This window comes from Anguilla rostrata, chromosome 6 (genome assembly GCF_018555375.3).
Source record: "Anguilla rostrata isolate EN2019 chromosome 6, ASM1855537v3, whole genome shotgun sequence".
NCBI classification, from domain to species: domain Eukaryota; kingdom Metazoa; phylum Chordata; class Actinopteri; order Anguilliformes; family Anguillidae; genus Anguilla; species Anguilla rostrata.
The window spans coordinates 48,998,338-49,122,782 of record NC_057938.1 but is presented as its reverse complement, the minus strand read 5'-3'; the positions used below and the strand labels follow the sequence as shown (position 1 = coordinate 49,122,782).

The 124,445-nt window shown below is 47.2% G+C and overlaps 2 protein-coding genes across 5 annotated transcripts; both read right to left on the bottom strand.

Annotated features, from left to right (window-relative positions):
* Positions 1-37,327: 37,327 nt before the first annotated feature.
* On the bottom strand, positions 37,328-49,179 carry lbr (lamin B receptor). Of its 4 annotated transcripts, none has more exons than XM_064340257.1 (14): positions 48,830-49,179; positions 45,308-45,482; positions 44,958-45,125; positions 44,420-44,497; positions 43,098-43,287; positions 42,541-42,734; positions 42,230-42,284; positions 41,821-42,015; positions 41,596-41,699; positions 40,753-40,878; positions 40,500-40,668; positions 40,087-40,167; positions 39,881-40,003; positions 37,328-39,523 (listed from the first exon to the last, which is right to left on the bottom strand). In XM_064340257.1, exons 2-14 carry the CDS (start codon positions 45,470-45,472, stop codon positions 39,363-39,365), a joined length of 1,809 nt encoding a protein of 602 aa, XP_064196327.1. In that variant the 5' UTR covers positions 45,473-45,482; positions 48,830-49,179; the 3' UTR covers positions 37,328-39,362. The 4 variants fall into 4 exon arrangements, with proteins under 4 accessions (XP_064196327.1, XP_064196330.1, XP_064196329.1 ...); XM_064340260.1 differs by lacking the exon at positions 48,830-49,179 and adding an exon at positions 48,187-48,309; XM_064340259.1 differs by lacking the exon at positions 48,830-49,179 and adding an exon at positions 47,578-48,113.
* Positions 49,180-52,731: 3,552 nt separating this feature from the next.
* Positions 52,732-123,235, bottom strand: enah (ENAH actin regulator). The gene is given in 17 exon segments (XM_064340256.1): positions 52,732-55,982; positions 56,267-56,324; positions 57,531-57,615; positions 59,810-59,857; positions 60,614-60,680; positions 60,817-60,865; positions 61,422-61,476; positions 61,891-62,009; positions 62,522-62,853; positions 64,815-64,972; positions 64,974-65,233; positions 65,235-65,506; positions 69,317-69,663; positions 81,035-81,104; positions 97,978-98,155; positions 106,171-106,336; positions 123,106-123,235. Coding segments are annotated over 17 exon segments (2,391 nt in total). The 5' UTR covers positions 123,195-123,235; the 3' UTR covers positions 52,732-55,944.
* Positions 123,236-124,445: the final 1,210 nt, after the last annotated feature.

Below are 124,445 nucleotides of genomic sequence, written 5' to 3'. Positions count from 1 at the left end.
CGGCGATCTTATTGATCCTGCAGCCTTGCGCCCCAGCGCATTGATAGCACCGGACATTGCACGTCAGGCTGATTAATGGCACTGATACGCCGCAATATATAATAATAAAAAAATGGACGTCTGAACAGAAGCCCATTGTTCCATTGTTGTGGCGAACCAGTTCGGAGGCGAACTCTGAGCGGTCCGTTGAAACTCAGATTGGGGAAAGTGAAGACGGTGTCGTATGTCTCCGAGACAACGCGCATCCCAATGGCACAGCCTAATATCTGGATTCACAAAAAAGCATAGCCACCGAGGAAATATAGGCCCAGGCTCATTTCCCAGCAAAAAGCCTTGTGCGAAAAAGATACCACAATATTAAAACTGTGTTTTAATAAACACAGTGGGACTCGATCCCCAAATTCCATGTGTAAAAAAAAGGTGAAGTGGCCAAAGGTGAAATCAACTTGTGTCCATCATCTCCCCTGTGCTAATATATCTCTCAAGTCCAATTCAGCTCGGCTATTTTGAGTGTTTGCACTGGAATATTAAAATGACAGCTAATTTGAACCGAGAAGCACCTGGCCGAGGACGCAGTCGCTGAAGCGTCTGTGGCTGCAGGTCATTTCCATAAAGAAAAAAAAAAAGCTGTCCATCCAGATCAACCATTTTAATCCTCTTCCTGGACAGAAGAGTGATGTCATAAAAACCCTCCTGTCAATCAACAAAACTTCATTACCAACACATCTTCAGCCAAAATGTAAAACTCTCAAAATATTGCACTTTGCATCATTTCACCCGATATTGAAAACTGAGAGGTACATTCACATTAAACACACAATCAGATAACTGGAATATAATCTTTAAAATCTGGAGACAGCCACATTAAAAAGTGTGTATATATAATTTTTGAGGGTATTTTCAATATGAAAATATTGTATTTGCCTCCACAGATATGATATTTAGATTAAACTTCCACAAAGAATATGAGGTGCTAACACTATACTCACAATAGTAATTCCCATAAGTACCACTAACAACACATAAAAAAGGGGAAACATACAAGCATTCTTCAGCATACGGTACTTCACAGATACGCTTATTGCTCGTTTGACAACTGCGTTTCCCATAGAAATTAAGTAAAATTGAGGGGGCGGGGGTGGGGGGGGGGGGGGTATTTGGCTAGCTCTAAAAACAAGCAAGATCAATATTGTATGAGCTGCAATTTAATACCACAATCCTTAGCAACCATTAAAATGAAAGGCAGTCGCTGCATCAAGCATCAGAAACCCCAGAGCAATTATATAACTTCATATTGACCTCAAGTAATATCTATTGCATCATTTGTTTTTGAACTGCCTCATGACTGATAGCGATTAGATTGCGGGGGGTAGGGGGGCTGGGGGGGGGGGGCAGTCAGTGTTTTTGTAATGTGATGTATTGTGTGGGAGGAGGAAGGGGTCAGTTTGTGCGGGGTTTCTGGGGAGGGGGGTGGGGTGGTTAGAGGGACATAACTATGTTTGCGTTGATGCAGCAGCAGTGTATGGCTCAAAGTGCTGTCTCCTGGGGAGCGGCACTGGTGGGGAGACGGAGCAATTAATTGAAAGACGGAGAAACTGATCCTCGCCACGACACGGCCTGTGTCGGAAAACCTACTGGAAAAAATAGCATCGCATGGACGATGCAGGGCTAAATGCGTAGTACTCACTGCATGGGTCCTAAGCCTGACGGGGCACCTTCACAATAAGAAAAAGGAAATGTACACAAAAAACAGCCCTTTGTTTAAGGTCTGTGGTTTTATTTGTGTTCTCTGTGGTGTTGACCTGTAGTTCAGATTAGGTCCCTCACAAACGATAGCAATATGAACCACTACGACCGACCAAGCAAGGTAATGTATTTCCTATCAGTGGAGGCTGCTGTATAGTTTTCCCTCGAATTAGTTTCTTCACCGTTCTAATAAAATGACACATTTGTCAGAGTTATGTAAAACAGAGGGGGGGGGGGGGAGGAGGAGGGGGCAGTTTTAAAATTGCCTCATGTCTTTTCCAGTGTCTCTCTGTTCTTTGTTTTGACTGTATATCCAATCTGCTTATAGATTTTCAAAGCCAGAAGAATGCCTTTGTCATGCAGTTATCATAACCGAGGCCTACTTTTTTTTTCTTGTTTCGCAGTCAGAAAGAGAGAGCGACAGAGAGAGAGAGAGGTGTGTGTGTGTTTTCCTTGTGGTGAAATTCACAATGGGAATTGAAAAGCTTTGTTTTATTCACGGCTTACCGCAGTCAGCTCTAACACACACACACACACACACACACAGAGACACACACACACAAAGAAAAAAAAACTTGTCAGTGATCTTGCTTCCCTGTTGTGTGGGATTTCACTTTATCTAGATGGGTTATTTATTTAACATGTTTCATGTGCCACAAACTATTGAAAAAATGAATATGTTATCAGCAGCTGCATCAGTTTTTATTGTGTTTAAAAATAAAAAGACGAGTTGATGCTGGTGGATTTTAATGCAGCGTACTAGCAATACTGCTGCTGTACTTGCACTGTCGTTGAGAAGACTGCTGAAATGATTCAAATGACGGTTGTGCAAGTAATGAATCTTTAAGCTTGTTAAATACACAGCATTCCTCAGTCACCATGACAATGTCTAGCAGCTGATTTGGCTGATTTGTTGAACCACGTCCAATGGGTATATTCCATATGATCCTATGATGTCAGCCTAATATGTAGAAAGAAAAAAATAATAAAAGGAAACTCACCAATAAAAGGAAACTCACATCATAATATCCAGTATCAGTACAACACACAAGAGCTGAGCACGCATTATGTTTCGACAGAGGCTCTGGCTGCGTATCGTGCTGTGTGCTGTCTAACAAATATATATATATATATATATATATATATATAAAACGGGTAGCTCAAATCAAGCAATCTGATTGGTTCATAGTCGTGGTATATTAACCATACACCACGGCTATGACGTCTAATTCCTTTGCGCAATTCAGTATCACTCCACGTCTGAGGAACACAAACGTCAGCCTAACAAACTACGACGCAATAACGCCCCTTAGCTGTGATATAATAACCATATACCACGGCCTGTCATGAGCTATTGCTTAAATATAATATAGACGTAATTATAAATGAGCTTGGGAACAGTGCGCAGTGCCAACGACGCCGTGATTGACATGCAAACACTCCGCCCGTTTCCCGGGAGACCGTGCGTTAGTAGCCGACTCGAGAGGTTAAGCGCCAGACACTTTTGGGGGGGTGGGGGGTGGGGGGGTTTGTGTGTACAGTGGCAGTTGGCGACGCGGCGTTCCCAGATGACTTAATTACCAGCGGAGAACTGCGAGGGGTTTTCCGTTTCATGTCGAGTAAATGACCTTATTATTCCCTCGGAGAAGCAGTCCTCGGAGCCGCAAATATTAATGCGCACGCCGGGAAGCAGAGCTCGGACACAGACGGCGTATTTTGATTAGTTAATGGCTGCAGATGATAAAAAGGCCTTCCGTTAAGTATCGGATAATCTTCAGGCATAGTCTTCTGTTCTGTTTAAACAACACATCAGATGTGTGTAGAATTCTGCTTGGTAAAAAAAAAGCTGTTTTTTTGACAGGGCTTATTGGGAAGGAATATCAGCAAGCATAGTGCCAAGAGCACATAGATAACTGAGAACACAGTCTCAGTAAAATTTCTCCCTTATCAGGCTAGAGTAGATGGGAAGTAGCTTTGGAAATTAATCACATCTCATGAGCTCTGGCTTTTAAATATAGATTTTTAAAAACAATTCAACAAAGCAACAATACAATGGGGACACACATTTGCATATTTCCATGTTTACAGACAGGAGATGGGTGTTGATTCTCATTAATTCCTTTGTGTAACTGACAAAGAACTATGGCTCACTTTCAGTTTTACATGCTAAGTCAGAAATAAGGGCATGTTCCAGTGATGGGAGAGTAAGATGTCAAGAACTCATTAATGGGTGGAGCTACAATCACCTGTCAACCTGCTTCGACCAATCATGGCCCTCTCTAAAGCAAAGTGCAATAATTGGTAAAAATCAGTGAGTGATTGAACCTCATGGTAGTCCCACCCACTTCTGACTAGCAACAAAGCATTTCCCACACTCTTTACCTGTATAATTGCAACTCGTGACCAGAAAAGTAAGAAGCAGCCATGAAAACATAAAATTTCTCCAATTATGTACATTTTTTAGGCTACTTTTTCAAGAGGGATTGTAAAACTTTGTGAATGCCTCAGAAGCAAACTTATGAAAATCGATGGAATACAACGCCAGATGCATGCAATTTCAAGGGCAGGCACTGGCAATCAAAGCAAATGTTCCACAACATAAAGGATTTTAAATATGTATTTAGTTTCATTAAGTAAAGCATCTGCTACCTGCTTTAAATAACCCAGGCTTCGTGTGAAGGTTGCCCAAAGCTCTTCTGAGGGCCGCTTCTACATCCACAACAAGCAGCCAAATTTCAGCTTTTTTTTTTCATTGAAACTTTGAAGTTTTGACGAAGCTCAGCTGTAATGAATGTGAACAGAATGGATCTGCACACGTTCCATCTGTTCTCCGAGCAGTAGCTGAGCAGTCTGTCGTGTTTAAGTTAACATACCTCAAAGACATGTTTGTTCACAATAAGGGAAATGCATTATATATGCCCGTAACATCTTGTGCTTTTTTTGCCCCACACTTTGTATATTCATATCCCAAAAAAAAGCCTGAACTACCAGTAAATCCACATTGGCATACTTGCTGACGAAAAAAATTGGCAGGACCATTACTTAGTGAAAGTATATTTAATGTTTTAGTTAGATAATTCACTGCTGTTTCATGAAATAATAAAATACAAAAATAATGCAGTTTTATTCTGTTACACTGTGTTTCATCATTTGAACATAGAAGCATTTCCCTCAACTCTGGTTTTAACTGCCATCCCTGCTTATTGCCAAATTTATCCTATAATGGTTCACCCGCAGAAAACAAGACACAGTAGCGTCGAAAAACGCATCAGTTTTATTTTGTGCCATTAAAGGGCTCATTTTGCATCCGGGTGCTCCAGACATTGTTTTTTTCCTTCAGAAAAACACAGGATCTCTGTATTTTACTGCAGCCTTATTGTCAAGCTTGAGTCTCATCGTTGTGAGCATAATTAACGTGTTTCATTTGCCCTGGACTAATGAACCTGGTCCTGCGATAATGACTGTTAGAATGATACTGGCGAGTGTTGGCTTTGAGCAGGTCGATCTGAACGTAGCTTATTGCAACCTGACTGGCACACTCCCAAGCATTAAGAGCATGTCAAGACATTCATAAATCAATCAGTGCACTACTTGGACAAAAAATTTGGATAACATTTTTTTAATAATGTGCTGGACCATCCATGATCCTACAAAGCCATCAAAAGTAGCACAAAAAAAATGCCTTTTTTTGCACTTGTCTTCTCTGATTCTAATACCTTTTCTCATTCTCACTTTGCTCTGTTTCCTGTGCAAAGAAACAGTCCTGTTGTGGGAATTTTTACCAAACTACCACCCCTACATTGCGAAAATAAATTTAGCAATTATGAACAACTGAAATGACCATATTACAAACGACTAATTATTAGCAATAGCAAACAGGATTTGGAGCCACAAAATCATACCTGCCTATTTTTGTACAGATGATTTTGGGGAGGGAGAGGAAGGCTGATTTTTTTGTGGCCATGTTTTCCTAATTCACTGATCCAATGCTAATCTGCTGAGGCTGTTATATAAATAGCCGACTCTTGTTTGTATTCTGCACCGAAGACCTATCTCTATAATCCTGTTTTAGAAATAGAAACAAGATCATTTTTATTACCTCAGCATATTAATTATTCCGAGTATAGCTTTAAAGTAATTACCCATTTGCCATGAGGAAATGATCTTTGGTACTCCTGTGATTGGCTTTATATGAATGTGTTGCATCTTAATCAGCAAACAGCAGGCAGGACAGGGAAGGTAGCACGAAATCTGAAGGGCCTGAATACAATATTTTTAAAGCAGAACATATTTTATTTATTTGGCTTCTCATTCTGCTCACCATATAAATCACTCAAGGTCTTTTTTAGTTTTTTTACTTACTGCATGCTAATGGATTGCACACATGCATTTATGCACAGGCACATGCACAAGCAAAAATATGTACACATGCACACGTATGCACGCACACACACACACACACACACACAAGCAGGCACATGCACCCACACACCTGCGCACACACATACACACACACGCATATACCCACACACCTGCGCACACACATACACACACACGCATATACCCACACACTCACACACACCCTATTTAAGACCTCCCATAAATAGAACTCAAGAAGGCATTTTAGGCAGAATTTGAACGAGAAGTTGAAGTTTTTTTTTTCTTCTTCATTATTCTCCAAAATCTCTCAGACTCATTCAGCAGGACACGAGGATACAATTTAATTTGTGCAGTCAGCCTAGCCCAATCCACAGGAGGATATATTTGTCATAATGACTGGGCTTATCCAAGCATACGGCTTATAGCCCCCTCACTGGGACATGACATCATGGTCAGATAATTCCGGAAGCATGCTTGGGTATACTGTAAGTGGACACAATGAGCAGCTATTTCTATTGTTACATCATTTTATTCCACAGTGCGGTGATCCAGTCAACTCCTACTGGAAATTATGCGCTACAAACTAACAATATTGGTTCTGATTTAAAACGTTGTTGCTTCCCTGTTTTAAATTCCGGAATGTTCACCAGGTCTAAGATTCTGGAATGGATACAGAGATTTGACATGGAGTAGTAGTATTTACGGCCAAACATTCCATGAAATAGTTCATATGTATACAGCACTAAACAAAGCAGGGTTTCGTATTTTAACATCAAACTTCACAGGACGCATTGTGAAACGTACTTTTTTCACACCAAAAAAAAAAATCCATCTCATAAGCATATCAAAGGATGGATATTTATAGCGATCGCGATCGTGCAGGATGGCTTGTTAGCGGGATTATCAATGCGGAATTGATAATGATGCTGCTAATCGCGGGAGTTGTGTTCTGACGGCAAGGCGAACAAGCAGGCTCCACTGGTGCCACAATTAGCAGATGAGCTTCGTGTGGGTGGATCGCTTCGGTTGTGCGGAACACTTGTATGTGAATAAGGGTGATGACCAGTTCATCGTCTTGCCACACATGGCAGTGTTGAACTGCTCACAACTGACTCATTAAAAGTTCCCCAATTAATCACTTGAAAGATGTTCCAGTTGAACTAAGAGTTACTGAAAAATTACATAATATGAAAGTATTTTATAAAAAGCCAGTAGGAAATACAGCACGTGTAATCAGAGGTCCCTTGGATACAGAGTTAGTTAGGTAAATATAGATATATACAGTATTTTACCGTACTAGGCTTAATTCAGTGCCCATACTGTAGTTTATATGAGTTTTATGGAAATTAAAAGCATTCTGTTAAATCTACTCTGTCAAAGTAAACTGCACTCTGCCACAGTAAAATGCACACTTTCAGAGTTAAATCTACTCTTAGAGATAATCTAGCATTGAATTCTGAGATAAATATACCTTTTCCTTAGGTTTGCTGTGAGAATACGGTAGCATTTGTACAGTGTGACCTCAAACTGAGAGCGATGGCTCCTTTTAAAGGTTTTTTTGATCATATACTAATATCAGAGTGGAGATACAATGGTTCATTTGAAAGGCCAGGTGAAAATGTTCATGCTGTGGTGAAGGGTAACATGATGCACCAGAAGTGCCCACATCCTTAGTAATGCATACTTCCTGTAAGCAGCAAAGCAAGCCACAGCCCCATAAATAATTGTTCGTTACATTACAGCATGTCCTAGAATATGTCTGACAGTGTCTCTGTAAAAAGTGCTTTACGAGTACATTTGGATTGTGAACTGACATAAACCCCAAACTTCCCAGCATCGAAAGGGATGCCATTATTACATTCTGCATAACAAATTCCATTCAGTGCCACAACCATAAACCTCCATTATGTTTCTCTGAATAAAATATAAGTAACATTCTGCAAGCCTTTGCTCTGTTTCACCCACCAAATATGCTCAGTTACTTGGCAGGTTACTTGGCTCATACCGATACTGATATACTGACATCGTACATGTCTGTAAACTGGAAAAACAAACTGCTCTACTATAAAGTTTGTGGGTGGGTGACCTAATAATACTTTCAGCCTTGAGAAATGACACAGCCTTGCACGTGTAGGAATGTGAAAGGTCAGAAACCTGATTTTGCCACCGACTATTTGCACATTCAGAGGTCATCACGGGTGACACATCTAACCATTTCGTCATTACAGCCAGAGCTTTCTTATTAATTAATGACTGTTGAAGGGGATTTTGGGCTCGTTTAAGGAATTTTAAGTGCCAGAAAAAAACTATACAATTAATTGAAAGACTTTTCAGCTTGAATGGCTGAACAGGCTGGAGAGAAAAATCTTCACCCAGAACTTTAAAAAAGATATTTAAAAAATATTGTATATATTGTAGTAACTTAGACCAAATCTATCCGATAACAAAAGGTCTTTTGGACATGCTGCCAATTCCACTATTTTCATCCAGGACCTACATGCTAAATCGAATTGGATTAAGCCACTGACTGTATTAAAATATTCAAAGTTCAGAGGGAAGATAACATTTAAATACAGAAAGTTTCGTCACCAAATTCTCATCATTATCTCTGGGATGAAGCGTTGCCAAAGACTGGGGAGTGTTTTATGTCAGTCCAGTAACTCCTGCTGCTTTTATTTTGTTATTTTTCAGCCCCAGGGCGTTTGCTGTAACTTTTGGATTCACGCACAGAATCTCATTAACCTCCTTCTGAGGCCCTCTGTCTCCACGAGTAACACAAGGGGGTTATTAGACACACTGGGCCTCATTCACAAAACCTTTCTTGAATTGTTCTTACTTTTGTTTGTAAAAGTTCCCATGCAAAACCAATGTGGGATTTTGTGTATATCCCAGGTGTATGAGATGATGAATGCTGACTGTAAATTTTATCCGCAATCCTGTTCATGTGATTAGCATAAGGAAACAGCCACGAACAAATATAAGAAAATATATATATGAATGCCGAAATGTTTGTGGAAATGTTCGTACACACACTTTACAATCAAATATGATCGTAGGCATTTTTTGTGAATGAGGCCCAATATTTTAGAATGTAGTCTGGGCATTCTGATTGTAAGGGAAAAGAAAGGGAACATGCTCAGCTCACTCAAATTTGTAATGCTAATTCCCTGTTTGTAGTTGAGAGATTCTGAAGCAGTCACACATTCACATATTTCAACAGTCACAAATGGGAGATTGATTAAATTGTACCCATCGTCTAAATTGCTGCTAGCTGTCTTTTCACCTCATAATGTTCCGTTTTCACCTCACAATGTGCCAATTTCTTTTGCTGTCAGTTATAAAAATAATAAAAATTATAGGAAAAAAACTGATTCGTTGAGAATTAACTGACAAATTATCTCATGAGCACAAAGCAGTATGCAGATTCTGTTCTGTAATTGCCTGAAGGTTGTGAGTTCAGATCAATACCCTTGCCGTGTCTTTGGTGTTCTCTCTATCAAAGGATTTTTTTCAAGGTGCATTTTAGCTCCAGTGGTTTTGGAGCTAAAATGTGGAACCCCAACCCCAACCCCAACCCTAACCCCAACCCCAACCCCAACCCCAACCCTAACCCTAACCCTAACCCTAACCCGCGAATAATCGCTCGGCTGACTCTGACTCTAACTCCGTCCTCGGCCCACGCTGCACAGAGCGCGTGCGGACCAGGGGGTTTATGGGTGATGCACCTGCAGCTGCAGCTCTCCCGCCTGCCTTGCCGTTCTGCTACGATAGGCTGAATGCAGGATGCGCTGCCTGAGGCTCTGCAGCTCTGCAAGATGCACTTCCTGTTTTTAGGGTTTCAGGGCAAACGGTTAGCAGCTGGCCGGACTTGTTTGGGTTTGGGTTTGGGGGGGAGGGGGGAGGGGGGGTGGTTGGTAGAATGATTGAACTTTTGATATGACTGCCAGATGGCATTAGTCGATTGTAAGTTTGAAATAACTTTATATTTCTTATAGGCTTTTGTGGTGTGTGTGTGTATGTGTGTGAGTATAGATATATATATTAGCTGCCCTTTAAATGTATTTTATGAAAATGCAAGTTCTGCACATTTAGTTCAGGTGACAGTAGGCACGTTAGGTGTTAGACAATAAAGTGCAGCTGAATCTGTTTTAATTATCACTGAGGGCCAAGGAAAGGTCTAGAATGGTGTATATTTCAAGGTGTTGACTCTCTCCTGTAGCATCCTGTGGTCCTGAAGATGTTAAGCAGACATAGAGAACTCAGTTCCTGTGGACACACAAACCACTCACCCCGGCTCCCGGTCCACCACTTTCTCTGGCTCACAATTAATTACTGCACCTCTATCAATGCGATCGCTTTCATAAATGAAAAGCACAGGTGTCAAACTCCAGTCCCGGAGGGCCGCAGCGTCTGCTGGTGTTTGAAGGTGTTCTCGGCACAAGTGTATCATTTAAGTCTGTGATTGGCTCGTAAGTAAGTCTGTGATTGGCTAAGGAATCCACACTCCTTGTTCTCGAGGCCTTAATTGGCAGTTGATTGAACGGAACCACAAATACCCTGCAGACCCCTTGGGATTCAGTTTGACATTAAAGCATTTAAGCATGGGGGAGGGGAGGGGAGGGTTTAGAGGTATCAAGTTTTCATCCATCTTGTTTTTTGTCACTTACAGAAAAAAAAAACTCTCTTAAAGTAAATGTAAAAAAAAAAAAAAAGATTATTATTATTTAATCTAATTTAATATTATTTAAAATCTATAATGCAGTATGACTTTAAGGTTTTTGTTATAATTTTCTGTTTGCACAAGAGCCTTGGGTAAGAGCCTTGTTATTTTAATTAACCTCTGGGCATCACTATTCTATACTACAACAGTTCAAACAGCTATACGTTTTCAGCAAAGTTGTAAGGTGAATGGCCTGCGTACATTTACTGCCTCAAAGTTATACTTTACATCCTCCTGGTTCAAATTAACTCAATTATCCGCACATACTTTGAGCATACAGCAGGGCAAACAAAGGTGGGAGGAAAAGGTTTCTTTCTGCAGCGACTCTTATTAAAGACAGTGTACCAATCTGCCAATCTCCTCTTTTTTTTGCACCGTATGTTTGCGGATTGAAGCTATGGAAACGCAGGGTTCGGAGCCTTCCTATGGGACATCACATGGATGATTCACAGCAAACAGTATCATTGTTAATATGCAAAGGCACAGTACATGGGATGCAACGTTGTTGCGTTTGAATTTGTATGGAATAAAATTATGCCCTGAGAAAGATATTCTGAAGTAAACATTTTATTTTTACTTGAAGGCATTTGATAGTTGAAGTAACCATGTGAATAATAAGCATAAAATTAAGCGAGTAATTGCCCTTCTGCATGACATAAACAAATTAATGTGACAGCAGCTACAGTTTTTATAATATTTTTTTTTATTACACGCACAGCAGTCGTGAGTAAAAATAGTTGGAATCTCAGAGACGAAAAGCTGAACTTTGCCTTATAAGTATTATTGCATTATCAGGGATCATTGTATTAGAACTGAGGCTAATTAAGCTGTATAACCCGCATTCTAGTTTAAGGATCACAGAAAATGTCTTCTTGCCACTGAAGTGCAATTTTCTGCAGAAGAAATTTCAAATGTCTTTACACCCAAGTGTAATGATATATAACAGGGGTCCTCAATTTGATCCAAAACAAAAGCCTGCACCTACACTGGCCCATTCTGGGAAAGATTGAGGACCCCTGGTCTATAATATGGAGTCCAGCTTGATTGTTTTTTTTCCACCATGAGAGAAACCAAACAGAGCCTTGATATGAGAACTAATATGGAGGCCCTACCTGCTCCAGCAATGCCATAGACCTCACTCTCTCACATGCTTACAGAGGCTGCGGGGTCAAGGGTCAAATGTCAAAGGTTGCACTCAAACTGTCATGGTTGCACAGTCAGGCCCTACAGTAGAATTTACAGCTTTCGATTGCTGAAGTTTCTGCCAAATTTGTTCTGGCACAAGCAGGTGTAAAAACGTAGATTAGGGCTGCCCAACCCTGCTCCCTGGAAATCTACAGTCCGGTAGGTTTTCACTCCAGCCCTAACAAAGCACTTCTCATTCAACAGCTACAGATCTCCTTCAGCTGCTAATTAGTAGAATCAGGTGTGCCAAGTTATGGTTCAAAAGAAAACCTACAGGATGGTACATCTCCAGGAACAGACTGGGCAGCCCTGGTATAGATGTTTCACACTGGATTTAAACAGGGTCATGAACAGAGCATTTTGGAGAATTTGAGGCCAGATTAGAACTATCCTTCATAATGAAGGAACTAGGAGGCGGAGGACAACAATTTAATTTTCCTTTATGTTTATTGCACTTCTTTATGGGTAACCCATAAAATATTAATATTTTATTATTGTGAAGAGCATAAATACGATTCAAAATGGCATGTCAGTGGTACCATAAAGAAATAATATTCTTCATTTAATGGAGAATTATATTTGATGAATGAATCCAATGAGTAAACTAAATCAGAAAAAGATCGGAATATTTGATGGGAAGACATTACTGAGACCATTCAAAATTATTTTCTTCTGTTATAAAACAAGGAACAGCACTGTAGCGTCTGTTCCTGGTTACTTTTAATGCAATGTCAATGTAAATACTGTGGAAATCCCATAACAGGGAAGTACAGCATCACAATGTCATAATGTCAAAACAGCATTCAGTTCCATTTCAGTAGAGTAGTATTTTTTTTTTAATTATTAATAAATAAAAATCTTTCAAAATAGCCATAAAGAAATCAGAAAGAATTTGTATAAACATAACTAATATGGATGTATTGAGTGGAACAATATGGTGTAGAAGCGTTCTGTATTTTGTAGATAACACTCCTCCAGTCCAAAGCCCTTTAGGAGACATTTAATCCGAAGAAGGGTGCTCTGCCAAAACAGAAGATTGCAAAGCTTCAGTGATCCCAACCACCTGGAATTATGAGGGTTGTTTGAAATAAATGCCTGCTGATGCCAGTGATGTGTGCGTTCTTATCGTGAGCGGTCTGAAACAACTAAAACACCTATCTTTCATTCCTTAATTATTGTTTCCAGAACACAGGATGGCGTGTCATGAAACAACTGGCGAACTGTCCAATCGTGTATTGCTGCCTCTCGCCCAGTGCATACTGGGATAGGCTCCAGAACCCCCCAGCGCAACGCTGGCCAGGAATTAGCGGGTGTAGATAATGGATGGATGGATGTCATAGAACATCCAGCTTCTCAATACTACAAGTTCGCTTCCGTGCCTAAACACTGCTTTAAATGGCATGGCATTTGTCGATATCATTTGAATTTAAATCTTTACTCTTATCAGAGGTGCAAAAACTCATTTTGTGGTTTCCTGGTTGTCTAATTAAAGCAAAAAAAAGCATATGATTAATGCTCAGTTTTATCTGGTGAATATATTTTAAGCAGTGTTCTGCTGGTAAGTAAGATTCAGAGTACAGAAAAGTACACCGAGTCCTTAGTTCTTACACAGAGAAACTGTCAATAATTCGGATAAGTATAATTTAGACTTTTTAATAACCTCAGATGTATCTTTTCTTTTTGTATTAGTTCCTTTCTAATGGTTTTAAATGTATTAGAAAATACAATGAGCACACTATTAATACGTTTTTAAAATAAACCCCTCGCTTCCTTGTGTTGCTATGGCCAAAAACTCTGCTGGCACAGCCAGCAGCAAATACTCTATTGAGAGGTGCATCACTACAACTGAAAGCGTATTAGCAACACAAGTCCACCGGCAGTCCCTATTCAACAGCTTTCCTTACAAACCTTACTACCATACAGTGACTTCCTGAAAGAGGATATCAGTTCCTGAAAAGACATGGCTTCCTTCTTTCCCTCTAATTGACTGTGGTCATTTCTTCAGCAAGAAGCCATGATAAGAATCATCTGACTATTACTTCAAATTCTGTCTGAACAGAGATCTTGCTCAGTTCATAATTCGGTGTAGCCGTGAAACACATATTTTAAGACGTGCTGTATTGCGATACGTTATATCTAGTCTGCCATTAATCAAATTTCCTTCTCAGTGAACCCCTGGAGTGTCAGCATATTTTCAGCTATTACATGAACTTCCATGTTTGACCTTTACTGACCCTTATATTACAGAGAGAAAAGGTGAGCAATTGGTTTATATTGTATAGCTGGCGTCTTCATATATGTACTACCAAGTTTAATTAAACTTGGCGACATAGCTCAGGAGGTAAGACCGATTGTCTGGCAGTCGGAGGGTTGCCGGTTCAAACCCCGCCCTGGGCATGTCGAAGTGTCCTTGAGCAAGACACCTAACCCCTAACCCCTAACTGCTCTGGCGAATGAGAGGCATCAATTGTAAAGCGCTTTGGATAAAAGCGCTATATAAATGCAGTCCATTTACCATTTACCATCTTGGCTCTGTTACCTTCGTTGTAGAATGGTTTCCATTTCAAGAATTTTTCATTTGTATATTTGTGTAGTTATTCGTCAGCTTTACATTCATTTCCCAGAACTGTCTGTTTCATATTGTACAGAAACTGAATAGCAGCTATGGATTTACTGTGAATGTCTTTGTTTTCAATGTTCAAATTGTAGAACCACAACCATAACTTCCCTTGAAATGTACTGTTGCATCCTAGCATCTATTCATCCTTCATCATCTATTTTTCCTGATTAACTACAGTAAAACTAGTTTCCATGTTGCAGATATTATCAAGGGGACCCATGCATCAGAATTAGCACAATATCAGCAGTATGACTTTTCCTTCACAGAATTATTTTAAATGCAACCCCCCCCCCCCCCCCCCCACCCCCCCACCACCCCCCACTAATTATCTTCATTGTCAGTGACAGTTAAGATAACAGGAAGTTGCTAATGAAGTAATTTAATGAAGTTTTTTTCCTTGACTTTGCTGTGCTAATGGGCTGATTACCCTTGGTGAGATTTTCAACATTTTCAGCACCAACACAAGGCACACCATTTCAGTTCAGTGCAAAATATATCTGAGCATATCCCAGAAGGACACTACATGATTGCTTTCAGGAAATTAAATAGGTTGTATCAAAGAAGAACAAATGTTCTCTTTGATCATCACGGTCATCAGTGGAGTGCATGTAGAAAGGGGCTCGAAAGAGATATTGAGTCCAAGGAGTTATGACATAATCAGAGTTCACTGTGGTTGGGGGGCAAAGACTAATTAACTGCGGCATAATTTATATCCAGTGTCATTACTATGTTTATAAATATATCTAGATGTGTGTGTGTGTGTGTGTGTGTGTGTGTGTGTGTGTGTGTGTGTGTGATTTGTGATCCCTTCCAGACTGTACTGAAGTGCAAACATTTTTAGTATTCACCAGTATGGGTTAAAGGTGCTCACTCAGAATTGATTTTACCCTGAATGTTTTGCTATGTTATTTTTACCATCTCGCGTTTTCACTTATTTGCTGTGCAGTGGAAGCAGTACCTGGACCATTGCTATATTAAGAACTGGATGGCCACTATGACTGTGATTGTAGAGCACAATCTATTCCCTGGTTTGACCTATTAAGTCTTGACTATAAATAGTCCCTGGTTTGAACTATACTTCTTATCTAAGTCCTGCCATTGTGTTGATCCAATCTAGGTTCTCTCTGGAGCAGTATAACACAGGCTACACAAAGGTATACTATCATAAATCATGCCTTGAAAACCAGGTTTAATGTGTCTGCTATTCCTACTTAGCACACATCAGATAAGATCTGTGCCTTTGCCAAGTGTGCCAGAATACTATAAGACTTCTTTATCTGCTCAAATGTTCTGAATAATAGATTGCGTATCATTTTAAATGCAGCGCCCTTGACTCAGTCTTAAAGATAAATTGTGGTGTTTAACTTTTCGTTGGTCCTGTGAATCCTAAGCAGTACGATGGTACATAGCTCAAGCAGAGAACTATGAATTCCGGAAATGTGTGCAGTAAGATTGCAACTGCTCTGGCAACAGAATTAGACCCAAACCTAATTATTTATTAACAACTTAAATATGTTGACCATGTAGATGCTTTAATGTACTGCAACTAAATGGTAACTTGTTATTGACATCGTAGGAAAGGTTTCAAATACAACACCAACACGACATCGCAAAAATGTAATTTCTATGAATATTTGTTGTAAGGTTAGAGGGTTCCATCTATGGCTCTCTTCCTTTCCAGCATACCTTAATCAAGCACTTATGAAATTAATGTATTTAGACCAAATAATTTTGCTTCAGTTTGTTATATGTACATTCTTTCAGTTGAGAAAACATAAACATGTAGCTTTATCCAATTAAGCTTTTTTTTCAGCGCACATTTAAAATCAATTTGCATGCATTACTTACTGTTTTTTTCCCCCTTGGATCTCACAGATTACAATCCGGAATTAAATATGGGAGCTCACTTTGGGAATGTTAAAGACACGGGAGTGCTCAATCCCCTCTGGAGTGGGTGGGAAAACGTTCCCGCTGTCCATCCCGTTCGGCTGAAAAAGGAGCAGAACCAAAGACATTCAGTATCCATCCATCCATTATCTATATCCGCTTATCCTGGGTCGCAGGGGATGCTGGAGCCTATCCCAGCATGCCTTGGGTGAGAAGCAGGAATACACCCTGGACAGGCCATTCACTCACTGTTCACTCACACACTCATACCTGTGGGCAATTTTGAGTCTCCAGTTAGCCTACCTGCATGTCTTTGAATTGTGGGAGAAAACCAGAGTACCTGGAGGAAACCCACCCAGACATGGGGAGAACATTGTGAACTCCAGGAAGACCCAGGCTGGATTTAAACCCAGGACCTTCTTGCTGTGCCACCCCTCCAAAGACATATGCGAACAAGAAAAAATATAAGATGAATATTCAATTATTTCAAATCTAGACATGTCCATATGTGCCAGAGATCTCAATTTAAAATTAATGACATTTCCTGTGCTGTGCTTATGAGTAGGAAGATGGAAACTCAATTAAGAGATAAGAGGGCTATAACAGGTGTTGACAAATGGACTTTGTGAGAGATAAGAACAGTTTTGCAATGTAGGAATTAGCGTAGGGATTACAACCCTTATTATACATAGCGCCCCCCCCCCCCCCCCCCCATTTTAGGCAACCAGAAGCAATTGGACAGTTGACTGCCCAGCTGTTTCTTGGACAGCTGTGTGTGGTTGCATCATTAGTTCATGCATAAGAAAGCTAAGATCCATCAGTGCCGGCGGCAAACATTTATGCAATTCCATGTGTGCCCAATGTACAATCCACATCCACATGTACTGCCATTAAGGAGTATAGTACCCACAGGGATTCCTAAATGTGATTAGCTATCAAACCATCAGATCTAGTTGCTTTGTAAATGTCACAGACTCAACGTTAGTTTCCTAACTGCTTCGATGTTCTATTGTGATTACTTTTTTTTTTTACTCACCAAAAAACCAATCCAATGTGATGCCTTGAAACTCACTAATTCAGTAAAATGGTTAATTGAACATTATTACGTTGTTTTAGCAGGGATTTCAGTTTTCACTACCTGGAGTTAAAAAACATTGTATTGTAGGGATGGTTTTGCACAAGCTACAGGATATTTGTTATAATTTCCTGCTGCAGAATGGACCTTTCTTTTCAGAATAAAATGAAATGCTATGTTTAAAGTCATAAGTACTTGTGAAGATCTTGTAAATATTGGAATTCAGACTTATTAGCAACAATGGGTCTTGATTTGAGGTTTGGTCAATTATTGTAGACATGGCATGGGGTATGTAGCATGTATCACAGGGTATGTCAGCTGTTATAAAGCACTATGAATGTTTATGAATGTTTCATGCAGGCACTTAGTTGCACTCATCATTATGTGTGCACTTAGAATTGCGTATGATACGTACACGTTATATTAGTGTACAAGTACTTGTATGCATGTGTGTGTGTGTGTATATGTATATATACATGTGTATATGGATACAGTATTTGAATAATAAAGAGGTAGATAAGCAGGGAAATGACTGATATATATTTGTCTATGTTAATAATTTCTGTTGTAAGAATGGCATTAGAATCTGTAACATAAGAATCTATCTGTGGTCTGGTAAAAGAGAACAGGCGCAACTCTGTTGCAATTAATCGTAATCCTTATATAATATTCAAAAGGAAGCATTTTTACACCCTTAGTCTTTCCTGTGCATGTGGGGAAATGGATGAAGGAGGGAGCAAAAGAGAGGGAGGAAGAGGGAGAGAGGGGGTAAAGGAGAGTGAGAGAGAAGGAGGAAGGCTGGTATGAGATGAGACAGATGGAGGAGAGAATAATGCACAATTAATTCATCACCAGCCATATTCCTATCACATCACATCCCTCTGGAGAACACTGTATTTCTCTAAGTTGCATCTCCACTGGGGCCATTATAAGCAGCTGTCACACTACCTGTGTGTCTCCCCGTAGGGTCACACTACAAGCATCTGTATCAAAGCTAAAGCACCACCTAGTGGTAGTGTCCGGAACTAATGGAAAACCAATGTACCCCTTATACCGCAGTTTACCCACTACCACTTTGCTATAATAACGGATTCTGAATATCTTTGGTCACGTCTCCAAAAGAGAGTGGTTCGTCTGACTCTTCACAAACTTGATTTGTGTTCCAAAAACATTTCGCACATACTGCGCATGTGTGTGTCGCTTCTAATTTGGGTGAGTTTACATCCACCAAAGTTTTTGGTGTGTCTCTTTCTTGCCACAGTAAACAAAAGCGAAGCGGTTTCTCTTGCAGTAAATAATGCAGGCAAGCAGCCGTGCGTGAGCTATGTGAGGGAGGGCCGAACCGAGCTACAATCAATCTCTTCGTCTGATGTGCAGGATACCGATCCGTAAAAAGACGCGACTGCTGGAAATCGGCCTTCGCATCACCCCTTGTAAATCAGCGGAGAGCCAAACTCTGAGGAGAGTCTAGGTGGAGTGGATAACTAGGCCACGCAACAGCAAACAGTAGTTTTTCTGAGTTTTTTTTTTTTTTTTTTCCCCCAGCACATGAAAGATACCCATTGATCTGAATACTGAGAAAGGCAGAGCGCTGGATTGAAGAGGGAACAGAGACAGAGGCATGTCTTTCATCCCTCAGAAGATGTGAAATACTCCTCCCACCTCCCAAGATAATGGCAATATTAAAAGTTTTAGGGTCCAATGCTAGGCATGGCAGAGAATACTTTCTCCAATGACAAATTATGGATGTATTAATGCTGACTAAAAGCCTACGTGAATTACAATGAAAATGAAAGCAAGTTATCACTTGCTAACGGCTGCAGCAACAATAAGCAATGGGCTATTTGGTGATGTAATTTATTCCAAGGGTAAAGATAATTAGTTATTGATAAAGGCGTTGTGTATCATAAATTGTATGGCGTGTCATTTCGGGGCCACGACAACTTTGTTTCACAAAACACTTAAGGTGAATATGAGCGGCATACCATAATAGCCATACAATAGAAGTGACTCAGACATCTAATGGAGTTTAATGATGACAACATAATGATAATGTTGTATAATTATTGGATAGGCAAAAGCTGTAGGTGCTCTTTGCTGAGCAGGCTACGTCCATATTCAGGGTTTACTGAACATCCAAAATACAGTGCAGGAAACCAATGGCAATCAGCAAGTGCAGCACAGTCCATCCTATTGGTCATGTGTTATTCACGTATAGTAACAGTAAAGCTGAAGAAAGAGCAGTCAGGTGTCAGTCAGCTTCAACTATTTGCATTTGGATCATGGGGAATCTGAATCCTTTCAGGTTAAAATGAGGTGACGAGTATAGTATAATCGGTAAGGATCTGGCCTTGTAACCTAAAGGTCACAGGTAAGACACTGCCGTTGTACCCTTGAGCAAGGTACGTAACCTGCATTGCTTTGGTATATATCCAGCTGTGGATATATAAATGGGTGCATTGTAAATGTTATGTGAAATGTTGGGTAAGTCGCTCTGAGTAAGAGTGTCTGCTAAATGCCTGTAATGTCATATAAAAAGTCTTCTTCAGTTGTGGAAAAGGGCTTGATTGAATCTGTTGATAAATATCGTTATCATCTTCCGCCACTAGGGGTGCTGCACTGCTCAGCCTCAGTGGGGAAGGACAGGCAGACAGACATTTTATGTGAAGGAAAAGGCAGTCAGGCCGTGGGGGATTTATTTGGGATTTGTAGGCCAGCTGCCAAGGCTAACTGTACAGCAGACACCTGGTAAGGGGAAATGGGACTGCAGACGGTGTCAGTGAATTGGAGTGACGCCTTGCCAAAATCACTGTATATTCCGAGACCTACTTTCCAGACAGCTGGTTTGATATCCTCTTTTATGTGACACTGGCCAAGCTATAAGGGGAAGATGAAATAAAATCACTGAGCCGAAACTGCCAGGGCCTCTTAGAGAGATAAGAGCTTATGTAATTCCAATGTAAGGCTTAAGTCATTCAACCATCTCTCATAAATTTCTCCCAATGTAATAAAATGGCCGGGCGGCCCAGCATACTCTTGTCTCTCCAGGAAAATTATTATTAATTTGTTTTGGGGTTTTTTTCCCCCTTCTTTTTCCTTATCTCCATCATTCAGCCCAGTCCACAAAAAAAATAAAAAAATCTGGCATATTCTTTCATGATTTCCGAGCTCACAGAAGTAGAAACGGCCGCCACTAGACAGAACGTTAAAAGTGAAAAGAATAATTCCATTATTTCCTTCATATAAACGCTGTTTTGATGCACATGCGCGGTTATGTCCCTTCAGTTCAATCGATGCCTTTCCCCAAACATTGCAGCGTTGCATGCAGGGAATCTCCCCGCTAATTATAAACTCCTCATTGAAGGCTCCTTTCCTGTGACAATATGTGGGACTTATTCCGCTTTTGTCTGATTGTTTGTACAATGTGATTTCTCTACATCCACCATATGGCTATACTTACAGTAGCTATAATGCAGTGCACATCATTAGCGCCCATGAGAGGCATTGAAAATGTAAGATACAGTATATTTAAATACATTGTTCTATTTTCTGTTCTGTAATCAGTTCTCACAACATTCATTGCGTTGGACAGCCTTTCAAGCGGTGCTCTCCTTTGATCCTATATATCTCCTCAGCACCTGGCAGAAAGCTGACAGAAGTGTTTTTATAGTAGGAGTTGCCTTCTCTGCAAATCCTGCCAGGGCACCAAGCATTAATACAGCTAAGCAGACACAACAGAGGATAATACAGACACAGTATTTCACGTGACTGACAGAAGCCAGTACGTAAAATGCATTCCAAAACGGAACAAAAAATCGCAATGGGGAAAGCCAATACAATAATACTGATTTTATTTAATTTGTGTTACAGAATGGTACAGAAATTATGTGATTCTTCAGTGGCTGTTTTTGAACAGAAAGCGGGGTTTACATGAGCTGTTGGTAGCTGCCCAGCTGTGGAGGCGGTATCCCTTTGTACTTCTGGTTCAATGATTTATGATGCATGTATGCCCCATGACCTGGAGATATAGCTGCCAGGCCCCGCTCATTTTGTGTCCATTTCCTGCCTCTGTCATTCAGCCCCACCCACTGTATTTTAATGAAGGTGAATGCACACCTTGTAGTTTTTAAAGCTTTTTAATTATTATTGTAGTTCATTTTTAGTTTTTTTTAAATCTAGGTTATTTTGTTCTTACCTGGACAGTTTTCTTTTTTCTAGGATCAATACACAGTGAATGCACACTAACAATGTCTTTGGCATATTCTGGATAAAACAAGTTAACTCTAATGAAAATTTAGCACAAGTCAGGCAGATTTTTTGAACACACCCTTGTGTCTACATTATGTTGCATGTCTGCCCTAAGAGCAGAATTAATGCCTGGCTAGGGGTACAGTTTTATGTATCTATAGGGTACCACTCCAGTGACAAGCATTTGTAGCTTTTTAGGGACTTTTTTGTACCAAGCCAAATTTTTTCCTTGGGGATTCACCACCTATTCTGCACAAGCATCGTCCTAAAAGGACTTCATAATCTTTCAGAGTAGGCACGCAACAGCTACAGGTGCCCCATTCACAGCAGGACTAGTTAGTGAGATGGGCCTGTAGTTCTGTGATCCAAATCTGCACCTGCATGGGACTTACACTGATTACCCACCTTGGTGGATCTGATTAGTTTATTGAGTGAGCAGTGAGTTTCAAAGTTCCTCCATAACCATGTGATAATTGTTGCGCTATAGCCCTGATTCTGAATCATATTCAAGTGATTTGGAATTCTGCAGTGTTGATACTGTCAAATCTGCAGTTAAATGATTCAATTTACAGTGGCAATATATGGAGATTCCCCTGTGTCAAATATATAACTTGACTTAGTATTTTCAGCCTTGCAATCCATTTACAAAGTCTTTTATGTGCTTTTAATATTTGATTGTTCAGTGAGAGACTGAAACGATTCATTATTCATTGTGTCACACAGTACTGATATAACCACATCTGGCACGCACAGCAGTGTGTCAGCAATTTGTTTCATTTTGTTTTGCTTTCTGAACCCTTTTAACATACATTAAAGTCAAAGACGATCAGCCCAGAGCATTCAGAACGCATTTCTTCCCCAAATGACAACCTTTTAATTATGCATATGATTTTTTCAGGCATTGTAAGACAAGGATGTGAGCTATTAGTGATGTTTCGTGTGCTGACCAGGGAACATCTCCTTGTTTTAAAAAAAAAAAAAAAAAGAATTGTACAGAACAGCACCTTAGCTGTGAATCCCATTAAAGTCACACAATCACACACTGTACATTGCAAGTTTGTGTTTAATAAGCAGGTTCTGTTCTAAAAAAAGAATAAATTAAGGAGGCTGTTCAACTGAAAGCAGTTAATCCATCCACTATGATCCACATTGCATCTAGTACTCATTGCAACTCATTAATACTCATTGGAACACATTGCAGCCAGTATCTCGGTGTGATGACTGATTATTGGACATTAAGCTACATTAACCACAGTAATGACCCTGCCCCAAAGCAATGCTCTGCCCGTCACCCCATCCAAAAAACAGCACCCATACCAAAGGCCCCAAATGTTATTTTAAATATGGAGCTTGTGATTAACAAAAATGCTATGAAATTCCATGCATAGCCTTTACTCACATATGGTATAATTTTTTAAGTGCAGAAATGTCAGAAAGGGTAGCTTCGCTGTTCGTTTAGTTAAGCTTAGTGTCCTGGTATGCCCTTGAAAACTTTTTCCTGTGTGGAAGTTCAATTAATTCAGTATTTGCTAGTCAACATATAATCATGAGAGCTCATTAAAGTCCATTTATTCATTTCCCCCATTTTTTGCTAACAAAATTAGCCATCCAGGGAAATGCTTTGTTAGGTTTAATGCATATTTAACACAAATGAAATAAATAATGAGTTAAAAGACAGCAAGCGGGAACAGTTTTTTTTTTTTTTGTGGTAAGTAGGCTGTGTTTCCTCATTATGATTAATATGTAGTGTACAGTGAATGCGCAGGTATGTAAACTACAGTAGATACAGCAAAAGAACCTGTATCAGCTCCTAATCCTGTACTTGTAATCCTTAGTAATTTTACACTCTCCTATCAATGGGCAAAAGTTTATTTTAAGCATTTTAATCTGCAGTGTAACTGAACCATGCCAGTTATTCAGTTTGCGCCTCAGCGGATGTCCGCCAAGGCGCCGTGAGTTTATGCTACGCATACCTGTACCGTTCGCTCAATTCTTTTTTCCTTTTTTCGAACGGTGCTCTTCAGATTTTTGGCCACACGGTTCTGACCGTGGGGAGAGGTAATTTGATTTGATGCATAGACGCTCGCAACCTGTGTCGAACCAAATCGTTTGTGTCACCGAGCTTCTCGACGGCGGCACCACGCCATGCCAGCTTGTTTACGTTTGCACCGAGCGACGGAAACTTGAGTTTCGGTGTGCCCGACGACTGCGCCTGGTTGCAGCCGGGGTTCCTGTATGTTTCTTGTGCGGGTTTGGCAGGGCATGATGGGAAATAGCTAAGAGGGCCGAATATATGAAAATATGCCATTTTTCTCAGTGTCGCACACATTATCTTTAGCCAAATAGAGCTCTAAGTGGTGTGTTTCTCATATTTTATTCATCATAGTGCTGGAAGCCAGCTGAAGAATGGGGGGGAAGCCTCTTTTGAAATTAAAACTGTTCTGTGAATTTAATGGAATATTTTATCCGAAGGTCCAGTGTCACAAGAAGCAATTTACACAGGACACACATCGCTGTCAACCAAACACAGTCTAACGTTGATCGCTTTATGTACTAGTACAACTATAGAGAATACATCATGCCTGGTTCTGTACAGCTATTTACTGCAATACCCAATCAGGTTCTGGAAACATAGATTCACATCTGTTAATGCTGAGGAGACAACTCTACATGGTTTTTTTTTTTTTTTTTTTTTTTACCAATACCTGCATTTTTGTTTTTGTCAGTTTCACCAAGGAGTAAACGAACAAAGACACAATATAATTTTTGTTTCTTGAGTAGAAGACATTTTATGGAGTGGATGTATAGATAGATATGGCTAACTATATTTAACTGTTCATGTTAGCTTTGAACCTTACATGAACAATGCAGTCTGAAATTACATTGTGTATTATGTGTGGTTACATTGCGTTTACCACTCATGAAACAAATTAATGGAATTTTTTATAATGATTTATAAAAATTTGTTTTTAGATGAAACGCCTGTGACCACATCAGTGTGTTTACTGTTTTTTTTAAATTTTATTTTGCATAAATAGCTTTTGTTTTACCATGGGCTTAATGAATTTGAAATTTGTTGTCTGGACAAGAGAAGAAAAGAATATTTTATTTCTCATGTGTATGCTTCTCCTGTTTACTTGAAGAACTGTTAACTAACTGACATCGCAACAGTGCAAGAGATAGACGAAGGGACAAGTCAACTGCTGGAGTCTCAACAACAAATGAGGGTTTCCATGGTAACAATGAGGGAAAAATTAGATGTTACAGGAGCATCTTGTGGAGCAGAAACCTCGGTGTACCATTAATTATACTTTATTATGTGCATGAAGCAGAAATTTGAAATGACTGCTCTTGCCAGGAGAGAGAAAAAAAGAACACCATGTGTTCTAACACCGTGCAATCTTTTTTGTCTCTTTTGTTCTAGTGCATAAAACTGTGATCTAATACATTCTCTTTGTGGGGGATAATAACACGGTGTCATGTTTCGAGTTTTCAAATGCGCAGGGGAGAACTGAATCAGAGAACCGTGGAGCAGGAGCAAGCCTCCAAGGCTGTTCGAGTGTACTGAAGATGACACGCGTAAGGTGTTCGCAGAACCTCTAACTGCATCGGCGCACGCTATCGGTTTAAGAACATATTGGCGGTTTCACGCAAGCGTTCAGCTTGCAGTTGGATGTGATTTGTGTGATTAACATTATTCGCAACCTCTGCCTTATAACTCGGCGGCTTGTTTGATGGTAAAATATCCCATGCTAACTAATCAGAGACCCAAAATTGCCCATAGGTATGAATATGTGAGTGAATGGTGTGTGGGCCCCACGATGGATTGGCAACCCCTGTTCAGGGTGTATTCCTGCCTCTTGTTGACCATCCAACCACCCCCCCCCCCAACATTTTCTAAAATGGATGGATGGATATTCCATGCTACAGCTGTGCCCACCAGCCCCCCTCCCCCCTTTCCCTGTGTCACTTAGTTTATGAGGCTTCACGTGTATTGTACCTTATCGGACCTGTGTTTTGTACTGTAGTTGTTCCAGTGACCTTTGGTATGCACTTGTTGTACGTCACTTTGGGTAAAAGCATCTGCCAAATAAATATACTGTAATGTAATGTAATGTAATGAGGCTGATTCAGAGTCTCACGTAGGCCACTTAGTCAGAGCCAAAGACAGGGAACGCTGAGATCTACCTGCCCCCCCCCTTCCCCATCACCAGGGCCCTAACTGATCCAGCACCATCTGCTAAATAACCAGGGCAGAGAAAAAGAGATTCACTGCATCTGGTCACCGTTTCCAATTAGGCTAACGAGACACTAATCATTATGATAATCGTTACGAACGACTGACAGAATGATTTATCACCTGTCGCGTGAATCTGGCGTGGAGTGAAGAGCAGGAAGCGGTGTAGAGCAGGTACGGAGGAAGTGAGGTTTTTACTACACCATGAAGTGTTGGGAAAGTACCGTGTTAACAAGATTCCAGCTTCCTCTTGGTCCCTGCATTGCATATTCATGTTGCATATTCATGTTTTTGCCTTACCGAATGTTATGCATTATGATTTCATCAAATAATAGTATGGAAACTGGGCTTGAAACCCGCAGGTTGCTGGTTTGTTTCCGAACTGCCGTTGTACCCAAGAGAAAAGTACTTAACCTGAATTGCTTTGGTAAATACCCAGCTGCATGCATGAATGCTGTGTGAAGTCGTTCAGGAAAAGAATCTGCTGACCGCCTAAAAATGTGAAAAATTAATGAATCCGCTTGTTTTTCACCACTTCTGCTCTTAGGCATAACCTTGCCTTGTTCGGACCAAGAACCAGGAGATCCTTATGCTTTAATAATTCAGAAATGCTAATAACAGAATGCCCTATAGGCTCCTAACACCCGTGATAGTTCATCTGTGCCCGTTTCCCTAAAAATGTCATGGTGCCTGTCTTGACCTGCGACACTTGCTCTAAAGTTCAGATGTATCATATGTTGAAATACAGTCTCTGTGGTTGTAACAGGCTTTATTTGGCACGGGGAGGGCCAGCTGGCTAACCGGCCATGGTGAGGTAGAATAAACGAGCTTCGGCACAGGGGATTTCAGTGCACTCATTTCCACATGTATTAATGCTATCGTGTGTAACTGTGAAATATGCACTTGCTGGGTGTTGCTAATGTTGTTGATGGCAGGTCATATGTGTATGTGTGACCAGCTGCAGACCACTCACTCCACCCCCTTTCTCCCTCAGGCGAGTGCATGACATCATTATGCATAGTGTTACCCACCTCGTTTAAAGTGACAGGACTCGTGTCAGGAGTTTAAATTTTTTTTTCCATTTTTACTTTAGTTTTAATTTAATTTTTTTGGGTCTTTAGGCTTAAGGGTTATGATTTTTAATTTCCTTTTCTTTTTAAAATAAGTATTACTTTTTAAATTTAAATAAGTATTACTTTTTAAATTTTTCTTTTAAGTTTTTTATGGTTCTGGTAAATCTTATGGTAGGGTTTTCTTGCAGTAATTTTTCTACCATCATTATTTATCCAGCCACGTTATGAACCATTCTATAGTACTAAACACATGAATTTAAAAGCATCATGAAACCATCTAAATTATCTTTGCTTCTTCTTCCACCAGCTGGCAAATTTAGGATGGAGTCATCCACACCTTCAGTCCTTAGGACTCCAGTATATTTGCCTCTGTCAATAAATAAATCAGCCTAACAAACATAACCTCTTTCTGAAGGGACAGCCACAGGGTACACAGTATTAGTTACAGTACCTCAGAAGTGATCTGATTGATTACCAATCCTTTGAATATACATGCTAGCCAAATATCCATAACATGGCCTCGGGGAGAAGTTCTTTCTGAATGGCTGAAGAGCTTTTATAGCATGCAATACTCACGCTGTGAGCGTGAAATAGAATATGTGCAGTATTGGCCCAGAATATGTATCAGTATGTTATTATGGTTTCAAGAAAACCGCAAATATTATGAACATTTTTTATGCTCAGAGCAGCCTATAGTATGCAAGTAAATCTGCCTTGTGCATCAAATGGTTTCATGCACTGGTTTGTGTATATGTTTGTGAGTTTTTCAGTTTTTTTTTTTTTTTCAGTTTTTTTCTTTGCTGCATGAATTTCTGTTGCTTTGAGGAAATTTTTATTTATTTATTTTTGCTGCTGGCTACCATGGAAAAATTCTGACACTTCAGAAATGAAGCACATTGCGAGGACCTTTGTGGCTTTGTACCGGCATCACCAAAGCATCAATCTCTTCCAGCTCTCTCCTTGGGGGGTGGAATTTGCAGGGTAGGCCCGCCAGTTCAGTGGAAGCCTATAGAACCGTGACAATCAAAGGAGGAACTCCGCCTTGCAGGTGGGTGAAAGTCAACCGTCAGCTCGCCGGGAGCGTTTGTGTTCTAACCCACTTTCCGTGTGAAGCCGCAGCACTACAGAGAACCTTACGTGTCACGTGCATGTGTGACGAGAACCCAAATTAACGGAAATTTGCGCATGTCCGGAATTGACTTAACTCGCTCGACATTTCCTTCAGCGAGCACTCGCATTTCTGATCAGAATTTTTTCATGTTTACCAACTACGGTGCCTTGGCAAGGCTAGGTAATTCTGTTTTAGTGGCGATGCAGTAAATTAAAATTCGCACAAATACAGATGGCTCGTAGCGGCTAATGGAAGCACCCTGCAGGTCTTGCACCACTTAATTTTTTTTACTTGGCCCTTTTTTTCTGTGTAATGAGCCACATAATCTGTGAGAAGTTGTGATGGCAGTAATTTAACAGTGCAGTGTGATTTCAGTGTTGCCATATTCTCCTTTTTCCCTGGGCTATAGAGAAGTGCAACAGTGATTATGTCCTTTCCAACAATGGAGTCAAACGTGAAATAAAGGGGATGTGTCGAGGAACTGAACTGGTCACAGGTTCTGTGGCTGTGCTTCATCTGTTAGGCCTGAAAACCCCTTCTGTTAAATAAGTCCCATTGTAGCTGGATCGACTCACTCAATCGCCCAGCCAGTGAGTGAGTCAGCGAAAGAGGAATGCTTCTTCTATTCAGAGTATTAAAAAAAAGAACAGAATAAAGTCAATGAAAATAGTCACTATTTTTAACTTCTGCCAGGCTGAATTAAAACCTGACACACAGCCTTCCAGAAATGGCATATTCTGAAATTAGATTAAAATAAAGTATATTGTCCACATGTTGCAGCACACGGGCAAATATACTAAGTATTGCACCTTTCAGATACAGCAGAATATTACACTGTGGTGACGTATCTATCTTAAGTGAGCTGTTTTCTTTGATTTTACAGAAGACAAACTGCACCACCATTGATAGTGGTTCAAAAATTTGTACACTTTGCAATCAACTCTCGGTTGAAGATACACATTGTACCGTACACAAATGAAATAAGAATATTCAACTATATTAATCTATTAACATTAAATAATAAGCATACAATGACTTCCATTGCGTAAATGAAATTGACCTATATATTGAGCTGGCTATTAAAAACTCTGTCATACGATTATGATAATGGGTTTATATCTGTAAAAAAAAAAAAAAAGTAAAGCGTATGAAAAACGAATTAAATACCAAAAAGGACGTGATTTTGATTTTAAATATGCGGGGCTAAAAATAACGCCGCGGTGGCACATTTCAGACTTGGAAGTGCGCATTAGCGCCGCGAGGTTTACGGGTGGCAGGATAATGGCAGGTTTAAAGCAACTAGGTGGAAATTATGACGATTATCCCATGAGAGGGAGCCACCATCATTATCATGTCAAAGTCGTTGTGTTCGCGAGGCGGGTAAGCTATTACCATATCAGTCACAATAAATAAATAGATAAATAAATTCCGGTCGGTTATATATTCACTGCCAAACTCTCCGCTATCTTTTTTCCATTTAATGACATGAACGTTGAAAATGCTTGTCTTTTTCATTTACGCGAAAGCTTGTGTATTTGTTGAAGTGTATACTCCAGAGGTATGAAATCTACAGGGTTGTTGTTAGTGTTAGTGTTAACTGTATGCTTGTTGCCAACGAAACCGTTGCCATACCATAGAAAGTACACCATTCCAGATTGGTGTAGCCGACAGTTTAGGCCTAGCACATGGGGCTGTACATTTTGAGGGATTTGAAGGTCTTTATCCCCTTTACCCAGCGGGGGTTACACACCTCTCTGCCTTCAGAGGGGAGGGGCTGGCTTTGGTCCTAGATATCCAATGAGACTTGATGCTGCAGTCACATGTCCAGGGGTTGTGATGCAGGTACACTTCTTCGTGACCTGAAAATAAGCACTTGGAAATTATTTAATGATGAAGCTAAATGTCACACTCAATTTGCAGATGGCAATCACATTGATTATTCTTTGCTTCGAATCAACTCTCACTGGTGTTAGTGAACAGAAATAGGTGACCCTGCAGTCTGCACACTGCAGTTCAAATGCGTATCCATTATATTGTTGTAATTAAATAGTTTGTCGTGTCGATTGTCTCCTGCGGGTTGAAGGAAGAGTGCTTTCACCTGACAGTGAAGCAAGCAGGCTGGCGTCAATAGTCTTCAACAGATCTCCAGCAAGGCCGCTTGGCTGAGGTTGGGAGCGTGCCTGAACGCGTCGACGGGTAGCCGCTCGATCTCGTCATTCCTGACGTAAAAGCTCCCGTAGATTGGACAGGGGGCCCTCAAACGCGGAGGAGCCGAGCGCGGTTCGGCTGCTGTTGTCTGGCACCAGCGTTTCCAGGGAGACGAGGGGCTCGAGGGGGGGGTCCGGTGAGGGATGGATTTAATGACACTTCTCTCCAGGCCAGGGTGCGGCAGCTCCCGGAGTCCAGCGGACGATCCGGAGGACATTTTTTTTCCCCAAATCCTGTTCTGAACCAGATCCGGTACTTTGAGGGCGATGAAGGGGCCTGCAGTGTTTCGGGGGCAGAGACCTGATAGCGTTCAGCAGTAAATCCAGGTGCGACATGTTCTTCAGGCCAGTGAACATCTGGGGCTCGATGCCAGAGATCAGAGTGTACCCCAGCATGAGAAATCACAGGTTCAAGAGGTCCTGGAAGCCGTTTGGCGAGGGGGGGGGGGTCTGTTTATCCGATTCCCGTACAGGTTGAGTAGCATTAATCTTCCAGCTCCCAGGAAGGCCTGGGGGTGTATGGGTCTTATGGCATTGCCCCCTAACTTTATGCTTTCAGTTCTGGGAACTGCTTTCAAAGCAATTCTGTGGGAGGTCTTTCAAAACATTTCCACCCACAGGGAAAAAAACTGTCACAAGCGGCAAAATATTACACTTTAGGAAAAATACAATTTTATCGCGTTCTCTCTCACTCTCTCGCTGGCTTGAATATACAGTAATCGATATAATGATTTTGATAATGAGTTTGATTTATTTCTCTTGGACATTTCAAAAGGATGTCCAGGAGAGGAATCCGTTAGAGTTAACGAGTGTGAAAATTATGTTAAGTGCAGACTGGTATCACTGGGCTTCAGGAGGGCAAGAGCTACGTGGAGAGATTTGTGCGTGTGGGGAAAAAAAAAAAAAACACCTGAAACGTTGCTTTTATTTGACACGTTTCAGCACTGAACTTTCTGCTGAAACGAATTCCTCTAAAGCAACATAACTCTAAACTTTAACTGCGGGACCCATATACCCAATATGCCTGCAGTCCACTAGGCTATGCTAGTATGTGGTTTTAACGGGTCCCTGAAAGTTACTAAATCTCTCATTTGGGTCCCAACATTAAAAGGTTTAGGAACCAGTGTTCTAAAGACAAGAGCCATCAGCGGCATCATACTACTTTGAATGAGTGATGCTGTGTTGGCACAGACACATGCTTATATCGCTTTTATCAATATAATGTGCTTTCTCTTTTAATGCTATCCAGCTGCATTTGTTACCGATGAGTCCATGTAATACAGACGTACACATAACTAAAGACTGGCCCTGTGAATTAAAGAACATTACACCAGTCTACATCAATGCATTATTATTTGCTGTCAGGTATTTTCACCTGTCCTCAGTTTTTGAAGGGCGATCCTATTTCTATCTGCAACCCTCTCTTCTTCCCACCCATCAGAATGAAGTGGGAAATAACATGAGGAGAGTGAACTGTCTGCTCTCTTCTTTTTTCTTTTTTTTTTAAAAAAAAGCTCCCATCAGGTGCACAGACTGAAAGCTCCATTTGCAGAGAATAACTGGTGTAAGAATCTTGTGTTCCCTCTGAAATGTCAGTCTCGATGTGACCTAAATGGAGTGTGAGTGTTTGTTACCATGTACTGCGTGTGAGCAGAACTTGTTCCTGGACAGCAAGAGCTGCTGGAGTTTGTTGATCAAGCAACCAAGAGCTGATTGTTATGAGCTATCCATCAGGACTGTCCATTTATATTTGTATTGGTGGGATAATGCACACTGGGATAGGCTCCAGCATCCCCCGTGACCCTGCCCAGGATAAACAGGTATAGATAATGGATGCATGGGATATTGATATACAAGTAAAATTCTCTGTAAGCAATGAGCTGAAAAAATATTCAGTGGCCAATAACTCGCTTCCCCCTTTATTTGTTAAGATTTGTAAGAGCTGACAGGCACATTGAGGCAGAACTTAGGGTGTATTGAAAATTAAGGAGGTTCTGTGTCCAGCCAACAGCCACACAGTATGGGTGGCACCTGGAGTGGCAGAATTATTCCTACAGGTTCCAAGCTTTAAGGCGAAGCTTCTATGCCTCTCGCTGGTGAGAGGACGTGCTAAAATATTCCCCCCCCCCCCACACACACACACACACACACACACACACACACACACAGAATGGTCAACCCCAGAGACGGTGCAGAGATCTCATACTCTAATATCAGCCCTGTCAAATAAGGGAGGAAAAATGGAAGTCATATTGCACCTTGCTTTTCACCGATGGTGGCCTCACACATTAAAAGTGGGGAAGAGAGCCTCTTGGCGATATTTGTATTGTAAAATGATATTTATATATCTGACATCAATCACTACAGAAACTAAAATAATAAAGTTTTGAAGGTAAAAAATAGGCTCTTTGGTGAAAGTTATCTTTTTACAATGACAGCAAGCATTGGAACACTTTCTCCATTATATATTGGCGTTCCTTTTTCGACATTTGTTAAACAGTAATACTGCCTGTCACCTCTCGGTACAGTAACTGTTTTTGACCAGAACATGTTCAGTTCTCATCTTTAAGACAAAAAAGAAAGAAAAAAAAAGATTTTAAAACACTTATGGGATCCGGTTTATTTTTTCCTGGCTATCTAGGAAATCGCGTTGATGGTAAGACTGTGGAGCAATCCAAATCAGGCCCTGGTTTTGTTTTCTTCCAGGTAATTAACTGAACAATTAGAGCTACTGATCGTCTCCACACCTGACTCCCAGGTAAAGGGAGCGTGGAAAACCAGCGGTTCTCTGCTTTTGAGGACAGGGATTTGATTAACAGCAAATCACTGAAAAATGACACTCAGTGTCTGCTGACTATACCTATACCACAGCCTTGACTATATCTCACTACAACCCTGACTACAGTATACCTAGACCACAACCCACAGCCCAAAAACAACTTTCAGAGGGGAAAAATATAATTGATTACCAGGGATAGTCTGTACATACATGCATATATTACTGAGCAGTTTTTAAATCTGAGGGAGACCAGAAGCCGATTTTCACACCGAGGTGTTTTGGCAGACAGAAGTTGTCTTGATTATATTTATTTCATGGCAGCCTACGCCTGAATTCACTTCACATCAATTTAACATTGAAACGGTTATGGCGAAATTGTATTCTCAAGGTAACGGAGAGGTTAAGTGATCCAATAGCAATGAATGCTTTTTATGAGGCAGAGTTTGCTTGTCTCTTGCTGCTTTGAGGTCTGTGATTGGCTGAAAGCAGGAGGGACCTAAGCTAAAATAGTGAGTGTTGTCATTAGAACCAAACCCTTCTTCTCTCTTCTTGTCAATCAGGAACAGGCTATTAATACACATGAAGGGAGTGGAGCCTGGTCTGCTGTTAGTCAAACATAAATTTAGAGAAGGTATTGTGCCTGGAAAAAGGTTATCCTCATTTAAAACTATTTACAAAAATAAGATGGTCAGAGAAAGGTCTGATTATTTTTAAATGCCTCTATCATTTTCTGTTTGAGAAGTGTACAGATCTTTTCCTATCTTGGGCCAGTCTTGGTCCATAGCATTATTTTACTGGAGGGATTATCTCCTGTTATGACTGCATAGGCTGAATTGGCATTCTGTCCTTCTTTCAGTTACGGTTCGCAGTGAATAATGCAATGAAAGTCATGTTGTGAAGGTCACTGCGGTACACTAAACACAGCTGTGATGAAGCGCCAGCCTTACCTATTCTTCCATAATCGGTTTTTCATCACAGTGCAAAAAAAAAAAAAAAAAAAGATTTCCTCATTGTGTTCATGTATCTGTATCCTGCAGTGCAACTGAACACCCAGGTGCTCAGTTCGCACTCTCTGATCGATGTGCAGCACATATCTGGGGGTGGTGACACCCCTGTGAAGTTTGGAAGCCTCCAGGAGCCACTGCTATTTCAGCTCTTTTTTCCCTCTGCAGCGCCCCCTACCAGGGGATGGGAGGGACTGCACCTCTCACACAGTCAACTGGTGCACACAGCATGGCTGATGCCCTAGAACAGGCTCACTGTGAGAGGGACATCCCAGCTGTCTTTTTCACACCTGCCAGACATCTCACTAACGGTCTGGGGTGAAGCTGCAGGCCATCCACTGAGGCCAGGCTGAAACGATTTAGGGGAGATGCATGGCAAAGTAACATCTCCGTAATTTGTCTGCAAGATTTATTTTCATAAGCAGATTTGATTTACAAAAACAAACAAACAAAAAATAATAGTTCTCCTGTGTGGAGACAAGTAATGTCTGTGTGTGACATATGAGGCTACTGTCACAGTTTTGAGCAGAAGTCAAAATGGCATCTCCCCAACTGTGTGGACGTCAGTGTTTCATTCACTTCATGGTGTGTTGCAGAATACTGCAGACCAGTCAGAACAATATGTATGCTGGTGGGAAATACTGTCTGTCTACACAGATGTTGAATAACAACCAGTTATTTCAGAACGGAATGAAGGGAATCCATTGGGGCTCGGTCTGAGTAAAATAGTAAAAGAAAAATACACATTCACATTTATTATTGTTACGCATACACAGTAAACACAAAAACTGAACGTCTGCTTACTTCTGACACCTGCTGTTCAGTTTGTGTAATTACATCCATTAAACCAGTTACAAGAAAATCTTGATTGTCAAGCAATTACATAATCTTTGTGTACATAATCTGAAGCGGATAATCGCTGCCAGGTGGCCAGTTACCTCTCTATCTCTCACTGAACCTGATTTGTACTGGCCGCACAGCTTCATACCAGAGTTAGTGTTTCACGAAAAGTACATCAGCCCTCCTTGAGGGAGAGGGGATTATAGAGTGACGGTCTCATCTCCTGGAATACTGCATTCATTTGATTTATCAATTTGAGAACAGCTTGGTTTGCATGATAGAACATTGCTCGAGCCATGGGCTCCGTAAAAGGCGAAGGGGGGGTGGGGGTGGGGTGGGGGTGGGGTGGGGGTTATAGGAAGATTCCAGGGGCCCTGCCTGACAGGGGCCCTCAAAAAGCTTTACATTTTCTTGGGTGGTGGGGCCCAAAATACCTGGTGGCACCCCTGGCTGCAGCTTAATGAGTAAACATTAAACACGCAATGAATGACCATACATCAACCAACAATGAGAAGGGGTAGATGCAGCAGTTCTTCAAAGGCACAGTATGTGTTTGTGTTGTATGTTTCACTTAACTGTGGTTTAGTTAAATGGACACAATCAGCAGTGAATTTTTTAAAATGCTGAAATATTTACAAGATGCAAACCATGGTTGAAACAATGTAGCAGTAAAATAGTCAATGGTCTTCATAAATCCAAAAACAAAGCACTTCGTCCTTTCTTTGCTATCTAAAACACATCAAGCTCTTTCCATAAAATGTGACCATTTCAGTAATGAGACTCACACATTATTTTCAAATGAGTCTTCTAGGTTGTATTTTTACATTGGTGCAAACACCATTTCTGAAATTTATGGGAGTACTGTGCTTTTTAATGGAAGGATTTTTTGTTTGGATGAGCGTATTTTGTAAAAAAAAAATATATATATATATATCTTGCAATTATAGAATAAGCCTCAGCTGAAAATAAACTGAAACCAGGGGACTTACGTAAGTGTTAAGCAAGCAGTACTGTAGATTTTTATTAATATTTTTGAAGTCACTGCTTTCCACTTCAAAGGAATCAGTAAGTATCATTTAGCCATGCCAAGATATAACTATCTTTGTTCCACAGAAGATACCTTACTTGAATTCTAAAATACTCTGGAAGCCTTCACCGGTTCCTTCTGATTATTATACATTACTGAATGCAAAAGATCACCACGTTCCCTTTGATGTGTTTGTTCACTTTTGGGGGGTGAGTGAAGGGGAATGAAATATCCACACACTATATCCAGGGAGTCTGGCTAGTTAAGTGTTATGTCTTAGATGAATCTACAGTCAAGTTGAGAATATCTGGGAAATCTTGAAAAGTGATGACTCACAGGAGGTTCACAGGCCACTTCTTACTTCATGCACTTCACTTCAGTGCATGCTGGGATTAGGCTCTTGCCCTTCTGCGACCCCGACCAGGAATAAGCAGATTAGAAAATGGATGGATAATGGACCAATTTTTTTATTAATTATTTTTTCTTTAGTTTGGCCTTACCTATTGAAGTACATCTGGGCGTTGTCGGGTATACTGTGATGGCTCTTTCAAATGAAACTTGATCTTTCAAGTCACACCTATAAAAAACATTTATGAAAATTATACTGTACAACTGAGCCAGTCCATGTCATTGTTTACGTCTCACCACATCTCATGTTTATAAATCCAGGGTATACATTGTGTCTAACTGAAATTAGGCTGAAATTAGTTTTGTGCACAAAATGTGTAGAAAATACTTCACTTCCTGGACATAAGACTTATGTAGTTTGCTGTATTTCCAATTAAGTCAATAAAAAACGATAAATATTCTTGAACACATTTTCATTATTTCACCTGGTTTGATGGAAAAGATACTTCTCACCCACCAGAAAGAACACAAGACTTGTGTGTTTTGCTGCATTTCATTTACTTCACCAAGGTTGTAGAATAAAGATAATTTATCATCGATTTGAATGGAAAAAACATGTAATTGGTTGCTGATTCTGAGCCACTCAAAGTGACCGAGAAGGAAACACCCACACGGCAGGAAGCCAATCAGGTAAGAGCAGTGCCGTACACCTCCACTGCAGACACAGAAGTGGTCAAGTGTCATATGCTGCATGCACCAAAACACAACATCTTACACAGTCACTTTCAGTAGCACCTTGCCATTATTACGTCAACGGTCAGTAATGCACAGAAAATTACAGACAGGAAAGACTGTAAACCTTTATTTATTTTTTTTGCCAAAACATATTTTACAAAGCTTTTCAGTCAAACCCTCAGGTCTTAATGTCTGAAATCATCACAATCCTGCAGTACTTGAAAGCGTGTTCTTCCCACATTACAGAGCTCTGAGGGCTCCTTCTTAAACCCCTGAAATGCACTAATCATGCCAAACATAGCATCTGTTCATGAGCTACAATTTATGACTTCATAAATCTATCAATTTAACGCCACAGTTCATTTAAAAGGCATCAATCCAAAATTAGAACATGCATTAAGATGGTTATACATTTTATGAGCCTGATATGACAGGTAACTTAGGGAACCTTACACACTACACTGGTCCATGCAAGAAGAACACGTCAATCAATTACAAATTACCCAAGTGCCTTTTCAGGTAGTAATGAATGTGAACTCTAGTTCCATACAAACATTCCTACCTGCAAATTTAAATGGCCACAGTCGTGAACCAGGCAGCTTATTTCTTCGAAACAAACAACTTTATGCAACTTTAAATATCTACTGTAAAACATAAGATTGTCTAACACTACCGGGGTTCGCATTTTATAATCAAAATCACAACACAAAAAAACAAGTAATCTATAATATGTACATCGCATTCAGTCTCAGAATCAATCTACCAGTGAGGATATTGCTAAACTGCTCTACTGCAGTGGCATACAAAAATATAATTTGGTAGATTTTCCAATGCCAAGAAGAAAATTCCAATGTAGCTTGTAGCATTCCAAAGCTACTTTAAATTGTGCATTAAAATCACAGTATTGTCTCCAATAGAATTTTTCTTTTGCTGCTTTAAAAGGCAAATATTAAAAATCCAGTTTTACATGCCACATATAATCATGAAGCATTCTAGAAAAGTTAAAATTGGGTCATTTTATGTATTTTGTTAATTATGGTTATCATTTTTTAAGGTTGCTGGTGTTTGTTGTTTGTCATTGGAGCAGATTTTGGTTTTAAATACAATTAAGAGGAACAAAGAGTGCATCTATACGGTGAACACAAGGCCACCAACGGAACAGTGAAAAATAAACTAATCCTCTACCCGACCTAACTACAATGTGACCGCAGTCCTTACTGCTGGTATTATGTCAACTTAAAAAAAAATATTTATTTGATCTATTTTCCTTCATGCAACTGTCAAATCTGTTACATTGCTTTGCCCAAATTCATAGACAAAGCCCATTGCACGTGCGTAGAGGTTTCTGATCCAGGGCATGGGAGAACATCCGACAGTGAGTTTGAGGTAGCAAAGCCAAATTCGAAAACTTTGGATATATAAAAACGCAATCTCACATTAGTGCATTTAATGCCAACTCATTTTTTCTTTACATGTTCCTTATAAACTATGCATCTATATAAAAATATACACAAGAATTAAGACAAACCTTCCTAATCAATTTCCTTCACAAAGTCTTGAGTCCTGAGGGCAACAAGGGTTCAAGAGACCGATTTCAACTGTACAGATAAAAAAAGAGCATTTATATCTCATAAAATACAATATACACAAGCCGCATACCAAATGGTACAATTACAAATTATTTTTAAAAAGGAAAGCCAAGCAAAACTATTTTAACACTTTGTGTTTTTGAAGCAAAACCTTTTTGAAATAGCCAATGCAATATTATGATAAAATATGTGTGTGTGAAAAAGGAAAATGTGTATGTACACAAATATACATCATAGTGAGACTGTTCCCTGGTGAGGAGGTGGTTCAAATTTGTAAACTTTTTGTAAAAGACATTACCCAAAAAAAGCCACTGTTCTTTTCCTTTTCACTTAACGTTAAACTTCAAAGCCGTTAAATAGAGTATAAAAAATTAAAAACTGAGGTGCGAAACCTAGTCGTTTTCCTAGGTCTTTCAGTTCTGGGCTTATTTAAATAAAAATTCAGTTTTCATGTTTCCAAATCCACTTCAGTCATTTTCTTCTTTCTGGTTTTTAAAAGACTTCATAAAAATTAGCTGCAGATGTGAACGTAGAAGGACGGGTCCCTCTTCTCAGTAGACCCCTGGAAAGATACGGTAGCGCACTTCTCGACAGTACTCCTCCCACGCAAATCCGTACTTCTTCTTGCACTGCCTCTCATCACGAGCATCACGGTGGATTAGTAAAATAGTGAAGTAAATCAAATAGTAGTACGGTAGAAGGTGGCTGAATCCTAGAACAGAAAATAATGTGTAAGAGAACAATTACATTGTAAAATCTACTGTGTGATCGCTTCTCCAAAAGTTCTCCAAATAAATCTTAAACGATTGCCTTATACATGATTTGACGAAGATTAACTACAACAAAAATGTTTTCACAACAGTTTTCAGAACTCAAATATTTGATCATATTCCAGTGCATTAGCTAGCATAATTAACCTAAGAAATTAAACTGCAGAAGGGACAACGGTCATGACATCAATTCTGGATCAGTAAATCATGTACATCAAGAGAAGCGGTTACAGAAAAGCCAGACCAACAGTGCAAACAGGTCACTAGACACTGAGAACACTGGAACACTGGACGCTCACCACAGGGCAGAGACCAGGCCACCGCCATGATCAGGTCACCCAGGTAGTTCGGATGACGGACGAACCCCCACCAGCCAGACACCAAGAGGGACTTCCCGGCGGCGGTGGGAATAGTCCGCAGATCTGCCGAAACAGAGGCGTCATCAGATCACCGCCGTGCCGAAACACAACACCGGGAGCGATTGTCAGGCCGCTAGAATACTTACGAGACACCCGAGGATCTGCCGGGTTTCTCCTGAAGGTGTTCTTCTCCAAGTTGGATTTACGGAACACGTAATATCCGATTGCTGTTGTGAATACAAAAACGGCAACGGTGAGCCAGAAAGCTTGGGAGAAACACCACGAGCGAGGACACAATCAACACTTGAGTGAGAAAAAACACTGAGGGAGAATCTGATCACGCTCGGTGGTCACGCTGAAGTCCATCAGGAGTAACAGCGCTTGGGGCCTTTTTCAGGGAAACTGCACTGTCTGTCACAAAACTACGACTGCTATTCTGGTCTGACAACCTGGCCTGGCAGCTCCGAAAAATTTCAGTGTTTCAGAGTTGAGTGCTCCATCTTTCCCAACTGCTCAAAGTCATTCAGGTACAGAACTTTCTGGATAAGGCCTGACTCACCGTTAAGCGCGAAGATGGCCACGGCCCAGGGCAGAGAGAGGGAGTTGGGGTGATTAACCAGGTAGAAGGCCTGCAGGGTGTAGGTAAAAGGCACCCAAACCAGGTCTCCAAATGCCAGCATGAATCCAAAACCCTCATAAGTCAGGTCCATTGTGCTCAGAATGGCTTCCTGTAACACAAAAACACAACCGACTCAAAACACGGTAACTTCAGAGCACAGGAACTACTTCAGTTTCAAATGAATGATGTTTACCTCAAACCAAAGACCATCAGCAATGTACAGGAACTGAAAGAAGTTGACCAGTAACATGGCGTGTGATGGAAAGTCCAGCTTGTGGATTTTCATTTCAGTAAGCAACAGTGCAAAGTTAATCACAATCTGAAAGAGGGGAAAACAAACAAAACATCAGATCAACAGCAAAATGTGAATCGCAAATATATCTTTTTACATTAGCAGACCCAGAATAACGAGACACTGAATACATTCTTAATCCCTTTTTAGTCATCTGAAAAAGGAAAAATATTCCATAAACCAAATCTATCAGTAATGTATGAGCAGTGCTACAGTGCAGAACTCTAACTTTACCGCTAGGGGGCAGAATGTACACAACTGAAAACCTGGCTCGGTGCCAATTTAACTGAGTTGATACAGGGACAAATTATAATACATCCTCTAATTTTAACAAATTGTAATACAAAAATAATACAAGATTTTCACACTCCATCCAGGGTTTACAGCAAGGGCTACAAAAAAAAGACGGGGACGGGTTGTAGGGCCCGCTCGCCCGGCTCCTGTCCAGCTCGCCCTCGCTCTTCTGCCACGGGAACCAAAGGTCAGTCTGAGGCCGTGAGCGTTCAGACATTCAGACTCAGCTGTGCACGTGAGAATCTGCGAGGCCGAAGCCACGCCCACCTCTGACCGAGAGCAGACGCAGACATAGCGCGGCGCGGCAGACGCGTGACTGCACGGCTGCACCTTTTAACCACGCCCGCCAAATTAACCAGGACAGGAGTTCCCCCAGTGTCACACACTTCAGTGTGTTTCAGAGTTCATGTGAATGTAACATATCACCAGGGCGAAATACAGCAGACTTACCCAGCCAATCAAACCTGGGCGCATCTCGAAGAAGAACTTGAGATCGAAGTTCTTAATTCTTGGATTGTGCTCATGCCCCATGAAGAAATCATAAATCCCGTGACCTGGAGGGGGACCGCAGAATAAAAGCCGACTTTAGCGAGGCCTGGGCATGACTGCGGTGGCCATTTCCACACAAACCCCCCCCCCGTGCTCGTGTTTGCCGCTTCGAGGCGAAGCGCTCACCGGAGTTCCCGCCCGGGGCCAGCTCGTCCTCAGCGGCCCAGCGGGAGCGGACGTAGAGGTACACGCTCAGCAGGGTGGAGACCAGCAGGGTGGAGGTGGCCAACTGCAGGAAGTGCTCGTGCACGTAGCTGAAGTCCACCTGGTAATACACAGCCACTCCCACCGCCAAACCCGTGACCACAAAAGCAAAAAACCCTGCAGGATGGACAAAGATTTTACTCAGCATGGACACACAGATTCACCACACGGATCATCGTAAAGCAAAGATTCTCAACGCTGTGCCACTTCAAATATAACACACTATTTTCTGTAAGTTAGATTTCTTACATCAACAGAGCTGCATTTCATTTTGGTCAAGAAAGACTATAAAAAAAAGACAAAAAACTGAACGACTGAGAGAATGCCTCACCATTCATCCTGTATTTCAGTCTTTTCCCGCTCTTCAGGGGCATTCCCTCAGCAACCTTGAGGGGGAAGAAAATGTGACGAGCCTTAAGATCATGAGGTAGAAAGGGGAACAAACACTTTCACTATGTGACTGATATACGTGCACGCCCCGTGATCAAAGACGCTAATCTATCTCATTTGTGTCCTTGTGTCCAGTTAACTGGCAGTAATCAGCAGCGGTCATGTGCCCTGGCTTAAGTCATGTGATCACGTGCAGAGTCCGTGCAGCCGCGCCCACGGTCGGCTGAACCGGGTTACCATGGCGATCTTTACCTTCCCCACGGGGAGCACGTAGAGGACGGCCTGGAAGAGGATCCAGAGGAGCACGACGCCGAGCGCCTGGGCGCTCCAGAAGGCCTGCAGCGGGGGGACGGGCGGGGGGAAGCTGAGGATGCTGCCGTCCGCCTGGCAGGTGAGCAGCAGGGTGAAGACCACCGCCGGGAGGAAGAGCATCATGAGGAAGGCCCCTGGGAGAGGAGAGGCACGCGCCGGGGATTAACCAGGGGAGGGGGGCGAGGAGGAACCAGGCACCGGGGCACAACAGAGCCTTCCGCAGAACCGCAGAGTCTGTGAGAGTTCAGCTCCATATACGGGCCTGGGCCCAGAGCTCTTACCTACTCCCCCCCGAAATCCAGCTCCATATACAGGCCTGGGCCCAGAGCTCCTACCTACTCTCCCCCGAAATCCAGCTCCATATACGGGCCTGGGCCCAGAGCTCTTACCTATTCTCCCCCGAAATCCAGCTCCATATACGGGCCTGGGCACAGAGCTCTTACCTACTCTCCCCCAAAGTTCAGCTCCACATACAGGCCTGGGCCCAGAGCTCTTACCTACTCTCCCCCCGAAATCCAGCTCGGTGGTTTTGGCGGTGGCCCATCTCCTGGTCCGGAGCGGCAGCGGGTCCTCGGCCCTCTTCTCCAGCTCGTCACGCTGAACGGCCTTGACCACGGCGTCCTCCTTCCGGCGCCGCAGGTTGTAGCGCCCGCTCGCCCGGCTGCGGTCCAGCTCGCCCTCGCTCTTCTGCCACGGGAACCAAAGGTCAGTCAGAGGCCGTGAGCGTTCAGACATTCAGACTCAGCTGTGCACGTCAGAATCTGCGAGGCCGAAGCCACTCCCACCTCTGACCGAGAGCAGACGCAGACATAGCGCGGCGCGGCAGACGCGTCACTGCACGGCTGCACCTTTTAACACGCTAAAACTACACAAGGGATCAAGAACAGACCTCCTGCAGACCTGGAGTAAAAGTATTTCCTGAGCACCGATAGGGACCCCATAAAAGAGGTCATCCTTTGGTATATAATTACTTTTGATTCCATTTGCCTTTATCTTTTGCTCACAGAGATAATTCATCCCTTGGTCCAACTTAAACACCAGGTTCTACTGTACATGTCCGAGGATGATTGAAGGCCAGAGAACACCACAAAGGCTCCTATTCCACTCACACCTGGTAATGGTACTTAGCGCTTCAGCACTTGATGAATGCTTAGCAACACTTACATCCAGCAATCTGAAATCATTACTGGTTCTGCTGATATGAAGGTATGCCTGTACTGGTCCATTTGTGGTGTTACCGTGCAAGATAAACAGTATATGGCAGGTAACATAGAATGCAAAATAGTTACAGCAACCAACAAGGAAGTTCTGCACTCCTGTGCTGGTCAGTGAGATGCCAAAAATATGTTCACTGTTAAATCTACCAGTTTCGACCACACATTGGAGAGCGACCGACTGCTGTAAAACTGTGGGATTCCTGGCTGTGTGTAGCCGTAAGCTGGAGCTTTGTGCGGGGACTGGGCTTGTCAGGTGTTTGACAGCCATGAGAGGGACAACATGCAGGCATCATGACATTCCTGCACTTAAAGGACCACTCACACAGTGCAGCCATCCCGGCACCTCGCCCAACTTCCACCCTTAGCCACAAAATGGGCCATTACCACAGCCACACTCTGTAATACGCTAACAGTTTGCAAACGGCTTAAAACGCATTAAGAACCGAGAGAATTTTCTGTTTAAACACTGCAGGCAAACAATAACTTTTAAAGGATTGTGGTTTGATTTTAATGCAGACGCATACATACCTGGGTGCTCAGATCACCACTAATACTTTGCATAATACAGTAAAAAGAGACAGGATGTGTGTTCTGAATCTCACCTCGCTGGCCTTGTCGGCAGTGTCATTTTCCTCTTTCTTTTCATGCTTATTGTTGCTATTGTTCTCGACTGGCTTTGCCTGCAACAGATTTTTAAAATGCAGTGAAGATGTAAATGAAAATTTTTGATCCAAGGAATAAACAGCTACAATATAATGTATGGGCAAATAAATTAATTACATGTACAACAAACAGGATAATCAATATAATAATGACCCATAGGCATGCAACTGAATTGCTCTATACACAAATAACAAGTCACAAAATGAAAGTGAAAATCCTCAAGGCATGCATTTTTCAACTCTGAAATACAAGTCATTACTTCCAAATCAATTCAATAATAAGCGTTTCCACACGCTGAAATACGAAATCTTATAAATAAGGGGACTTGTTCTCTGCAGAATAAATTGTATACAGTAACCTGTCTTGAACAGGTCTAGAATACTCGGATCAAACTGCAGAATGAAGGCACATCCGTGCGAGCTGAAACTCGAGAGCTCTGGAGTTAAAGGGCACTGACACCACCGGGGAAAGCCTGACCTCCAGCAGCTCCTTGGGTTTGGCGTCCTTACGCAACTCTCGGCTGCGGGACGAAGAGCGGCGGGACGTCCTGCCCAGGGACCGGGAGCGACTCTGCCGGCGGGACGGGGAGCGGGAGCGGGACCGGGACCGAGAACGACTCGTGCTCTGCCGAAAGCCCGACTGGCTCTGCCCAAAACACACCCAAAATACAGTTATTTCAGCATGTGCACTCTTTCAGGCTTTTCAGAAGATCCATGCAGTAATACCTTCTGACAGTTCAAGTCTTGAACTTTAACTTTAATTATTCAGTTTCTCAGAAAATCTTTATAGCTGGTGCCTCTCCCTCAGCTTGATGGAGAATATCTTACCTTGATGTCAGGCTCCTTCAGTTCCAGCTCAGTTCCATCTTTGTACATCACGGTGTAGAGCTGCTTGCTGGAATCGTAGCTCATCACTTTGACCTCGTAGTACAGGTTGCTGCCGGGCCAGCGGCCCATCACCATGTCCCCGCTGTGATACTTGGTACTCGGCATTCTTCTTTACCTGAGGAGATGGAGCCCACACAAATCATTTAAAACACAGTGAATGGAAGGCTTCGCAATCGGTCATAATGCAATGTGGCTGTGCTGTATACAGAACTGGCTAAATGCACCATGAGTCTGTGGCTGTGACAGTACATTCAACCGTGTTTCTGCAGCTTAATTATGGTGTTCAAACGAAAGTGTCCAGCACATACTGCGGTTCATGGCCTTGTTAGAACATTGAAATTATTTTCACTTTGACTGTTGGACTAAGTCCATTCATTAAGAAGTGCAGATCTTCCAATTTACTTTCACACTCCTGATGAATGTTACACTTCAGATTAATTCACTTCGAAATAATGCACAGTTTTCCAATCAACTCCCCTTGATAGTTTACAAGAAAGCGTAGATGATGGAGAAAACATCCTCGCATAATTAAAAAAAAAATCAAAAGCCATTCCAGAAAACATCTTGTGCTTGATAATTCAGACTTCAATTATTTACCATTTCACATAAAGTATAACAATTCTAATTTATGCTTGCAACACAATTCAGGACATACACAATAGAAGGGGCTCTTCGCATGCACACTTCAAATAAACAGTAACATTCATCATGTACACAAAATAAGATTTCTGACCCACACAGTAAGACATTGTAAAGGGAACAGACAAGCATAGCATCACACACAATAAAGCTGTGAAGTCAGCACCATGGAGGGCACTGTTTCTCACAGAAATGCTGACATGTCTGTCCCCAGTAGGTTTTATTCTGCCTGTAGTTTTAAACTAGTCATGGCAAACCAACACCCCTTTGTTAACCTTTCAATAGCTTTTGTACATAGCATTCCAGAAACACACAGGTAGGCCTAATGCTTGTAGCTACTTTTCAGTAGAAAAACTTTCCTCCAAAATGAATTGTACATTAAATACATCTGCAGGAGCAAGACTACAGACTTGCAAAACTCAAAAAAAATTATATTTTCATGGAATATAACAATTATTGTCACTGAGAAAGAATTGACTTGTGAGAATGCAATACTCTTGCATAAACAAAACAGCTACAATGCTTCCAAGATGATACACAAACATACAAAATCTACAAACAAAACTGTAAACACAATTAGCTTTGTTTAAACAAATACAACATACAACAAAATAGTTCAGGCCTTAAATTAGCATTTTAAATTAAACAGACTTTAAACAAAACAAGTTGGCTAACACAACTAACTGACCGTATAAAAAGGCAACTTATCCTCCTTTCCTAACTGCCAATTCAGACGTCATGCGCACACTCAAAAATCAGTGTATCCACTAAACCATCCTTCACGAAGACAATTTCATATAAATTAGCCACATTCCAAAAACATCTACACTAAAAACACACACACCCAAGCTTTCTGTGGTTGTCCAATCCTTGTTGAATTCCATGTGGTTAAAGAGAAACAACTCAGAGTAGCTCGAAAAACCTCAAATTCGGGCCTCAAAAGATTAAAGGATGCGAGTCGGAAAGGGGTGGGGCGTTGACAAGTCAAGTCCGAAACCCTTTGTGCTAGCTAACCAACATCCGACTAGGCGTTAGCTAACTAGCTAGCTACTGTTACATCCTCGTTTTTGTAAAATATAAAGGAAACTGTAACTTATTCCCTTTGAAAGAACTAGCTAAGTTAACTGAGCTACAGCAAAACATAAAACATGTTTGAGGTTATGACCCATTCTACAATTTTTATTAGTTATTTTGATCTTTGACGTGCTAACTAGTTTCCCGAACACACAACTAGCTAGCTAGCGATAATAAACACCAGTTTAATTAACATTACACTAGCTAGCTAACGTATCTAGTTCAGTATTATTTAACGCTACCCCAGACTTGTCCCTCTCTGCGTTCACGGATGCTTATCTAGCTAACAGCGAAGTTAGTTAAGTAACTTCATGATACTGAAACGATTATTCTGACAATGACAATTCTTTGATATTAGGCAACTTCGGTAATAACAAAAAACGTGGTTGAATGAATAAGTGTATTACTGGCTAGCTATGCTCTATGAATCCCGCTAATTAGCTATGGGGTTTCTAGCCAACCAATGTTACGCTGTGTCCTCAGTTCACCCAACCTACCTTTAGCTAGCCAGCTAGCAACACCGACGTACGCCACCATAACGTTAACTAACCACCGAGGGACCTAGCACCACAGATACAGACTTGCAGAAAACATACACCATCCATATAGCTAAATGTACACAGTTTTATTTAACATCGGTAGCTAGGAACAAACATGAGTTAATGGATTCGATGTGTCGAAAGAATCTAATTTGGCTTAGTTAGCTAGCTAGCTTGCAACGCGTTCATGTTGTCGGTCTTTTTGTAGCTAGTGATATCCATAGCTAGCTGTTAGATTACGTCAAGTTAGCTAGGTAGCTAGCCAATGTTATTGTTTTTGGTGACCTTTAAACAGAAATAACAAAGTTACATTAGAATCTAAATTAAGACTATACAATTCCAAAAACTGAAATAACTGATAACCAACGTTAGTTAACGTTACAGCTACTGGTCCTTTAAAGACAATACAGACTGACAACGGAATGGAGGGAAAACGTCATATATTCAAATCCTTGCAAGCTGCCCAACGTTAGTCGGATAACCTTAACTTCACCACGTCAACAAAATAATTATAATACTAGCAAACGAGCCAAGTTGCTACTTTAAAGAAATCGCAATGAAACTCGCCTGCCAATGTTAACCAAATAAAATATTTCGGAAGGTTAGCGAACCACACCACTGAGCGGCACGGTGCACATAAACTTAGCTAGCTATCGATAGCTACGGTTATCCTGCCGCTGAATTCACGTTGCAGTGGAGCTTCACATCCTTAGCTAGGGTTACTCAGCATCCTAGCCAGGCAGCAACGTTAGCTGGTTCATTCCTTTTGTATACTGGACAAATTATGTTAATGTGAACAGGTATGTGGGACACAATATTAATTAGGCCATTCGAGTATCAAATAGCCAACTAACGTTAGCAACTTCATAAATAAACAGATTCCAAATCAGTCGTCAAGCACTCTGCGCCAACGTCTGCTTTCCTCCTGCACTGGTTGAAACGCAACACTTCGGGATACAGCTTAGCTTGACTTGCTAAAATGATGGCGATTTACACAAACTCGATATTTAAACAAGTTTCAGAACCCTAAAATAACTTCAAAAATACTTAAATTAAATTCACACTCATCGCATAACTACAACGCAAAGACAGCGGACCGTTAGCTGGTCTAGATCTAACGCAATATTCCCTAGTTCGGCTTGCTCGTAACAAAGCTATTTAATTTCACATTTCAGACACAATAATCAAACAAATAATATACTGTTCTTACCTCAAATCCACGTGAACAAAAGTAAACAGTTATCGCAGATAAAAAAATATCCCTTTAAAAATGTACAAAATTTAACGGTATTATTTAAAAAAAACTATGCGTTCCTCCCTCTCTCACTGTGTGAGCACCAACCAGCGTCGATGAAGGCGCGAAGCTCTCTGATTGGCTGCCAATGTTTTATTTTTAAATTATTTAATTTTTTGATTGGTTAGGTGAGAATGTTATATGAATTGTGATTGGATGTAATAGAGCCTAACCGGCATGTCCTTGTTCTTTATGTTTTTGGTGTCGGAGTCGACTCGCCCTCGCAGCTAAACAAAATGGAGACTGGAGTTTGACAGTTCTTACTGCTGGAAAAAGTGAAACCAAAACAAATACTCACCAAACCACCGTAGCTAATTTGCTATGTTACGTGCTTACTGGTCTGGCATATAATTTGTAGTTTCTTAGCTATTGTAAGAAGTTTCAGCGCAATTAATTACCCGCTTTTAAGTAGACTATTCGAGCAAACGAGCCAAAATAGCGGTGGCTACTGAAACACAACGGGTTAGCAAACATAACGATGTGTAGTCTGCGGGTCGAGGTTGCTTGATATATTCGTTAGCAGTTCAGTCTTGGCTAAGATAGGTTAAATGACCCCGTCTAAAAATAGAAGTTATGTGTAGTCGTATTCACGTATCACATATCCTATAACCTTTTTCCAGCATTATACAAACGGTAGTCTAACGTTAGCAGAACGTATAGGAAGATAACGGTAAAACTTCCTGCTGCCAGAAGAAAATGGAGATCATGTGAACTGGTGAATCTTGAGTGACAAGATTGCAACTTATGTGATTGGTACAGTAGCCTATGGCTCTGGTCTAGACTACGCGCTATATTGTACCTATGCAGAGCGCATGTATCATACCCATTCATTTTTGAGCTAAACTAGCTAAGTGAAGTTGGACCGTAGACCGTAAAAAAAGTTATAATAAGAGTACTGTAAAGTGACAAAATTGTAGTTTCTGACAGCTTGAACAACTGGTTAGTAACTTGAAGCTTTGCTGTTAGCTAGCTAGCTAGCTTGAAAAATAGTTCTGTGAGCTCTAGAATGTCAAGCTGTAGTTAAAGGGCGGTTAGGTAACGTTATGCGAGTCCATGTGAGTTAACCATTTCAGAGATGTGGGCAAATGTAATCATTGCTAAGTTACAAGTTTAGAAAGTTTCCAGCTTACGAATGTAGGTGTCCACTGTATTTCAAGTTTACAGCTTGGACTTCGGGATGCTTGATAAGAAAACAGCTATTTAACTCTTAAATAGCTACACATTTTATTTGTTTTCTGTTTGGAAGACACTACTCATCAAAGCACAGCTGCACAAAATGCTTCCTATCTTTCAACTAAGACTTCTTAATGTGTTTTTTCAGAACGTTTTCTAGAAACAACTGATTTTCGAAGGTAAAATTTGCTTTAACAACAGTCTTGGCTTGGTTAATGAAGACATGCAACAAATTTTATCAGATGTCCCGATCTTCTGTTGTAAATCTCAAAAACAGATTTTTCTTTAACATCAGTGAATTGATTTGCATCGATAGAGCGCACCATTAAATGGAAATGAAATGTGATGAAAAAGTTTAGGCATTTGAGTGCATTCGACACCTGACAATTCTGCAGAATCATTGGGTTGCATTTTCTTCTCTTTTCGAGATTTTTATATTTCTGAACACTTAATATTTAAAATGTTACTCGAATCGTAGGGGTCTGTAAATAAAATAAAATTAACCAGTCTTTCTTTTATTTTGATTCGGCTCTGTACTCTTTTTAGATTTGTAATTAAACAATTCACACATGGTTAAAGTGCAGATTTTTTTCTCAGCTTTTATTGAAGGGTGTTTTTATACATTTTGGTTTCACTGCGTAGAAATTACAGCACTTTAAAAGCTGATAATCTGCACATTAGCCACATGTGAATTGGTTGCATATCTGAAATTGGAGTACAGAGCTTAATCAAGAAAAAAAAAACGTCTTTGTCCCAAATATTAAGGGCACTGTATGTGATTCACCACATGAAATGCATGTATCCAATCATTTTTTTAAACCATTCACTTCAGTTTATGTATTATTATATTTAAAATTCAGATTTATTTCAGAAAAATAAACTGATTTCAAACTTACAATCCCGATGCATCTTTAATGAAAATGGAAAAATATATGGACAAATTCTAAAGTCACTACAAATGAATAACCGTTTAGCAAGCATAATTCTCAAAATTGCTTTTGTAACAGCCCTGAAGCTGTGAGTTTTGAGTTTCGTATTCTAAAACCTCAAAAACGTGTTTGTATAGGTTTTAATAAATATGCCCTGAGATAAACAGGAGAAATAAGTGTAACCACCTTATACTCTATAATAGTTGTATCATCTTGCTGCCACATTTACGTCTAACATCATCACAATACTTTTTTGCCTTGTCCAAGTTGTGTTACAAAGACAATGTGATGCTCACACGCTGACTTGGATTACTAAATGTGTAAGTAGTCTGCAGTCTTATTTGCTGAAATGGAGTGGAAAAAAAATTCAAACCCTCCAATCCAATTACTTTCACATCTTGTAGTACTTGCACTTGCAGCTGTCTTCGACCTTCCTGTTTTGCAGTCGTTTCACGCCACAGCATCTGACAATATTTCCACCTCACGTAAGTTGCAGACAAACAGGCAAAACTTAGAATCCTACAGTAAGTGTCTTCAGACTTCAGGGTAATATATTAGCTCCCATGTGATGAATTGAGAATGGAAGGAGACCAAGGATCAATAAATAGTCTTTGCACAGGGGTTTTATTGCAGTGCAAAACAGTATTAACATTGTGCAGAATCTTTTCATTCAACTGATCATAATAATAAATAAAAAAAAACAGACCTTGACATCATTGCAAAAGCTGCACTCGCACTCGCTAAACATACATTTTCCGTTTTCTGGCTATTAACTATTGTTTCGTTCTGGCAGCAAGTTCCCCGCTTCATTCTCACTCTGTTCCACCGCATCACTTCCTGTTCTCCTCATTTGAACTTTAGCAGAACTTTAGCAGATAAGGGGCAGTTAAGATTCACGCACGGTGGGGTGTGAACGATGGCTGATGTAATCTGCGGTGTGATTGGTCAAATCTTGAACCACTCTGGATTGATCCACTGGGACATCTCCATTGCAGTCATGGCATTTTGTGAAAGGTGAATTAGAGTGCACATACCGAAGTAACTGCCTTCTGAAAGGAAAGCTCCTCCTCAGAAGAAATCTGATGACAAGGACCTTGTTAGAAGGATACGGATTGGCGCATTGCATTTGCTGCTGCCCTTTTCCATATGAAAGCGAATGAAGAATTCGCCTCTCAAAATTGGGGCTTGGCTTCCCTCCCCCAGTGGGAGTTTCCTCTTCCCTTCCTGCAGTAACAAGCGCTCAATTTCCTTGTTTCTGTTGTATTTCTCAAGTCAGGAAGTGAGCGGCAAATTTAGTCAAATAACTCCCGATTCCTAGGCGAAAGTGACAAAGGATGAAATGCATGAACAAGCGGAAAGGAGCTCAGACAGGGTACAGATGTTAAATTCAGGTCCCTGTGTGAGAAGATGGTGCATTGCTACTGGAGCACGGATATTTCAGAAACATCCTGCTCCTGTTGCCTGGACTCCATCTTTACTAATGCCTTTCAGTTCCCTTAGATAAGAACCAAACTCAGTGCCGCTCCGATACACTTGAGTTCACACAGCAGATGCTGGAAGGTCACTAGACTTTACCAAATCTGATACTCTGAACAATTCTATCTGGATTGGGCATTTTCAACGTGCAAATGACCATGAAATACTGCAGAACACCACCCTCCAGATAAGGTGTCGATCGTTATTACAGCAGCACACAGAATAAATGGGACGTTGCGATAATGTATTGCAATTTTATTTCATTTGCTCAAACAAAACAATGTTAACATGTAACAAAAAATTCTAAATGTAACATGAGAACGGTATGGTACAATGTGAATGATAAAAGAATATAAAATAAGGAAACTGGTTAATCGTGAATTTCAGAAACGGTCAGTTTGAATGCTTCCAGCCAGGGTGTGAAGAACAGACCAGTTTCAGCCCCTGCAGGTCTTGCACAGTCCTTTGTACGGGGACAGACGTTCACAGCCAGCAGTTTGATTTCGACATTCAACTGACTCACTGCAGATAATTTCAGAGATTTTAGATTTCCCAAAAACCCACAATCTCACACTGTGACACCTATCTTACCGCAACATCATTACAAATGGCATGAAGTAAAAATATGAATGCAACTGTATTCTAACATATCAATCTCAAATCTCCCTTTGAAAAAACTATCACAAAAAAAAAACCATGTTTGAGGTTATGACAGCTTCTACTGTTATTACTAGTTATTTTTAATCTTTGACGTGTTAAATGCAACTTCAGAACAAGGCACAAACCATGAAGATACAGATTTATCTATGTATAATGTTTTTACCTTGATCAAAATACTTAACCTACCAAATCATAAAATGTGATATATTTTCTTTCTCTTGACAGTGACTGAGCAAAGAAAGCCTAGAAAAGAGTGTGACACTTTTAGGATGATATCATGGTTGAAAACTTTGGTGAGATTGCCACATTGTTGGGCAATGGCTGCATTTTGCAAGCAGTACCATAATATGAATTTCAATGGGGTTTTAAAGTGCAATCGATGCTGTAAACACTCGTATAAGCTTCCCAAATGTTTTGATCCGGAAAGACGGCGTTTGAATGATAGGAGAGAAAACCACAACAGTATGCAAAGGGTGAAATGTGTTAAACCCCGTCCTTCCTTCCTTCCAGTCTCAAATTTCCAACACAATCACCGAAGACATAAATGTGCAGATACGTTTAAAAAATGTAATTTTCCAGAAGAAAACTCATGAGCAAGATTTTGAGGAAACACTAAGGGGTATATATATTATTACCCAAATCTGGTCATGTTATATCCCCTCATTGTATATCCCCAACATTATCTTAAAACACAAATTTTAACATTGTTATTTAGATGCATTTCATATCAGTGTCTATGAAGTTCTGCCAGTTTTGCACTGAGATGGGAGGATCAGAGAATTGTTACACTTCAAAATACCTTCCTTAAGGAAATTACATTTTCCAGTGTTTGGAGTGTTGCTCAGGTATGGTGAAAAATTAATTGCTCTCACTTAGGCAAGTGCTGAGCTCTGTTGAGAAGCAAAACAAAATGGCCCAGGACTTTTATTGTGAAAAAGGAAAACAAAGGCAAACAAAATGACATAACATAAATAGATCATTATAACCACTAACCACAAGAGAAAACATTTTGTCGATGGCACAAACGTGTCTAGAACTGTCGCGTTGACATAGTTTCATATGTTTGGGCATCTCAGGAAAAAGATCCGTTATCTGACGTAGCTAATACTTCAGAGAGAGAATTTATTTTGCCTTGTTCTCCAAAACGACAATTTCAAGGCCAAGTGACACTATGGATACAGCAAGGAATGCCAAGACTGAAGCATTCTAGAACCCTAAATGAAAAATAGTGTCTGCTACAAAAGGATGAGAAACAAACGGTCTACCTCTGTAAATCAATTACAAATCATGGCTATAAACAGAAGACACCCCTCAGATCCCTCCCCCAGAGTTACCTCACTTATCAAGATGATATGAATGTTTTTGATTGGGATTATCACGTGGCTACTGAGAAAAGCTACAGTAAAGCATTCTCCACTATTTGGGGGGGGGGGGGGGGGTGGAAAAAACAATGAGGGCCACAAAGACCGCTTTAAAAAAAGGCAACTAAATGGTGATGTTACACTTATTGCTTATACACCGACAGACGATAATTAATTTCGTGGCAGCTATACGACCTTCACCTTTACAAAATCTGACATGCACTAAATTCGACAGAAATAAAAAATAAAAAAAAGTAGATTTTCAAATCAATCAAAATAATGAGGGGGAAAAAATGCAGTTTCAAAGAATTCTATCTACAGATCCGGTCTTGGAGATATGAAACACTGACCAGAGATTTGAATGAGGGAGGAGTCAGATTTTGGTAGAGAGCTACAATGATGTACAGCAGGAAGGCATTTCTTCATGTGACTGTCCCACCAATCCATCACACACACAACACTAAAAAATAAATGCCAATAACAGGGCTCAGCGCAAATTAGACTTCTGAGCTTTCATTTCTGGGAAAAGAAAAAGACCAAAACCAAAGAATAAATGTTTTCAGGGTATTACGCCGAAGAAGTACCAAGAGACTGGCCATCCCACGGAAGGTTCCAGTAGGCTACCTGATATGGCCGTACATTATAACAGACATGAAGAAACAACTTGCAGATATCCTTTTTTTTTTGTTGTTGTTTTTTTTCCTTTTTTTTTTTTAAATGTACATATTCAGGTAAAAGAGTATTTCAGGAAGACAAGCTTTACAGAGTCCTGCAGCTGTAGACTTTTTAACTAGTCCGTTAGTCCCTCGTCCAGATGGAAAGCTCTTCTCTCTGAGCCACCCCACTTCCGCACGCCCTCAGCCTCCCTCCACCATCCACACAAACCTTCCCAAACGCGCCCCTCGCCCCCCCCCTCGTGTCACAAGCGCACGCCAACCGTCCCGATATCTCAGCGCGAGCGTTTTCGTCTGTCTGCCCGTTATCACACTGTGATGATTAATACAGTAATATATTTCATTACCTTGTTTTTGTGTTTTTTTTTTTTGTTTGTTGTTTTTTTTGTGTTGCTGTTGTTAAATTATTTTCCTTGATTTTCTTGTGTTATGAACAAAGAAAGTCATCTTTGCATAATTACAGTCGCTCCTCTGTTTAAGACTGTGTCCTGCGCTCGGGGGGAAAGTCCTCGGGAATATCGGAGCTGTCGGGCTTCTAAAAGAGGAGAAGGTCCCGGGTGCTACATGTCTCCTCCCCCGACTCACCTCTCCACCAATCACAAACGCGTCTTCTTCATTAATAGAATTATCATCATCATCATCATCACGCCTTTCAAACTTTTTTTGTTTTTTCCTTTTATCATTTCTTTTGTTAAAATATTGTCATAACTGAAGTCAACCTTGAGTTGTCAGGCCAGGGGGTTTAATGTACACGCGTCCTACGCTGTGTTGGACTTGCCCAGTTCCTCCCTGATAGCTGCGAAGAAAGAGACAAGGGATCAGAGGTCTGCATGGAAGAGAGCAGACATTTAAATCACTCCTCCTTACACACTGGTACAAGGAGTGGTGTTTGTCTTTTCTTGTGGTCAGTTTTGAGTTGGACCTGGACACTTGCTAATGGGCTAGCAGATAAAAAAGAAAGCCTACGTGTGTGTGTGTGTGTACATGCACCGTGTGTGTGTGTGTTTGTTCATGTATGTGTGCGTGTGCGAGCATGCACGCATGTCTGCATACATGCGGGATCCTTTTAATGAGGCTTACCATCGATTAGCTCTTCTTTTAGCTTCGTAAGCTCCTTCCTCATTTCATCTAAAATGTCCTGCAATAAAGAATTGAAACCACAGGGGCATTAACACAATCATCCAAAAACATAACTGCTTTTGAAAATACGAACTCATTAAAGGCTGTCAAGTCTTGCCATTTGGTTCTCCTATAGGCTCAGTGCAAAACTCTGAGAATGGCTCTATTCCACGTAAAAGCTTCGCTCAACATGTAAATATACTCCCAACATAAGCAAACACTAAAGTTTGTACTCCACATAGAACATGCAAACAGGTATTTTAACCAATGCGCCCATCTGGCACTGCCACCTATTGTCGTCTTCATCAACTCTCAAATTACCCAACACGTTTAATTATAGGGGCTGCTCTGACCTTGACAGCGGCTCATATTATCGCTCTACCCCTGCCTACGCTACGCTCCTACTTCCTTAGTACTGGGATAGAATTACTTTCATTCGTGAGATCTCATTATCAGCACCTTCCATTCTAGAGCTGGACTGTCAATCACTTTCATGTCAAAACTCCGCCAGAGAAAGTCGACAGTATTCCAGTACGAAAGGGCTCACACAGATGCATTATGCAGGCCCAGTGCTCTAGCACAGTCTAGCCAGGCGTACTGATCGACTCCAACTCTGCTTTTCCCAAGAATGACACTGAAAAACTTCCACAAGGTAACCGCGACAAACAAAAGCGCGAGTAAGGATATATGTAAAAAATAAAAAGACAGCAGTGAGCCGGGCACAGCTGCTGGGCCCGCCTTCGCCGCGGTTGCCTGGCAACGAGGGATTCCTCCAGCCGTTATTAATGAGCGAGTGCCCAGCGCGCTTTTATTCACGGCCCAGTTCCACACACACACACACACACACACACACACATACGCTGAACACACACATACGCACACACACAGACAAACATGTACCTACACACACTAAACACACATACTGAACGCACATGCACACACACACACGCTTGAACACACAAATACACACGCATGCATGCACACAAACACGCACGTACGCACACACACATACTGAACGCACACACACACAGGGCTGGGCGTGTAGATAGGGAAGCCATGTGGAGACGCTCCGCTTATCAGGAGGAGCAGGAGCCCCGGCGCACACTGGACACGCCCTCCCTGGCACTGCCAGTTACACCAGCTGACAGGGGCTCGCCCAATCGGACGGCGCGTCTAAGAGTGGCCCCGCCCCTGCCGTTAGCCCGGCGGCACCACGCCCCCTTACCTGTTTCAACCGGTCGTAGTCGAGACCTTCCGCCGCCACCCCGTTGGCACTTAGGGACCCGGTCGGCGTCGGCGTGGACTTCGGCCTGACGGACAGAGCGGCACACAAATTAGGGAGGCGGGGGGGGGGGGGGGGGGGTTCACGCCCTGTGATCTCCTCAGGGGGGGGGGCGTCGGCGAAATCCCCACATCTTCAAACGAGCCGGCGCGACTGTAGGGAGAACGCTCGGCGCTAACGAGCTCGCTGACTGCGGCTCGGCCTTCGATAAAGAGCGCCTACGCCCCGCCGCTCCTACGCCCCGCCGCTCCGCCAACACTCAGCGCGCTCTCCCTTTCAAATGTGCCTCAGCAAACAGGCTGCAGTCACCCAATTAGCAGCAGTTATACACCATTACTACTGGTTAGAGGGTGCGTGGAGAGACAAATGGAGCATCATCAGATCCCAATTAAATACAATTTAACCATTTCTGAATGGACAAAATGCAATATTAATTATATACTCACAATAGGTGACTGCTATTTCTGGAAACTTGCATACTCTAAAGACTCATTCATTAAATTTGTCATTTTTTTCTTAACCGCATGAAATATTCAAACAGCTGCATAAAATATCCACCTTCAAGTAGTGAATGTATTAAAGCAATGAATAGAATGAATTGCAGCCCTCGCAGTATGGCAATGTAGTTTGTGAAATAGGCACTAGGTTCCACACACAGCATTTGCTCCGCTAGTAACTGTCATCCATCTTCATCTCTCCCTAAATGCTTGTGCAGATATGAGCAGATATTGTCTCCGTTACACTACACCTCTCTTGCTTTCTGTGTGTATATTTGTGCTGGTATTTAACCAGCACTATCACACTGAAACACAATCGCACTGGCTAAAGCGCTCGAACGTATGTTTCGGAGTACTTAGTGCTCCAAAACGTTAGCACTGTTAGCGCTTTCGTAATTTATTTTTGTTTGCAAAACAACAACCTGTAATCCTCAGTGCATTTAGACTGAGTGACATAAGGTGCAGGGCTCTGAAATGATTGGCAGGGTACAGCAGAAGCGGGGGCTCAATGCTCTTTGAGGCCCGGCAGCTCGAGCGAAGCAGACCCAAACTGAAGTCCCGGAGCTTCCCAAAGGGAATCTGAGACACCTGCAATCACCCCAAAACCTGAGACGTAAACAGGGCACAGCCCCCCACAGCATCTGCCAGTTAAGAACACACGGTAAACCGCAGGCCTAGCATGACCAAACTCCATGGCAACCAGCACACACCACTCCCAAATGCATTCACCGCCATGGAACGAGGGGCGGGGGTGGGGGGGTTGAGGGGTGGGGGGTTGGGGGGTTGAGGCTGTTAAGAGAGACATGCAGCTTCACACGGTCATGCAGGTCTACCAAACTAGGCTACTGCTGCAGAAGAGCTTTGCCAACAAGGTAATCATCGACAGGTGACACAGGGAAACGGCTTCCAGAATCTTAATATCGGAAGAACGTGATATCCAGAGGGGACATGCCTACTGTACAAGATATGAGGCACGACCCAGAATATTACTCCTAAAGCCAACTCGAGCCGTTTTTTATCTGACAGGGGGAGGCGTGGTGCTGTTATTTACACCAGCGACCGGTGTCTATGTGTTAAAAATGCAGTAATTCTACAAAGAGCTGAGCTTGTGGGTCCAGGGTTAAATATTGTAAACGTGTTTTGTAAAATAAGTTTGGGGAGACGTGTTGGGTGCAGCGTCGGTGACGGGTCTACGCACCCACTCTGCACAGCAGACTCTCCACCCCTTTTTTTTTTTTAACAGAGAGGGGAAATTAAAGACGCCCATCTGTGCGCTCGGGAGAGGGCATTGTTATCTAGCAGGCCTGCTGGGACAGAGCTGGCACCAGACAGATGCCAAGTAGCCCCGATAATGGAGCGCTCCAACCGCACAGCGCCTGCAGAGTCACCGGAACGTTCTGTGGCTGTGAGCTCAGCGGTGAAGCCCAGGAATGCCCAGTTTCTACATGTTTGGGCACAAAGGAAGCTGAGACGATTCTTTACACGGGAGCCATTTAAAGTTTCCAGAGTCTATCCTGGTGATTACCTCATTGGCATATTAAGAAAACAAAATGAAATAAGAAAAACTAAATTAAATGATAGAAATGTTTTGGCAAAAAATTCATTCGAAACACCAAACACCCCCATCCACCCTCCCACCCCTCATTTTCCACAGATCGTTTCCAGCACAGCAAAAAACGGAGAGGGTAAACGAAGAGATTTCTCAAACTCCACAGGCTCGTATACCTGCTCAATGGATCAGAAACCATCTGATTTCTCCAAGGGGTGTCCCGTCTGTGAGAGCAGAAACACTAGCCTGTAAAACCCTGGCCTTGAGACCTCCCCAGCCCCAAATCCAGCTACACCCCCCCTCCAAATCCAGCTACAGAACCCCCCTCCCCCATCCACCCACACCAAACCAGGACACTAGCAGTCAACAAGTTCCTTCACCGCTTTAAAGATGCCTCCCTAAAAAGGATGAACTATTAGACTTGCATAATATTTAACCATTAAAACCCTTATTTTAAAAAATAAAGTTACGTAAGATAACACAATTCCATATTTTAACCAAGTGAGATACAATTCCAACTGCATGGGTGTTGCCTGCAAACAGCACAGCTATTCTATCTAAAAAGGTGAATCAAGCAGACATATTTAAAAGTCATATTCCATCTCCCGAGCCGTCCAGCAGTACGGCTCTTGAATCCAAACGTAGGTTTGAAGCCCGACTGAAACGAAAAGCACCCCGCCGGGTTCGGGACAGGAGGGGTTCAGCGATAAGCGACTCGGTGTGCTTTAGTCAGGTTAAGCGCCTACTGCTCCATCAGCCAGCTGAAGAGTGGAATTAACACTGCAGCATGCTCAGCGTGGAGGCTCCTGCCAGCGGTATGGTGATGCTGAGCGCACGCGTGAAGTGGCGCACATGATTCCTGGCGTTCGTTCGAACCTGGCAATGGGAACGAACGCATACAGAACGGGACTGCGATCTGCGTGAATGAAATGGACAAAAAACCATGTGACCCTCTCCCAGCATGCATCAGTGACATTTACCTTCCGATCACTGGGGATTTGCTACCGTTCATAGTGTTCGCCCGCTCCCACGGTTTCCTGGGCATGTCTGAAATGAAAAAAAATGGCAGTTAACAGGACAGATGCCCCTCACAAAGTTAACGACACAAGTTCTTTTTTTCAGCTCCCGCGTGCAGTCTTCCCGCCCGTGTCCCGCTGCGAACCCGACAGAGACAGACCCTCACCTGGAGTATTACACGCAGAGACTTTAGGGGTTGTGGACTCCGCCTCTTCCTACGGACAGAGAGGTAAAGGGGCGAGGGTCAAAGGTCAAAGCACAGAAATCACAGATAAACTTGCCTAGACATGCAAATGCTCAAGAGACAACACACCAGTGAGATATCTGGTTAGTTATGTACGTAAGTAGTCCTGAAGGCTCAAGACTTTAATCTCTCTCAGAAAAAAGGATTATTATTCGCTGATGCTGCGTAACCAATCAAGAGAGACAATCAGCTCTAGAAATCTCAGCTTCAAATGAACAAACAGTGCTAAGCTCAGAGACCTCTCCACTTCATGAGCAGTAAATACTGATCAGGGCTGTGGTCAAGGCTACGCCAATGTGATCAATCTCAAAACTCAACTCACTATTTCAGAAATACGAACCGATATGTACCTATGAGGATTCTCCAAGCTCATGAATCGAATCTCATTTCTGAGATTCGATTCATGATTTTCCTGAACTGACTGGGTCGAAACCGAACTGACCTCAGCCTCAGAGGCCGGTAATCCTATTCTCAGAGACAGGCAATCCGCCGTAGGGAGAGAGCGGACTGACGGTGGCGCTACTCACAGGTTTGTCCTTCTGCTCTGGTTCTGGGGACGATCCCTTCTCTGCGATTCTTCTCCTGCATGGAGATGGGGTGGGGGGGGGTGGGGACAGATCTTAGCAATCTGAGCTCTGAACGCAATAAACGCGATAAAAGTGCATTTGTGATAAAAATGAGTCGATCGGTCACTGCAGTCACGGGTGAATGCAGCGATGACTCATCCGCCTCGTCACGTTCACCGTGTGTGTTATCACTTCTGCTGCTGAGACAGCACTACTGGGAGACCTGTTCCTCAATCACAGGTTATCATTCTGAAGACCCGTGTCGGACATTTTTGTGTGTGTGTTCTCCTTTAAATCAGCAACCAGATTAGGCCTTGCAAACAAGATGTGTGGACTCTAAATGAACCACTTTGGTCAGGAGTTTAACACCCGTGCTCTAAGTTCTAAAAGCCCTCTCTCTCTCGTGTAGGGATTTTGAGTGTAATGTCACCTCCTGGCCAGCAGGGCGCTCATCTCCTCCATCAGGCCCCCGCCCCCTGGGAGTGGGCCGTTTCCGCCCTTGGCGGCTGTGGGGGTCCCAGCAGGAGCAGCACCCGTTGGATCGTCGCTCTGCGAAATCGATCCCACAACATTTCCGTTAACACGTCCCGTTAAACATTACTGGGAAACTAAATATCAGCAATATTAAAAACCACGTTTTAATGTTGTGATCCTCAAAGTCTGAATTTTGTTTATGCTGCTCTATTTAGCCTTCTTAGGAAAATTCTGTCACAACACAGTGCATCTGATAAGAGTCTAGTTGTTATGCAACATTTAGTCAGTCTGCTGATGTCACAGAGCAACAGACAATTATGTAGCTTAAAGCTGAGGTGCCTCATTAACACAATGAACTTACAGCGTCTCATTTGAGCGAAATTTTCTGTGTTCACATCTCAAGATCATGCTATCATAAAGAAATGCATGTCCTAGGGCAACATACGAAAATTTACATGAGCAATTTCCTCCAGCCTATCTCAGTCAAGGAGCCGAAATGTAACTGTCAGTCAGGCCTGCTATGTATAAAATGTATTCAGATTAATTATGCGCTGTGATGTGATTGGCTAAATCCAGCGGTCTCTCACCCTTGGCACTTTCCGTAGTTTGGCTCCAGCTAGGGCGGCGGCCAGGCCAGCGAGGGGTCGGTTCTCCTCCGGACCGGGAGACGGAGAGAACAGGCCGGCGGGAAGGGGCGGGGCTGGGGGAGGGGGCGGGGTAGGGGGAGGGGCCTGGGCTGGAGGAGGGGGCGGAGGGCCAGGAGGGGGAGGCGGGCCCGTCGGGGTGAGGGAGGGAGGCAGAGGGGGCGGGGGAGGGGGTGGCGGACCGGGAGGGGGGGGTGGCCCGGCGGTGGGGGTCACAGTGGAGCCGGGTGGGAGTGGGGGTGGGGGGGGAGGAGCAGGAGGTCCCTGTGGTGCATCTGTTACAGGCAGAAAAGGCGAACGTAAGTGCTTATTATCCGACAGAAATATTACCTGACAGAAATAAACTTTGGAGGCGGGAGTGACTGACTTCCTCACAGGCAAAAATGTTCAAAGTAGGCAAGTCTATGAATAATAATATCTGAAGGAAATGTTTACAACAAAAAACGAAGGTAAGTAATGTTTTGCTGAAAACCTCACTCAGTCATGCATCTTAATTCACACTAATGAGTAATGTGAAATATTAGTGCGCAATCCAGAGTTATAAAAACATTCAACCAGAGGTCTACATACAAGAACTGAAAGGAAAAAAAGCATCGTATTAACTGAGCCTGTATTGATGAGTCTGACTACCGACTCATACCAAATGAAGGACGATACAGGATCTAAGAGAGACAATCCCCCCAAGCTAACACATGAAAGATCTCACCACTACATGACAGAAAGGCCCCTGACCGCTTCTGCTGCCAAAGTATCGGCTTTTAAAAAAATGTAATTAGCTAGGTTTCACGGCCCATACGAATTAGTCAAAACTGGACGGCGTGATGGACAGACAGGCTGCGGTGGGGAGCGCGGGTATCGAGCGTGGTCGATGAGTGATAGTCGGAGTCAATCAATCATGGGTGACAGCGCTGATGAGGGCTTCTGCAAATCCCAACCCCCCCCCCCCCCCCAACAGTGTGCTTCACATTCCAGGCCCGTTTTCCCGCCAAAAACAATGGTGTTGCGTAATGGACTTGTGTGAAGGTTGTACATTGTAGACATTATTCATATGTAAAACAGGCTACTAGTGATGTAAACAGAGCACTTAAACATTCCCTAGTTCATGTCATTGCATAACTAAATAGACTGCAAATAGGTTTTAAAATGTTCAAGGCCAAAGAAGCATGTCAACTACTCAACTATAGGACACTTCATGCACTAATTTAATAATAAATCCATATGTAAGTGGTTCATGAGTGAACAAGGACTTTTCAGTTTCATGTGCTTGAGAACAAACACTGTCAGAAGGTGACTTAAAATGAAACCTAGTGGGGAAAAAATCCTCATCAAATAAGATATTATCTGCCTCCTACTATACATATAAAAATAAGACACAGTTGCTAAAGTATGACCCTTTGAAATAATGTGGGGGAAAAATTCTTGTGTACAGTTGAATTCCAGGCAGTTGTGCAGTCTATGCAAATTACACTGGCTCACAGTTTTTTGGATCTTGTTGGGTAGAATCTAGTATACTTCAGGCTTTTTCATAGTCTTATGGCTTAAAGTAGACAGGTGTGTAGTTAAAACCACATCATTGTGGGAACGTGTCCAGGATTGATATGGCCCACAGAGAGCATGCTTTGAGTCTCAAATGACAGCCACAAAAAGTAATGAATCACACACACAAGCCAACTGCAACACGGTTACAGCGGCTCACAGTCCATATATGTTGATGACCATGATTGTACAATACACTGGAGGTGAAGGTTCATACACAGAAAAAATCATTTAAAAAAATATGGGTGAATAAAATGGTGAATTGCAGAAAAGAAATATTCTCGAGCAAACAGGCAAAAGGAAATAAAACGACAACGGACGTTTCGCAACATCGCGTTGCGCAAGACGGCCTTCTGAAAAACGGAAGGTTTTCAGACGAGCCTCAGAGAGAGGAAATCGATGCCAGTCGAGCGACACGAGCGAACGAACGACAGAAAAAAACGAAAAAACCAAAGCTGCCAGACGAGGACGAGCGGGACAACACTGAGGATGGCCGAGGAGACGAAGACGACACGCGGCGTGCCTGACGGACAGGTGGAACCGTTCTAAACCCGCCCCCCCCCTCGAGGGCTTGGCCCCGCCCAGAGACGGGAGCCGGCCCTTCGGCCCCTCCCCCTCCCCGCACGGACGGGCGCCCGCCGGCGTTAGTCGATTAGTGGAGGAGGCGGAGAAGAGAAGAGGCGGAGAGAGGAGGCCTTACCCGGCTGGGCGGGAGGAAGAGCAGCAGAACCTGGAGCAGAGGAGGAGGAGGAGGAGGAGTCTCCCAGCACAGAGTTTAGAGAGTGCTCAGCACAGGCAGGGGGAGCTGTGGAGGGAGAGGGAGGGGAGAGGAGGGGGGCCGCGGGGAAGGACAGCGAGAGGGGGGCAGCGGGGGAGGGGCGGCGGGGGCGGAGGCGGGGTCGGGGCCGGCGACAGGAAAGGGGGCTGCGGGGACTCCGGGGGCCCGTTTGGGGCGCCGGGCGACGGGGAGGGGGGCTTCTGGGACAGCGGGCTGGGGGCGGGGATGGCGATGACGGGGCGGGGCCCAGCGGCCTTGCCGGGGGGGCTGCTGATCATGACGGGCGGGGAGGGCGGCAGCGGGCTGAAGTTGGTCGCCGACCAGACGATGGACTTGGAGGGCGGGCCGGGGAGGGGCCGGGGCGGGGGGCGGGGCCGGCGGGTGCTTGCTGATGGGCCGGGGGACGGTGGCGTAGTGGGGCAGGACGGGGTGGAAGGCGGAGCCCAGGGAGGTGGCGAAGCGGGAGGCGGAGTGGCGAAGGGGCGGGGTCGGGGGCGTGACGGTGGAAGAGGAAGGGGCGGGAGGCACGAAGTTTGGGGTGGAGGGAGAAATGGGCGAGGAGGAGGTCTTGGAGTACTCCGGAGGCGGGGGGTTGTACAGGGTGCTTTCGAACGCTGAACACACCGGATGACAGGACAGGCGGGGGGGGGGGGAGCGGCAGCCATGCAGGGGGGAACGGACACAGGAAAGAGAGAGAGAGAGAGAGAGAGAAAAAGAGAGAGAAGAAAGGAGAGAAAAGGGGGCAAATGAAGCAGGAAAACCAACACAGACCAGATCTCCTTTTTTTCTTCTTTGTTTTTTTTTCAATTCAAATAAAGGAGGCTACAATTAGTATGAAGGTTAGCTGCTGAGACAAGACCAGAATCCTTCTGCATAAACAATCTGTCACACAGAGTTAGCAACTTGCTGAACACAGACTTGACACAGTCTATGAATTAATGGTCCCACATACACTAGCAATACCACATAATTCCTGTCAGGAGTGAGTGCTTTAACGTCTCACTGGATTCATTTTATCATTATTACTCAGCGCACACACCAGCTGGCCTTTCAACATCTGCGTGGCCCAGCGGAGGGAACCCACACCGGTCGCCGCTCACGTCCGTCATGCTACGTCAAGAACGCCCACTCTCACACGGAGACACCAGCGCAAAGCAGGTCAACGCAGCACGCCAGAGCGCACGGTCGCACAAACGAGACACAACAACCCCTGAAACACGACAAACGTTTTGATTAAACAGTTCCTCGTTTGGTCTGCTGAGAACGGGGAACCGTGTTAGCTGCGTATCACCACATCGTACTTTAACACGACTCGACCCTCGTGTTGTCTTCGTGTTTCGCATGTACCCCATGTCCACAGGGTCAAAGATGACTCACCCTTGCCAGACCCCCCCCCCCCAGTTATAAAGCCTCTTAATAGATACGTGGAGCTTAACTTTATGACTTCTGGTTTTAAAAATGCAGGGTTGAAAAGGCTCATAAGATTTGTACCCTGATGGTCAACTACTTTTATTAAAAATATAAAACAAGGCAGTGTTTAGCTTCTATAATGGTAGAGTAACAACACAGGAACAGGAAAAGGAAAAGTAATCAAATTTCATACTGAAGGGATAAAATGTTGAGGGTTTTCACTGCTGTTAAACTCAGGATAGGCTCATGTTTGACTCTGAGGACAACAGGAGGGTAAAGCAATCTTTCCCCACTGCAATTCACCATACCTCCAGTTCAGAAGTTTGACATTTCATGGCAGCAGTTATCAAAATATATTTTTGTTCAATATACCGGTGACATTTTCAAGACAAGGGTCTTAAGTAGTAGTGTGCGCTGTCACTTCACATAAAGGCCATTATGACGACATGCTAAATCACACCCTGTGGGCAGTGCGTTGGACTGCATGCATATTTTAGACTGTTTACCTAGTTTCTACCAAGAGGTGACAAAGTGCTTATGAATGCTTTATGTAGTACTTCCACAGGACCCTGCACAGAGTAAGTGTTTTAAATCTAAAAAGTGAATATAGTGCCTGTTAAGATGTGTGTGTGGCTGAAAACAAGTGTTTTGCTGGAAAGAGTCTCTCCCGTTAACAGGGAGAGTGGAAAGGGGGCCATTTTTTTCCGGCTGAGAAGGCTGTTCTTCTCTGGGGCGATGCCAGGAGGGCGCAGTTGCTGAATTATCCACGCTCTGTTTTTTTAAATAAATAATTATTGTCTTATTTGGATCCCAGCGCTGTAAAAGCTGGGCCATATGTTCACCGAGGGGCTAACATGGCTAATCCTATGAAAAACCCACGTCCCCCCCCCCCTTTTCTGGTTCAGTGAGTCTTGTGAGCAGCCAATTAGAGGCAGCCTGCAGGACAGGCCACGCCTCCAAGCCCAGGCCAAAATGCCGCTCACGTGTTGGTGCCCCTATCCCCCCCCCCCACCACACTGAGCTCTCTTTACACAGCGATCTCTCTCTCTCTCTCTCTCTCTCCCCTCCCCACCCTGCTCTGTCTCACAGGCCTACTGTCATCTGTCCCTTCTTAAAGGCATCAGACTTGTGTCCCGTTTTATTTTCGTCTTTCTCCTCTGTCTCTCGCCCCCCCCACCCTGCCCCCCTCGCACAGACGCAGAGCCTGCTCACATTTCCCCGGGCCGTCCGTGCGGTCGGGGTGGTCATGTGACCGCGGGTGCAGCTCGGCATTGCGATTCCCCAGAAGTGTAATGAGCAGTGTGTAACTAAAATCACACACGCACACGCGCACACACACGCACACACGCACACACGCACACACGCACACACGCACACACGCACACACGCACACACGCACACACACACACACACACACACACACACACTCCAGAGCTACAGACACCCAGTCACCACCACCACCACTCCTGCCCGAACTTCACCCAATTACATCCATGTTAAACGCTCTGAGGAGAAAATGTATGAAACGTGCAATACAAATAAAGTTATTAGCGTTGCTATTTTATAATGAGCCTATTTTTTAAAAAATAATCTAGGTGTGAAAAATAAAACGCCTCTGACATGGTGTTGTGATTAAATAGGTAAGGCGTTAGTCTGAGTCGGAAGCGAAGGGCTAACCTCTTTGGAAAGGGTTGCCCAGGGATACACTGCATTTCTCTCAATGAACATTTGGCTCCTTTTTTTTTAGCGAGAATACAAGGAGCATTTCCTCTTTTACAAACCTGACTAAGGCCCCTGTGCCAATGTGTGACCAGCACAAGCCAGTTGAGCCCTGACGGCAGACCAGTGGCGAGTGGAAGGACCGTTCCTGTTAATGCCGATGTTAAAACACGATGCTCCCCTGCGTATCGCATTAGTCACGATCCAATGAGGCCTGCGCTGCGAAGCATTAGTTCATCAATAGGACGCCCATTTCGCCGATGTTAATGCACGTCAAACATTTCATACCACATCACTCACAGAGTAACACATCCTGCCAAGTCGTATTTGAATTGAAAATACCATAAATGTACTCGATAAACACACACAGCATCCTGACAACTAACAGCAACGGCGCATTTGGTACCATAAGGATTTTTTCTTCGATCGAATACACATTTTAGGCAAAGCTTTCCCGGCTTTAAGATGAAGCATTCTGTCATGTTACAAACGAGAGGGGGGAAAAAAAGCAGAGCAAAAAAACCCAAATTCACAATCCCGCTAGTAAAAATGTGGCTTCAGCTGAAGCTCCGCCCCCGTCCTGGAGCAGAACGCGGCCGGGTGTATTTTTACCCTCTGACTCACGCGGACGAGCTGCACCGTCTGAGGCGACGGCGTTTCGACGCCGGACCGCTAACAGCGAGCAGGCGGGCGCATCTCCGGATCCCCCCCGCGCCAGCCCCCCGAATTCCGCGTGGCGTCTGAGGCAAGGCGAGGTGGGGGGGGGGGACATGGGGGCGGATAACTCACCTCTCGGGCGCGCTCCTTACGCGCGGGACCCCTGACTGGAAGCGTCCCCCCTCTGTGGCCCGCACACCCTCCCCCTCCTCCCCTCACACCCCAAATCTGCAGAACAGCCCGTGCAGGGGAGGGCTCGTCACGGGCCCCCGCCGAACCCCCGCGGACCCGCCGGGCCGCTCCGGCGCTCAAGCTGTTCGCTAGCCGGGTCCAATTCGCCGACAGATGGATGGCAAGCCAGAGGATCCAAACTGAGCTAGGCTAACCGAGAGGGTGCGAGACTGGCCGAGACAGCCGCGATAAAGACAAAATAAAATAAAATAAAATAATGACTTTCTTAAAAATCTACGCTTGGGTCTGGAAGCCTGACGGCCGCATGCCCGCTCGCAGAGACGCACGGTCGGAAATCCCGCCGTCGCCGCGGAGACTGGCGCTGCCCGGCTGCCTGTGGGAGGAGCTCTGGCGCTCTGACGCGCCGCGGAGGAGAGAAGGGGGAGGAGGAGGAGGATGATGCTCACCGGCGTTGGAGATGCGCCTCCCTCGCTCCCAGTCCATCTGCTCGCGGTCCAGCTGCTCCTGCTGCTCCCTCTCCTGCCTCTCGCGCTCCGCCAGCTCCCGCTCCCGCTCCTGCTTCTCGCGCTCCAGCTGCTCCTGCTCCTCCCGCTCGCGCTCCAGGCGCTCCTGCCGCTCGCGCTCGGCGTTCTCGCGCTCCTGCCGCTCCCTCTCCAGCCGCTCCCGCTCCTGGCGCTCTCGCTCCAGCATCTCGCGTTCCGCACGCTCGCGTTCCAGACGCTCCCGCTCCTGGCGCTCCCTCTCCAAGCGCTCCCGCTCCTGCTCCTTCTGACGCTGCAGTTCCTGCAGCTGCCTGCGGGGGGCGACAAAGGGGGGGGGAGAGGAGACGACGTCAGAAACAGCACAGCCTCTTTCCCCACTTTCACTACAAACCCTGGACCTCCCAGCTATTTACTGCCACCATTCTCCACCATGTGCACATACAAGAGGGAAAATGTCCAGTGTTAATTCAACTCTGACAGAGTACACAAGTCCAGTTGGGACCATATGTACTCTGTAAGAGCAGATTTAACACTGAACATTGTGCCGTATAGATAATACACCAGGTTTATTATCTTATTACAAGGCATACTCTACCATGCTAACAGACACACATAAAATACTGGACTTTCAATATTTTAAACACAAATCAGATCGTCTGTGTCCCATTGCAGGCTACAACAGAGAAAAGGCTAGCGCATTTCATCTGCAAACAAGATGTAGACTAGGTTAATGAGTTGAATCCAAATAAATCTCAGATAATCCCAGCAATGTTTCTGAACACCACACAGTTCCCTGTATAGCTCCACAGCAGTGCTAAGTTCCGCAGTGTCGAAGTCAACAACACATGTATATTTTCTGTGACACACAGTTCTGTCCCCACAACACACTCAGGATTCTGGTTCATTATGCGCTTGTATTGTTGGTTTCTGCGAGCGCTCTTGTGCAGGATGGGCCACCAGGGGGCAGCACGCTTCCACGAGAGGGACGGGTCCGCATCGCTGCGGAGCCTGGGTAAGCACGGGTGACCTTTACGCCGGCGCCGCTGGCAGGGAGCCGGCCGTTTCTAACCGGCTGCTCCCGCACACCCAGGGCTGGGAGTGATGCTCCCTGACGGTCAGGTGGGGCTCTTCCGCACACGCTCGGAGTTACCCAGCACTGCCTCGCGTCTCCTCCTGTACAGAGTCGGGCTACGAGCCGTGAATCAAACACACCGCAGTTCACCCCCCCCCCCCCCCCCCGAGAGCGGGCGGCTCGAAGGTGGCAGCCAGCGCCTCGTACCGCGGAGGCGCGACACGGGCCAAATCCGGCTCTCGGGTCACGGACGCCGCGGCTCAGCCGCCGCCATCGACCTGGAGCCCGAAGCAGCGGCGCGGCCCGCCCAGAGCCGCGGAGATCAATGGCGAGAGTGATGAGGCGCGTACGCGGAAGCGAACACACCTCGCCATCGCCGGGTTCAACCAGGTTGAGCGTTCACGAGGCAACAGAGGCAGGCGTTTGAAATGAGATAATTGGACGGAGAGACGGACGCACGGCGAGCGGTCCTGCTTCTGCAGGTTTTATGGCGCGGGAGACTCTCTGAGCGGCCGTGAGCGTCAGAGTCCCCCCCCGCCCCTCTCCCGCCATCTGGCCTGGCGCACCGCACACCTGTTCCACCACACGCACCGGCGATGATGTCACATACAGGCACCTCGCCAGCCACGCCCCCAACCTCACCGTGAACCCATTCAGCTCTGCGGCCTATTACCATTCAATAATAATAACAATAACAATAATAATGTTTAATAAGCCACAGAAATTAGTCAGGCATGTAGATGTGTCCTTCCCTCCAGCAGGTTTCCCCTTCAGGTCTTCCTCTTGTCCTCTCTCTCCCTCTCTCTTTCTCTATCGCTCCCTCTCTCTCTCCCTCTCTCTTTCTCTCTCTCTATCGCTCCCTCTCTCATTATTTCTCCCCTGTCAGTGCTCCCCTCTCCCGGCCACCCTGACTCCCCGAGGAGGCTCCCCTGCTCCGTACTGGAGACAGAGAGAGAGAGAGAGGGAGGGAGAGAGAAAGAGAGCAGAGAAACCTGTGCTCAAAGTCTCACGGCACGAGAGAGACACAGAGAGAGAGAGAGAGAGAGAGAGAGCGGAGAGTCCTAAGCCCTGCGGCACGAGAGAGAGAGAGAGAGAGAGAGAGAGAGAGCAGAGAAACCTGTGCTCAAAGTCTCACGGCACGAGAGCGAGACAGAGAGAGAGAGAGAGAGCGGAGAGTCCTGTGCTCAAAGCCCTGCGGCAGGAGAGAGAGAGAGAGAGGGAGGGAGGAAGAGAGAGAGTCTTAATCACAGCACTGGGGAGGCATTCATAATTCAGCTCAGCGCTGTGTCTCCAGAGGACACCAGCGCTCAGGACGGCGACCGTTTCCGGGCTTTTCCGCAGCCTCCATGACACACCGGTGCCTCCGGCGCACAAGCAGAGCCCAGCGTACGGCTAATCGCGCTCAGACTGGAACCGGTCATTAACAACTAGCGCTCGTATTACAGCACACTGGCTCAGAGCGAGGGGTGGCAGTTGAGCTGTGTGTGTCAGAGGGGTGTGTGATGTCATCGGGACGCTGTTGAAACGTGGGGCTCTGATGGTGACTGCAGTGTCAGTATAAGACCAGAACTCCCAAAGAGAGCTCAGGGAAGGATTAACTGCCAACGGTGCCCATTCAACCGTGTGGCCTAACGAGGGGAACGCCATCGAACCCAAGCTCTAAAAAAAAATTAATGGGTCTGTTTCTGGGCCTTGAAGAGCCACAGAGCCCGCTTGTTTTTGTTTTCAATTAAAACCAAACCAGCGACCAATTTAACCAGCTTAGAAACTAGGTCAAGTGAGCAGACTGTGTAATTGACTTCTTTAATTAATCGATTAAGTACCGAGCGACAATGGAATCCCAGCACACCGTGTGGCGCCATAGGACCAGGGCTGGGGATCTCTGCTCTAAAAGGACAGGCCAATGGCTGCCTCCTCTACGAGCTCGCCTTAACCCGACCGGCCAATATTGACACGCACATCCCAATCTCTGTGGAGAAAAGGCTATTTTTACCAGCGGGAGGGTCGACATCTATACGCAACGCGGCCTTACAGTTGTACAGTAAGCGTTCTGGAAGCCTCCAGATTGGGCCCGGCGATGTATTTATATCCTCCTTTCTCCCAGGCTGAAATTCCATACCTGCTAGTCTCCACGGCTAGCAAACTATTTCCGTCGCGCGTTCTAAAAAAAGCGTGTAATGCTATCTGACACACACACACACACACACACACACACACACACACACACACACACACACACACACACACACACACACACACACACACACACACACACACACACACACACACACACACACACACACACACACACACACACACACACACACACACACACACACACACACACACACACACACACACACACACATTCCCTGGCAAGGCGGATCATAACAGCGCCTCAGTCGCTTAAAATTAGCGCGGTCGCTAACCGGAGTGCCCGGAGAGCCGTCAAGGGTTTCGTCACGTCGCCCCGTTTTCCCGCCGCGGACAGCGAGGAGGGAGGGAGGCCCGGAACGTTCCGCCATCGCCATCGCCTTCCACGGCTGCTCAGTTAGCGCTCCGATGTCTCCGCTTAATTAGCGCCTAATCCCCGGCCACTTAACGGGCTCGCGACCTGTCTGGGAAAATGTCACGCTGCCGCAGGAAAACAGACCGAGAACCACGTCTCAAACATTAACAAACATTAAGTTTGTTTGTGTTCGTCTCCGCCGCTCTGTCGTGACGGCAGTCGCATTTCGTTTTGTTTTTGTGCGATTTATTTATTCGTCGTGAAGGGACGCTGAGGTGACGTGCGGTTCTGAGAGAAGAAAGGCTGTTGAGCAGATTAGCCTGATCGACATCAAAGGTGGAAAAAAGGGCAAAATAACAGGGTGGATTCACGCTGGGAAGGCTGAGTGGCAGGTGCAATCATACTTAACGTGATCATTCATAACTCGCGCACGCCAAACCCGGAGAACACCTGATTGTGTTTGATCGAAGCGTAATGAAGAGAGAAGACGCGAGACACAAGCCAAGGAGAAAGAAGAACTCTCACAGGCCGCCTCCTATATTCGGTACGGAACTAACGAGTATCCCGCGGTTACAGCCCCGCGACACTTACCGCGCAAACGTTTCGGCATCCACCAGCTTGCCCCCGGGCAGCATCACAAACGGCCCCACGATCCTCATCGTTTCCTCCCTGTACAGGTTCCCCCTGTTCTGGTTTTAGTTCCGGTTCTGGTTCTAGTTTTGGTTCTGGTTCAGGTTCCACTCTCGGGCTCATTTTAAAGCCCACCGACAGGAGGGCCCGCCCCCCTGTGATGACTGGCTCTATTTAAAATGGACGCCTCAGTGTTGCTACCGGCCCGGCCCGCTACGTCATCGCCGTGGTGACTGCGCTTGCTTAGTGAGGAAGGATGAGCCTGAGCAGAACTTCACAGGGGCCAAACACCCGATCCGTCAAGACATCATCAAGACGAGGCAGAAACCCCTCAGCAGACAGTGGACTAACCTGGAGGAATGACATTAGCTAGAGCCGGGAAGCGGGGGGGGGGATGACATCATCCCTCTGGGGGGAATTCTTAAACAGTGATGTCGCGTTCCTTCAGGGGTCGCGTGTAAACAACCGTAAGCGAGGCCAAGTCGGGCCATGTCAATTTTTAAAGTTTGACTCAATCCCATTGGTGAAGGTCATTCATCTATAAATACACCCCCATGCACAGCAGCAATACGTCTGAATCTGCTTTCAAACAAAGTATTAAAAGTGTACAGGAAAAATTGGGATAATTGCTGTGTGCAGACAAGACTGTGGGTCGAGTGTTAATTCGCATTTGAATACCCACAGCTTCACTCAAGCAATCCTCCAGGTTGTTATGGCTCTTTTCAAGCAAACACCAAGTTGAGGCTGGCTAACGCTTAGGCCAAAACAGAAAGAGAGGCAAAGAGAGCACTGTGCCATTTTAAAAAAGGATCCGTCATTTTTGTGTTACGACTAACGACGTAATAATCGTCGAGTTGCTTTCATGTTCCTCAGCACAGTCCATCAGAGACCTGAGAAGCTCCCGCCTGCGGCTCTTCTGGTAAGCACCGCACTTCTGTCCAGCTCCCCGATTTTCCCACTTGGGGGAGACAGCAATTCGAGAGGGCCCCGAGTCCATTCGCTTGGCGTCTCGGCCTCTAACATCGGTTGCCAGGGGAACCGTTGCTAACGGAATAAAGCGGGCGCGGGGGCCCCGGATAAGAATGCCGCGGGATAACTAACCGCCGGACGGCTGAATGGGGGGAGAACCGCGCGGCCGGCGAGCACCGCCCGCTCTCCGGGGCGAAGGAACAAAAACCAAACGGCCATTTACATCAATCTGGGGGAGGGGAGCCGAGAGGAGGGGGGGGGGCAAACTCGCCCCCACCGTCCATCTGCTCTCACACACAGAGCGCCGGCTGCGCGGTCCCAGGACGAACCGCGCCGGACGGGGTAATAACGGACGCAGCGGACAGAGAAACGTTAACGGCGTGGAGCAGACGCCGTTAGCCGAATTTCAACCCGGCGAAGCAGCGGCAGCGTCGATCACGAGAGCCCAGATTACATCTACGTGTGAGATTACACCCTTCGGCTCACGGGACGAGTGCCTGCGCAAGTCACTCTGCTCTCTCGAAAAAAACCCCCCACCCCCACCCCCCCACCTGACAGATGTGCTCCGGGCTTCGGCATCGGCCAACCTGCTCCGGCCTCGAACCCGCTATTTTTACCCAGCGTTACGGAAGCCTCCCGCGCTTCTTTAATCGCGCTGTGATACGGTGAATTTCTGGCACATCAAACGGCGAGGCGTGTTCTTCCGTGTGGCGCGTCTGTCCCGCGGGATTTAGCGTCTCCGCGGCCACAACGGGACACCGAGGAGGGTAGAGAGTGAAATTCGCCCTTTCTCTCCCCCCTCCCGTGTAATCCCCCTGCAGAGCGTAAGCTGAGGTGTCTGGGTAGGATGAGGTAACGCCAGAAATAGTCAGAAAAACATCCGCAGAGGAGGCATGCATCTAAAAACACCTCACAGCTGAACGAGAGCTCAGGGAAGCACCCTGAAGGATGAGCACGCTCACACACGCACACACACACACGCACGCACGCACAAACACGAACGAACAAACAAACACACACACACACACACAAACACACACACAAACACACACACACACACACACACACACAGTTTCATAGCTAAGGAATAAGCATTCTCTCACACTCTCTCTGACACACACACACACACAAACAAACACACACATACACACAAACAAACACACACACACACACACACACACACACACACAGTTTCATAGCTAAAGGATAAGCATTCTCTCACTCTCTCTCACACACACACACACATAAACACTCTTCCATTTCTGGACACTGTGCATACACACACACAGACACACAAACACACACTTCCATAGCTGGACACAGAGCATGCACACACACACACACACACACACACACACACACACAGCTCAACACTGAGCATGCAACACACACACACACACACACACACACAGAGCTGACACCGAGCATTCACACACACACACACACACACACACACACACACACACACACACACACACTCTCAGACTGACCAAGGTATGACTCAGCAGCAGGGCCAGGAACAGGGCTGAGCCCAAACCTCTCCTCTCTCTCTTCCCTCCTCTCCTCCCCCCTTCTCCCCCCTCTCCCCTGGCTCCAGCTCCCCCTCTTTCCCTCTCCTCCCCTCTTTCTCTCCCCCTCCCCTTCTTTCTCTGTCTGTCTGTCTGTCTGTCCTCCCAGTTATCCTCAGATGAACCATGTCAGTGCGCTCGTTAAGGATGCGCTCGTTAGGGATCTGCTCGTTAAGAGATGTGCTCGTTAGGGGACTCTCTCGTTAAGAGACACGCTCGTTAAGGGGTCTCGGGTAGAGGCAGCAGGTAGGCAGCGTGTCTGAGCAGGTGAGACGCTGGTGAGCCTGGCACACAGCCAGCCGCCTGGAGCCCTGAGTCAGAGAGGGGACGCCTCCATGTAACCCCAGAGAGGCCACCGTTCCACACCTGGGTCAACCCTTCAGATCAAAGACAGTTTTAAAAACAAACATTTATTTTTATCCACGTTCACAGCACAGCTTCTCCTTAATACAGCCGTCTGTTTCGATTTAGACAGTCAGATGGATCACACAGAGAACCACAGGAGTCTCTGCAGATCTAAAATGCCAAATTTCACATCTAAAGTTTTTTTTTTTTTAAATGCTTTAACATTTAAAGAGAGCATTTCAAACACATATTTGACCCAAGCCCAGCTCAGAATGCGCCGATGAGCTGAAGAGGAGGGTAACAGGGAATCACACTGCAGTGCAGAAATACATGTTTTCCCCACAGGAGGCTGCTAGACCAGCAGCAGTGCTCTCTCTCAGGTGCACGCTCTCAGGTGCACGCTCTCAGGTGCACGCTCTCAGGCGCACGCTCTCAGGCGCACGCTCTCAGGCGCACGCTCTCAGGTGCACGCTCTCAGGTGCACGCTCTCAGGTGCACGCTCTCAGGTGCACGCTCTCAGGTGCTCTCGCTCAGGTGCACGCTCTCAGGTGCACGCTCTCAGGTGCACGCTCTCAGGTGCACGCTCTCAGGTGCACGCTCTCAGGTGCACGCTCTCAGGTGCACGCTCTCAGGTGCATGCTCTCAGGTGAAGCTCCGTGTCCCTAACGGCTCTCCACGGGGCCGGGTCATCTCCCCTCAAAGCGCCCATGGGCTCCGAGGCGAGGGTCCAACCCGAGCGAGGCTCCTCCCCCTTCAGAATCCACACCCAATCACAGGCGCTCGGCGGTGCCGCTGAGACGAAGGCCGGGGGGTTCGGGCCGACCACGCCCTGCTCCGCCCCGACGGTAACCACCTCCGCAGAGCCCCGGAACCTTCCGAAGCGTCCGCAATGACATCACGCGTCGGGCGCCCCCCCCCCCAGCCCGGCCCGGCCAGCTCCATTGACTAATGCGATGGCTAAATATGGACGTGGGCCGGAGGCGGGAGGGCTCGCCGCCAACTCCATTACATTCACAAAAAAGCATCCTCCCCCCCCCCCCCCCTCGCTTTCGCCGGCAGACCGAGCCGACGAGGATTCGGTAACGTGTCCTTATAAGGAGTGCCCCACGCTACGCACGGTAACCGAGCCCAGCCCGGCGTCAGACGCTTAACGCGGACGGCGGACGAGGTGCAGCTGGGAGCGTGTGTCAGGGAGAGCGTGTGTTTTACTGTCTCAGACTGCGTAGTCTGCTCTCAGTGGTGAAATATTTCCCGGTAGTAAAAAAAAAAAAAAAAGAAAAAAAAAAGCTCTCTCTCCAGACCAGTGTCAGACATTCTCGGGGCGTGCGGAGCCAGGACTTTCGCGCAGAGCGAGAAAACGCGGAATGTTTCGCTGGTTTATAGAGCGAGACTCGCCAAACAAGCCCCCGCCCCGGCTTTCCACACTCAGCAGCGAGTGCACCAATAACACAGCGCCCTCTGTACTGCGCTTATTCATCACCTCTGTATCTGGAACCCACTTTACTGCCTTCGCACGCACGAGGCTGCTCTATCAACAGGTCACATGCGTGCGTGCATGTGTGCGCGTGTGCGTGTGCCTGCGCATGTGTACGTCTGTCTTTAGTACTTAATCTCATCTACTGGCACCACAAGTCCACCAAACCTCCCTGTTATGTACTGAATGGTCATAAACATCACTGTGCATGATTTTGACTTGAAGTGTGCTTTGTGTCAGCCACCCAATCATTCTCCCTGACATTAATTCGGGTAGAATGTTTTTGTTCAACCCTTCACAAGTCTATATAAAAAATGCAACATCTTACAATACAGTCAATAGTAAAGACTGGGAAAATATAAACTTATCAAAACTTGTGGCTGAGACAGATTTTTAAAAATCCATAGGACTGCCAATACTCGATCTGTATCTAGGTAAGATAATAATAGTCGGCCTACTAGTAGTAGTAGAAATAATTAAAATTCTCTCATGACTACTCAAAGTTTAGGTGTGAAAGCTGTTTTGTAGAAAGGGGAGCAATAGGAGGTGTGTAATAAAAATGCATTTTCTAAGCTCAGGCTCTGAATGGTGCATTTCAGTATGTTCCACAGTACAAAACAACCTTCAGCGTGGCCGTGTGATAAATGAGCCTCTGTATGTGTAGTCCCTTACCGTGATAAAGACCCCCACACCCTCCCCGCCCCCCCCACCCCACCCCACCCCACCCCACCCCCCGCCTCCCCCAACCATCCTCTGGCACTCGAAGCGCTTTCACAGAAATACTTGGCCATCTCTACATCAGCGGTATTCAAACTTTCCTGATCCTGGGACACCCACCTAAGACCCCTTCGTGAGTTTCCAAGTTTTATATGTGAAATCTTTTCCCGAATCTATATATAGCCATTATATATCAAGTCTGAGCAGGGACCTCCTCCTACACTACCCTTAAATGACCTCTAGGGGCCAGCGGACCCTCTGTTGAAAACCCAGGTTCTAAATGACATCACCAGAGGCCACACTGCAACACAGAGGTGAGGGAAACAGATCTGCAACAAAACAAGTGCATGCTCAGATCCCAGTCTGGGAAACTGCTCCCATCTGGCACCTAAAGCACGCCAGTTCACCTGCTGGTCTTCAGCAAACATCTGTCTGTATGAACGGATAAACACGCGAAACTCCCAGCTTTATTAGTCGAAACCGGATAAGGTGAGCCTGCCAAGCAAATAATAATAAAGACAGAGGCAAATTAAAGTCAATCCTGTTTTTGTTTTTTTCCTAAACAGGTCATAAACGCGCAAAAAAAACAAAACGAAACTGGGGAAATTGGCTGGCTGGGTGGAATCACGGCACAGGGCCAGACTGCCAGAGAACAGAGACGGGGCATTTTCCGAAACTTTCTCAGAGAGCGTTCTCTAAAAGCCCTGCAGTTTGACACAGCTGTGCAGAGAGCTGGTAATGACACTAAACACGGGGGGGGAGGAGGGGGGAGGTATTTAAATGCGGCAGGTAAAAACCTCAGCTTTAAAATTACACGGAGAAAAAAAACGGGTTTGCGGCACGAAGACGGAAACATCAGCGTGACGCTTCGACAGACGAACCTCAGAGCGTCGTCTCGTTAAGCTGCATTGTTTACGCGCGTCGAGCGCGCTCCTCAGGTAACCCACCAATCAGCCGCTCATTTGAATATGAAGCAGCGCCGTGATTGGTGCACTGAACGCCCACCGACGCCAGGAGGGAGCGAGGGTCTTCGCCGTAATCTCCAGAGAGCGGCTTCGAGCCGGATGTTTTCGTTAACTAGACCCAAGACACATTTTGGCAAGGACGTAGATCTCATTTCAGCTTCAGAAGGGGACAACAAACAGAACATTTTTAAAGGATTTTTTTTTTTGGAGGGACACTAAACATACCACCCAACAGAACATGATAATATTTGGGGGGGGGGTGTTTCACGGTTTCCCAATTTGGTTTTGGGGGGGTGAGTGGGTTCACGTTTTCCAAAAGTTGGGGGGGGGGTTCGTCTCCTCTGGGATCTACGTCCATGTGTTTTTTGTTGTTCACTTTTTTGTTGATCGTTTCTTTCTTTCTTTTTTGAACATTTCTTTCCTGTGAGTGTCCTCGTATGACATCGTTCATCCGGCCCCCGCAGTATAAAAGTTGGGATGGATAATAAAAATAAAAACAACAACAATGAAAGCACAGTTTTGAAGAGTAACAGAGAATGAGACTTCCTTCTGCAGACACAAACCCCTGTGCGTGGTTTTTTTTTTTTCTTTTTTAACTGCTGACATGCATCATACCCCAAAACCACATGGGGGCCAGCTGCTATGGAAACAACAGAACAATGGCAAAAAGACAGTGTGGCTTGTGTACCAGCGGGATAATCGCCAGACTGTCTCTCGTTTGTAAAACGAGCGCAATTCTCCGGCGTGGCTGCTAGGAAGTCTCCACCCACCCGAGTCCGTTTTGCACATCGTTTCTGCAGCGTAATTATTTTTAATTACTGAATCACTTTTTTTCTTGACTATGAAGTGCTCATTAAGATTAAAATGCATACTTATACTTTCAAAATATGTACACAGGAAAATTATGGCATTTCCTTTTGAAGAAATATACGCAGATTCTAGACATGAGAGCTGGGGGTATGACATGTTGTCCAATCTGTGATGGGCATTCACCACAATTTCACTTCTGATTGGCAGCCAACTAAACCAGCACGCTCCTGATTGGTTAAAATGTAAACTTCCTCAACGCTAATGCTAATAAGCATTTGAGTCTGCAAAAGACCAAGAAGGAATAAAATTAAAAATCACGGAATAAAAAAAAGTGTAACAATATTTTAAAATCAAATGGATATTGATTATAATATTTACAATGAACTGGACATAAAAAGTATAATATAACGTGTCTATATAAAAGTATAAAAGTATAATATAACACGTCTTCTTTATATGTTATGTAACTACTCAAACGGCCTAAAACTGTGTTTAAGAGAGATGTCGTGGCCGCCAAGTTGAAACAGTGCCCAGGATTAACAGATGTGAGAATGTATGATGAGAGAGTCGGGACAGCCCCGCAGGTCCTCAGGTCAGCAGATTCGGGGGGGTTTGGCTCTCACCTCCTCTGAAGGTCCAGCTCCTCGGGGGACGGCCCATTCTGGACCTGCTGAGCTCGGGGCAGCGTGGGGCCTGTGGGAGGAAGCGGGACACAAGCACACACATCAGGTTCAGGCACCACAGAGGAACAAAAAAAACTCTTCCCACTTCCTTAAACTCATATTCACTGAGCTAGCGATGTATACCACGAGCCTCATTCCTTGTCATGAGCATTAAATCAAACGTTTTTAACAGCTGTCACGTTTGGTTAAACCGGTCCTCAGAGTTCCCGTTGAGCGTTTCACAGACATGTCACAGACATCATCGCCACGACACTGCAATGAACTCTGGGAGCTTGAAATACGGAAGAAACTCTGGAATGGCTGCATACGCAGGGCAACTGCAAAACAATCTGTAAAACGCTGACCTTTTCCTGAGAACAAATTTCCACTTTAGCATAATCGTGTCTTTGCTGGCTGCGGCTGGATCCGCAGGTCTGACTCGAACCGAAGCTGACGGGTCAGGGACACCGGCAGAAACTATGCTAATCAGCTAAATATGATATAAAAGGACGGAGGAGTTGGTATCAGGACATCCAGAAACAACCTTGCCTCACCTTCTCACCGGTACGTGTGCCTGCATTCTTATGGTGAAATATAAAAGGCCAGGCAGAGAACATAGAGCAAATATTGGGCCAATAACTCACATCTGAAATGCGTGTGGAGGTGAAATCTGTGTATTAAGAACGCGACATCCAGGTTTACGTAAGTGGAGCAGGCTGAGCAGGAGACACTAGGGCAGTGGTTCCCCAACCCCTGTTCCTGAAGATCTACCATCCTGTAGGTTTTCATTTCAACCCTAATTTGCCACACCTGATTCCACTGATTAGCAGCTCAGTGCAGATCTCTAGCTGTTGAATGAGGTGTGGCTTGGTTAGGGTTGGAGTGAAGACCTACAGGAAGGTACATCTCCAGGACCAGGGCTGGGTACCACTGCACCGGGGTAACATTAAGATGAACGGAAGATGGAGGCAGAACAAAGGAACAGCAGAAGACTCTTCAGAGACACGAGAGGCTTTAGATACACAAGGCCTTCCCCTGCGTCAGCAGTGCCACGCTAACTCCCTTCCCAGGGGCTTCTGGGTATTCTGGATTTTGTTCCAACTTATTTCCTCTGACTAAATTGGTCCAAATTACATAATTAGGTGTTTATACCAGAGCTTGTTCCAGAGTGACAATGCAGCAAAATATTTCCTGAGTACACAAGCATAATCTTAAAACACGACGCATGAATAAAATTTTAAAATGTAAGAAAGAGAAGAAAAACTCAGCAACGATTTGGGCTGATGAAGTAATTAAGCGCACGAGCCCGGCGGGGGAAAAAAAACGGGTGCGCACACTGCCCCCCCCCTCTCCAGGAACACGGGACGGGGCCCCTCCCCACCCCGCGGAAAAACAGCCGTCCGCCGCTACCAGACAGGAGGAGCGCCGGAGGACGGAAGATCTAAAGGAGAAATTCAGCTCGCGTCCGTGGAAGAAGTAGACAGCCGCCTCAGACATATCAGATGGTAGGGGTGTGGGGGGGGGGGGGGGGAGAGGGAGGAAAAAATTAAAAAATAGCGCACCGCACTGCTGGTGCAGCCTTGACAAAGAAGTTTCTGGAACACACATTCGACACCTGCTTCAAAAGGGGTACCGTTCGAGAAAAAAATCGTCAGAAATTTCTCTCAGGCAGTAACAGAGACGTGAGGAGAAGGGGAGAAGGAGCTCTTTGTGCCGCCATCTTGAATTCGAGCACCCCTTTAGTCTCAACACGGCCCGTTATTTACTTCCAGTCACTCGGACGAGGGGGTGGTGATGGTGGGGGTGGGGTGTTGTTGGTCACGGGGCGCAACTCTAATGAAAATCTAAAAACAAACACCGCCTCCTTCCAACACACAGACCAGGGATTATTGCTGTATTCACTGGGTGAAAGACTTCTATTTACAGGGTGTGGAACTGGAGGTGGGGGGGTGGTGGGGGGGTCTCTTGTTTCATTAAGCACGAATGAGTACGACCAGCACCGCACCACCCTTCCTGTTTGTTAGCTAGCAGCGCCGCCCAAGAGTGCTGGCCAATCAGACCTCACACGCTGGAGCAAACGGGCCAATCGGAGGCCACGTCGGTTCCATCGCAGACGGAGGACATGGAGACGTTGATGGAAATGCAGCAGCTTGATGGATGTCTGCATTAGAGCCGTAATGGAGGAGCAGACGCAAGGGCGAAGCCTGTTACCGTACGACAGCCTCAAATCAATACTGATACATGTACAGCCTCTCTCCTGCCCATCCCCCCCGCCCCCCACCCACCACCCCACCCCACCAACACATGTAAAGGAGCTCTTCTGTTCAGTGCCCCAACGACGGCAGTGCCCACCCCAGTACTGAAAGGGTGCGGGTTTGGCCTCCTCCCAAGCTCCACATCGAGGAGCCCTTTTATAATTTATTTTTGATTTATGTGCCAGATGGCCTAATCAGATCCCCCCCCCGTTGAGTCACGTCGCAAGACGACAGTCACACGGGCCGAGCCGAAGGCCCCCGAAATAGTCCCCGGTCCTTCAAACGATTCTCTGAGGAGCGTCGACCGCGGGCGGGACGAGGAGAGATATTTCACCCGAAAACGAGGCGTCGCAAAAAATGTACAAACCGGCAGACGCGGCGGCACGGCGGACCGGAACCTCGGCTTCTGTCAATCGGCCGCGGACAGATCCGGCGTCTGCCGGAGCCGTCTGCCGAGCGCGCGTAATCAGCGGCTGATGAATGTCTTCATCACAGCCTTTTCTCACGAGGATCAGAGCAGTTCTCCCCCCCGCTCGCCCTGCCGCAAGCGCACAAAAGGAGCGTGATTGGGCCCAGCCGTGCCGGAGAGAGCGACCGCCGGCAATCAACTCGGCAAAACAAGTCGCAACCGAAGCGGAGGGTCGGGTCTCTCTGACGACGCCAGCCAGTTCATTTAAAAAAATTTTTTTTTTAAATAAATAAATAAACAAACAACGGCACCTGGGAGAAACTATGATCAAGGCCCGATGACATCACCACCCAGTGTCAACAGACACAAACGGTGGGCGGGGCCTCCGCCAGGCGCAAGCGAAACCCCGCGCCAAGCGGGCCGGAACGCTCACACACACACACACACACACGCCCCTCTCCTCTCTGTTTCGGCAGCAAACAAACCCAAACGTGAAACCGACGGGCGCTTCCCAAGAAAAAAAAAGAAAAAGGAACTGTCCTTCAAAAAAAACAAACTGCAGCAGAACGAGTTCAGCGTTTAGACTGAGGGATCTCTCGTTTCTGAAGACTCGGGCTGCGCGCAACCAGACTGAAAAAGTAAAAGTGTCAATGATTAATTACGCTCTTCGCCGAAAACTATAGCAACAAACAGGGTAAACGTCCGCAGTGACTAAAACGCGTTAATCCCACGGCCCGAGAGTTTCATGAGGGTCAGCTTAGCTCAATCTCAGGAGCCATTTTCCAGATAAATAAACCTCAGAGCTCAGACTTATTCTCCGTAGTCTTGGCTCCTTGACATTTGTTTAATGACACTCCTCTGCAAGCCTCAAAGCATTTCGAGAGCAGGTGGCGCCCAAAGCATTTTCACATACATGCTGATATTGGCTGTAGCCTTTTTCCACACACTCAAGCATACCCGCACCTAGACATCAGCATTACTTCTGCCCAGCGGGAATTACACAAGCGAAACAGTACAAATGTCAGGGGCCAAATGCCCTTATTTTCCACCCTCAAAAAAAGCAGCTTCCACTGTTACACCACATCAAAACTACAAAGGCTCCGGCCGACGGTCCGGGTAACGAAGCGTCTGGAGTCAACAGCACGGCGCCGCTAATAACAGAAATCAATCAATTTGTTATTTTTTTTTGGTAGCGCTACGAACGCGGCAGCAGCGGCCGAGGTCCGGTGGCCAAACAGAGAGCCCGTCAGCAAGCAGGATGAGCCGCCTCGAAAACAAAGCCAAAGGAAGACCCGGTCGCCTCACGTTAGCACGTTAGCATCGGGGACCTACGTGCGAGCGCGTGGTGCCTCCTCTGGCAGCAGACGTACTGCCACAGTCCTCCGGGGCAGTTTTTGGGGGCGGGGGCGGCGGTGACCCCCGCTTCGGCGACGTCCCGGGCGCTCAGGTACATCAGCATGACGCTCGTCACACGCCTCAGCCCCCCCTCCCCCCCTCCCTTGTTTTTCGTAGGGCGACTTGGGAGCCTGGCGTCTGTGCCCGGCAGGACTGGCGCGGAGTCGGGTGGCTGGGCGGTCTGCGCCTGGCTGCGATGTTCGCCGAGACGCAGCCGCCCCCTAATCCTCCCGCTTCCTGTCCGCCATCAATTATTCATGCCGTAATGGGCGAAGGGCAAAAAGAGGGAAGGGGTGGGGGGGGGGGGGAGAGAAAAAAAAAAACCCAGCCGCCCTTCACATTATGACCGGTCTGCTCGGGGGGGGGGGGGGGAGAAGGGGAGGGAGAAGAGGGGAGAAGAGAGGAGACAGGGGAAAGAGAGACAGAGAGAGAGAGAGAGAGAGAGAGAGAGGGAGAGATTATTTGCCTAAGGAGTTAACCCTCTCCCTCCTGGAGAAGGGAAGAGTCACAACCAGGAAGTGTTTTTCAGCAGGTGGACACTGCAAGCGTTCACCGTAGCGACAGTTTCTGGGGAAACGAGGGAGGTGCACATCAGTGGGCGTGACGGACCCTGGTCTGGTCTGTCCGTTGTCTGACAAACAACGCAGTTTTGTCTCCCCAATTCAAGGTGTAGAGGGGATATCATTATAATCAGAGGATATCATTTATCTTTTTGGAAACTGAGGATATTGCGAGGTCTTTTTTTCTTTTTTCATTTTTGCCTTGTGCACATCAAAAATAACCTATGAATAATTCTGACAGATTCTGAGGCACAGGGCGACAAGTGGAAAAATCAGAAAACAGCAGACGGGAGCCGCCATCGGTACGTGGGCACAATCCGCACTTCCGAAATCTCCCAGCTCCTGCACTCAACCCATCTTCCCCCCCCCTCCCTTTTCACACAGGAAGGCGCGAATCGCGTTCGGGTCCCATTCCAGGCCCAGGGAACACGTCACGGTTTCAGGTCAGGCTAATCGCTAACGCCGAGCCTTGTCGGGGAACGCGGTGCTGGAAGAGGTGGCGGTGCTGGAAGAGGGGGCGGTGCTGGAAGAGGGGGCAGTGCTGGAAGAGGGGGCTTTTACGTGCTGCTAAGGAGACGCGGGGGCATCTATTCACACCAGCCGGCCGATGGGGGGCCAGAAGCACTGGCAGGCATAACCGACACCTAGAGCCACACCACTAAAGCCAAAGACCGGGCCCTTGACATGCCTTCGCAATGAGCTCGCTAATAAACGTATCAGTTGACAGATTAAACACGTGGGAACGAGGCCGAAATGCCGTCCTGCCATTCACACCGCATGACTACAGTACCCAGCATTCCCGGGGGGTGAGAGGGAGGGGCCAGTGAGGATTAAAAGAGGTCTGAGCCAAATTTCACTTTTGGGATGGAGGCTCAAATAGCACATATTGATTAGTCATTGTCAGAGGCGTTAGGTCCGGGACTCGACCCGTAATGGTGTATTATTCTCTCCGAAAAACCACTGACATCCTCTGGGGAGGGGGGGGCGGAAGCACCGAGAATAAAACTGCCCTCTGCACAGCAAATTTGCAAAGGTTAATTCCATTCATGCGGAATCCAATTGGGGACCGATTCAGAGGAAAAACACTCTCCCTTCTCTCTGATAAGCACGCGTTCTGCTCCAGCTTATTGGACTTGAAATGCAAATCTAGATGAAACTCTCAGACTGCACGCATTCTGAGCAGAGGACAAAACGTCCCCGGACAAACCCGAAGCTACGTCATCCACATCAGTCAGGCACCTCACAAGTGAGCAGTGGTTATTAAGACTGTTCGTTTCATCGACATTGACATTACAGAGATGGAGCACATAACAGAATGACCTCATTTTCCCCATACACACCCCCCCCCCCCCCACCACCCCGCAAACCCCATTATCTTACATGCCATACAAGCAGTCTAGAGAAAAACAAGGTGCTTAAAATACACCTTGCCAAATACAGTCAGTGTCACAAGTATGATGACAAGACGGATGTCACGACTGACCTACAAGTGTAGAACCTAAGATCATGTGATGTCACGGTGCAGGCAGGTCGAAATACAAGCCTTCGCTGCTGTCACTGGGCAATTTACCACCTGCACACATTATTCAATATTATGAAGACAATCCCAGAATGCACTTGTAAATATCGTAAATTCCCTTTTTAAAAATGGAATTCACCCAAGCTGTGAGCAATCGGTGGTGAAATTGGTTATGGAGTCCCCATCAATTACGCAAGCAATGTAAACAGAAAGAAGTGGAGGAAAAGGAAGAACTGAAGAAAAGGGGAGTACAATTCAGGAAAGCTGGGTAAAGTTGAATAAAAACAGAGATTAATGATACAGCCCAACGGGGCTGTACTCGTTCATGTGGACGTGTCGTAGGCGGTACGCTAGCCTTAAATCAAACACCGCATTGACGCGGCGCAACGTTGCTAACCGCATTAGCTCCGCGACTAACGGAAGACTCCGGGACAGACCGGCAAACACAAGCACACCTGTTTTAATTACCGCTTCGCCAGCGTGAGCACGGAAACGAAACAAAAACGCGGCGCTGCCGAACAGCTGCGTGTAACAATACGGTAAAAACCTCCCGCCGCCCGAAAAAAAAAGAAAACAATAAAATTTAAAAAACAGACAGCTGATAAACAAATGGCAGAAACCTAATAAAGAGGAGCCATTACCCTCAGCAACTTAAATCTGCACGCTGACAGCTCCGCTGGAACAGCGGCAGGAGGGGACAACCTTTTTAATTCCAGCCAAGTGGAGTTCAATTAATTTCTCTTTTAGTCATTCCGGAGAGCAGCCGAAACGCAAACGCTGAGCTCGCGCGGCGTTTCACTGCCCCCGGCCCCCCCGTGTTTGTAACAACGCGCGGTCTGACGCGTTCGACTCCTGCCCGCAAACACAAACCCGAATGGCGTTAATTTCTGCGAGACCCAAATGCAGTTACCGTAACTCATAGTAGTGACAGCGTAAACAGAACTGACCCAAGGGTATACTGTAGCGTTTGCGAGCACGTCAGCACATCCACAGGTGCTGTAAATGCTACTGTATACTGAAGTTCAGAGCTGAGACTCTGGTCCGTTGCAGCCTCTGGACCCTCAGGATTGTTGGTCAGTGTTGGCAGCGGGATCTACAGCTGATCTAAGGTGACAGGGTCAGTTCTGTGGGGCTCTTACACTGATCTACTGTAAGAGGAGCAAGACCACTCATTCTGTGCAAAGTTAATGGGGAATGAGATCTATGTTCTGGTGAATGTAACTGCCATGCTTAGACACATACATTCATAAATTCTATATATACAAGCTGCGCCTGTATGGAGACAGTTACAGTGGATTTTTCTGGAACAGCAGAGACAGGGAGTCTGCAGGCAGCAGGAGAGGTCCATTCAGAATGCACAGCATCTGCACGATACTGAAGAGCACCACATGACTATCAGTAAGAATGTGCGTGTGTATACGTGTGTGTGTGTGTGTGCACGTGTGGTGAGTGCGTGCACATGACTGTGCATGTGGGGTGTGTGGTGGGTTTGTGTGTGTGTGTGTGGTGTGTGTGTGTATGGGGAGTGTGTGTGGTGTGTGGTGGGTGAGTGTGTGTGGTGGATTTGCGTGTGTGTGTGGTGGGTGGTGGGTGTGTGGTGGGTTTGCGTGTGTGTGTGTGTGGTGTGTGTGTATGGGGAGTGTGTGTGGTGGGTTTGGGTGTGTGTGTGTGGTGTGTGTGTATGGGGAGTGTGTGTGGTGTGTGGTGTGTGTGTATGGGGAGTGTGTGTGAGTGGTGCGTGTGTGTATTGGGGGGGGGGGTGTTTGGGGCCTGCATTCCTCCGGTGGCAGGAGCAAGCTGTGAACGGGACTGGGTTTTACGCAGCGTCACCTAATAAAAGAAGCTCTGCATGGAAACAGCCAGCGGAAAGGGGGGGGGGGGGGCGGTGAGGGGTAAACATTTTATTTTGGGCGCCGAGTCGCAGGCAGAACGGCTTCAGTTCCAGCTGCGGGACGGGTCCGGCGAGGTAGCGCCATGGCAACCCCCACACTCCCCTACTCCCGGTTTACACGCACGTCCCGAGACTCCGTGACCGGCATCCAATCAGGGAGTCCCACCGGCCCCCGCCTGCCCGTCCTGGCGTCTGCGGCGGCGGCGTGTTTCTCAGTCACAGGCAGAGGGGTGCGTGTGTAGCCCCGGCCGTTATGCTGGGGAGTGCTGCAGTGTTTTTCTCTGCTGAGCAGAATCTGAACACGTGTGCAGTGAAGGTCAGAGTACTCTAATGACAAAGCCTGCGTGCTTTCAGAGCAAAACAGAGGGGAGAAAGAGAGAGAGAGAGAGAGAGAGAGTGAGCGAGCGAAGGAGAGAGAGAGAGAGGAGAGAGACAGACAAACAGAGAGACAAAGACAGGAAAGAGACAGAGAGAGACAGATGCAAAGACAGAGAGAAACAGATGCAAAGACAGAGATAGAGAGAGAGACAGAGACAGAAACAAAGAGAGACAGAGAGAGAGAGAAGGACAGAGAGAGAGCAGCAGTGATGCGTTCAGACCCTGTAGGTACTCTAGAGGGCTTGGCTCCCCGCCCGTCTCCCCAGGAACAGGCAGAGTGGTCAGAGCACCGCCTCTGAGATCTTCATCTGTTGCTACAGAGCACCGAGCTGAGGGCCGGACACCGGCCAATCCGCACAGAGGACAGCTGCCGGCCGGCCAATGAGAGCGCTGCAGAGAGCGCGGCGGGAGCCAATCACACACCCGCCCCGTGGCCTCTGAGCCCTCCCCAAGCGTATACTGCGAGCGGCGTGCCAGCATACCGGAAAGATGCTGCAGGGAGCGCGGGGACACGCTGACCGGCCACGCTACAGCATGACACAGCACTGCAGGAACGCGCGCTCGCTACGTAGCCTAGCGTAGCCTAGCGTAGCCGCTCCACAAACACAGCGCAGCCTCGCGCGAACACGCTAGCGTTCCTCATCAGACACGCCGTGGTGGGCCCAGACCCTTATATATCTCACTCGGCCTGTCTGCCTCTCGTCATAAGCGAGTGTGAAGATTAGCGACCGCTTACGAGGGATCGCTCCGGAGCCTTTTACAGTAACACGATCCCTGAGAGCACGGGCTCCAGGTCCTCCTCATCAAACGGCTGCCAGAGAGCCCACTGACCAGAGCCACGCAACACATTCTGCTCACAACAGGGGTGTAACGATACTCGATCACGATACAATACAACAGCTATACTCTGAACAACGAAACAATGTCATAGTTTCTCTTAATTTGAAACAGTATGACGCAATTTATAACAATATGATTAGCTGCGATGTGTATGTGACCATCAGATTTGACAGATCCCCCCCACCCAACCGACACTCAAGAGATCACTGAAATGACAAACAGTATAACTTTCAAAGTTAACAAGCATTTATTAACTTCAGTGCCTCAGTCTGCCCATACAAAAGTTTGCCTTGCAATTTAACGAGACGTCGCGATACGAAGCGATTCATACACGTCACATCGATGCAGTTGTATCGTGACGTTTGCACCACAATGCATCAATGGTCCAGTACACCCCAAGTTCACAATGCATTAGTGACCAAGTCAAGCCCACACAGAGTAAACATACATCACCAACGCACCAAAAGCTTTGAGGCATGCATCGACCTCCCACCAACCTACCCCCTACCCCCTACCCCACCCCGTCCCACTCCCCCCGTCCCGCGGTACTCACTCCTGAGGATGATTTTGGCCTGGCTGACCCTCTGCGGGGGGAAGCGGCTCAACCGCGGAGCGGGCATGGTGGGGTCGGGCACCCGTCACCCTGGGTCCGTGCCAGAGAGAGGGGGGGGCGTCGCTCGGCAACGGAGGAAAACGGTAACGACGACGACGGAGACGGCCTAAAATCTTCCTGCCTCCTCTGAGGGGGGTGGAGGGACTAGGGGACGGCTCGAGTCTGTGCGTCCCAGGTGGAACCCAAGAAAAGAGACTGCCCCTGTCCCAGACGCGCGCGTCGGATAGCGGGTTAAGAAAGGACTCCTATACCAGCAGGACTACAGACGGCACTGAGGTGTCGAGCAGCACAATCACTTCACTAAAAACTGGAGCAGGGGGCTGAACGTCCCCCTACATCTTCACCGGGGTGGGGGGGATGGGAGGGGGTGGAGGTAGAGGAGGGGGTTGACGCAATCACATGCAGTGTTTATGCTGTGTCACATGGTGTCACAAGTTGCAAAACAAACAGAGCAACTATTCCCCTCCCTGTAGCTGGGAAAACTGACTCCTATTGGCACAGAAATGCGGCCAGGTCCAATGAGACAACATCCCAAAACGGGGTACTGTGTCTCCGGGCTAAGGGGAGGGGGGGGGGGGTGGACGACAAAGATCACGAGCCGCCGTAACCCCAAAATACAGCGCGCCCCGCATTTAGCCCCCCCCACACCGTCCCGCCCAGGAGCCGGAGCTTTACGGACGGTCCTCTTTGTTCCGACGCGGATGAGGTCACATAATCCGGCGTGCTCGACCGGAGAGCATTTCGCTGTCAACAGGCCATCACGACGCGGTATTTATACCGTACGGACGCCAGACGAACCGCGGCGGCATGCGACGACGGCTCCTCAAGGGTACCTTGAGGACGACGGGACGGGGGGGGGAGGGAACGCCAAGGGAGGACAGCCTGTCAATCGTATGGGGGCGGGGGGGGGCAGGTCGTAAGGTGTGAAGAGATTGGGGAAGAGACTGGAGGAACAGCCATCATCTCTTGATGAAGGCCAGGCTTGGACTTGTCCGGGCCTCCTGAGGAGCGCCGTTTTGCGTCAGGGCAGACGTCGGGGGTCCCGTCCCGCAGGGCTGGGGGGGCGTGTTTGTACTCGTTCTCTCTCATCTCTTTAATTGCTTAACAGAGATCAGTCAACAGGAAGTCAATTCATCAGGAACAGGAAGCGGACTCAGCTGCAGCTCTCAGCGTAGAGCAGCTGCTCATCGACCGGTAGCTAAACCAGACGTGTCAAACTCCGGTCCTGGAGGGCCGCACTGTTCGCAGGTATTCCCATCCAATCAGCAGCCAGCTGAGAACAAGGTGTGTGGACTCTTTAGCCAGTGAATGACTTATTAGGGCTGAAACGTACCGAAAACCAGCAGACACTGGGGACCTGCTCTAAACGCTGGTTTCTTTAAGAGACAGAGCCAACATTTCAGCACCTCCTTGCCTTCATCAAGCACTAGTTCTGAAGTTAAGAGTGTACGTAGCCTCAGTTTTTTATTTTTCCTGACATCCAAAGGTCTACAGCTCAGGGTGTGTGTTCTTTCTCTAATAAATCTGGCCCAGAGCTACAACTGCCCACCCAGCACCGCTGAGCAAACGCAGACCCTCAAAACCGTCAAACTGCCCAAATTCTGAGCAGGGCTGATTAGCACAGGGCAGTTTCTGGAAAAAAACAACTTCAAAAAAATCAAGGGTTCCCTTGCCTTCACTCAGACATGGGCCTCTCACTGGAGCTCTGGAAAAGGAAGGCTTACGCTCCAGCTGAAGTAGTGTACATAAAGCAGACGGGCCACGGAGAGCCTCTGACCCCCCCCCTCTCCCTCATACCCCCCCCCCCCCGAACCACTACACCTTCACTTTCCATTTAAGGCCATGAGGTTTCTCCTAACGGTGGGTGAGGAGGCCGTGGAGTTCACCGGATCTCGAAGCTCGCTGCTCTTCTCAGGCGAGTGGGGGTGGGGGCGCGTTCAGACGCGCGTGACGTACGCGGCACCGGGGGTTCGGTGCCGAGGGCGACGTGGAGCGACCCCCACCACCGCGCACCCCCTCCCACCCCAGCAGCTTCCCGAACTTCACGGGCCTGCGCCAGACCGTGCTTACGCACACACACACACACACACACACACACCTGCCGGGTTTGTTCACACGACCGCGCTGGCGAATTCCTTCCCGCTACAACAGAAACCGCGGCGCGCTGACAATGGACCATTCAGTCCATCCTTGTTCCCCCGACGAGGGAAGCCATGACGACGCTTCACTCACTCGGTCCAGAGGCCTGTTCACCAACCGCCATTTCTCTTAACGAGGGAAGCCATGTCTGCCCTTCGAGAAGCAAACTCAACTTTAACACAGTTTCCACACGGGACTTCATCCCCAACACGGCTTCCGTCACACGCAAAGCGTCCAAGCACGCGTACCCTGCCGCACGGGGACAGCGAGGGGCTTTTATAAAACGTAAAAAAACCCCAGACCTGCGGCTCCAAGCTCTCTCCAGCGCCGGCCAGCAACAGCATTTATTTTAAAAAAGCTCGCATGCCGCCGCGTCCCGCCGACCGGCCGGCTCCGACGGCGAGCGCCGCGGAAACGCGGAGTCCGTCACGCGATCCCGAGTTCGCCCCGCTCCAAAATTAGCCAGGGAGACTCGGGGTGAGGGGGGGCTGGGTGAGGGTTTAAGAACAGAGCCTTCGCGTGTCATCTCCCCCATGACGCGGCTGATCTGTGCCGACGCCGAACCAGAGACCCACCCCCCATCCATCCTCACGTGGGAGAGACCCACGGCCCGCACCAATCGCATTACTGCATCGTACGTGGCAACAACTGAACTTCCATCAACAGCCGGGTTACGCTAATGCTATAACGCGCTTCAACACCAAGCAAGCGCTGCATTTAGCCGCCGCATACAACGAAGGGCTGGGACATCTCTGGAAAACAAATACAACTGCCGTGATGCATTTTAAAACCTTGGATAAACATCATATGGCTTTGCTCCATTCCCTGGCAGTCTAATTATAGGCACCCTACTGGAATTAGGCAAGCCGACTCAATATGAGACTAAATTAGGCCCCCCGTTTCTTTTTCTGTCATGAACAGAGTGTGCTCGAAGCTCACCATGACCAAAGCAGAAATGAAGCACGGCCTTCCAACTGGAAGACCCTCTGTCCAATCTCCTGTAGTGCCACACACAGCCAGCAGGGGGAGAACTTGGGAGAAATTCAACTGAAAATAAATAATTTAGCCATTTAGGTTTCAACTGCTGCGTAACCAGTGTATGTGAGAAAGCGAGACAGAGAGAGAGAGAGGGAGAATGAGAAAGAGAGAGAGAACTACACCATGTTTCACAATTAATTAAAGGTTATACCTTTTTATATTTCCCATGACTGCCAGCACAGGAAGTCACCATGTTCCCCAGTTTAGATGCGGCCACACAGCGATGCTCATGAGGTCGCTGGCTAATAAGAAGCTAACGACCCATGGCTGTGCCGGACGGCCCACGAGCAGCCCAAGTCGCCCTGCGCCCGCCTGTTTTCGGCTCCGCCTGAGCGCCTCGTCACGGCGGGACGCCTGGGGTCCCAGCGGGCGCGGGCGCAGGGGTGACCCTCGCCGCATGACCGCCCGAGCGCGGCTCACTCCCGGAGTTATCCCAGGACACTGCCGCACCGACCGACACGGTCCCGGGACTGTCCCTGCACCCCTGCTCTCACGGGACGCGTTTCGGCAGCGCTCCTGTGCCCCGCCACTCACCCGCAGGCAGCAGAGGAAATGACCAGCTCTGGACACGGTACAAATATTTTTAAAAGTCTTTCTTTACGCCCCTTTAACTTTGCGCCAGTGTGACTGTGGGGACGCCGGGCCGGTCTAACGTGTCACTGAACCCTCTCTCCACCTCAAACAGCACAAGACAGAGCGAATGGCGGGAGAAACCATGGCAACCAGGACTTCCACACCCTCCGCCCCAGCTCAGTCTGCCTGATAGCGGCGGTGTAGAACCCTGCCGTTACCGCGTGATAGCCGAAACGCAGCCCGCGCCTCCGCTATGCAAACTCAGCACTCAGGGGGGGAAGGAGAACAAAAAAAGCAGCCCGACTGCTCTTCCATTACTGGCTGGGGGGGTGGGGAGTGGGGGTGGGGGGGGGGGGGGGGACCTACACAGAGCTGGGGGAAGGCTGAGAAATGGCCTCCGGCGAAAGTGCATGTTCAGGGCCTTCATTAAGCTAACTGCACAGGAACAGGCTGCACATGCTATTGGACAGCTCCAAACACTCAGGGGTGGGGAGAGAACAGCCCCCCTCACCCCCCGCAAAAAATCCCCTTAAGCTCCAAACTCCCCTGCCCGCTGGTCCTGAGAGAAAAGCGAAACCCTGCAAAAGGGGGCTGATCCAAGCACAGACTCTGATTGCGGTGCATCTTTTAAAGAAAACAGAGAAGAAGAATAAGGAGGAAAAAAAAAGAGAAGAAGAAAAGCTGAACTTTCCTCTGATGCTCCAGTGTCAGCGGGCGCCAATAGCTTGATAGGGCGCAGCTGAATAGAGAGGAAGTGTAATTACCGTCACTCCGCATAATTATGCCCATCACTATCAGGTAATTAATAAATCGGCAGCGGAGACTTTATCAGACTCGTGCTTCCTGCAGACGCCGAGAGGAGGACTCCACCGGGCAGACGCGCGTCTCTGACGAGGAGGGGAACGGGGAACGAGGGGAACGGAGGGGCACGGCGACGGACGGCGGAGCAGAGGTCGAGGGGGGAGAAGAGGTTGCCGACGGCAACGCCGCATGCACATTTTTAAACCGGTTTGAACTCACTGCCGATTCACACGCACAGGCTTCCTCAAAAAAACACCCTCTTCTGTCCCTTCGACTGCACTGCAAAAACACAGGACCAGAATAGAACATTCCGGGTGATTTTTGGAACCAGAAATGCATCTTTAAATAAAGCTGTGGGTGTTTTTTTTGGATGACGGTTCCCAGAAATTGCATTGTGGGGGAAAAAATGCAAAATAAAAACAATAAAAGCATTTCTTCAAAATGGCAGGGCTTCTTCAAGCCCTTCTCCCAGAACGGCACAAACTGCCACCCGGGGAGAGTTTGGTCCAAAGGTTGCCCTGCGTGTCATACTGTGGCGCCCCACACAAAGATGGCCCCCGTTCTGAAGGAGAGCTACCTCTCGCATCCGACGGAGACCGTCCACAACGCACGCTGCCCGCAAGGCTGCTCCGTTCCCTTGGCGCTAGGTCCTCTCCGTATGGGGCGAAGGGGTAATTCAAAATCCAGCGGCTCAGATTGTTTTCTGATGAATCACGTTAAAGGAAAAAAAAAAAAAAAAAAGAAGAGGAAGAGGCAAGGGGAGGCGAAAAAGAAAAGAAAAAAAGGACAAGTTCCTGAACAATACCCCCATCTGTTTCCAATAAAGAAACAGTTTGGCTAAATGCTAAAATTATAGCCTGGCGAGAACACTCCGCTCTCCCCCCCTCAGACTGCCTGGACCCTCCCCCCGCCCCCCCCCCTCCTCTCTCTCGCAAGCCAAAGGCCCAAATCCAGCCAGGGCCTCGCTCGGTCCAGCCGCCTCGCGCTCATTTACCGCGCAGGGCCCCCAAATTCACCGTGGGACAGACTGATTACAGACGTTTCGCGAGGCAGGTCGGGCAGGGACGGCCCTTCGGAAAACGTGTGACCTCACCCGTAGCCGCGGAGACGAGAGAGCGACGCGACACGACACTCAGCCCGAGAACACGTCAGCAGCGGACCAAGAAAACCGTAACACTTAATTGAGTTAGTCTTTTAAGTAAGATTAAGCTGGCTAACAACCGTTTTGGTATAAGCAACACGGAATGTTCTGGTTCTTCTTCCCATTCCTGACTTCATAAACTCTCACATTTCACCTTTTCCTTCAGATGTAAACTATTTGGGTTTCGCCAGTAATTAGATTTATTTTCTAATCTTCAGTTCATATCCCACAAAAATCTGACAGTAATTTTCCTCGACGTTACAATGCAGTTGTTGAAGTAGAAAGAAAAAACTTGCCGCCATTTTGAAAAGCCCAGAATCCTTTGTTTCTGTGTGCTTTGCCGGAAAATCAAGAAGTGAGGCAAGCAGAACTAATGAGTTATTTCCCCAGGTGTAGCTATTTAACTTTAACAGTGCTTCTGTTTTTGGACTAAGAATGCTTCACTTACACCATTTTCCAAAAACCTTATTTTATTAGGGATTATAGCTCGGTAATCACTGTGTGCCACAGAGTAACCCAGAGCAACCACTCCAGAGCCACAATGCTTTGCATTCTCTCTCTCCACAGCAAAACCATCATTTATAGGGAAATTACTGCAGCATGACATTTAAAAGCCCCTAAAATCTGATTCCTTTTTCAAGCTGGCAGTTTACACAAAGTTGTTTTTTTACTGAACTGATAATACATGCCGTCTTCCTCTCTATAAGGTCAGCCTTATAAAAAATGTTTAAAAAAACGTATTTTTAAAGAACTGCAGAAGTTTAAGGACACAATTATTGCGGAGGCAACTATACGCTCATAAGGCTAAATGGTAATATTGACTCCTCTCACCGGAACATGAACCTGAACAAAAGGGAAGGGCGCTCACACACACACACACACTCAATTCCCCCTCCGCCCTTCTATACACAAAAGCAAGCCAAGCAAAGTCTCAAAGGCCCCTTCAGTGCATTTCCTGCTGAGCAGCCGTCTATAATTTCACCAACAGTTTGCCGGTATTTTTAGATCCCAGTCGTTTGACATTAGCGGGCTCGGCGTTCGCCCCGCTGCGCTCCGACTCCCACGCCCCCGGACCCTGGGGTCCCGCCGCCTGTTCATCTTCAGCGTTCAATGACCAAAATAATGGAGCGTGGGGGTGTGGTGGAGTTGGGGGGGGGGGGGAAGCAACACCGAGGGTGCAGGTGGCTTTCATCATCTTACTCAACTGAGAGCATCAGAATATGCAGAGCAGTATATCAGGAATATTTCTGAGTCAAGCGGCTCTTTAAATCCCCTCAGAACAGAGGGCCCATCTATCCACACACAGAGGTGGGAGGGGGGATTTTGGGGGGGGTACTGGATGGGGCGCTCACCTGTGTCCAGCGAGTTGAGCACCTCCAGGGCGTGCATCATGGCGCTGGCGAACACGTTGGCGTCCTCCTTGCTGCCGAAGTTGAGGCCGTAGACCTGCCGGGCGTCGCGCCACTGGTGGAAGGTCTGCGTGGCCTGGTTGTACTTCAGCCCCTTGGGAATGGCACAGTTTATCACCACCTGCAGGGAGGAGAGACGCAGGTGAGACACGGGGGAGACACGGGTGGGACGCAGGGGAGACGCAGGCGAGACGTGGGGGAGATGAGGATGAGACACAGGGGAGACAAAGGGGAGAGGCAGGGGGAGACGTGGGGGAGATGAGGACGAGACACAGGGGAGACACAGGGGAGAGGCAAGGGAGATGCGGGAGTGAGGCAGAGGAGACAAGGAGGAGACAAAGGGGAGAGTCGGGCGAGATGAGGAGGAGACACCAGGAAAGTCCGTAATGGTGGTAAACAACAGGTCTGAAGTCGTTGAGCATTTGAGAGCCATTCCTGTTCTCACTTAATCATGGGTAACTGGGTATTTAATAGGGTTGGGCACAAGCACTCAAAAAACGAGAACTGCTCCAGTACTTGAGGAAAAGATTTTCACCTACATCATAATAACGCAAGTGAATTAACGGTATTAATTTCATCATTTATTTTCCCATTTCAGCTTTAGCACTTAGCTGTTTTATGGATAATAATGTTAGAGTAGATGGAGTCACACAGGTCAGCTTGATCGTTCATCGCTGATTCTGACTTCCAGAACATGCTCCACACTCCTCTCCCAGTCCGCCAATCAGAACGCAGACCCGGGCCTCCAATGTGACCAACATTCTCAAACTGTACACTTTAATTTCCACATACCACATCTCCCAGGAAACGTTTAAATTAATTTACAAGTGTCACACTTCACCAAAATATTTGCTGCTGAAGCTTTTTTTTTTTTTTTTTTTCCTGGCAAGACCGTGAGGAAAATAAAAAGCATCTCCTGTCACTATCTGGCACAGCATGTCGACACAGTTATCCGTCCACGCCGTGCTGATTTTCACAAATATTCAAGGGGAGGAAATGCTCACACACGAGGCGCTGTAATAATAACAAACCGCCAAAGTCAGCCTTATAGTCCCAGCGAGGCCCCTTAGCGCCGCAGCAGAACTAATCAGGTGACAGGAAAGGCCTTTGGGCTTCAGGAACGCGACCCGAGTAGGGGAAAAAAAGCCACTTTAACGGTTAGCGGCAAGACGATTATTATGTGTTGTTAGAAAGAACAAACGCTGGGCGAAGCCAGCGCAATTAGTAACTTAGTCAGAGGCACTAAGGAAAGGGCAGCTAAAGAGATGCCCCCCGGGTGGGGGAGGGGGGACGCCCAATCAGAATCGCAGGCCGGAGCCAGAGCCACATTTTTGTCTGTCTAATGGGAGGCCACAGGATAGCACATGCATCCCGTTCACATAGTTTGTAGCCATGAGGCCAGGAATACCCTACCAATAGGGCACCCTCTCTCAAAATACAAGAAATACCCTACCAATAGGGCACCCTCCCTCCCAAAGCCTGGAATACCCAGCCAATAGGGCACCCTCCCTCCCAAAACCTGGAATACCCAGCCAATACCCAGTCACCGGATTCTACTGCCCAAAGAGGCCTGAAAATACCCTATTGATAGGGCATCCACCCTCCTGATGCCTGGAGTACCCTAACAGTAGGGCACCCTCTCTCACAGTGCCTGGAATACCCTACTGACAGGGCACCTTCCCTCTCTGGGCAACGCTATAGTGGACTAAGAGCTCGCAGATGAAGTCAGTCCTGGGGCTTGGGCATGATTCAATCTGGAACACAGGGCCACATCACATTAAGACTGAAAGGCTGAGCTGAACACCCCTGGAGAGCTCCTCCTCATCCGCTTTTAATTACACTGATAAAGAGATGCTCGTGTTCTGCACATAACTGCACAAAACGCTTCATCTTGCGGTTACAAAATTTCACTGGCACTCCACCAAGGACCCACTTCAGCGTGCAGATCGAAATGAACAAGGGTATCGAGTGTTACAGGTTACTACTGTACGTTCAGGCCAGCTTCAACTGGAAAGCAACCATTGCTCATTTCAAAGAAACAAGCAATGCAAATACAAGGCTTTGACTACAGACATTTTGACTACACTGTAAAATGCCCTTTTGCTATTTTGGCCTAACCCATCTGGAACCAAGTTAATTCAGGACTCTGGCTTTACATGTGTGATATTATTACTCATCTCAAACAATAAACCTAAATGTTCTGACGGAAAGCCTGTGCCAGTCGGTGGGGTCTGAAAATGAAAGAAGACACTGCCCATCTGACACTATTAGAAACCATCGAGTGCGCCAAGATTCACTCTGACACTTCGGCCGAGACACGATCTCAACATCGCTGAAACCACCCAACTGTAGCACCTCCTTTTGCCCTTGTAAAATACACCCACTCTCCGATAGGCTGCTATCACAGTCAGACTCACTCTCTAATTGGTTGCAGAAACTGTTGGGCAGACTTCCTCTCTGATTGGCTGCAGTGACTGTTCGGCAGACTCCCTGATTGGCTGCATTAACTGCTAGGCAGACTCCCTCTCTGATTGGCTGCAGTCACTGCAGGGCAGACTCCCTCTCTGATTGGCTGCAGTCACTGCAGGGCAGACTCCTTCTCTGATTGGCTGCAGTCACTGTTTGGCAGGCTCCCTCTCCGATAAGCCACTGTCAGTGCGAGGCACAGCTATATATTTCCTTCACGATACATCAGAAATAATCTCCATGTCAGACGGCTGTCATCGGTTCACTTACTGGTCAAGAGCACATCTGACAGCCATATTTCTCGTGTCACATTTCCTCAGACACACATCAGCGCAAATTCGGGTTCGGTTATCTCACGTCAAGACCAGTAAAAATGCGCGCCGCGTGAGGAACACGCCGGAACGCGAACTCCCCGCTGCACACACGCCGTCACAATCGGCCAATCGGAAGCGCGTGCCGCATTATGGAACTGGGTTACGGCGCGACTCGGAGAAGCAGAAGCGCGCGCCGCCAGCAGACGATCATTAGCATTCAGCGAACGCTGCACCGCTAAGGACGGAACAGAAGTCAGGCCGAACCCTTCCCTGCGCCTCTCTCCCCGCGCCGGGTAAATAAGGGACGCGGCGGACGGGGTGCTTAATTAGAATGGAAATCGCTTCGTCCCGCAGGCCTTTCAAAGACAAAAACAAAAAACAAAAAAGAAGAAGAAAAAAAAAGCGCAAATGAGCATCGCTGTGCCAATTAGTCTCTCTCAAACCCCCCCCCCGGGCCTCAACCCACAGCATACTAGCACACAGCCTCCCCCCCCCCCACAGGCGCAGCTCCCCACACTATGAAAGGGGGGGGGGGACGCACAGTAGACCCCCTTCTCTTTGTCAGTGTGCACTGAGGGACAGGTCACCGCCCCCCTTTAACGCTCTTTAACTCCCACATAAAAACAACGCCTAATTTGCTTGGCCATCCGTAGACACGCACGCGGGCCTTTCCATTGGCTGGGAGAGCGGAGGAGGCCTCAGGCCGACTGGAAGTGAAACACGCACTTCACCCGTCCCCACCTTCCCTCGCTTTGGTAGTCAAATCGCGAGCGTAGCGTAACGGGGGAGGAACGAGGGGGGGGGGGGGTTTGTGACCTAAAAAGTTACCGGTTTGATTTCCCAGACACAGCACCCTTGGAGCAAGGTACTTATCCTAAAATTGCTTTAGTATATATCCAATAATGGATGCTATGCAAAACTGCAAAAGTTGTGCAAGTCATGCTACACCTGCTAAATGCCAGTAATGTAATGTTAGTGGTGTCTAACAAGTCAAGATGAAGGAACAGAACACACTGCCTCTTGCCCCCCCCCCCCTAAAAAAAAAAAAAAACGTCATGACACAGAAACTAAGGACTTGACTGCCCGCTGGAGCGCAGCAGGCGAATGAACCCTCCTCCGCCTCCCCCCCCCCTCCACGCTACGGCTGAGGGGCTTCTGCAGCACCTCTTTGTCAAACAAATGACTGTAAACAAACTCCCGTGACCCCCGCACACCTTCCCAGCCTGCCCCGCCAGTCACATGACACCGCTGAAAGCTCGATCCCCCCCCGGAACGCGACGTCAGACGCGAACCAGCCGCCACCGCCAACAAGGGTACAGCGCATCGCCTCAAACGCGGCTCAGAGTGGTTCGGCCTACGCTCTTCCACAGAGCCCCAGCCTCCCGTTCAAATCCGCTCTGAGACAAAGCGATATTCACGCACAGAGTAAATCATTTTTCCACGTGCTGAAGCGGGAGACGGAGAAGTCACACTCCCGATTCAGGAGAAAGCTACTAAAATCTCTCCAGTATCCCCGCAGTGTCGGTCCTTTCATCTCGATGCTCTGCGGCTCTTTCATGACGCCGCAAGCCACTCAAAATGTCAAGCGAGCCGGAGCCTTCCCCAGGGGACCCCTGAATCATCAGCCCGAACCTGCCGTCCAGCTCCAGGTGAGGTCACTTCCTGCGAGGTCCCCCGCTTCTCTCTCTCTCTCTCTCTCTCTCTCTCACGGAATCTCCATTTACTGTCATTTCCAGAGCAGCAAAGAGAACAAAAAAAACAAAAAAAACAAACCATCCCAGTTTTGCTGCCTCCGTGGACCAAGGTTATCTTAATTGTACTTCTAATCAGCCAGACAAACAAACAACCTAATCCCAAAATGTAATGTATATCACTGTTGCTGGATAAATGAAGTATGTCAAAGAAAGCACAAGCCAGATTACTACTGTATAGTAGAGATGAGCCCTATAACTATACTTTTTAGTTACAATCTGACCTGATCTACGCTTCTGGGCAGAAGCCAACACAAACTATTCCTAAGCTGAAAAACCATTACCTTTGCAATAATTTTGCAACTTGGACCATATTTATCATTTCAAGCACCAAGTACTACCTACCTTTCAAATTTCTGGTGACGCATGCATTTTTGTTGTCGCTGTGTTCCGATATCCACGATTTTCCTTCGGATAATCACCCCTGCCTAAATCCCGAGACACCATCCACGTAGCCTCGCCCCGAGGGAAACTGGATTCAAAACCTCAAAACTTTATTGTCCCTAATTGTGGCAGGAAGTCAATAAGCCACCAAGCCACGACTGTGCCCGTTTATGTCTGTAGGACTGGACCGCTGAGGGTCTTTATGAATCCAGGGCCTCCCAAAATGACTCCCCCTAGATGTCATCAACCCAGAGAATGACGGTTTCCTGCCGAGCAGCCTAGTTATAATATCATAATATCGCCATCATAAGATCATAACCGTCATCGCTTTCAAAACGGTACTCCACCGCACTCCACTGCGTAATATGTAAATTACACAAATGCAAAGAAAGGCCTGTGAACCAGGTCACATCGCGTGTTAATGCGTTCGCCTCATCAAATGTTGCAGTCGGGAGCTACGCGCACGTGTTCTTAGCCAAAAGGCTAAATATAGCGCCGGCGTACAATCCAGCAGGACTGGAGCGGGGCGTAAATCCACGAAGAGGACAGGAAACGGTGATTCCCCGCGACAAGCGGCTTCCGCGCCTCACTCTGGAACAGGGACTTCCTGCGTCGCTGGGGTTTTGCCGCAAAAGCGCGCCGGCGAGGAATGCACACGCGAGGCCGCGACCTGGTTCAGCGGCTCAGCTGGAGACGAGCGTGGGAATTAGCATCCTCGCTCGCTTCAGCGCGCGCTCTTAGCATTAGCATAGGCTAAAAAAGGCCATGGCACAGCGCACTGGCTGCGCTCCCGTATATCCGTATCGGTCTGTATCCAGATGACGGGTAAATGGCGTCAGCAGTATTCATGCCCGCCAGGCTGCCCAACAGGAACTCTGGTGCCCACAGGAGTCGCTGGGTGGCAGCATTTCGTACGCCAGCCCGCTGGGACGCGGGCGCTCCCACTGCGGTCACTGAGCCCCAGGCGCAGTAAGGGCGCCTCTCGCAGCAGAGGACGCCTGCCTCCAGCCGCAGCTCAGCCCTCTGAGGGCCCCGCCCAAACGTGCCGCGCAAGTGGTAAGAGGGACGCCGCCTCAGCCGCAGCAGAGGGACCCTGGTGCCTGCCTCCAGCCCGCAGCTGCAGTCCTCCTCTGGGGCAAACGCTGACCGCGGGAGGGGCTTAACCGCCGTTCCAAACCGAACACGCGAGGACACGCAGCGGAGGTGATCCAGAACCGCCAAGCCTGCGTTTCACTGCCCCCCAGGGGAGGCCCTCTCACCCCGTCCTGGATCAGGGGAATCAAACACGGAGGGGAAAGGAGGAGGAGAAGAGGCCCAGGAGTCCCAGCAGGCCCAGAGAGGGGGTGAGGGAGAGGGGCCCCTCAGGTGCAGGGAACATCCAAACTGTCCTCATCCGTTTTCACTTTGGGACATCTGACGCACACTGCGGTCACCTTTCACCTCCGACACATGGCGCGGTTACATCACCGCTGATGTATTACACCGCTACTGAGCAATGCGCAGCCCCCCGGGGAGACTGCCAACATCCTCTCATCTGGAGGAGGCCTGGTTCCCAAACATCGCTCTGGGGGCACGCTCTAACTCAGACATGTGCTAGACGCAGTGAAAAGAAACGATCCCTTTAAAGAGCAGGTTTTATGGAACGTTTCTCCCCCCTTCCCCGCGGTGTTCTAGAACTTTGCCAGCAGCGATTGTGACATCAGCATTAGAATGTTCAGTTAAGAACATTCCAATCACATATTTGTGATACCCACATCATACAAGGTTAAATGAAACCAACGATGGAGCACTCTCTCATGGAGCGCAGAGGAAGATGTGAATCGGAAACAGGAAGGGCCACGCGTTTGCAGCATCCGAAGGACAAAACGACTTTTAAAAACAGCGGAGATTTCGCGGAGCGAAGATTGATGGCGCTCCGGGTTTCGGCACATTGAGGGCGAAGCGGAGCGGACCTCGCAGGAGTTTGTCAGTTCTGGCTGAGATCTCAATGTCCTGTTTGGGACAGGGAGGGGGAAAGGGGGGGAGTGTGGAGTTTGGGAGGAATCCAGCAACAAATCCTGGAGACAGGGCCTGTCATCTGCACCACTGGAGCTGGAAACGCACTCGCGAAGCTCGGGCAAATAACGGCAGACGCGGCGCGACGGAACCGCCTGACGCCGCCTTTCCATCACCGAGAGGCCCGACTGTTCCAGAACGCTCAGACGCCCGCCGCTGTATCAAAAAATAAATCATTTCTGGAATTGTATTTCATTTTATTTATTTATAGTCGGCCCTACAAGAGAGAAGCAAGCTGGGGTCGCTGCTGGGACCCAAATCAGCGGAGTTCCTGTGAAAGCCTGAAGCAGCCTCATACTGGGGTGGTCCTTTCTTAAGGCTACGCCACAGTTACGCTGTGTGATGCTCTCCTTCGGGTCAGTCAGGACCGCCCTGTTAGCAGCGACCCGGTCCATTTCCTGGACCCAGGAAGAGAGAGTAAACGTTCCGGAAAGCTCCGCCGCGGACGGGCCAGCGGGTCCGGCTCAGATCAGCCTCCAAATTTCGGTTCTGGATCAACCCGCTTAGCAGGCAGCAAAGGCTGCGCCCGTCGCCATGGAAGCAACGGATCAGAGCACCATCGCTCCATATTCCATGTGAAAAAAAAGGAAAAAAAGGAAAAAAAGGGAAGAAAAAAAAAAAAGGGAAAAAAAATGTTTTTAAAAAAACTGCATAAAACGGGGACGTTTTTTAACAGAGAAGGTCAGTTTTAACTGCTCTCAGCCTGTTGGGTTTCGCGGAGCCAGGACTCCATGTTGGAATGAATTTGGAAGGGCACAAATGATTAGAAGGAGCAGTTCTGGCATTGTCAAATGTTCCGTGCTCTAAACGTTCAAAGAATTTTCAAAAACACAGAATCGACTCAAACCGCTGGTGTTTACACACGGGAAAAAAAGAAAAAGATGTGGACAGAGAGCAGGAACCTCCAGAATTCTGTGTGCGCGTACAGCAGTACCAGTGTGCCTGCAGGGCCACGGTCCATATCCCAGCATGCACCACAGGCTGCTGGACTGACAGCTGATGTGGAGAACACTGGGGCAGAGAGCACGCACTGCATCAGCCAGAGGGAGGTGTCCCTTTAGTGTCAACAGTGTCTTCCTTCCCCAAGCCCCGCCACTCTGGGCCCCCCTGCCCCCCCCGGCCCCCTCCGTCCCCTCCGCCCCCCCGTGCCCCCGTCCCGGGCTCACCTGATGGTCCTGGATTTTGCGGCCCACCACCCGGAAGGCGTTGTTCCCCGTGTGGTGGTAGATGTGCACCCTGCTGAAGCCCGTGGAGCCCCCGGCCGGGACCCACTTCTTGTTGGCGTCGTCGTACACCATGACGGCGGCCCGGGCCTGACAGATACTCTGCTCACTGCGGGGAGAGAGAGAGGGAGGGAGGGAGAGGGAGAGAGGGAGGGATGGAGGGAGAGAGAGAGACAGAACATGAGTATTCAGCTCACACATCTACACACACACGCACGTGTGAACACACACACAAACACACATACACACATACACACACACACAAGGATCAACTGCGTTACAAGGCCCACGGCCACAGTACGACCCGACCGCGGCGTTCTTCATCCTTCACTTCACCCATCCAGGGACACGTCGCCATACCAACGACCGGAAGTTTCCCTGGAAGCATGATCCCAGACGGCCAAAAATGGCTTTAAAATCGAGTCACACTGCAGGTACAATTCGGCGGTCAGTGTCAGAGATATCGGGTTGCTTCTTTCTGGCTCTGTGAGCAAATTACAGCCCACGAGCGAATCACACGAGCCAGTCAAGCGCAAGAGGTCACATGGAGGCCTGGGATCGGCCAATCGGAGATAAAAGCCATGACACCGTAGCATTATCGCTCAGACGCGTGGTACTGGAGAAACTGCACACGCAATGAGAAACGTACATTTTGATGACATGCAATGTGAAAACTTCAGGGAAAACAATGCTCCCAGCAAACACACAATATTCTCACAAGGTTACTGGAATATTTTGTTAGTGTTCTAACACTGCAGCAGCACTGAAAATGTATTGGGTTAGCTGGGCCGTAGAAGGGCAATTGAGATGCACATATTCACAGTGAGTACTGAAAGAGAGCAGAGTAGGAGGACCAGAAAGCGGTTCCACTCACAACAGCAGCACAGGCAGTATACCCAGGGTGACTGCAATGCTGGGGGCTCCCTCTAACGCACACACAAACAAGCTGGCAGCACAATCCAGCCCCAACAGCCAGACCTCCACACACACACACACACACACACACACACTCCCTCTCTCTCTCTCTCTCTATCTCACAAACACACACACACACACACTACCTCTCTCTCTATCTCACAAAGACACACACACTAACACAAACACGCACACCCATACCCACACACACACACACACACACACAGACACACACACACTCCCTCTCTCTATCTCTATCACACAAACACACACACACACACACACACTCCCTCTCTCTCTCTCACAAACACACACACACACTCACACAAACACACACACACACACACTCCCTCACTCTGACAAACACACACACACACACACCCATACCCACACACACACAAACACACACACACACTCCACACACACACACACACACACACACTCCCTCTCTCTCTCACAAACACACACACACACACACTCACACAAACACACACACACACAAAGCAGGAATGAAGAGCTCTGCGGGGACTCCCGACTCTGCAGAAAGCAGGAGAGCGATGCGGCCTCTTTCCACACAATCAATTTCCAGCCGAGGATCCTATTCTCAGACGGCGGCTCTCTCCTGTCCTCCTGGCGTAAACACTGCAGCGCAGCTCCACCTCCAGCCCCTGCAGCAGCAGCCGCCTCATTTCCCCTGACACAAACAGGGCCTCCAGTAACTCAGCCCCGCCTCCCCCCAGAGGCTCCGCCCCCTTCTGCTTAACCCGCCTCAGCCACCAGATCCACAGAGGGTCCCTGTCTCCTCTGGAACCTCCACCCAAATTTACACCAGCCCCACAGGGTCCTGTCTCCTCTGGAACCTCCACCCAAATTTACACCAGCCCCAGAGGGTCCCTGTCTCCTCTGGAACCTCCACCCAAATTTACACCAGCCCCAGAGGGTCCCTGTCTCCTCTGGAACCTCCACCCGAATTTACACCAGCCCCAGAGGGTCCCCCACCTCCTCTGGAACCTCCACCCAAATTTACACCAGCCCCAGAGGGTCCCCCACCTCCTCTGGAACCTCCACCCAAATTTACACCAGCCTCAGAGGGTCCCCGTCTCCTCTGGAACCTCCACCCAAATTTACACCAGCCCCAGAGGGTCCTCCATCTTCTCTGGAACCTCCACCCAAATTTACACCAGCCCCACAGGGTCCCGTCTCCTCTGGAACCTCCACCCAAATTTACACCAGCCCCAGAGGGTCCCCCATCTCCTCTGGAACCCCACTCAGAGCACAGCCGCATACGAGGCATTTCAGCACTGAAGGCCTCTGGAGGAAATGGAGATTTAAATCTGAGGGGGAAAAAGGCGATGTGTCATAACCAGCCAAGGTCAGTCCAGTCCGGCTGTGTTTCTCTGCACAGGCCTTTAGAACACAATTATGCAACGAGTCATACAGCTCGTTTAATGCGTTTCAGCTAATGGCAGTCTAATATGACAGGAGCAGAGAGGGCAACCTTAAATGGGTGAAACTCGATTCGGTGAAACATGCAGCTTGTATTTTGATTACTGAAGAGAAAGAGAGAGAGAGAAAGTGAAAGAGCGATACCAAGAAGGTGGGGAGAGAGAGAGAGAGAAAAAAGGCAGAGAGAGTTGGTAAGAGGAAGCCACTGGCGGTCGGTACAGATCAGAGATCAGGCTGAGGCATTAGGCTGGTGTTACTCTCTGAAGACCGCGGCACGGTGAAGAGTAGGGCGGGAGCTTCAAGGGAAAAGCCTCTGGGAGAAAGAGAATGGAGACGCCGCGCGAGCACTGACTCAGCGCTCCCCCCAGCCCCCCACCCCCCCCCCGTCACCGTCGGGCAGAGGAGGGGCTCCGTCCGTGCCCCTTAAACAGCCGCTAAAAACAGAGAGCGCCCCGCGCCGTCGGACACGGCTCCACACGCATCGGCACACGCTTCCCGCTCCGCGAGGCCACAGGTCTGACTGACCTGCGGCTGACAGGCGTGTGTAACGGCGTACGAACGCACCGCGGACTGATGGGAAGCGCATTTCAGTGTGAAAGGCCGCTTTTCACTCACAGTGTACGCATAGAGAGAGAGAGGCCTGAGGACTGAGGCCTGTTCCGGCTAGCGCTCCTGCTAGCGCTAGCGCTCGCGCCCGTTTGAGGAGATCAAAGTCCTCCTCCACCAACGGATTCCCATCTTAAAAACGACAAAGGAACTCGAATTACGAGCGATTTAAAGCTCAGAAAAGGCCACCGACTGTTGACACGGGGGCGCGGAAATAGCAACGCAAAGGACCATGGGTGCACGGGTGACCTCTGTGACACGGCCCAGTGACACGCCCGTCTGTGAGAGGATTCGATTAGCCTGAGCGGCGCAGAGCTAACGGGGCAAAGTACGATGAAGGAGGGGGGGGGGGAGGAAGGGCGCGTAGTTCAACGCTTTGTTTCGGCGCAAACGGGTCACATTCTCAGCGGCGTAAGGAGGTTCTGTTTCCGCCGCGGTTCGCCGCTGCCCGCTGGAAGGACGCGAGAGGGGCCCCTGCGTGCGTTTAGCCAGGACCGCGGGCAGGAAGCCGCCGCGACCCAACAAAGACCGCCAACCCCCGACAGACCGCCAACCCCCGGACCTCACCGCGCTGCTTTCCAACCACAAGCAGCTCAGCCCAGTCATAGCCAAAGTTGTGGTAAACTGACTGGGGGGGCTGGAAGGGGGGGCTTGATTTGTCAGAGCTCTTTCCACTGAGTACCAGCGCTGCAGGGCTGGAGGAGTGGCAGGGGGGTTGGGTTGGGGGGGGCAAGGGGGTGGTTAAGCATGATGATTTATTAACAACCAGGCCAAGCAATGCGATGACACAGCGTAATTACCACCCCCCCCGCCCCCAAGTCCGTAAACTCATCTCCCGCACGCAAGGCGTACCGTCATCGCTTCAACGGACCTGGAGAAAACAACAAAAAAAGAGAAGAGAAGGAGAGAAGAGACAGACCTGCATTCTGTGGTCTTTTTTTCGTTTGTTTTTTTCCTACACGTATGGTTTTAATGACGGTCCAAAATAAGCAGAAAAGGCCAGAGGAGGACACGAAAGGAGGGGTCTCTCACGAAACCCCGCCTCTAAGATTCCTAAAAAGCAAGCGGTGTCGATCAAGCGCCGTGGAACACAGACAATTTTTGTCTAACGGGATCAATGTTTCTGCATTCCTTCCTGTCCTCTGCTAAAGAGTTCCTGTCAGCCGGTCAGCCCTGTCAGCGAGAGTGAGTTTGAGCGAAGAAGACCCCCCTTCTCTAGCCGCACGCGGGATAAATATGACTGAGCGGGCCGGTCTGGGAAGGTGTCGTCTTGAACGTCTGCCAAGCCGCGACGACTAAAAGCACATCGACAGCGATTACGTTGGGAAGCAAACAGGGGGAGAGGCGACGCATCCGACAGACACTGGAAAGCCCGGAAAGTCTTCGCAGAGCTCTTCCGCAGCAGAGGGGCCGGTCTTCAGAAGAGCGGCGATGTGCGTGAGTCAGACGTGTGTCTCTGGTGAAAAATACAGTGGGGGGGGGAATCCGAACAAAGGAGCGAGTGTCTCCAGCAGCCCTCTGAGTCAGGGCGGGCCCAACAGCTGGTGGGCGTGCGGACGTACCCCACGGAACACGCCCAGGGTGAAAGAGCACCCCCGGAACAGAGACCTTCGTTCCTGGTCCCGGCGGGCCGCGGGGTCGGCCGGTCTCTGCGGTCACCTGGCGCTCAGAAGCGGTCGATTAAATGGTTAACTCACCCAGCCTGGCTTCCTGGGTCTGAACCGGCTGCTGGTATTCAGGCGAAAACAAAAAACCAGCAGACCCTGCGGCCTGGGACCAGGAATGCAGATCGCTGTCCTACACCGTTTTCTCCTAAATCATAAGCAGCTTAGCTATTATTTAACAAAGATGTGTACGTGGAATTCGTAATCAGCGAAGTCTTCCGGGCATTCTGAAGACACATTTTAAGGAAGGTTTTTGAGTTCACAACAATACCAAGTCGATGAGGCTGATTTTTACCAATGCCTGGTACGTCAAGCAAAACATTTTCCTTCATTTATGTTTTTGGAATAGAAAGCATTTTGAAATTAAATCAAACCATGTCCTTTTTTTGTGACCAAGTCATTGTGCCATACCCCTCTTAAGACCGTAGACCACCTCATTTTCTGCTGACGCACAAACATCCGACAGAGACGTCCTGTTGAATTTCTCATTGGCTCACTATCTCCGAGGCCTACGTGCGACTTCCTGTCTCGCCTGTCAATCAGAGGCGTCTGCAGACCATTCTTCCTGGATGCCCCATTACTGTACACAGTACTGGATCAGGACTGGGCTCGCTTCAATTCAGTTAAGTCAACGAAACAAGCTGAAATTCAACTAGGCCTAATGAATTTTAAATCCCCATAATGTTCTGTGAGGAACTCACAGTGAATTAACTGACTTTGACATTCATTTCCTGAATGGACTGAAAAGCCTCCAGAAGCACAGTCGGGATACGGCATGAAAGAAGCAGCCCAGGAAAGGGGGGAGAAGTAACAGGATGATAAAAACATATTGAATGTAGAGAAAAATGAGATTATTTTTTATTAACATTCCCCGCAGCGTTTCCCCCCCCAGATAAACTCCGCCGCGGCGAGACCACGCCCTTTCCGCGTAAACACCCGAAGGGCACGAACAGGTTTCGCCGGCTGAAATATTAAGCGACTGTCATTCCACGGAACAGGGAGCGCGAGTCACATCAGCACCTGAGGGTACAGCCTGTCCAGTCCCACTCAACGTGTCATGCGTCTCGCAGCCTATCGCGTGTCTCTTCACATCGCCGTCCCCCGTTAGTAATAGAGACCAATCGAGGCCCGTGCGCCACCTGTATGAAGCATCCCCGTGACAACCTCGGGTTCGGAGCCACCGATGGCTCCCGAACACCTGGAAACACCCCAAGCGCACCCACAGGGGGGTTATGCAAGACTCCATACCACCGCCATTATGGAATTGCAGCAAACGGGCCCTCTCTTTATTGCTTCTGCGCAGAAATATAGCATGGGGGGGGGGGGGGGCTTCCAAGAGGGACCGCCTCTGACGCAGGAGCCGGTCCGGAGCAGCGAGAGGCGAACCCTGGGGCCCGATTATACAGCGCAGCTGCGGAACATTCCGGAAGGTTCTCACAGGGGACACCACCACCTGAGCCTCGGCTTAAAACGTATCCTGCACCTTCCTCCTCCTCCCCCCATCTTACTGTCTGGAGCATAAAGCCGGGCACCCACCGCACGCGTATCGGCCGCGAGCGCACTACGCGCGTATTACGCGCGTAACTGAAGCGTAGTTGAAGTACTGTTATTACAACGGCAGCGGGCGACGTCGTCTCCACCAGATGCGAACGCGTCGCGTACCGGCTGCGAAGCTTGCGCGACACAAGCGAACTGAAGCGTAGTTTTTCGCTTCAGTTCTATTTTTTCGGCTTGTCGCGCGTCACGATGGCCTGTTTATACACAGAAATATGCTCTAAAATGCTAGGTATACATGCTCTGATTTATATTTCATCCTTATATTACTGGGGGTGTGTCCCTAGTTACCTCCCAGATATTTTATAAGCACCAAAAAAAAAATACAAGCCTTTTCGTTTTGTAAAAATAAATAAATAAATAACTGGAACCTGGGGAAAAGGCAAACTTAGTTTCGCTGTCTTATTTTGCGGAGGGGTGGGGTAAATTTGAAAATACACCACAGAAAGACGTAGCCTATCGCACTTGTACTTCAAAGCTTCCGGTGTTCATGGCGTTGTGGTGTTCATATCTCTTCAAGATTAAACTGTTACTGTCTTTTTCATGATTAGCTGATTTTACTAAATATGATCCTATAAATGTTTTGACGTGAATGACAAGACAACACGGGAATTCCCAATGGTTGATTACGGATTATTTATTATTATTATGATCATTACATATTCTTCATGAAATTGGCACGCTTGTTAACCAAGCAAATAAATTAATACAGTTTGAGATTGATTGTTATGCAGGCTACGTTGCGATTTAAGTTTATGGTAATTCTTGAAAGCGTTTACTTTCTCACGTATTTACGAGTTAACGAAATATTACCAAATTAACAAACTGAAAAAGGTCTCTCACCAAAGTATTCACTTAACCCATAATCAACAGTCCTGAACAAACATGAAATACACGATGTAATCCCACTGTAGACTGCGAGAGCTACTAGGAATATATAGCTTTTACGCAAGCCTTTGCGCGACACAAACGGAACCAGTGGAGACACCCTACGCGCCGCGTCGTGCTGCTTCGCCGTGCTGTTTACGCGACGCATACGCGACGCGTGCGGTGGGTGCCCGGCTTAAGAGTCCATGGAGAAGAATAAACCCAAACCAAACTATTGTGCTCAATACACACAAAGGTGTGATTTTTTATTTTCTCTTAGTTTGCTGTGTTCTGCTATTGCCATTTCTGTTGTGCAAATGTGCATTCTCATTACGAGTGAAAGGACAATTCATCCTCACTATCCAAAATAAAGATGGAAGTGACTGAGGTTCAATTGTTTTAAGTAAACAAAAACACCAATATAAAAAATTTTCCACAAGGGACTCATTCCACTTCACCACTATAACAATACTCAAGACTTGCCCACACGTTCGTGTCAACAAATAATTCATGAATAATTAAAAATACAAAAAATACACTAATAAATACAAAAGCATGAATCATCAATATCTACAACAAACATGATGAACATGTTGTTCACTTAAATTTTACACGATCAAATCTCCAACGCAAACAGGCCAGGCAAGAGAACAGGGAAACATTAAAAATAATTCTCATTGCCTGCCGAGGGAGGACTGATTAAAATTAAACTCATTTGTATAAAAATATTTTTTAGCATAGCACAGTTGAGTGCCAACAAGACCGTGATATATCAGGTCATGTGTGATCAAAGTGAATTCCCAATAAGAATATGGTATACAAGGTCATGTCTGATCCCAGTCGAGTCCCAATAAGAACGTGGTATGTAAGGTCATGTGTGATCAAAGTGAAGACCCAAGAAGAATGCGGTAGGTAAGGTCAAGTGTGATCTCAACCGGATGCGTCACCGTGGGTGTGTGCAAACACACGCATAGCAGCACTGGGGTTCCGCAAGTGCTGTGCTGCTCGTCAGGGGAATGAGGCAGAACTGGCTCTACGCCGTCCAGCATTCAGGGAATGTGACCCGGAGTTTCGAAGGAGCCGAAAAATGGAATGCCGCCAAGAACAGGAAAAAATAAAAAACCTCAACACAAGTTCCCCGTCCTCGTGCATCTCCTCTTTAACAGTGGGGGGTAATGCTCCAGAATGGATGGGGGGGGGGATCCACAGGTTTCAGTGGAGAGACGGTTCTCCCATTCAGAGACGGCACAACGGCGTAGCTGTGCTTGCAGAGTCGCCCTGCATTAAAATGAAGGAAGAGACTCAATCACAGTCCCATCAACATAAAAAACAACTCGAGCTCAAGCACAAAGAAAACCTTGTGCCAGGCCACAAAATAAACAAGGTTCAGAGCCTCAGTGATGTCTGCTAGCTCTTAAACTGCAAAAAAGTTGCCCCCTCTCCCCCCAAAAAAAAATATATATTTTTTTTATTCCATTTCTTTTATCCACACCACAGTGCCCATTTTTAAGAGACTCTCGAGGAGGGACTTGGACAGAATAACTTGGTGGAGTTTCAGACAGGGACTGGAAGGAGGCCTGGATCCCTCAGTCTAAGTGGTCTCTTGGAGGACAGGCACTCAAGTGGCCAGCTTGGATTCAGGGAGACCACAGCGCGGGGGGGGGGGGGGGGGGGGGAGATGAGAGGACGATAAGGCTCTCCGTAATCTGCTGACATCGGCGCTTCCTACCACAGGGCTCCGAGCCTTCAAAGCAAGGGGCCGGCGTGTCACGCTCAAGCTCTGCACTTATCTCCCTGGACTCCCTGACCCGAGCGCCTCGAGTCGGACTCTGGCACGCCCCATCTCGCGTTTCTGCTGGGACTGGAAAGGGTTACCTGGGGTCTTGAGTGCAAAATCGAGCGGCTGGGGTCAATGCTAACATCGTGCTAAAGTCACACACGGCAATCAATCGCCTTTATCGATGGGAGCAGCAGCCTTTGTGCCTTAACTTGACTCAGCTAACGAGGACAACAACTTTCAAAACTTTCTTCTTGCTTTCTACACTCTCCTGATAATGACCAATCCCAGCTCATGAAACAGGCACACAGCTCAGATTGACCAATCCAGGCTCTCCTTATTTACTCACTGTTGCCTAAAGATCAGATTCAGAGATCAGAGAACATTCAAAACGGGTTGCAGCGTTCAAATCGCTGTGGCTAATCGACGAGCGTCATACCTGCAGCCGCGTCAAACAGACGGCACTCATTAAACCACATACACCTCATTTCTACACGGCTCGTACCCGCACCGCAAAATGGCAGCAGGATTTAATCGCGACCCACAGAGAGATGGTACGCCCTCGGGTTCCCCGGCGTCCTCTTACCGCACGGCCGCGTGGCTAACGGGCCTAATCCCCAAGCGGTCCCTTAGCAGCGCAGTGCTGGAGTTAATGAACAGGCATGTTGGCAACACCGTGTGCCAAGGCGTTCCTGCCACAGCCTTCGGTAACTTTAATAAGAGGCCGTGCAGACAGAGACTTGTATTCCAGAACGAAGATTTACATTTTACACCAATCACCCACTGAGCACCAAGTCGACACTCGCAGTATTTTGGGGAACCAACGTCGATTTTTATCTCCCCAATGGCCGCACATCCTTTCGGGCTGGAGCTGATGCCATCTCAGATATCTGAAGCCAATGTAGGAAACTGCTTTTCTGCAAGTTTGCATGTTCATTAGTATATCTTGGCAAAGGTGGTCTCACACCAACCCAGCTAGGGATTCGAGAGACCCCTCAATGGTGGTGACAGGACCCAGGCTACTCCTATGGGGGAGTAACCTCCCACAACCCCCCTGCCCAACACAACTGCCCTCGACCCCATTCTTCAGACCCCTCGGCACCCAACATATTTACTGCACCAAGCTTCAACGAGCACCCTGCTCTCAGAACCCATGAGCACCCTTTTCAACCAGCAAACATACCTTTATTTACCCATTAGCCCACAAAGAGATGATGTCACAAGCGTGAAGGTCACAGTAGAACTTCACGGCACATTCAGGAGTAGCACTCTACCCGAGAACAATACAACAAAGCGAACGCTCACCAAACTTTAAACGCGAAAAACAGTACCACCAACTGCACCACGGGTAACTGATGCTCTCCAAAGCCGTTAATAATGAGATCACATTTACTCGTTAGCGTACCTGTACGTTTTCCCACCGCTAGTTAACTGACTGCTAATGCTAACGTCAATGAATGTCACTCCTTATCTACATTCTGTTCATGACTGTTCTGTGTGTGCAGAGCCAGCTTTAGCCAGCCTCATCGACTGATAAACAAGGCTCTAGCGTTAGCTTTTACATCGACGTCCCAAATCCCAATCAAAGCATTTGCATGTGTAAACCCATACAAGAATGTCAAAATGTTCCCCGTCATTCCCTCATTCCTTTTTCTTATGGTGGCTAAAGGAAAAACGTTGCATCTCATTGGATACTGGGAACCATCCTGACCAACCAACAACTCGATGGGTACAAAAATCAGGAAATCTTGTATAAGAATTTTAAAAATAAAAAAATTAATAACTACAACATATCAGAACACTTGAAAGAGAACAAGAGGGGAGGAGGAGGAGAGAGAGCAAGAGGGAGGGGGAGAGAAAGAGAACGAGAGGGAGGGGGAGGGGTAGGTTTTTCATTCCTTCAAACGGTATATTGATTTGTGAGCTCAGCATTTTCCGTGACACAGTTACGTCCAAACCGCACGGTCCTCCGGGGGAACGTCTGCCACACCTCCACCAAACCCGGAGGAGAGAGCGAGAGAGACGAGGGGCGTGCGAGACGTCCCCCTGTCCCTTCCTGTCAATTCGTCACCTGTCAGATGCGTCCCCGTTCCGGATTCAGACGGGGGGGCTCCCATGAGGCTTTGCAGCGTCCGCCTGTCACCGCGCCGCTGTCAGACATTCGCTCCGCAGAGCGCCCTGTCAGCGCACGCCCCGCCCGACGGCTCGCGCCCCTCGGAGAACCTTCGCCGTCGTTAAACTTTAAGCGACCGACCGCGCGCGTCTCGCAAACGCACAGGGCTAGCCCGTCGCGTAGAACCGCCCTCTCCAAATCCCCCCCCCACCCCCCCGCATGTACCGCAGCTAAATTAATTTGTACGCGCCGGCCTGGACACAAATCATTTACAATTTATTAAGCCTCCCTGAAGGGTTCCAGAACCAGAAAATATAATACCCACAATGCCTTCCTCCTTTTCGCCTGCTCAGCCGCGGACGTCCTGAGACAGCACGGGGAAGCCGTTAAAAACCCCTGCGGAATTCGAATTTGCTTGTCAATACAAAATTTTGACGGCGTACAGGTAGTAGGAGGGCTCCCTGTAATTACAACTGCCGGGAAGAAAAGTCCTTTTTGAGCCTTTGTTACACTTCTACCCATTTTACCGAAAGGTTTGTCCATGAGATCTGATCAGGGAGCAAGCCGTGTGTTGAACGCGGCCGATCGCAGTAGCTGCAAAGCACTCAGACTGTTACAGATGAGGGGTTCTGCATAGGCTGCGGAGAGCAAGGCTGCGTTTAGACGGGGATAAACGCGTCGGACTGCGTGACAGCGTGTTTTTGGCACAACCTCATTTTGTAAACAGATTTTAAAAGCCGACTGAGGAGACGCAGAAAAACCCCGACGGGTCACGTCCGCAGCCCCCGCCGATCCCGCCGCTGCCGCCACCACCGCGATTTCACCGCTGCTCCCGGATACTGCAGCTGGAGAACAACGGGGTGTGTGTGTGTGTGTGTGCACGTGTGAGAGAGTGTGTGTCTGCGTGTGTGTGTGTGTGTGTGTGTGTGCACGTGTGTGAGAGTGTGTGTCTGCGTGTGTGTGTGTGCGCGTATGTGTGAGAGAGTATGTGTGTGTCAGTGTGCGAGATTGTGTGTGTGTGTGTGTGTGCATGTGAGAGTGTATGTGTGTGTCAGTGTGTGAGATTGTGTGTGTGTGTGTTTGTGTGTGTGTGTGTTCGGGGGAAAGGGTCAAAACAGTCATAAATCCCTATAACTGGAATTGCCTGCATGCTGCACAACACGCTCGGTCCGAAAAGGATTTATTTTATTTTTCCTGACCTCGGCGGCCCTGAGAGACGGTGACGCTGACGTCCCCGTCGGGGGCTGTTCTGTAACCCATCCTAAACCCCCCCCCCCCCCCCCCTCTAAACCCAGGGGACTGCGTGTGAGAGAGATGCAAACGGAGACAGAGACAGAACCATAACACCCCACCCCGCCCAACACTCAGCCCGGCTGCCTGCACACCGTGAGCCCAGATCAGAGTGAGGCCGTCAGCAATCACACGCATCCTCCGGGTTCATTAACCTGATGATTTATCCGGAATTTTCGGGAGAGCGCCCCATGCCACCTTGCCCCCACCCCCCACCTCTCTCGAGCCGTGAAAAAAAAGCACTACTCTAAAGTCACAATACTTCATTGGTGCCCTCGCTTTGCTCAAAATCTTTTTATAGGCTGAGAAATTACAGCCATCACCGTAGCAACACTGTGTGCGTGGGTGGGTTTTATGTATAACCCTTCTGTGTGCGAGCCGAGAGAGAGGAGAGAGGGAGGGAGGGAGGGAGGGATGAGCAGAGAGGAAGGAAGAAGAGAGCCTCCTGCAAAACAACTGACAACACAAAACACATCCAGCACGTTCATGTATCCACATACACGTGCGCGTGCACGTGCACGTGCACACACATTCTACCCGCCGGTTTCCTCCAAAACAATCGAAATTATCGTCACAGCTCAACATGAACAGGAACACTTCAAAGGCACAGTTTGACAGAAAAAAACATAATTTCAATAAATATTCCCGCTTTTTAAAGGGTGGGACATTTTCCCCACGAGTCTGAGACTACAGCGCACTCAGCCCTCACACTGCAGACAGCCACACTCAGACTGTAACGGAGGGGGAGAGAGGCGACAGCCCCAGGGCATCATGGGAGAATGGCATGACAGCCGCGCTGGCGGTCCCCGAGCGACAGAAATCTCGCGGAGAACACGGCGAGCTCTCCACAGGGAGGCGCTCTGCCGTCCAGCCTGCAGGACGCCGGGCCAGGAACGGACGAGGCTGCAGCGCGTTCACCGTTAACATCACTCTCTGCTTCAGAAAGGTCTGCGATGGCGTCCCATGACAACCACCGCCTCTCTCCAGCCCCCCCCCCCACTCCCTGCTGGCGTCACAGGCGCGGCTTCCCCGCGAAAAACAGAAGGAAGGGGGCTCAGAAACACACCCGGCCATCAAATCCGTGACTCATCCTTAAGCCTACGTTTGGCGGAACCGAGCACTCAATCACGCTGCACTCTTAATAGGGCCGCTCCGGGCGACATCACTACAACCATCACGTAGGCAGGGCGGACATCTTGAAGAGGGGCTGTCTCTCCAGGGCCCTGGCACCATCTCCCATTGGCAGAGGGTCAAAAGTGCTCAAAGTCAAGAGAGTACCGACGCTAATACTTTCCACAATGACAGCTCTCTTTCCATTTGTGCCATGGCTAATCGAGAGGGGGGGTAGGGGGGTGGGAACAATGAGATCACAAAGCGTTTCCCCACAATTAAAATATGAAATGCTGCTGAGCTTTCACAATCTGGGTTTTCAGTACATTAATCAAATAAGCCCTCCTTTTACCCATAATGCCCCTCTCTGCGCACTGAAGGGGAGAGCTGCAGAAATGATGTCAGTTGAGCTGCGTGAGGCTCCGGCCCCTTGGTTTGGACCCGTCCCAATGTGAGGAATCATGTTTAATAACAAGGTTTTGCCAGCAGTGGGCAGGGAGCGCCATGTCCGTTTCAGGATTTCAGACCAACTTCTGCTCGCAATTATTTCATCAGCCCCAATCACTGACGTGAGCTGACACAAGAGCAGCAGCTGATGAATGTTCTAGCCCCCGTATGCCTGTACTGTAGCGCTTGCTGTGGCCTAATCTACAAGTGAACCTGTGTTGGTGGATGTGACTAATTGGCTCATTTAGCCAGGGTAACTGGTGGCTGCAAAAACATGCACATACACCGGCCCTCCACGATAAAAACCAGCACACACACTGGCCTTCCAGGACAAAAACCTGCAACCACACTGGCCTTCCAGGACAAAAACCTGCACACACACACTGGCCTTCCAGGACAAAAACCTGAACACACACTGGCCTTCCAAGACAAAAACCTGAACACACATTGGCCCTCCTGGAGACACATCATGGCATTTTTAAAAAGTTTGCACTTAAAGCAAGTTTGCCCTTTCAGAGAGAAGTTCAGATTAATTCCAAACTGCACTGCAAACAACTTGCGACCAAGAATATCCAATGTGCTCTCTGATCAATACGATCAGCAATATAGCAATACACAATTGCAACCATATGACAGCCAAGTTACAGTTTTACAGTTTTGGCCAGCCAGTGTAGTATAACAGTTAAGTTGCAGCTTTAATGGTCCCATTAAAGGTAGAGATTGCAGGTTCCAATCCGAGGTGTGACACTATTGTTGAAGTCGTGAGTGTGGCACTTATCCGGAAATACTTAAGTAAACATCCAGCTATATAAACAGACAGTACGAACAAAAGGCAAGTCGTGCAAGTCACCCCAGATAAGGGCATTAACAAAGTGCATAAACAAAACATAATGTAATTCCTCGTTTGTCTTCTTCAGTCTGTTTACGTGTACAGGCACGGTCGATGCATAGATTTCACAGCAGATGCCTTTAAGACAACGAGGGTCTGCAATCTCCTTACAGCCACGTTCCATACAGCCTGTAATTAGTCTAACCTTTGACTACAGCACAGGAGCGATCGCAGCCCCCCCCCTCCCCATTCCCCCCCGCGGGAGCAGGGAGCGGGCTCAAACCGAGAGTCGTGATCGCCCCCCCCCACCACCCCACCCCCCCCCCCCCCCCCCCCAGCCGCGCTCGATTCATTAGCGAAGATAGCGCTCAGAGACAGCAGCCGCTTCAAAGGACAGCCAGCCTCTCTCTCCTGAGATCCATGTGGGGGGGAGGGGGAGGGGGGGGGGCGAGACGCAGAACTTCAGAGAGCCTCGCTCCTCCACCACCAGGACTCACCACCGCAACACCTGTGCCCGGCAAACCACAGCTGCGCAAGGGGGTCCGCCAACCCTACGGCACCAGGGGGACGCGGACATTTCGTGCCAGTGCCTGAGCATGGGTCGGGTCAGGGGACGAGGACGGGGGGGGACGAGTCGGGGCACGAAACACAAGCCTCAACTGCTCCCTCAAAACAACAACCGAGCGCTGTTTTGCATAGTGAGAAAAATATGTAAAAGAGGCCTTGTTTTGCACGAGTGCTGTCAGCCCTCGCAGCTCACCGAGGCATCCGTTCAGCGCCAGCATGCAGAACGACGCGGGCGCAACAATCGCAACGCCGCCGCCGCCACCGTCATCACCGGACCGGGCCGGCCAGTTGCCCCTTCGTGCGAACGGCAGACGCTCGCGCGGACGAGCCACCGTCGAGCGCGTTCACTTCTGTCAGCGTCTCCCCACTCGGGGCTAAAAGGCTTTGCATACCCGCCGCAGCGTTAGTTACCGCCAGGCCGGCTTCTCGGACCCGCTGGAGTTCGCGTGGGAAAGTCGTCGCACAGGACCGCCTGACTGGTGCGCGGGGCTAGGCTAACACTTTTCCCAAGGAGGGCATGCGCCCCATACGCTTGAAAAACGTTAGCACATTAGCAAGCTAATGCATCCCCCCATTGAGTAGACCTGCTCCTAAATTATTTTTTTTCCAGTTAGCACACATCAATTTCCGGGAGCGAATGCTCGTGAGTTGGGAACACCGTGGAGCACTGCTGGGGTACAAACAGAACTGTTTGTGTGTTTGATTTACGGCCAAAAACCGCAACCGGTTACCCCCGAAAAACGGCTTTGTTCAGGCCTGTGACTGCGCTCCCGTTCGGAGAAAAACAGGGAGGGATTTCTGGGAAACAGACCCCCCTGTTCCACCGCGAACAATCTGCTAACGCAGCGCCTTTAACGCGTGCGTGCGAAGCGGTTCTCGTTACCCTTCAACCCGACGAGCCGCGTTTGTTTTGGGTACCGGGTGCGAGGGATCTTCCACAGGCCACACGGTGCCGTTCTCGAGCTCCCTGCCGCTCGACGCCTCTCGAACGCCGCGGACCGACGTGAAAACCGAGGCTTTTCTGACTGCGCTCTGCACCCGACGGCGCGAAATGAGCGCGCGCGCAAATTTAACAGTATACCTCCCTCAGACGGGGTCCGGAGCTCCACCTGATCACCCCAGAGCGGTGCCGAACCCTCCTCGGCCTCACAGTCACATCTTACTCTGCGTAAACGCTTGTTTACTTAACACCGCCGCCGATCGCAGCTCGCGCACCGCTCCGCGGGGACCCGTTCGAGCGAACGCCTCAGCCATCGCGGCGGACAAATCCATCTCTTCCGGAGGCGAGCGGAGCGTAAATTATAACGAGGGGAGACGAAGCTGCAGAACCGAAAGTGGCAGGGAAGAAAGCCCGCGTTCACAATAATTCAGAAACGCCACGTTAGCAAACCCGGGGCTAGCAGAAAGCCACGGGTGAATGTCACCAATGCCCTTAAACCAATTACCTTCTGCGCTGACCAATTAAACGTGCAAAACGCTTTGATGCAAGATGCAAGGCAACGACACAGGCTGACATTTCCCACCGAACCGAGCGGCGTCAACTGTGCAAGCAGACGCACGGCGTCTCCAAAATATTCAACAGTTGCTTTCATGAGATCGCTGCGTCTGTGAAGCAATTTTAAATATAAAAATGGGGGGGAGGGGACGAGGGGGGGGCACGAGCACGGCGAGGAGAGAAAGCGCATCTACGTACCGGTAGATTTCCATTTTTGAAGACAAGACGCATCTCTCGTTCAGGATGAAGCCCGACGCCTTGCAGTGCTTTGAAGTGTGGAGCTGCATGGCTTCGGCGGCTTCCCGTCGGACGCCGCTCTCTCGCTCCGCGAACGCTAACGAAAAAAAAAACGTGCGTCTCCCCACCCCCCCCCCACCCCCACTCCGATCAGCCGTCTCTTCCCGCCGCCCTCCCCCCTCCCCCCACCCCGATCAGCCGCCTCGGCTCATTCTCGCTCCCTTCTCCGAAACGCGGCGGCTGTTCGTTATTTAGAGACGGGCGCTCCTGGTCGACGGGGCTCCTCCGCGCTCCCCGCGCGCGCGAGAGCGGACTCCGGATTTTTTACAGCGGCGGAGGGGTAACCTGGCAACAGGCGCGGAGTCCTCGCAGCCGCTGAGGAAGACCGCGTTTGGTTTGGACGGGGGAGGGGGGGTGGGGAGATGAAAATCACGGAGCAGCGTTATTCCTGGCTCAGGGGCTCACACAGTCACCCCCCCAAAGCGTCGGTGCCCCCCCTCCCCTCCCCAGTCAGAGAGGGTTAGCTTTGTCCGGAGGTGAATTTTAAAAGGCGCGAACGGGAGCAGTTGTTCGCGTGCTTCGGTAACTTGACAGCCGGAGTCGTCCCTCCAGCAGCGCCTCCTGCGGAGGAGCCGCCCTCGCGGGAGTCGCGGAGGCGCTGAGGAGGTTCTGTTCTGCCGAAATTCTAGAAAATTCCCCCGGTTTGTGTGCACCCAGCGGGCAGGCGAAAGAAAGGATCTGCACACAGAGCGAGGACCGGTTTCAGTGCTCAAGGTACTGGCACTGGACAACCTGGACCATGTCCCAGTACACACACACACACACCACGCACAGACAACAACAACACACACACACACACACACACACACACACACACACAAGCACACCTATGCTTACACGAGCACATGTGCATACATATCACACACACACACACACACACGATCAAACAAATATACATGCACACGACACACAAATACACACACACGTCTTGCTGCCTTAACACCCTGACAGATGTGGGATGTGATTGACAGATGTCCTGGCCACTTCAGACTTCCCTGATAAATCGCACCGCCACCAGGAGGACTGACCTTCCCAGCAGCCCCTGCCCTGGCATGTGCATGCCAAGTGACCGCACCTGTCTGCAGCAGAAGGGGGGGGGGGTGGGAGTCGGAGGGCAGAGGTGACAGGTCTCGGCGCCATAGGAACAGAAAGCCATGATTGACAGGTCAGCTGTGAGACACAGTTTGTGTCACTCAGAGTCAAGGCCCCCAACTGCAGGCGCCCTCAGCGCTGCCTGCATA

Excerpts from the sequence above, each read along its gene's own strand:
- lbr (XM_064340257.1), bottom strand. The coding sequence starts at position 45,472 with ATGCCGAGTACCAAGTATCACAGCGGGGACATGGTGATGGGCCGCTGG. Across the intron at positions 42,735-43,097 it reads GGATTTCGGGGGGAGAGTAG|GGGCCTTCCTCATGATGCTC; the intron begins GTAAGAGCTCTG and ends CTCCTCTCCCAG. Across the intron at positions 40,004-40,086 it reads GGCAGATCCTCGGGTGTCTC|ATCTGCGGACTATTCCCACC; the intron begins GTAAGTATTCTA and ends CTGTTTCGGCAG.